Genomic DNA, 108,442 nt, shown 5'->3' on the forward strand with positions numbered 1-108,442 from the left:
AATGAGATTTCCGAAATTAGGAAAAATGATCTTGATGATGATGTTAATTTTGATTCTTTGAATTTAAATGAAACCCCGTCTCCAACTAGCAACTTGGATGCATCCACTTCCCAGATTTCCTTACCCAAGGATTGGAAGTATGTAGGTGCTCATCCTAAGGAGCTAATCTTAGGAGATACATCAAAGGGGGTTTAAACACGATCTTCTCTTAAAAATTTTTGTGCCAACGCCGCTTTTCTCTCCCAAATTGAACCCAAATGTGTTGATGAAGCCATGAAAGATAATTCATGGATTCTCACAATGCAAGATGAATTAAATCAATTTGAGAGAAATGAGGTGTGGACGCTTGTTCCTAGGCCAAATGACCATTTAGTTATTGGTACTAAATGGGTCTTTAGAAACAAGCAAGATGAAAATGGTATCGTGGTTAAAAACAAGGCTAGATTAGTGGCTAAAGGTTTCAACCAAGAAGAAGGTATCGATTACGAAAAAACCTTCGCTCCTATGGCTCGATTAGAAGCCATAAGGATGCTCCTTGCCTACGCTAGTAGTAATAATTTTAAGTTGTTTCAAATGGATGTTAAAAGCACTTTTCTTAATGGCTTTATTTCCGAAGAAGTCTATGTTGAACAACCTCTTGGATTTGAAAATAATAGTCTCTCTAATCATGTGTTTAGATTAACTAAAGCTCTCTATGGTTTAAAACAAGCTCCAAGGGTTTGGTATGAGAGACTTAGTTCTTTTCTTATTGAAAATAATTTCATAAAAGGTAAGGTTGATACAACATTATTCATCAAGAACTTTGAAAATAATTTTCTCATTGTTCAAATTTATGTTGATGATATTATCTTTGGTTCTACGAATGAATCTCTCTGTGAATCTTTTGCTAAAACTATGAGTCTTGAATTCGAAATGAGTTTAATGGGAGAGTTAACATTCTTCTTAGGTTTACAAATCAAACAACTAAGCAATGACATCTTTATTAGTCAAACTAAATATGCAATGAATTTACTAAAGAAGTTTAATATGAATAACTCAAAAGCTATTAACACTCCTATGAGCACCTCCACTAAGTTAGAAATTGCTGAAAGTGGAGAAAGCTTCGATCAAAAAACTTATAGGGGTATGATAGGAAGTTTACTTTACCTCACTGCAACTAGACCAGACATCATGTTCAGTGTAGGACTTTGTGCTAGATTTCAATCAAACCCTAAGATATCTCATCTCAAAGCAGTTAAAAGAATACTCAGATATCTTAATGGTACCACAAATCTAGGATTATGGTACCCAAAATCAAAGAATCTTGAGTTAATTACTTATGCTGATGCGGACTTTGCTGGGTGTAGATTAGATAGAAAAAGCACATCAGGAACATGTCAATTCTTAGGACATGCCCTTGTTTCCTGGTCATCTAAGAAACAAAACTCGGTTGCACTATCGACAACCGAAGCTGAATATATTGCAGCAAGTGCATGCTGTGCACAAGTTGTATGGATGAAAAATACCTTAGAAGATTATAAAGTTCATCTTAAAAATATTTCCATTAAATGTGATAACACAAGTGCAATATGCTTAACAAAGAACCCTATACAACACTCAAGAACAAAACATATTGATATTAGACATCATTTTATACGAGATCATGTTGCTAATCATGATGTAATTATAGAGTTCATTAATACTAAACATCAACTAGCTGATATTTTTACAAAACCTCTAAGTGAAGAACAATTTGATTTTATAAGAAGAGAATTAGGAATGTTGATGTGTCCGAATACTTAAACTAGTTAAAATTACTTTTCGGACTTTATTGAATGATCAAATCACTTGATTGCCATGTGTTGAAATGCTTTGATTTTTGTAGCATAATCTGGTCCGAATGCATGAAAGAATTCATCTCATTTTCGGACTCGCTTAACAGCTGGAATGACAAAAATCAAACACACTCTTATGAAAAATATTTTTTTTCAAAATGGATTTGATAAAATGACTTTCCTCCTTCATGCACAAAGAATTATAACATACAAGGAGAAGAAGTATTCAAAGCATTATACTTATCATGTCTTCCTTTATATGCTTGATAACTTGCTTATATTGTTCTCCTGGTATTACATCTACCATGCTTTTTGTTGATGACAAAAGGGGAGAAATATATGAATTGATTTGATGCTATAAACACTGATGCTATGATTATGCCATGACTGCATCATCAAGAGATATATGAAAAGATGCCATATATAGAAATGCAACACTTGCTAAAATATAAGAAATGTGTGCATCATGTAATGATATCAAAATCTTACTTCACAGCTTTACATGTTGATATCTTACAATATGGTGAATTGCTACTATTACCATCATTCAAACCTGTAATGTAAAATTTGAAAATGAATGTCAAGCCTTGACATCATCTTCAAAAAGATACATCATGATAGGAATCATGATGGGAATATGTCTCTTGAATCTATAAAGTTTTAAATTCAAGAATGACTTATCTCAAGTATGGCATATAGACAGGGGGAGTTAAGGTTAACTCCATTATCAATTGATTGTCATCATCAAAAAGGGGGAGATTGTTGAATCTCGGATTTTGATGATGAAGTCAATTGTCATTTGTTGTCTAATCTATGTGTTGAGATAAGTGTGCAGGATTAACTACGATGAAAGTAAGACATGCAGTAGGAGTTGCACCGGAGTCATGACAATGATCACGTTGGGAGTTCGAGAGCTCGACGGAAGTTCGGACAGTCGTCGGAGGTTCTGCGGGAACAAATCCGAGAAGTGCAAAAGCTTGCCAAAGAAACTCGTCGGAACTTGCCAAGTGGATCATCGCAAGTCCAGGAGTTTGCCGGAAGTCCGCAGGAGAATCACCGAGGGTTCATCGGATGATCGACGGAAGTTCGCCGGAAACTCGCCGGAAGATGCGATTGACGCACCAGAGCAAGCTACAGAAATTGTCTTAGGATTTATCGTAGTTAGCACAATGATTAAGTTGGTAATGGGAGGTGATCCCATTGGCTTAATCTTGGGGCAATTGGGCCCCTGAAAGACCCAATTTGGGCCGAATGGATCTACCCATTCGGACCTTGATCACTATAGGAGGTGCAACCGCCTGAGCTCAGTCTTCGAGCTCTGGCAGAGAGGTGCAACCGCCCCTGACAGAGGTGGCACCGCCCAAAGGCTCAGTCTTCGAGCTCTGCCAGGCGGTGCAACCGCCCTAGTCAGGAGGTGCAACCGCCTGATCCCGGAATTCCGGGAATTGATAGTTTTGAGCTCCAAATTTGAACTGGGTTGGGGCCTATAAATACCCCACCCATTCAGCACTGAAAGGTAGAACTTACACTCGAAATCTTGATATCTTTCTGTGATTCTTAGAGCTCAAAACTGTTGTAAAGACCAAAAGTTCTCCTCCTTCTGTTCTTCAAAGTTTGAGTTGTAAAGAGAGGAGAGAAAACTTCTGTAAGGGTTGTCTCCTAAGCCCGTCAAAAGGAGTGAATTTGTAAAAGGGTGGTTGGCCTTCGCCTATTGAAGGAAGGCCTCTAGTTGACGTCGGTGACCTCGTCGGTGGAGGAAGCCAAAAGTGGAGTAGGTCAAGATTGACCGAACCACTCTAAATCTTGGTTTGCATTTCCTTTGAGCATTTTACCTTCACTGCAAACTTCTCAATAGCTTACTGCCTCCTGCGATTTTACGAACGAGTTTCTAAGTTCAGAATTTTCCGAATATGCGTTTAGACGTAAATCGGCTTTTCTCGTACGATCATCATATTTCAGTTTACGTTTACGTTTTGATTTCAATCATAACTGTTTACTGCCTTCTGCGATCTTACGAATAAGTTTCTAAGTTCAGAATTTTCCGAATCTGCGTTTAGACGTAAATCGGCTTTTCTCGTACGATCATCATATTTCAGTTTACGTTTACGTTTTGATTTCAATCATAAATGTTTACTGCCTTCTGCGATCTTACGAATAAGTTTCTAAGTTCAGAACTTTCTAAATCTGCGTTTAGACGTAAATCGGCTTTTATCGTACGAACGTCGCATTTTAGTTTGCGCTTGTATTCTGCTTTCCATCATAAACTGCAAACTGCCTTCGTAGATCTACTTTAACGTCATCTCGCTTAATCTTAAGTTAAAGTAATCTTAGAATCAGCTTTCACATCGAAATCGTTTTTATCAAACGAACGCAACTTTCGTTTTAATCGCTGAAAAATTTCCGCTGCACTAATTCACCCCCCCCCCCCCCCTCTTAGTGCTCTTGATCCTAACAGTTTGCAGGAAGGTAAGCAGCAAGAATAAATGCAAACCAGAGAGCACTGCAATTTTAAAGTGGTTCGGTCAATCTTGACCTACATCCACTTTTGGCTTCCTCCTCCGACGAGGTCACCGACGTCCACTAGAGGCCTTCCTTCAATAGGCGAAGGCCAACCACCCTTTTACAGATTCACTCCTTTTGACGGGCTTAGGAGACAACCCTTACAAGATTTCTCTCCTCTCTTGAAAGATAAAAACTTAGAAGAAAAGAGGGAGGAGGACTTCTAGCCTTTACAACACATTTTGAGCTCTAAAAATTACAGAGTAAGATTACATTTCCGGTGCCCTTTCATGCAGAAAAGGGTGGGGTATATATAGGGCCCAAATTAGTTTGAATTTGGAGCTCAAAACTGTCATCTCCCGGAATTCCCGGGTCTGGCGGTTGCACTGCCTGACTAGGGCAATTGCACCGCCTGGCAGAGCTCGGAGACTGAGCCTCTGGGCGGTGCAACTGTAATATCCCATTAGTCCCACATCGGACATGGGGAATGTGTATGATTAGCTTATAAGGGCCTGATGAGTGTACTACGTTAACTCCTGCTTAAGCATTTTGGTCCGTCGTTGAGGACCAAAATGGAGTTATTGGCCAGTTAACTCATCAGACCCGGGTCGTGACATTTGGTATCAGAGCTGACCTAGCATTAGGGCAGGGTGAGAGGGCTCGAGTAGGAAAGGGCTACCCGTGGATGGAGTCAGAGAACTCATCACGACGTGGAGCCACCACTGAGTTAAACCTCACATGCACTATGCTAGGGTTCGATCTGGGATATGTTCGACCTTGACGAGGACGTCAAGCTAATTGAGTTGGGGATAATATAATATCCCATTAGTCCCACATCGGAAGTGGGGAATGTGTATGATTAGCTTATAAGGGCCTGATGAGTGTACTACGTTAACTCCCGCTTAAGCATTTTGGTCCGCCGTTGAGGAGTTATTGGCCAGTTAACTCATCAGACCCGGGTCGTGACACAGCAACCGCTTGACAGGGGCGGTTGTACCGCTTGGCAGAGCTCGGAGACTAAGCTCCTGGGCGATGCCACCTCCTGATAGGGGCGGTTGCACCGCTTGGCAGAGCTCGGAGACTGAGCTCCTAGGCGGTGCCACCGCTTGACAGGGGCGATTGCACCGACTGGCAAAGCTCGGAGACCGAGCTCAAGCGGTTCCACCGACTGTCAAGGGCGGTTGCACCGCCCAGTCTCGCTCGGAGACTGAGCCCTGGTAGTGCCACCGCCTGCCTGGGGCAGTTGCACCGCCCAGCTTTCCTGGGAGACCCTCTCCTGGGCGGTGCCACCAATGACCCTAGCGGTGCCACCGCCTAGTAGGAATTCTGGTCCGAATAGGTTGATCCATTCGGCCCAATTTGGATCTGTCAAGGGCCCAATTGCCCCCAGATTAAGGCCCAATTGCCCCCAGATTAAGTTAATGGGATCCACTTGGCGAGTTCTAACGAGCTTCTTTTGGCAAGCTCCTAGACTTCTCGGATTTGTTCCTACAGAACCTCCGACGACCGTCCGGCCTTCCGTCGAGCTCTCAAACTCCCAACGTGATCATAGTCTTGACTCCGGCTCAACTCCTACTGCATGTCTTAAGCAATTAACCAAGTTGTCCGGCATGTCATTGGTCCCTCGACGCTCGGTCCGATTCTTCGGCGCATCGTCCTCTCCTACGGCCTATTGCCCAGTTATCCAGTTGACTCCACAACTTCGATATCCTTAGCACAATACCTGCTCTTCTTGGCATGTTCCTCCGGCACAACATGATTTTTCCTGCTTTAATTGTCTTATTCTGATCGAAGCATCCTGCGTTACTCAAAACGTAGATTAAATCATAAATATATATCAAGTGGTTTCATCATCAAAATACGAGATTCAACAATCTCCCTCTTTTTGATGATGCCAATCACTTGATGACGGAGTTAACCTTAACTCCCATAGTTTAAACAAACTCCCCCTATCAATATGTCATATTGATAGATCCTTGAATTCAAACTGAATTCAAGTCATTGCAATATTCATCATGAATACTTACAACACATCATCATGAACTTATGCATAGCATCATACTTCTCCCCCTTTGTCATCAACAAAAAGGAGAAGTCCAACTATTCTTGTGTTTGGAATATAGGTTCAACTCATTGCATGAAAAACATAATATCAGATTTTATCATCATGCAATCTAGCAATTAAAGATGTGCAAGTTTAGCATGTTTGCTTTTCATGAGATAGCAACTGTTTGCTTCTCTTTAGACTATAAGCTAGTAATTTTTATGATATGCACGTTTTACTAAATACAAGTTAGCAAAGATTTCGAAAGCTAATGCAAGATAGCTTTCTTGTGTAAGCTCATGATTCTTGCTTCCTTTGCAATGTTTGAGCTCGCAATTTTGCTTTCGTTGCAAAGTGCAAGTTTAGCATGTTTAGCATCTTGAGATAGGCAAGATAGAACATTTTTGCATTTTCTTGAGATTTCAAGCTAGCAATTATCGGTGATGTTCAAGAGAGCAATTTCTTCTCTTTTGAGAAGTGAAATTTTTGCTTTCGTCTTGAATTGTGCAAGCTAGCTAGTTTGCCTCTTTTCATGATATCCATGCTAGAAATTCTTGCTCCACCTTTGTCATTGTCAAAAAGAAGGGAAGACCCTTATATCAATTTTCAGATTATAATAAAGGTGAATAATCATTCTTATTTCAAAATTTCATAATTGAGATAAACCTTGAATTCAAATTAAGACAATTTTAATCATGATTCACATCATATGCAATACATCACATACATCATAATAAAAGGCATAAGAATTGCATGCATCATTTTAGCAACAAATCATAGCATTTCATCACATAGCAAGATATCAGCAAATAAAATCACGATGCAAGTTCTTGATATCTTAACATAATTCAAATTCAAATATGGCACTAATAGTATCAATTCATATATTTCTCCCCCTTTGTTATCAACAAAAAGGAGAACGATATAAACAAATTTTAAACGTAAGTGCGGTAATGATTCATGCCATAACTAGGTTTATGTCATTTTTCAACAATGAGTGATAGGATATCAATTATACAAACATCTCATGAAAAATATGACATGGAGATAGCTTTCATTACTTCTTCCTCTTTATTTGTTATTATCTTTTTGCATGGAGGAAAATCACTTGTGAGCTTACTCGAATGAAGTTAAAATTGATAAGATATTAAAGCATATTTCATTTTTACAAGGATCAAGATATGTGTGTGAATCAAATCTTTTGACATGTTCCTCCGTCACAACATGATTTTTCCTGCTTTAATTGTCTCATCTTGATCGAAGCATCATGCGTCACTCAAAACGCAGATTAAATCTTAAACATATATCAAGTGGTTTCATCGTTAAGATACGAGATTCAATAAGATCATTAATGTCGATAATGTATACATTATTTTATTTTAGAGCAATCATAGATGTGTTTTTGTATGATTTTTCAATAATACAAGCATTGGATTCAAATCTAATGATATATCCTTCATCACACAATTGACTAATGCTCAAAAGGTTATGCTTTAAGCCATCAACTAATACCACATCTTCAATAGAAAAGGTGGATTTGTTACCTATGATTCCTTTGCCAATGATTTTACCCTTGTTGTCTCCAAAGGTGACATATCCTTCATCTAGGCTAGTGAGCTTAGAGAATTGAGATGGATCTCCGATCATATGCCTTGAGCATCCATTATCAATGCACCATCTCTTGCTCCTAACTTGTGATGGTAAACGTTTCTAAAAAAAGGATGATTTTTAGGTACCCATTTGACCTTGGGTGCCTCAAAAATCGATCGGCTTAACTTGTCATTTTGCATGGAGTTCTTTACAGTTCTTTTAGAAACCTAAATCAATTTGTGTTGACTACATTTCTTAAATGGACAATGGTAAGCTACATACCCAAATTTACAACAAAAATTACATTTGTTTCAGGGTGAAACATGCAAAGTAGGGCATTTAACAAATTTGATTCGGCCTTTTCTATTGAAGATGGTTAGATTTTGGTGAGAGCTACTCACAAATTCGATTCCGCCTTTTCTATGAACATGACCCTTGTTGGCAAGGATCATGTTCAAGGACTTGCTACCAACCTCAAACTTGTTAAAGGTTTCTTTGAGTAGCAAGTTTTCCTTTCTAAGTGTTTCTGCTTTATAACATTTTGTGCAAGGAGTTAAACTATTATCATGCTCAATTTTTAGTCTATCAAAATCGCTAATAAGAGAAGCATGTTCCTTTTTTAAAGAGTTATACTTTTTACTCAAGGTTCTACATTCATCAAATAATTCATAAAATACACTTAAAAGCTCATCGAAAGATAAATTTATGTCTAATGAACTTGTTACCTCATCTCCAATAGCCACTAGTGCATAATGAGCAACTTGCTCGATGTTGGTTGGCTCCTCTTCTTCGGATGAACTTGACTCATCCCATATTACTTTGAAAGCCTTCTTCTTCTTTGGTTGTCTCTTCTTTGCTTGGGGACATTCGCTCTTCTAGTGTCTCAGCTTCTTGCATTCGTAGCATATAACTTGATCTTTCTTAGGGTTCAAATTTATTTTTAGTATCATTTTTAAATTGATCTCTTTTTATGATTTTTTTAAACTTTCTTATTATGAGTGCCAAGTCATCATCAATGTCCTCATCACTTGAATTTTCTTTCAAGTGGTCTTCTTGAGTTCTTAGTGTCATATCCTTCCTGTCCTTTGGAAGGTTATTCTCAAGCTCTTCATGAGCATTACAAGTCATCTCATAGGTCATTAGTTACCCGATTAGTTCTTCAAGAAGAAAGTTATTTAAATCTTTGGCCTCTTGAATGACCGTTACTTTAGGATCCCAACTCTTTGGAAGGGATCTTAAGATTTTATTAACAAGTTCAAAATCCAAGAAACTTTTACCAAGTCCTTTTAGACCATTGACGATATCCATAAATCGGGTGTACATGTCTCCAATGGTCTCACTCGGTTTCATCCGAAACAACTCATAAGTATGCACTAAAAAATTAATTTTTGACTCATTCACTCTACTAGTGCCTTCATGAGTCATTTCGAGTGTGTGCCAAATATCAAAAGCTGTTTCACAAATAGACACACGATTGAACTCGTTCTTATCTAAAGCACAAAACAAGGCATTCATAGCCTTATCGTTTAAAGCGAAAGTCTTCTCCTCCAACTAATTCAAATCGTTCATTAGAAGAGAAGACTTTTGAAACTCATTTTCTATAATATTTCATAATTCAAAATCTTTTGAAATTAGGAAGATCCCCATTCTAGTCTTCCAATATGTGTAATCCATCCCATTAAACATGGGCGGATGTGTAATTGAATGACCCTCTAGATTGCCGATAAATGTCATCTCTCTTGGGTTTAAAACCAAATAAGAGTGAACCTTGCTCTGATACCAATTATTAGGATCAAGGGTGGTACTAGAAGGGGGGGGGGGTGAATTAGTACAGCGAAAAACTTTCCCTATTTCAAAAGTCTTTGTTTCGATTAAAACCGATTATAACGAAAATCATTTCGATTCAATCCATTTCGGAGAGAAATTAAATTTGAAAGCTTTTTTAAAAGAACAACGAGAAGATTAAGGAGGTTTGAAGTAATGTAAATTATACAAATGAAAAGTAAACTAGAATTTAGAATGGTTCAATCGATGTGACCTATATCCACTTTGGATTCCTCCTCCGTCGAGATCACCGGTGTCCACTAAAGGCCTTCCTTCAATAGGTGAAGACCAAATACCTCTTTACAGTGCTTTCTCCTTTTCTCGAGTTTAGGAGATAACCCTTATAAGCCTCACTCTTCTTTCTTGGATGTTTACAAAGCTAAGAGAGGGAGGGGAGGACTCTTTCTAACTTTTACAACACTTAACACCCCAGAGATTCAAGAATATGTTAAAACTTTCGTGTCCGTTTATACAGAAAAGGGTGAGATTTTTATAGGCCCCAGTGGCTTCAAAATTGAAGCCAAAAAGTGTCACATCTCCGGATTTCGGGGCACTGGCGATACCACCGTCGTTATTGGGTGGTACTACCATTGTTGGTCTTACACTAGGCGGCACCACCACTTGACAAGGGTGGTATCACCGTTGGCAGCATTCACTATCGGCGGTACCACCACCCAGACAACCTGGGACACTGTCTTCCAAGCGATGCCACCACCGGCCCTGGCGGTGCCACCGCTAGCTAAGATTTCAGGTGCTGAATGAGCTGCTCAATTCAATCCAATTCAGCCCTATTAAGGGCCCAATTGGCCCCTAATTATGTTAGTGAGATTACCTCCCAATCCTAACTTAATTTATGATCTAACTATGATAATTAAGATATAATTATAACACTTCTTATTCCGGCGCGTCAATTGCTCTTCTAGCGAGCTTCCGACGAACATCCAATGAACTCTTGGTAATGTTCCGGTGGACTCCCGGCAAGCTTCTGGACTTTACGACAATCTTCTTGGCGAGTTCCGATGAGCTTCTTTGGCAAGCTCTTGGACTTCTCGGTTGGTTTCGGCAGAACTTACGATGAACGTCCGGACTTCGGATGAACTCTTGAACTCCCAATGAGATCTCGATGGTGACTCCGACACAACACCTACTTTATGTCTTATTGCTATCGTAGTTAATTCTACACACTTTTCTCAACATATAGATTAGATCAAACAATTTACAATTGACTTCATTATCAAAATCCGAGATTCAATAGGAACTCTATTCAAGATGTACATAGCTGTCCTAAGAGCTTCACCCCACATCGACTTAAGTACAAAGGAGTAACTCATCATGCTCCTAACCATATCCATAAGAGTACGATTTCACCTTTCAGCAATATCGTTCTGTTGTGCACACCTGGTAATGCGTATTGAGTACCAATATCTTGTTGTTATAGGAATCTATCAAAAGGGTCAATATTTTGACCAGATCCATCATATCTGCCATAAAATTCACCACCCATGTCAGATTTAATAATTTTAACTTTTCTATCTAATTATCTCTCGAGCTCATTTATGTACACTTCAAGAATCTCAACGGCTTGAGACTTTTCATGTATTAGATAAACATAACCATATCTGGACATGTTATCTATAAATGTGATGAAATACCTTTCTCCATTAAAATAGGGAATATGGAGTGGTCCGTAGATATCAAAATGAATAATCTTAAGGAGTTCTTTACTTCTTGTGATATTTTTCTTTATATGTTTAGTTTGTTTTTCCTTAATGCAATCTATACAAACATCAAAATCAATGAAGTCTAAATGTTTTAAAATATTATCCTTCACTAATCTTTCAATTATTTCCTTCGAGATATGCCCCAATCGTCTATGCCACAATATAGAAGATCTTTTATTATTGAAATTATGTTTCAATCCAACACTTGATTGCAAAGTCAATAATGTCTTTGCAAATTCAAAATTCAATTTAATTATATACAAACCATCACATAGAATTTCAGAAACAACTTTTATCGAATCATAAAATATGCTGAATTTATCATTGTCAAAAGAAAGATAGTATCCTAACTCATCAATTCTAGATAAAAAATTAAATTTCTAAAAATAATAGGAACATAACATGTGTCAACAAGATCCATCAGATGACCCATCTCTAAGGGTAGACGATAAGTCCCCATTGATATGACTTTTGCTTTGAGATGATTTCCCATAATGATGAATCTTTAATATTCTTTTGGTTTCCAAATTGAAAGAAATCTCTATATATTATTGATAACATAAGTTGAAGCATCAGAATCAACCACCAAGTATTAGAAGGAACTTCTATAATATTTGATGCGAAGCATACAAAGGTGGAGTTAATACATTTCTTTTCGAACCAAGTCTTGCATTTAATGGAGTCCTTCTTCACATGTCCTTTCTTGCCATAAAAGAAACACTTTATTGTAAAAGCTTTCTTTTCATTAGTCTATTTAATATTTACAGACTCGATAAATTTTTTTGATGGATAATGCTTCAAATTTTTTTTTTATTACCAGCTTCTTGAGTAGTAGTCATGACATTATATGAACTTTCCTACTTTAATCTCAATTCTTCTTAAACACTTATGCTAGTTAACTCATTCAAGTTCCACTTATCCTAATTTGTATTATAGTGAATCTTGAATATGCCAAACTGAGAAGGAAGGGAATTGAGAATGAACTGCACAAGGAAAGATGCATCAACATTCATACCTAATGCTTTAAGTTTTATAACTTTATCAGCCATATTGAGGATGTGATCATGAATTCCTCGAGTGCCATCACACTGAGCTATAGTTAGTTCTTTCATTAATATGCCAGCCAATGTCTTATCAGCAGATTTAAATCTGTCTTCAAAAATTTTTAAATATTCCTATGCACTAGTTGCAATCGGTAATAAAGTGTTTATATTATTTGTAATCATTATTCTTATGAACATTAAACTAAGCCTATCAATTTGTTCCATAGTACTTTCATCAGTCAAGTTTGTAGGTTTTTCAACAAGCAATATTAAATCAAGATATAATACACCCAATGTAAATTGCACATACTCTAACCATTCTGAATAATTTGATCTAGATAGTACAAGAACACTAGAAGCATAAGAATGTGTGGACGAAAGTACCACTGAAAAATATAAAATAACATTAATACTTTGGATTTTTTTTTAAATTTGATGAACTATTGATATCATATATATTATACCTTTAAGTGAAATATTGACATATCTAGTATTCACTCAAGATCATCTATGGAGAACTAATACCATCCTTGTGGAATAATGTTATTACTTTTGGATATACAACCCTAAACTGTAAGGATATCTAAAATAGTATTATCCTACCCCATCACATAATTATTTTAAATAGATTCTCCTTTGAGATTATCTAAATTTTTTAATTATGTGTGTTATTGTGAATATTATTTCCTTGATGTCATTTATGACTGATTCTTTAATATTATTTTATAAATTATTGGTCTAGGTCACTTTGGTGGCTACAAGACCAATACAATAATATAAAATATAATTTAAAACATTATATAAATGATAAAACTTTTATTATAATTCACATCATAAAAGCTTATCATCTAAATAATATTCATAAAATTTATTCAATTTAATTTATGCTAAGCAGTTCAATAATATAATAATAACTATAATAATTATTAAACATTAATCGATAAAAGAAAAACTCATATTGATAAAAGATTAACATTATTTCATAATTTTAAATATATATAAATAAATAACTAAATGAATATTCAAGAACAATAATTGTATTTTATTTACCACATGTAAAAATATAATCAATACTTTATGAGAAAACTATAAAAGTAAACTGTAATTTATAGTTTTTTATTAAAATTAAATCTAATTAAATAATCAAAATATAATCATGATTAAATTCAATCATAATTATAATAAATAATATTTATTAATTTTATAATTGAGAATATAAATTAAAAAAAATTTAATTTTATAAGGGTAAAACTATAAATATTTGACATGATATAAACGAGAATTATGAGATTTGTAAAGGGCAAAACTATAATTTAGCAAAACCTAACCTCAAGGGCAAAATCATAAATATATCAAACAAACCTTATTGTTGCACCATCACAAGTGCAGTCGTTGTGCCTGCGTGTGTGGCGCTACCGTCGCGGGGCTACCTTTGCCCGTGCGTGGCCGCAACGGCGGTTCCTATCGTCATGTGGCCATCGCTTGGGCGCGGTTACCCGCACGTGTGGCTGTTGCTAGCACGGCTACCGTCGCCTACGCACGGTTGGTTGTGGTTGCTACTAGCGTGCGGTCGCCGCTTGGGTGCGACCTACTCGTGCACGATCGCTGCCGATGCTGTCTGCCTTCGTGCGGCCATCGTATGGACGTGGGTTTTGTTCGCGTGCAGCCACCACAAGCGTTGTTATGCCTGTTTACATATGCCGCCTGCTGTACTACGACGGCGCGCATACTGCCCAATGCAGCCTTTACCGCCAGTAGATTCATTGGTTGTACGCAGCACGGTCGACGATGACCATTGCTGTTTCACGATCATTAGAGAATAGGGATCATTCATATATCGTAAATAAAAATAATATATCTAAAGTATTTGATCTCAAGAACCTAGGTTCTGATACTAATTGTTAGCATAAAATCTGTAATATGCTATATTAAATACCAAAATAATCTTTTATACCGGAATTGAAATCAAATATAATTAGATCTGATTTTACGATGCATCTTTTGATGTCATCTAAAAAAGAGTTTTTTGTTTTGATCTGCAAGAGCACGATCCATGATCGCTATAAATCTGTAAAGAGGAACTAGATTCTTATCCTTTCACAGGACCACCTAGATTGATAGTTAGGGAGAAGAGTTGAGAAAGAGATTGTAATATCTCAATTGAATCCGATACATAACGTCTTTTTTTCTTTTCTGTTTTTTTAGTCCTTAGAGGTCCTATCTATTTATAGGCAAGGGTCTAGGATAAATAATTAGGACATTGAAATTTTACTTTAAATAATTTTTTTTTATATTAACTAATATATATTATCAGAATCTAATTAGTTATATTATATATATATATCGGGTGTTGCCATTCTAGTAAACTCTGTGTTGCTATTGCAGTGACAATTTATTTATTGGACTGGTGTGAGATGTGTCTTTCATAGAAAGAACACAAGGGAAGAGAATGCCGATGCCACTCTAATATATTGATTCTCCTCCTGTAACCAGTAATCTATGAATGTGTTCTACATAACCGGGTCTTAAAGAGAAGGTAAATAAGCTGATCATCTGATCTAATGGATATCATCATCTAAGAGAGTATAAATAAGGAGAAACTACTCATCACTTTTAAATAATTCACTAAAGAGATATAAGGTTGTATGAAAAATGATAAAGCATCTCAAAAATATTATACTCGTATTCAAATCACTCAATGCCTATAATACTAAAATTTTCATAAGAAAGAAAACCAAATAATCTTCAAATCGGACTCTCTAATATGCTGCCAATTCTTTACGCATTGGTTGCACATAGTATGTGTCATAAATCTCAACATTAATCTCAAAATTAATACAAAATTTGGTTGACTGGAAAACTAAGAGGTTAATGAGAATGCTTTAATTTGAATTCTGTTGTTTCAAGACATGCAACATTCTTGGGCTGCATATATATGCATATTATATATGAATTTTTTTTTGTAAATATAATAATATTAATGTAGTAGTATGTACTTGATTTGCATAAGTTAAAGAGTTTGAAACCTTATCTTATTAATTAGTATATAAAACATTAGCTGACCTGCTCGACTCATTTATCTAAGGTTTTGAGCATGAAATCTATCCTAAAATATCAAAGATTATAGATTAGTAGCAAATTCCCAAAATTAAATCTCAGACTAAGCGGCCTCGAATGTGTTATGGTATTAAGTGAAAACACTAAAATTGCCAAGTTAGATAGATGATTAATTTTAGCGTGATTCTGAGATTGCATGACGAAGTAAGTGAAGCATGTGTTTTGTGTGTGATTGATTGATTATGTCGTTTTTATTGGAATTTGAACGAAGAAATCAAGGGATAATAAAAAAGTGTGTAGGGTGTTACACGCAATACACTAACTGAGCCGCTGTGGTTCTTCTTTGATATGGAGCACGATGTTGACATCTTCTTTGATATGGAACATCATCGAGTCTTGAGATATCAACAACGAAAACAAGGAAGAGATGTCTGGTCCTCCTACTTACCTGAGATGTCTCATCTGAACAGTTGTCCTATTATCATAATTATATGAAGAGGACAACAGATATTATGTTAAAAGTATTAGTTATCTTAGTTGATAAAAAAATATTATTAATTTATTATAAGCTTTTTTAGTTGGAATTTCACTTTCATCATTTACTAAATGAATTCCACGTCACAGTAAAAAGAAGAAGAAAAAAAAAGACAATGATAAACATGTGTTTGTCCTACCATAAAATGTCCAATCAGTGACAAGAAATATTTTTTGTTTTGGATGGAGGAGGCTAAGAGGCAGCTGCTTGAGTTTGAGTTCCAGACTTGATATATTAATTGATTAATGATAATTTGATTATTCTATGTACTTTTAGATCTTAATGGAAGGATGAGACTAAGAAAATAATTAGACTGTTTGTGGGTTTCTCTACCATGGATAGAGAGAGAATGAAATTTTTTTTGATCTATATTTCAGTTATGATTAACTAAGTAACTTAAAAAGAATTATAGTTTATATATAATCAGATACTGAAAAAAATAATAAATTTTCTCCACGACCTCTCACTTAATAATAATATGTTAGGAGAAAATGCTAGTGACCAAACTGTTTGTTTTTTTATCGTCACACTCAAAAAGTAGACTTTGCAGAAAAGCTGGTAGGGAAAGTAGCAGATTCCGTCATTTAGAGCAGCCCCCATTACTATAGCTAGTTTTTGGATTTTATGTTTGCAAACATGAATCTTCGTACTGCCTCAATATCTAAAATACGAGTACGATTGCATCAAAGTCTAAGATAGAAGAAAGCGTAATATCCAATTTAGGTGCTTGTTGATCCATAAAGCAGAGGTGCAGGAAGAACGAAAAGAAACAAAAAGGTTTGAAAGAACGCGATGATCAATTTTCCAAGTGCATTGGGATCAGTCGAGTAACAGGAAGCGTGGCGCTCCTTCTCATCACATGGAAAAGCGCCTTGCGTGTGTCGATCCACAGTAACTCGTATGTTTTGCTAGAAACTCTTTATGTGGTACCTGAGTGAATGGATGGCCAACGAGATCCATGGATATAGTCGAATGTAACAACATTCGACAATATCCGATCTCGAGGAGGGCTGAAGGGAAAGAGAACTGAGAAGAACGTTCCATTGTGATCTTCTAGTCACGTCCTTCCTCATCATCATTCTGTCGTGCAGACCAACCGTTTTTAAGAATGGTAGAGAAAGGAGAGTAGAGAAGGAGAATATCCTCAATCACAGGTCAGCAGTGCAAATAAACCCAGCCACCATTCTCCTTCCGCACGATCTAACAGTTTTTATGAATGGTAGATATTTTTTATTTTTTATTTTTTGAAAAATAACGAAAAATGAGATTATTTGCGCTGACTTGTGAGTGAGGGATCTTCTTCCTCTTCTCCTTCCGCAATGCAAAAAATATCTACCAATCACAGGTCAGCAGTGCAAATAAACCCAGCCACCATTCTCCTTCCGCACGATCTAACAGTTTTTATGAATGGTAGGTATGTCGTAGGTAGATAGGGAAGAAGAGGAAGAAGATCCCTCACTCACAAGTCAGCGCAAATAATCTCATTTTTCGTTATTTTTCAAAAAATAAAAAATAAAAAATAAAAAACCTTTATGGAGGTGCAGGGAATCGAACCCCGTGCCTCTCGTATGCGAAGCGAGCGCTCTACCATATGAACTACACCCCCAATTTTATAAATAAATTACACTGTCATCATTATATGCATAAAGAACATATAGTCCTTACAAATTAGCGTGAAACTGCAACAACTTTGTCAATATTGTTTTTCTCTATCTTTTTTCTTTTTTTTTTTAATTTTGAGTTTAAAATCAAATATGGTATGAGTGCTTGTCGATTTATAATGGATTGAAATCGAACCACATTGATTCATGAGGAACCGCACTGATATCATTTTTGGACGATATTATATTATTTTTATTTTATTAATTAAAATAATATAATCTCATCGAAAAATAATGTTGACCTGGTATGAGTCTAAAATTTCATATCAAGTACAAGATGCTAATAATAAGTAAACAATAAATCATAAACAAAAAAGTCCAGCTTTTTGGTTAATTTTTAGCTGAAATATTCCATCAAAAATAGCTAAAATAACATAAAAATATCAAATTAAATCACTTACGCTACCTATAAAATAACTAAAAATGACATTATATATATATATATATATACCAATCCAGCTAGTTTTTACAAGTATTTTTGATTTTCTTGTGAAATTAGAGCAGCTTTGCTGAAAATATGAAAACGGATATATTTTAGAGTGTTGAAACATGAACGTGAAGTAAATTTCCTAACTAACTTTTCGTGGCCGTTTATTGGTACGACGAAAGACGAGGAGAGAAGCCTTCTTCCACTGTCACCGGGATGGCTTTCTTCTTCCCTGTTCATCGTCGAAGGTAAAAAGGGCCCCGTAACTAGAAGGTTTGTTGATTCACGCGCGGCGACCTTGATAAGGACGCTAACAGCGCGAACCCGTCTCCCCCCCCGTTTCAGACTATTCCGCCGACCGGCAACGTGGAAAGGAGCGTTCAAACACGTTTAGGGTCCTTCTTCCCTTCTTTTGTATTTTCGTGTTTGGCACCGCATCAGTCCTCTTCGATCTCACTCCATCAATACTTCTCCGCCATCGGCATCCGCTCGAGCCGACGTTCGAATCAATAGTTCTCCTCGGTCGATCGATACTTTCTTCTGTTTGGAGTTGGGTAAAAGTATTCCGGGAGCCATTCCTCTCTCTCCTCTTATCGGGCTGAGTCGTGTCGCATCCTCAATGGCGGACCCGACCACGCCGTTGTTGGAACCGAGCAAGGAGGCGTTCTTCCACGAGAACTGCCCCGGATGCAAGCAGGACCGGCGGAACCAACTCCATCTCGGGATTCCCTTCCGTGAGTTCTTCTTCATATGGATCGTCGCCCTCTGCTCCGGTACGACTCAACCGCACCTCGGAACCCACTTCCTTTCATTTTTCTGTTTTTGAATTTAGAAAATTCATGTAGCGATTGTCGCTTAATAGTTATTTCTAAATGGTAGGGCATACATTCTCTCGATTGACTCATTAGGCATGTTTGTCGACGGCATTAGATGCAATCATTTTATAACAATTTCAGAAGTGGAACGTGAAATCGCACTAGATTAGTCGAGTACTTCTGAGAGACAACAACTACTAGTATTTGCATTTCGTTGTGTTAGTTGCATTCCGAAACAAATGTTTGATGGACATGAACTTCTGACGGTCCCTGCTATAGAAAGCATCACTCAAGAATGATTCGACTTTTGCAATATCTTCTGATTATTTTTTTTTCTCTCATCCACTTTTATCCTACAATGATGAATAAGTTTAAAACAGTAATATCCTGTGGAAATTCTTTGTTGCTAATAGTTCATTGCCTTATCTTCTGCATGTTCTCTAATTTTTTCTTTTTTTGTCTTTGTTGAACTTTCAGCATTACCGATATCGTCATTGTATCCGTTCTTGTACTTCATGGTACCATTCAGCGTGATCTGGAATCTTAAGTTTGTGGATCTTAATGCATCTCTCAGCTGTCTTAGATTACTTTCTGCAATCCCAATGGCTTTCTGCTGTTGGCCGTTTACTGTGATTCTTGCAGATACGTGACTTGAATATAGCCAAACGAGCACAAGATATTGGTTTTTTTGCAGGTTTCGTTGGTGAGTACCTTTTGCCACATTATTTGACTAAAATTGACATGATAGCACTACATGATGATGAAAAAAATCAGCACAACTGTCACTGGGACTGCGCACTGATAACTTGTTTTATTATATATTTCTTTGAAGGATCGGCATTTATGTTGGGAAGATCTTTGACTTCAATATTCTGGGGAATGGTGGCTGATCGTTATGGAAGGAAACCAGTTATAATGATCAGTCTGTTTGCAATGTAATATATGATTTTTTGATAGTATGTTTACCATTTATTGTCAGAACAAAATCCACATGGAATGAGATCACCCTCGATCTTTGCTCGGTGTTGCTTTTTTGGTGTCCTGATCTGGTCTTGTCTCCTGATCTATTGCAGAATTGTATTTAACACGTTATTTGGGCTCAGCAAAAGTTACTGGATGGCAATCACGACGAGATTACTTCTTGGACTCTTAAGTGGATTACTTGGTCCAATACAGGTAATTAATTTTCTAATATCGATAGTCAAGTAAATCTTCAAGTTTTGTCCTGATATTTGTTCTGGCTTCATTACGAGCTTGTGCTTTGAATGAAATCTAGGCTTATGCTTCGGAAGTCTGCCGAAAAGAGTATCAAACTCTAGGATTATCAATTGTAAGATGCTCCATATATGTCTGTTCCCTCGTTCCCTTCTTTTCTGTTGACCAGGCTTGCTTTCTCGAATTTGTAACAGCAATTTTAATTTCAAATGCATTCTAGGTTGATACATCATGGGCCATGGGTTTGATCTTTGGTCCAGCTATTGGTGGTTTTCTTGCACAGGTAATCTTCTTCTATGAAATACTGAATATAAATAAGAATTGTCCAAGATGGCCATATTGCCCTCTGTTATAGGCACAAACCATCCAGGCCAGGTATCACATTGAGCATGCACCTGTCTAGGTACCTTGTCCGTATACAGTAATTGGGTGCATGTTCATGCACATCACTCGCACTGATTGAGAAGATTAGCACATGACATTGCACATACCATGCGAGGACTAGATCTGTGTCCTTTAAGTTGATAAGCATATAAGAGAGACCTACAGGATCTATCGACTCCACTAGAGATCAATAGCAATTTTTTTTAAAAAAAATCTAAAATTTATATATATATCTAATCAAGGTATGCAATATCGTACCATACTGGTGTTTTGAGGTTGACTCGGTACGATACGGTATGGTACTGATGTACCGAGAGATATACCAGGGCGTATCGAACGGTACACCAGGGCGTACCGAATAATTTTATATATTTTCTTTATTACTGTAATACTATAACACTGCTACAACATAGTACTGTAGCACTGTAACACTGCTACAGTGTAATACTATAGAATTGTAACGGTACCGGGCGGTCCGCATACCGGTATGTCGTCGGATCGGTACGTACCGCCCGTACCGGACGGTACCATTCGGTACTGCATACCATGCGTCTAATAGTCACCTACTGCATGATGTTAACATCCTATTATATTGAAAATTGATGCTTCTGTTATCAGCCTGCAGAGAAATATCCAAGCATATTTGCTAGGGAGTGGTTATTTGGGAGGTAAACTCGTGAGTATATGTATCTTGGTTCACATACTATAACTTGTGCTAAGATACATTTCTATTCACAACTGTAGGTTTCCTTACTTCTTACCCTGCCTCTGCATATCACTGTTTTCAGTTGCTGCATTTATAGTCTGCTTATGGCTTCCGGTACGTGCTTTTATTCCAGCAGTAATCAAAAGAGGTTTTTGATTTGCATTTTTCGTCATGAACAGTCTTATTGTTGTATCATTCTTCTTTTTGCTTCTTCTTTATCATTCAACTTGAAAAGTATGTTGCCACTAGCTACTCCTTGCCAAATCATGCCCTTTCCAAGTGCTTCCAGGTAATGTGCAGGACCAATGGCAAAGGAGAATTCTACTTCAGAGTGTCATTCTTTCAGCTATGATCAGCAAAAAGATAGCAATTTTATTTGCCTTGATTTGACTAGTAGGCTACATTAGATGAAAATTGATATGAAACTTTTTGGTTGGTTCCTAAACTTACTCTATGATGGTTTAGAATCACTTGTATTAGGAAGTACAATAGTAGTTAATCTTTATCTTCCATCTTTTATTTTAAATATGAACAGTATATATCTTAGGACTTCAAAAATTTTAGCTAAACCTTGTCACAACGGTTAGGAGAAACAAATCTCCTGATATCATATTCAAGGAAGCAAAAGAAATAACACTCAAACGAAGACAGAGATTGCGTGGTTTACCCAATCTAGGCTATGTCCATGGAGCCACTATAGATATTCACCGTAGGAAAAGAATTATAAGTGCTTACAATTAGTCCTCACCAGCTTCACAAACTCTAGCCACTATTATTTTAGAGTCTCAGCAACTTCTACCGCTACTCCCATCACACACACATCCTTCTCAAGAGAGCTCCTCTCTATTTATAGTGTGCACACCAAGGAGAGATATCAAATGTAACCAACTAATCTAAATAGCCCCTAATTTATAGCCACAAATCAGAGAAGTGATTACAATCGTTTTTACCAAGTCAAGCGAGGACTTTTAACAATACTTTTGCCAAGTCAAAGATGACTTCTAATAATCTCCCACTTGAAGACTAATTTCAATCATGTCTTTATACTTGATTAATGCAGTAGCTCAGCATGCCCCTTACACGTGCAGGCCAACCGAAGCTGAATACAACTTTAGTTTATCAATGGTCATTGTCTTGGTCAGCATATCAGTAGGGTTCTGATTTCCTTGAATCTTCTCAAGCTTAAGAGCTTTGTCTTCTAGGAGTGACCGAGTGAAGCGATGCTTCATTGAGATATGCTATGTTCTAGTTTGAAAAGATAATTTTTTTTGCTAATTGAATGACACTCCAACTGTCTGAATACAGGATAATTTCCTTCTATTTCTTATCAAGTTCTTCCAATAATTATTGAAGCCAAATCATCTCCTTCATGGGTTTCAGATATCACGACATATTTAGTGGAGAAAGCAACAATTTTTTATGGTTGAGAAACTTATCTCATTGTCACGGACTTAGCTGGTTTTACCTAAGTTGTGCGGCACCCTTGCGTGTCTGTCCGCAAAGGACAGCCTCCCCAAAACTTCCCATGGTCCCTTAGGACATACACAAGAGAAAACGGGTTAGAGAAAGCACCTCACTCGGGATTCACAAGCAAATATTCCAGGAAACACTTCATAGACAATGCAAATTACAAACAGACTTTACAAGCTCTGAACAGTTGCACAACAAATGGTCAAAATGGTCCACTACAGACCAAATATCTCTCACAAGTGTCCACATGACACAACCTTTATTTACAAGCCTAAAGCGGCCACCAAACCCAACTAAAATAGGATTATTAAGCATTCGACTATTCCTTTATATGCTGTGCAAAGCATGAACATACCAAAAGACACTGACATATATAAGATTAAACATAATGTTTAGAAGTTTGTCCATGACATCTCGCTTGTACCTCCAAGAGTATATGTAATGCTCTTTCGGTTGTCATTGTTTCCAATTAAGTCTATATCAATATTGTTAGGATTGAGTCGGCACTAAGAGGGAGTGAATTAGTGCAGCAAAAAAATTACGTCGGTTCAAAAAATCTTTTCATACGATTAAAACCGATCTTGGAAAATGTTAACTTAAAAGCGTATGAGAGCGTAGTGAGAGTAAGAAATCAGTTTGTAATGTAAAGTAGATTGCAATAAAGGTAAATAATAAAACAGAAATACAAACCGATTTATAGTGGTTCGGTCATCATGACCTATATCTACTCTATCGATTCCTATTCCGTTGAGGCCATCGGCATCCACTAACGATCTTTCTTCAATATGTGAAGATCAACCTCTTTCTTACAACTCTATTATCCTTACTCAGGAGGGAACCTTTACACCCCCACTTATTCCTCTCTTAAACTACAATACACTAAGAGCTTTTAGAAGAGTTCTTATAAGATTACAATAGAGTTTTTCTTCTTTTTTGCTCTTAATTCTTGTGTGTCTTAATCAGGGATGAGAGGGGTATTTATAGGCCTCAAGTGGATTCAAACTTGGAGCCTAAAAATGTCTCATCCCCGGTTTTTGGGTACTGACGGTACCACCGCCTGTAGCACTAACACTAGGCAGTACCACTGCCCAGTCTGGCAGTGCCACAACCTAGAAGATTGTGTCTGGGCGGTACCACCGCCCAGACTGGTAGTACCACCGCCTGACAGTGGGTGATACCACCGCCCCGTCTGGCGGTACCATCGCCTGATACAGTCTCGGATACTGTACCTCATAGACTGAGCTACCGATGGTACCACATGTTGGGTCACTGTTTGGGCCTTTCACTTGACCCAACATAGCCCAAAATTGGGCCTAATTGGCCCCTAATTGAGTTGGCCCAATTCTAACCCAATTATGTGCTAACTATGAATTTTAAGGCATACACTAAGCTAAATAAGTCCGGTACATCTAGGTTTCTTCCGGCGATCTTCCGGCGAACTTCCAACGATCTCTCGATAATGTTCCAATGGACTCCCGACAAGCTCCTGGACTTTACGACGATCTTCTTGGCGAGTTCCGACAAGCTTCTTTGGCAAACTCCTAGACTTCTTGGTCAATTCCGGTAGAACTTCTGATGAACTCTCGAACTCCCAACGAAATCTCGTTCTTGACTCCAAGACTTCATTTTGCTTTATGCTTTGATCGCTATCGTAGTTAATTCTACACACTTAAAACCTTCTTTGATCTAGATAATTATTACTAAGCTAATCAAATGTTGTTCGGCATGTCATTGGTTCATCGACGCCTCATTCGATTCTTCGATGCATCGTCCTCTCTTGTGGCCTATTGCCCAATCGGTCAGTTAACCTCCCCAAATCCGATTTCCTTAGCGTAATTTTTGCTCTTCTTGGCCCGATGCTTTATCCCATGGCCCGAGGCCTTCTGTCGATACGTCGACCAATCCTCTGGCTCAACGTCCAATCTTTTGACATGTTTTACTCCGGCCCAACATGATTCTTCCTGCTTTAATTATCTCTTTCTGCTTTAATTGTCTCTCCCTGATCGAAGTTTCTTGTGCCACTCAAAATGCAGATTAGATAAACACTATCAATTGGTTTTATTATCAAAATCCGAGATTCACCAATCTCCCATTTTTTGATGATGACAACCGATTGATGATGGAGTTAACCTTAACTCCATATATCAATATGTCATATTAATGGAACTCTTGAATTCAAAAATCCAAGCAACATATCATCATAAAATTATACATAATTAAAATATTCAAGTACATGATTATCATTATACCTTCTCCCCTTTCGTTATCAACAAAAAGGAGAAATGCAACTTTCAAGATTTAGAGATATAAGCTTGGAATTTAGCAAATTTCCTATCACTTTAGAATATGCAAGCTAGTGAGTTCTTTCTACTCTTTTGAGAAGTGCAATTTTTACTTCCTTTGCAATGTTCAAGTTAGCAATTCTAGCAAGTTTTACATTATGCAAGCTAGCAAATTTTTACATAATTTTAGAAAATATAAGCTAGTAATATTTGAGATGTCTAAGAAAGCAACTTTTCTTTCTTGAAATATGCAAGTTAGCAATATTTGTGTCTCTTTTGAGATGAGCAACCTAGCATGTTTTTACATCTTCTTCAATTGTACAAGCTAGCAAATCTTTCTCTTTTGAGATATGCACACTAGTAATTCTTTCTCCTCCTTTGTCATTGGCAAAATGAGGGGAATAATAAAACAATGGTGTAATTTATTTTCCTTTATATCAATTTTCAAATTATGACAAAGTTAAAGTGTTATTCTTATTGCAATATGCTATAATTGAGATAAACCTTGAATTTAAATTGAATTCAAGTCAAAGCAATCTTAATCATGATTCACATCATATGCAATACATCATGATAATAAAGTCATAAGTATTGCATGCATCATTCCAAATCATAGATATTTCACATCATGATGATATCAATTTATCAAATTATATTACATCCTACCATGCATGATCGTAACTTCTCATTTGTATGTATCAACATAATATCATGAGTATTGCATAATTTCATATCATCATATGAAGGATAACAAGAAAAATTTGGTGATGAGATATACTTCATGAATATAAAGGAATATCATCGTTTAAACCAGAAAAATAAATTTCATCATCAAAATCATCATAACAAAAAATATAACTCATTAAACATTGGGCTTCTTTAAATAAGAGATTTGATTTATCATTTTAATTTCAACGATAATACATTTTTCTTTTTATATGTTTCATTTTATGTACTTGATTTCATATAAGTATGCTCAAGTTTTTCATATGAAAACCATCTATCTTATTTAAAACTGAAAAAGCAACTTTCATTACGACAAAGATCAGTAATCCATAAATCACAAGAATCATTATGTATAATTTTAAAATATAAATTCATTAAGCATGTTCATTATGCATTATTAGATCATCAAGCATGGTTTTATTGAATATAAGGCATCTTTAATCAAAATAAAAAAGCTATATGAAAATCATCAAAATACACATTATTGCTTCTTAAGAACATACATAAGATTAATCTTATTTGGTATACAAGCATTATATTTATATCTAATATTTTATTATATTTTCATAAAACATACAATTGTCATTATCATTTTGAAAATAACTAGCATGATCCCAATAATTTTTTATTTTTATTTATTTTTAAATTTAAAAATAACTCATAAAAAGCATTATGTATTTTTGAAATAAAGTAAAGGGGTTTCGTTTGAGTTGTTTACCTCGTTGACGAAAGCTGTCAAAGCGCAGTTCGCCACATTGCCCTTGTTGGTATGCTCCTCGTCTTCGGATGTGCTCGATTTTTTCTTTGGCAACTTCTTATTCAGTTTAATATACTCATCTTTGGAGTGACTCGGTTTTTTGCATTCATAGTAAGTAGATGTGTTCCTTTTAAGTTTGTTTTTATTCTTTGATTCTTGATTCATGAACTTTTTAAGCTTTGTTATGAGATGTTCAAGTTCATCATCACTTGAACTTTCGCTCGAGTGATCTTCTTTTATTCTAAGTGCAAAATCCTTTATATTCTTTGGAAGGTTGTTCTCAAGTTCGTCATGTGCCATATAAGTCATTTCGTAGGTCATCAAAGACCTAATAAGTTCTTTGAGAGGAAAATTATTCAAATCCTTGGTCTCTTGAATAGCCGTTACTTTAGGATCCCAATTTTTAGAAAGTGATTGTAAAACTTTATTAACAAGTTCAAGATTCGAAAAACATTTGCCAAGAGCTTTTAAGTCATTGACGACATCCGTAAAATGAGTGTACATGTCAACAATGGTTTCACTTGGCTTCATTCGAAATAGTTCAAAATCATGCATTAAAAGATTGACTTTAGACTCTTTAACTCTTTTTGTGCCTTCATGAGTGATTTCGAGTATGTGTCAAATATCAAAAGTCGTTTCATAAATAGAAACACGATTAAATTCATTTTTATCTAAGGCACAAAATAAGACATTCATAGCCTTAGCATTTAAAGAGAAAGTCTTCTTTTCCAAATTATTCCATTCGTTTATTGGTTTGGAAGACTTCTCAAAATCAAATTCAACTATATTTCATAAATCGAGATTCAACAAAAACAAGAAAATTCTCATTCGAGTTTTCCAATATGTGTAGTTCATCCCATTGAACATGGGAGGACAAATGATAGAAAAGCCCTCTTGAAAGTCGAAAATAGTCATTTCTCTTTGGTGTTAAACCAAATATAAAATAACATGGCTCTGATACCAACTATTAGGATTGAGTTGGCACTAAGAAGGGGGAGTGAATTAGTGCTGCGGAAAAATTACGTCGGTTTAAAAAATCTTTTTATACGATTAAAATCGATCTCGAAAGATGTTAACTTGAAAGCGTATGAGAGCGTAGTGAGAGTAAGAAATCAGTTTGCAATGTAAAATAGATTGCAATAAAGATAAATAACAAAACAGAAATGCAAATCGATTTATAGTGGTTCGGTCATCGTGACCTACATCCACTCCATCGATTCCTCTTCCATCGAGGCCACCAGCATCCACCAACGATTTTCTTCAACAGGCGAAGATCAACCTCCTTACAACTCTATTATCCTTTTGTAGGCTTGGGAGAGAACCTTTACACCCCAACTTACTACTCTCTTAAACTACACTAACACTTAGAGCTTTTAGAAGAGTTCTCACAAGAGTACAGCAGAGTTTTTCTTCTTTTTTACTCTTAATTATTGTGTGTGTTAACCAAGGATGAGAGGGGTAATTATAGGCCTCAAGTGGATTCAAACTTGGAGCCTAAAAATGTCTCATCCCCGGTTTTCAGGGTACTGGCGATGCCACTGCCTGTGCTGGGCGGTACCACCACTTGCAGCACCAACACTGGGCGGTATCACCGCCCAATCTAGCGATACTATAACCTAACATAGTCTCGGAGACTATGTCTCGTAGACTAAGCCACTGACGGTACCACTTGTTGGGTCACTGTTTGGGCCTTTCACTTGGACCAACACAGCCCAAACTTGGGCCCAATTGGCCCCTAATTGAGTTAGCCTAATTTCAACCCAATTATGTGCTAACTACGAATTATAAGGCATACACTAAGCTAAGTAAGTCTGGTAAGTCTAGGTTTCTTCTGGCGATCTTCCGACGATCTCTTGACAATGTTCCAATGGACTCTCAGCAAGCTCCTAGACTTCACGACGATCTTCTTGGCGAGTTTCGACGAGCTTCTTTGGCAAGCTCATAGACTTCTCGGTCAATTCCGGTAGAACTTCCGACGAACTCTCGAACTCCCAAAGAAATCTCGTTCTTGACTCCGGGACTTCATTTTGCTTTATGCCTTGATCGCTATCGTAGTTAATCCTACACACTTAAAACCTACTTCGATCTAGAAAATTATTAATAAGCTAATCAAATGTTGTCCGGCATATCATTGGTTCATCGACGCCTCGTTCGATTCTTCGGTGCATCGTCCTCTCTTGTAGCCTATTGCCCAATCGGCCAGTTGACCTCCGCAATTTCTTGGCATAAATTTCGCTCTTCTTGGCTCGATGCTCGATCCCATGGCCCGAGGCCTTCTGTCGATACGTCGACCGATCCTCCGGCTCGACTTCCAATCTTCTGACATGTTCCACTCCGGCCTAACATGATTCGTCCTTGCTTTAATTGTCTCTCCTTGATCGAAGCTTCCTGTGTCACTTATAACACAGATCAGATAAACACTATCAATTGGTTTCATCATCAAAATCCGAGATTCAACAAATATAACCTTCTAATGTCAGTTCACCTTTAAAATAGAGTATCATCTGTGTGGTACCTCGTAGATATTTAAGGATCCATTTAATTGCTTTCCTAATGCATCTTGTCAAGGTTATTCATGTATCTACTCACCACTCCCACTAGTTATGCGATGTCTAACCTAGTACAAACCATAATAAATATCAAACTTCCAATAGTCGAGGCATAAGGAACTTTCTGCATATGTCCATGTTCTTCCTCAGTCTTCAGTGACTGTTCTTTTGAAAGTTTGAAATGGTCAACTAAAGGGCTGCTCATTGGCATTTTTCATGTTGAATCAAGATAATACTTTATTAATCTAGTATGCTTATGATAGTCTATGTCGTAGCACTCAAATCTTTCATTGCAATTTTTTTTTTGACAATTCTCACTTTAAATTTTTTATCTCTTGCATGTTTGAACTTGCAAACTTTTTTTTGACGGTTCTCACTTTACATTTTGTAAAACCATTGCTACTCGTGTAATCAAGGTCCGTCATACCGAAGCGTACCGCCCGTATCGAGCGGTACGTACCGGTCCAACAGGTTACCGGTACGCGAACCACCCGGTACTGTTACAGTGCTACATTACTATACTGTAGCACTGCTACAGTATGAAAAAAAAATAAAAAATTGTTCGGTACACCAGGGTGTACCGCTCGGAATGCCCTGATGTATCGCCCGGTACACCGGTACCATACCGTACCGAGCCCGAGTCGAAATGCCGGTATGATACAGTATAGCGAACGTTGCGTATAATCATCCAACTTCTTGTATCACTACGTTGGAGTCCATTTCAGCTCGTACAAACTCTTCCTTAGCTTACACGCCATGCTTTCTTTGTCTACTATCATGAAGCCCTACGATTGTCTCATATAAATTTTTTCCTCCAAATCACCATAATGAAAACTTGTCTTTACATCTAACTATTCAACATGTAAATTCTCTACGACTATAATTTTCAATATTAATTAAATAGTTGTTAACTTCGTTACTGGAAAGAAAATCTCAATGTAGTCTATGCATTCTTTGCTGAAATCCTTTAACCACCGATCTTGCTTTGTAACATTTACTTCCATCAAGTTTTTCTTTGATCGTATAACCTCACTTGTTAGGTAAAGATTTTTTTCTTTTAGGTAGTTCGGTGACTTCAGTCAACTCCCATGTCTGATTTGACATGAGTGAGTCCATCTTGTCTTTCATCGTAGACTCCAATTGATTGAATCTTCAATGTGAATTGCTTCGTTATAACATTCTAGTTCACCATTATTAGTCAGCAAAAAATAATACAAAAGAGGTGAATAACGTTTTATCGTTTAGGAATTCTTGAGGAATTTGAATGTCAGGAATAATGTTCTATCTAAATATTAGGAATTTGAGTTTTGACTTTATTTTAGAAGCATTTTAGGAGAGCTATAAATACCCTACTTGAGCTTGGTTGATGGAGCATCAATTCCTGAGATTGTGAATTATTGTATCTCTCTCTTTGAGGATTATTTGAGTCTCCTTTCTCTTAAATATCATTGTGATATTAAGTGTTACGAGTGAGGTTTCTCGTAAAAGAGTAAATGTGAAGGTTCTTTAAAAAACCTGAAAAAGGAGAAAGTTATAATAAGGATAGTTGGTCTTCATCTATTAGAAAAAAGATCAGTAATAAAAGTTGATGACATCAAGGGAAGGGAAATTAGGAGTAGACATAGGTCAATAAGACCAAACTATTATAAATTGATTTGCATCCTTTCTCTTGCCTGTGACTTTTGCTTATGATCATTCACTTTACATGCTATTCTTACTCACACTCTATAATTGGTTTTTCTCTATCAAATTTTAATGTTAGTTTAAATTTACCAAAATACTAATTCATCCCCGTTCGTACCATTAAGATCCTAATAGTATCAGCATGTACAATGCCGACTTGAGCTAGGGGTGTCGTGGGTTATAATTGGTGTGCCAGTTTTTTATGTACACTTATGAGTATGGTACAAAATCATATTAATAGGCACAATACAAAATTGTGCTGCGTCAACAAGCTATTGGTACATGTTCTGTGCCACAAAACAACATTTGTTTTCTCTATTTAAGCAAAAAATATTTCCATTCAAGTTCATTCTTTTTATAGAAACAAGTCATAAACAGTATGGATACCTCATGTTGACAAATCTCATTCAGGTCCCAACAAATCCTACATAGGCATGACAATAACTGAATCAGTAAATTGCATAAGAAGATTTAATTTCTTTTGTTTCAATTAATTAAACCAGAGAACCTACTGCATTAAATCTATTTTTTCTAAAATCTTTTTGTTTTCTAGGAAACTATGCACATGCACAGTGAATGTAGCCTGGAGTATGAACCTATTGAAGTCACGGAGGCACCACCACATTGTCCTAACTTGAAAGGATATGGTAGAGAAACTAAACAAAGAAGATGGTTCTCTGAACAAAGTATATTGAGGAATAGGCTGTTGATGTCATCAATTGTTCTGTATTGTATTTTTGGACTTCAAAGTACAGCTTATACTGAGGTAATACTGTATATTTGATCACACAATTGTAGTACTTTTAATTGATGTCACATTTTCAGCATCTCATAGAGTTGCATTATTCTGTCTAAAAGTTCAACTGTCATGCTTATGTGAATAATGTCCTACCATTAGTATGGAGTTCATATGACCTTTGACTAGGATGTTCTTTCACTAGTAGTTGTATTTATGGAAATTTTTTTTGCTAATATTTGGTGATTTTGTGTTCTTTTAAAGAAAGTGCTGGTGCTTCCATTGAAATATAATTTTTTCCCTCCCTGCTTCACTTTTCTTTGGTTGTCATCATCCGTTTACAGATATTCTCTCTATGGGCTGTGAGCAATAAAAGTTATGGAGGACTTGGCTTTTCATCTCAGGAAGTTGGATCGGTGCTCGCAATCTCGGGTACCTCAATTCTTAAAATTTTTTAGATGACTGATATATGAGGTTAAATAATTAAATATTAACTGCTCTGCAGCCTCTTGGTCAGAGAGAAAAGGACTTTTGCAGTGAAGGCTGTACAGATTTTACTTAAATTTTGATTGCCTCTTCTTATTTACATATACCATTGATTAGTACTTCTTTGTCTTATTGAAGTTCCCCTCGGTATCTATCTGATGTTGTCAACTTGGATAATTGCCTTCTGTTTGCGAAGACTCAGATGAAATTTGCAAAAGGAAGATATATGTATTATTTTATCAACTATAAAGCTGCATATTGTTAACTGGATAATTAATGTAAATTTATATTCCACTGGTTAAACAAGATTACTGGACCATGAATACTTTCTTTTCAGATCTAGTAGGCTGCTTAATCAGTCAAATAATAAAAAGCTGATTACGGTGCTAGCCAGATATGAGATAAAACTTGAATTATGTTGACCAAAGCCTGATCATTGCATTCCCATATGCACTTGATTTTGACTAGAGCCTCTTGAGATTGTACTGATTGCATGTCTTGGCTTCTTTGCCTATCAAATATAGTCTATCAGTTAAGCTGTGACATGAAGATGATCTCAATGAAGTTGACTGACTTTTTTTATGATAAATGAATTTAGTAGGCATGCCATGGACTTGGATACATGCATGACTGTTAGTACTATTCTTTAAGCATCTTTTCTATCCATTTTGAAAGTTATCATTACAGAATCTGATGCTGCTTAACATTTGGTATTAGGTATCAGCCTTCTGGTTTATCAATTAGTTTTTTTCCCATGTATTGCGAAACATCTGGGACCAATTAATTTCACCCGTGTGGTAGCGGTATGCTACGGACTTCTTTTTCCCCGTTTTCTATTCCTTTGATATTATGATCAATTTGCCTTTTCTTATGTGGATTCTATGCACTTGTTTGTAGGTGCTATTGATGCCATTGCTTGCAAGTTACCCATATATGGCAAAGCTATCTGGACTTGACTTGAAATTGACAGTAAATTGTGCATCTTTATTGAGGAGTATTTTCTCTGTGAGTACCAGTCTTAACTCAACCATTTTTATTGCTTGTAAAGTGGGCGAGTGTTTTTTATTGTGTTACTTGTGGCCAAAGCATCAAAAAGCTTATCAGACTTTGCACTGGCACATTTCTAACTGACTGTATGTTGGTTGCAGCTGTATATCAATTTGACCCATCTTCTTAATTGATCTTATTTCTCTCACATAGGATCTACCTTTGACCTTCAATATATCTGTCAAAATTAAGAACACACTGTATTCTGCAGCTTTATTAAAGATAAACAACCTTGGACCAAAGTGGTTATCTTTCATTTCCAGATTAAATTTGTGAAAAAAATTAAGTTATCAACCTCCATTGCTGCACAATTTATCTCCATAATAAGCATCAATATCCTCAATTGCATCTGGATATACAGTGCCGTTTGCATTCCCTTCTGTCGTGCAACATTGAATGTGTGTGTAACTTCTTGGTGTTGATTCAGAACAATGGTTGAAAGTTGAAACTGTTTTTATTAGAAAGGTACATTGGTCCTGCCTGCTACTTATTAAGAAATGTTCTAATTTGCATCTGTTTGATGTACTCAGTCAACCATCACCATTGGATTGAATATTCTTATGAACAACGCTGTGGTAATTTCTAATATCTCTACTTGATTGATATGTATTATTTTGTGTTAATTTAGACAAAATGAACTGTGGAGAACATAATTATATTGACCAAAAAAACCTTATTGGCAGTCTCAACATAAAAGAGGTGCTGCAAATGGGATGGCTGTGACTGCTCTATCCCTGTTTAAAGCTGTTGCTCCAGCAGGTGCAGGAACTTTGTAAGTATCCTATGTTTTTTGTAGTTCGGAGTCCTAAAATAAGGAATGCTTGCTTCCCTTGGTGTAGATAAGGAATGCTTACGCAATTGAGTCTCTTTGTTTTTATGCCTTTTAAACAGTTAAAGCCAGTCCTAGAAAAAATCTGGTATTGCCTCATGGTTCCATGTATTCATTGATTTTGAGTTACTGCTAAACCAATTTATGTTAGCCCTTGTAATGTCTTAAACATAGAAGTTCTCACAAAAATGTTTGTTAATGGCCTTTCTGGATGCACATTGACGTGGCTCTTGGGGACGAATAAAAGTAATTCGATCTATATTTATTTATTAGTAAACCTAAACAATTTTCATAAAAACATCCGGAAGTGTAATAGTTGACTTGTGTTTTGGAATTTGGAAATGGTCAAATTTGTTGGTAGTTATGATTGAGGAACATCCATAGAAAGTTATGTTAGTTTGGCAAGTCCCATAGTCCCACATCGGAAAAATCAGACTTGTCGTCTCGTCTGGAAACTATAAATAAGGGCCTGAGCTTTGATGTTAGACACACCACAAGAAGTACAGCAGGCATCACAAGAAAACCTGCTTATGGTTTAAAGTCTTCTTGTTTAGGAAGCTGAAGGTGTTTTATGGCCTAGGAACATTTCCCAAGGCATTTGTAAGTGTCCCTCTTTTATAATAGTAATTTGCTCCTCTTTCTTCCGTGGATGTAGGTCAAAGTCATTTGACCGAACCACGTATATCTGGTGTTCTGGAGTTTTGTTTGTTCTTGTCGCTTTTATTATTTCCGCTTTATTGTCTTTGTTGTGTTGCCAAAATTACCCTTTGGTAAATATCCTGGGGCTAGCTCTAACAAACTGGTATCAGAGCCTGGTTCTGGGATCTTTTGGCAAAGATGACAATAATAAAGATTGTTGTCGAGAAATTCGACAGAAATGTCAACTTCGGCATGTGGCAACTCAAGATGGAGGTCATTTTGGTTCAAGACGGAGTTGATTTGGCACTTCAGGGTGCTGAGAACATTCCAGATGGTACGTCAAAGGAAGATCTTGCGGGTATGGATAAGAAGGCCCGATCCAGCATCATTCTAAATCTCTCTGACGAGGTTTTACGGGAGGTAGCTACAGATACTACGGCTAAGAGCATGTGGGACAAGCTTAAAGCCTTGTACATGAAGAGGATAGTGGAGAATCGTCTCTACTTGAAGTAGAGACTATATATGCTTCGGATGGCTGAAGGTACATCTATACTCTCGCATCTTGATAAGTTTGATTCTTTGGTTATGGATTTGGAGAATATAGATGCAAAAATTGATGATGAGGATAAGGCTTTGTTGCTCTTGTGTTCTCTTCCCCAATCTTTTAAGCATTTCCGTGATACTTTGATTTATGGAAAAGAAACAGTTTCTTATTAAGAAATTAAATCTGCACTGAAATCTAAGGAGCAGATAGACAAGAATATCACTGGGGAAAGTAGAGAGAATCAGGCTGAGGGTCTGGTTGTTAGGGGGAGAATGGATAAAAGAGAATTTGACAGTAGTAGATCTAAATCTAGATCTAAATCCAGACATAGAAATTTGGAATGCAGATATTGTCATAAAATGGGGCACATTAAATCTGATTGCTTTAAATTGAAAAATAAATTAAAGCAAAAGAAAAAATTTGTTGAGAAAACTATTGAATCCGCTGAAGCTAGTGTAGCATCTGATGAGAATTTTGGAAATATTTTCTTTGCTATTGATGACAGGACAAAGTCTAAAAATGAATGGATTTTAGATTCAGGTTGTTCTTATCACATGTGTCCCAATAGGGATTTGTTTTCCACATATGAATCTTGTAATGGTGGAATTGTTTTGATGGGCAATAATGCCGCATGTGATGTTGTTGGTAGAGGAACAATCCGAATTAAAATGCATGATGGTATTGTGAGGACGCTCACTAATGTTAGACATGTTCCTGATTTGAAAAAGAATCTCATCTCTTTAGGCACCCTAGAGGCCCTTGGGTGTAAATACACAGCTGAAGGTGGAGTTATGAAAGTTTCTAGAAATGCCCTTGTTGTTATGAAAGCTTGTAGGTCTGGTAGCTTGTATATTCTGCAGGGAACTACTGTCACAGGTTCGGTTGCAGTTTCGTCATCATCATTGTCTGATTCTGACATCACCAAATTATGGCATATGCGTTTGGGTCATATGAGCGAAAAAGGTTTGAGTATATTGAGCAAAAGAGGTCTACTTTGCGGACAGAGTATTGGGCCACTGGACTTTTGTGAACACTGCATTTCTGGAAAGCAGAAAAGAGTCAGCTTCAATTCTCCGGCAGTTCACAAAACGAAAGGTACTCTTGACAATATTCATTCAGACCTTTGGGGTCCAGCTCAAGTTCAGTCTAAGGGTGGTGCTAGGTATATGTTGACTTTCATTGATGATTATTCCAAGAATGTTTGGGTTTATTTTCTGAAGCATAAAAATGATGTTTTTCTAACCTTTAAACAATGGAAGGCTTTGATTGAGAAGCAAACATGTAAACAGATTAAGCGGCTTCGAACAGATAATGGCATGGAATTTTGTGAAGGTGACTTTGAAGAATTCTGCAAAAATGAAGGAATCGTTCGGCATCGCACTGTTAGGATGACACCTCAGCAAAATGGTGTGGCTGAACGTATGAATAGAACACTCTTGGAGAGAGCGAGGTGTATGATCTCAAATGCAGGGTTGACAAAAGACTTTTGGGCAGAGGAAATTAATATGGCCTGTTACGTTGTCAACCGTGCTCCTTCTGCAGCACTTAACTTTAAAACTCCAGAGGAAGTTTGGTCAGGTACTCCTGCTGATTATTCTGATTTTAAAATTTTTGGGTGCCCAGCTTACATGCATGTAAATGAAGGAAAATTAGAGCCTCGGGCTAAAAAGTGCATTTTCCTTGGGTATGCTTCTGGGGTGAAAGGATACAGATTATGGTGTCCTGATCCCAAATCCCCAAAATTTATAATCAGTAGAGATGTTACTTTTGATGAATTATCTATGCTATCTTCTAAAGAGGAATCTACTAGTTGTACAAATGATAGTGCGCAGAAGCAGGTGGAGCTTGAGATTGGTAGTTCAGATTCTTCTAAGTCGAACTCTTCTACTCAAAGAATGCCAGTAGGTGGTCCCGAGTCTACTGATGCAGATGATCCAGAGGAAGAGCAATATTCCATAGCCAAGGATAGACCACGGAGAGATATTCGACCACCACAAAGATATGCAAATTTGGTTGCATATGCTTTGTCTGTTGCAAAAGAGACAAGTGAAGTTGGTGAGCCTACTTCCTACTCAGATGCAGTTTCTTTTGATAATTCCGTTAAGTGGTTGATTGCTGAGGGAAAGGTCCTTGTTCAGAAAATTTATACGAAGGACAATCCAGTTGATATGCTTACGAAGCATGTTCCGGTTTATAAGTTCAAGCAGTGATTGGACTTGGTTGATGTTCATTGTTGGTGATTGCCCGTTGGGGCTTTTGTGAAGAAGGTGGAGCAAGTTTTGTTGGGACATGCCAAGGTGGAGATTTGTTAGTTTGGCAAGTCCCATAGTCCCACATCGGGAAAATCAGACTTGTCGTCTCGTTTGGAAACTATAAATAAGGGCCTGAGCTTTGATGTTAGACACACCACAAGAAGTACAGCAGGCATCACAAGAAAACCTGCTTATGGTTTGAAGTCTTCTTGTTTAGGAAGCTGAAGGTGTTTTATGGCTTAGGAACATTTTCTAAGGCATTTGTAAGTGTCCCTCTTTTATAATAGTAATTTGCTCCTCTTTCTTCCGTGGATGTAGGTCAAAGTCATTTGACCGAACCACGTATATCTGGTGTTCTGGAGTTTTGTTTGTTCTTGTCACTTTTATTATTTCCGCTTTATTGTCTTTGTTGTGTTGTCAAAATTACCCTTTGGTAAATATCGTGGGGCTAGCTCTAACAAGTTATCTGTAGCTTTTTTCTTCAAAAGTTATCCACAATTGTTGTTGGCTAATATGATACTATGATAGTATATTCATATTGGATCTTGCGAGGAGAAGCCCAAATAGGATAGAAGAACACCAAGGATGTTCTTTCTATCCTTCTCAAATGGTCAAATATATGGAATATGGGCAGCAATTCTGTAGACTAGATCCTATTATGTTACTGTTTGAGGTAAGATAAGTAGCAACAGATTTTTTTTTTTTATAATTGAGGATGAGAAAAAAAGGAAAAGAATGATAATAATGATAAGATAATAGAAAAAAAATAATTATTGCTCAAAGAGTGAACTCCCAAGATGAAGATCTCGACCTCCATACCTCTCGAACATAAAGATTTTCATTCATCCTCTGATGTTATAGTGTTCTTGCCCTTTTTATGTGTTGAAGTATAAGAAAAAAAAGAAAAATATAGAAATAAATAAAATTATGAGTCAAATATATAATCTCCTTTTCCTTTGAAGTAGATAACATTTTTAATCTAATTTGAAGAATAATCTTTCATTTTTTATGATATTTTTGATTGATAATGTTTTATCTTCATTTAGATGAATCTTTAAGATCTTCTATATTGATAGACTTTCATTCTTGATTATAATCTTTAATCAAGTTTGAATTTTTTTATTTGTTTTTATCTAGATATTATTATGTGGCAACTTATAACATATGCAAAATACCTCTAGATTAATTAAATTTATTCAATAACCGATAATATTGAATTGGTTTCGTATCATACACTTTTGTTGCATAGGAACTCGCCTGGAGTTCATATAATTGATGTATGAATCGATTTTGATGATTAAATAACTTGGCTAACTCAAAAGCTCTAATACCAAATCTGATGTAAGAGTAGTAGATTTAGAAGACTGAAAAGAGGGGAAAAAATGATAATAATGATAAGATAAAGGGTTTACCAAGTGCATGAGGCTCACACCAATGTAGGGTTTATCTTACGTTTAATATTTAAAGAGACTATTTATGTGACTCAAATCCTGATTTTCTATGTTGTAGATGTGCAATCTTACCATTATACTAAGGCTGCCCTCATAATAATGTCAAGATAGTAAAAAATATATATAATCATCAGATTCTCTCTGACTTAAGGAAAAAACTCGTTGGATAAAGGTCTCGCACCTCCATACGACTCGCACGTAGAGATTCCATTGAAAAAATAATATAGAGAAAGAACTCAATTTATTAATTTATCAGAATGCATTAGAGTGTTCTAGCCTCTTTTGTACGTCGAAGCATAAGAAAAAAAAGTAAATTATAAAAATAAGAAAAATTACAGTTGCATGAAATCAAATATAAATGAGTTAGAAGTTCTATGAGATATGTTTATATGAGATTAATGCTTAATGATGTATTTGGTTTTTGCTAGAATGATTTTATGCCTGAAATAGTCCTTTTGGTTAGTCCCAGCTGGTTCTTGCATAACAATCATAATTCCCTAAGGTGGTGCAGACTTTGGACATCAAGAGCGAGGTCAGTTCCACATGGAATGTAGTGTCAAGGTCCAATTGTCATAAAATGATTTACACCCATCCTTTATGGATCCAGTTACTTAGAAAAGTGTTATAATCCATTAATGCTTTCAAATTGATTTTATTTCTGAACTTGCCAGAAAACTGACAATTAAATAGATTACTATGCTAGCATTTTTTTGGCTTCATTATGCTTTAAACATATTCATCTCTCTTTTCTTTTTAAGCTTATACAAGAAACTGTAGCCTTTCAACCTCTCTTCCCCTGTGTGCTGAAGAGGCTGGTTACAAATTCAAGCGAGTCATTTAGGACTGCAGAATGGCTACTCAATTAATGATATATAATTTCCAAATTGGCTGGTTACAAATCATTTTAGTTAAAACATTTGATAAGTGTACCAGCAGAATTAGCATTTGATAGGTGCCAATACATTTCGAGATCGAGAAGCTTAAGTAAAATAACAATAAGCCTAGGGAATTGAGTCATAAAGATACAAGTAGGAGATGTGATGGAAATGCGAAAGTAATGCTAGACAAGGCACAAAAAAGAACATTGGATCTTAGGAGTTCATGATATTGGAAGAAAAGTAAGAATCTCAGATTCCAAGTAATTGAATGAACATTTGTATTTCTAACCTAAAATTCCACTGTGGTGAGTAATTTTGGCTAGTTGAGGAAGGATACCATTTACATAGGATTCTTAGTTGGGAAAGCACAAGAAAGAACAAGGTCGCCCGAAGTTGATACGATTTACATAGGATTCAATCTTGACATACATAGTTTGTTGCACTTCTCTTATTCGATGATAAAAATTGTTTGGGATGTGATTTCTTACTATATTGCCTTCAAGAATATTAAGTAATTCTAAGAATGTGATCCTCGTTGTGCTTTCCAGAAATTATATTCCAAAAATTTTGGTGGGTGATATAATTAACTAATTATTACTGTTGGTATATTAGATGTAAATGGACAATGCTTATCACTGATCTGTCTGCCATAAATGCATGCCCATTCAGATGATGCACACATAGATGATGATGCATATATTGGCCAGCACATCAAATATTGCTTTGCCGATTCCGTGGAACATCAAATCCGCATGTGTTGTGATAAAACATGAGATGCACCAAGCAGGCATAGATTGAAGAACTCTTGCTTAAAGTGTTGATAGATATGACGTCTAAGATTAAATTTTGAAAAGTAGAGATGAAACATGATCTACATTTCAAATTAACAGATGAGGATAAAATTAAAAAGCTCTTAACATAATTATTTTAGTTTTGGACGTATAAAAAAACTAATCCCAATATCTAGAAATTTCATATATTAAGATCTTAGATCATATCAGACAGCTCTTCAAGCTTAGTTTTCCAGCATATCATACAAAATTGCTACTTCTAAATGTTCATGACCACTGGTACATCTCCTGCAATAACCCAAATATTTATGCTGTTTTCTTTTTTGGTGTTGGTTATATTTCAGATTTTCATGGGCACAGAACCATCAAGGTGTTTCTATTTTCTCAGGTATGACTTAATCCTAGTAAGCGACAGTGTTATGTCTCCAATAAAATGGTACTTCGAACCTCTGATGAGGCTGTTTTATTTGCCACCAGAAAAAAAGCTCCACGAGTCTGTGGATTGAAACAAGTGTACTTTAAATACAAATTTTAGTCCCTTTGTGTAGGCAAGCTATAAGATTATTTAAATTATGATATGCAATACGGAATGGTATCGTCCGATACGGGTGGTATGTACCGGTCCGATGACATATCAGTACGCAGACCGTCCGGTACCGGACGAAACATGCTACAGTATTATAGTATTACACTGTAGCGGTGCTACACCTTGATGTACCGCTCGGTATGCCCTGGTGTATCGCTCGGTACACCGGTACTATACCATACTTGTTAGGATCAAGAGCACTAAGAGGGGGTGGGGGGGGTGAATTAGTGCAGCGGAAAACTTTCGACGATTAAAACTTCATTCGTACGTTGAAATCCGATTCCGACATAAAAGTCATTTCGTGCATATAATAACTTTGAAAGCTTATATTTGAAGTAAAGTAAAGAAGGCAGTTTGCAGTTAAGATAAATAGCACGAAGGAAATGCAAACCAGATTTTAGAGTGGTTTGGTCAAACGTGACCTACATCCACTTTCGGCTTCCTCCTCCGACGAGGTCACTGGCGTCTATGTTAGAACCCTTACAGATTCTAAACTTGGGGTTGATCTCTTTAGGGGATCGGCCTCCTTGGAACTCTATAGGGTTCCTCCCTCCAAGTTGCTGCTCAAATGCTGCAGAAAAGATTCATCTATTGCTTAAGAAAAGAGAAAGAATACATGGCTATTTATAGGGCTTCTAAACCCTAACTCCTAATATAACTCCTACTTAAGACTCTTACTTCTAACCAACTCCTAATAGGACTCCTACTCAAGACTCCTATTCCCTTACAACTCCTAATTCTTCTCTAAGAAAAAACCTCCTACATGAATGCCCCTCTCAATTAGGACTCTCCTAGCTAGAGTCCTAACAGAATGTCCCTCTCAATTAGGACTCTCCTAGTTAGAGTCCTAATAGTTTTACATGAATGCCCCTCTCAATTAGGACTCTCCAAGCTAGAGTCCTAACAGACCCGCCCTCTTCAAATCAGCCTTGTCCTCGAGGCTGATGATTCGTGAATTCTGAGAATTAGATCTTCAAGTCGTCATAGTTCTCCCAAGTGGCATCTTCTATTGGTAGGTTCGCCCACTGTATTAGCACTTCATTAGTGGGTCGTCGTCGTCGAGTCACGATCCGTCGATCAATAATGGCACTTGGCTGGGTCTGGAGTTCTCTTTGGGTAGTCATATTTGGTGAGTGGCTTTGGGCTGTCTCCAAGCACCTATTTAAAACTTCCGTCTGGCTATTGGTTTGTGGGTGCTATGTTGTACTCCTTTTCAATTTAGTATCATGCATATGGAATAACTTTATCCAAAATCTGCTCTTGAAGATGCAAGTAGAATTTGTCACAAGCACAATGCGTCCCTTATAGCATAATTCTTTTGAGTCCCAATTGTAATGAGCCACGGAGCTTGGTGCTTCCTCTAATTTTTTTTTGTATCTTACTGGTCTCCGAATCTTCCTGCCATTCCATTTTAATATCCTCAAGGAAGTTGCTGGTTGGAAGTAAAATGACCGAAACTTCAATTTGCTCGGGTAGCTACGAAAGCGCATCTGCAAGAACATTCTCTTTCCCCTTTTTGTAAGTTATTTCATAATCAAATCTAAGAAGTTTTGTTACCCATTTTTGCTGCTCAGGGGATGATATCTTTCACTCCAAAAAGTACTTAAGGCTTTTTTGGTCGGTTTTAATTTGAAATCGTCGACCAATCAAGTAAGGTCTCCACCGCGTTGCTGCGCGCACAATGGCGAGCATCTCCTTATCATATGTTGACTTATTTTGATAGGAGGGAGATAATGCCTTGCTAGTGTATGCGAGTGGTTGACCATCTTGCATGAGAATGGCTCCAATTCTGACTCCAGATGTGTCGGCCTCAATAATGAAGGATCGGTTGAAATCTGGTAGTGGTAGCACCGGCGTCGTCGTCATGGCTGTCTTAAGTTTGTCGAAGGCAGCGGAGGCTCTGTCCAACCATTGGAAGATATCTTTTTCTAGTAAGGAAGTAAGTGGTGCACTGATCTTTCCATAGTTTTTCATGAACTTGCGGTAGTAGCCTGTTAAACCCAGAAAGCCATATAGCAATTTTATGTTTCTCGGGGTCGGCCAGTTTTGCATTACTTTAATTTTGAAGGGGTCCACCGTCACACCTTCCTCTGATATGATATGCCCAAGATATCCCACCTTTTGTTGAAGAAAGTAAAAATTCGTAGTGGCTGTTGTGTGTTCGAAAGGTGATTTTCGGTATGACTTCTTCGTACACTCGTAGTTGATAATACCCGGATCGAAGGTCCATCTTTGTAAAGATTTGTGCTCCCTTTCATCTAGCAATTCATCTACTACTGGAATAGGGTATTTATCCTTGATGGTTATGCCATTGAGAGCTCGGTAATCAACGCATATTCGCCATGTTCCGTCCTTCTTGTGTACAAGTAGCACCGGTGTAGAGAAGAGGTTGCAACTCAGCCAAATAACTCCTGTTTCGAGCATCTCTTTTACAATCCTTTCTATTTCATCCTTCTGGAGATGTGGATACCAATATGGCTGAGTATTTACTGGAGATTTGACTGAAAAAATCATTATACAATGATCATGCCGATGAGTAAGAGGTATGTTGTGCGGCTCGTCAAATATATCTGAAAATTCAGCAAGCAAAGGAAATAAGTTTGGATCTTCAAATTCTATTGGCTCTCCTTTAATTTGCTGCTCAAGTTGTACCAAAAATCCCCTGCATGCTTTATGCAAAACATTCTCCATTTGTTGTGTGAAAATCATCGTTACGTTGCCCCCACGTTTCCCATGCAGTATCACCTGTTTCTCCTTACTATAAAATTTTATAAATAGTTGCATAAAATTCCAAGAAATATCACCTAATGTCATCAACCATTTAATTCTGAGTATGGCCTCATAATCATCAAGAGGGAGAAGGAAGAAATCTGTAATTATCTCTTGGTCCAGTAGCAATAGTTTCTCCTGCGGGCGCCTACGATCACAATTCAAAATCCGTCCGTCGGTGACCTTAACATCAAACCTGCAGCAATTCTCGATAGGTAATGCTATCTGAACAACAAACTTACTATTTAGGAAGTTAGTAGTACTGCCCGTGTCGATGAGAACAGTGATCGGTTGTTGTTTTAGAAGGCCTCCAACTTTCATCGTTTGCGGGTTTGAGTAGCTGGCTAGTGTGTGTACTGTAACGTCAGCCGGTTGTGGCTCTTCTTTCGCATCTTGTTTATATTCAATGTTCTCTTCTGAATGTTCAATGACGTCTTCTTCTATTGGTTCAATCATAAGAAGTCTTCCTTTACTACAGCGATGCTCACGGCTCTACGGCTCGTCGCAATGCCAACATAACCCCTTCGCATATTGCTCCCGAAGCTCTTCTCCTTTTAACCTCTTTGGTGTAGGGACTTGGTGTTGAATCTCATATTTTGATGATGAAACCACTTGATATATGTTTATGATGTAATCTACGTTTTGAGTGACGTAGGATGCTTTGATCAGGATGAGACAATTAAAGTAGGAAAATCATGTTGTGCCGGAGGAACATGTCAGAAGATTGGACGTCGGGCCGGTGGATCGGTCGACGTATCGACAGAAGGCTTCGGGTAGTGGACTCGGGCATCGGGCCAAGAAGAGTGGGTATTGTGCCAAGGATATCGGAGTTGCGGAGTCAACAGGCCGATTGGTCAATAGGCTGCAGGAAAGGACGATGCGCCGAAGAATCAGACGAAGCGTCGAGGGACCAATGACATGCCGGACAACTTGGTTAATTGCTTAGGATTAATTGTCTCGATCGAAGTTTTTATTTTGAGTGTGCAGGATTAACTACGATGGACGAAAGACATGCAGCGGGAGTTGCGCCGGAGTCATGACAATGATCACGTTGGGAGTTCGAGAGCTCGACGGAAGTTCGGACAGTCATCGGAGGTTCTGCGGGAACAAATCCGAGAAGTCCAGAAGCTTGCCAAAGGAGCTCGTCGAAACTTGCCAAGTGGATCGTCGCAAGTCCAGGAGTTTGCCGGAAGTCCGCAGGAGCATCACCGAGGGTTCATCGGATGATCGACGGAAGTTCGTCGGAAACTCGCCGGAAGAAGCGATTGACGCACCGAAGCAAAGCTGCAGAAATTGTCTTAGATCTAATCGTAGTTAGCACGTTGATTAAGTTAGAAAATGGGGGGTGATCCCATTAGCTTAATCTTGGGGCAATTGGGCCCCTGAAAGACTGAAATTGGGCCGAATGGAGCTAACCATTCGGACCCTGATTGCACCAGGAGGTGCAACCGCCTAGGCCAGGAGGTGGCACCGCCTGGGCTAAGCCTCCCAGCGAGACTGGGCGGTGCAACCACCCCAGCCAGGAGGTGGCACCGCCTGAGCTCAGTCTTCGAGCTAGATTGGGCGGTGCAACCTCCCTGACAAAGAGGTGGCACCGCCTGAGCTCAGTCTTCGAGCTCTGGCAGAGAGGTGCAACCGCCTCAGTCAAGAGGTGGCACCGCCTGGGGCTCAGTCTCCGAGCCAGACTCAGGAGGTGCAACCGCCAATGACACAGAGGTGCAACCGCCTGGGCTCAGTCTTCGAGCTCTGCCAGGCGGTGCAACCTCTCCAGTCAGGAGGTGCAACCGCCTGATCCCGGAATTCTGGGATTTGATCGTTTTGAGCTCCAAATTTGAACTAGGTTGGGGCCTATAAATACCCCACCCATTCAGCACTGAAAAGATACAGACCTACACCGAATTCTTGATCTTTTCTGTGATTCTAAGAGCTCAAATTTGTGAAAAGTCCTAAAGTTCTCCTCTTTCTGTTCTTCAAGTCTTGAGTTGTAAAGAGAGGAGAGAAAGGTCCTGTAAGGGTTGTCTCCTGAGCCCATCAAAAAGAGTGAATCTGTAAAAGGGCAGTTGGCCTTCGCCTATTGAAGGAAGGCCTCTAGTTGACGTCGGTGACCTCGTTGGTGGAGGAAGCCAAAAGTGGAGTAGGTCAAGACTGACCGAACCACTCTAAATCTCTGGTTTGCGTTTATTTTGAGCACTTTATCATTACTGCAAACTTCCTACATAGCTACTGCTCTCTGCGCCTTTACGAACAAGTTTCTAAGTGCTGATCTTTCCGAATCTGCATTCAGACGTAAATCGGTGTTTTCATACATTACAGTTTACGTTTACGTTTTGATTCTGCAAAACTGTCTTCTGCGCTTTTACGAATGAAGTTTCTAAGTTCAGATCCCTTTAAAACTGTTTTTTAGACGTAAACTACTTTTAAACGTAAAACTACGTTTAGACGTAAAACTGCGTTTAGACGTAAAACTACGTTTAGACGTAAAACTACGTTTAGACGCAAACTGCGTTTAGACGTAAAACTATGTTTAGACGTAAAACTGTGTTTAGATGTAAAACTACGTTTAGACGCAAACTGCACTGCGCTTAGACGCAATCTGATCTTAGACGTAAACTGCGCTTAGACACAAACTGCGCTTAGACGCAATCTGCATTTAGACGCAAACTGCATTTAGACGCAAACTGCGTAAACTGCGCTTAGACGTAAACTGTGTTTAGACATAAACTGCACTTAATCATAAGTATTCTTAGAATCGGCTTTTGCATCAAAATAGTTTTTATCAAACGAACGCAGCTTTCGTTTTTAATCGTTGAAAGATTTCCGCTGCACTAATTCACCCCCCCCCCCCTCTTAGTGCTCTCGATCCTAACAATTGGTATCAGAGCGGGGTATTTCTCATTTCGGATTTACACCCGAGAGAAATGGCTCTTCAAGAGGGCTTTTCGGTCTTTCGTCCACCGTTCTTTAACGGATTGGACTACACTTATTGGAAAACTCGAATGAGAGTTTTCTTGATTTCTCTAAATCTGGATTTATGGAATATTGTTGAAAACGGTTTTCAACTTCCCTCTAAACCGATGAATGAATGGTCGGATTTAGAGAAGAAGTATTTTTCTTTAAACGCAAAGGCTATGAATGCCTTATTTTGCGCTTTGGACAAAAATGAGTTCAATCGGGTTTCTTTGTGCGAAACGGCTTTCGATATTTGGCGCACTCTTGAAATCACGCACGAGGGAACTAGTAGAGTCAAAGACTCGAAAGTTAATATTTTACTGCATGATTTCGAGCTTTTTCATATGAAACCAAGCGAAACCGTTGTTGACATGTACACCCGTTTTACGGATGTCGTCAATGGTTTAAAATCACTTGGTAAAAGCTTTTCGGATTTTGAACTCGTTAACAAAGTTTTGCGCTCACTTTCTAAAACTTGGGATTCAAAAGTAACTGCTATTCAAGAATCGAAAAACTTGAACCAATTTCCACTTGAAGAACTAATTGGTTCATTGATCACAAATGAAATGACGTGCAATGCACGTGAAGAACTTGAGAACCACCTTCCAAAGAACAGGAAGGATTTGGGACATAGAACATTTGAAGACCACTCAAGCATAAGCTCAAGTGATGGTGAACTTAAACTACAAATGAAACAAAAATTAAAAAGTAAAAAGAACGGAACTACTTGCTTTGAACGCAAGAAGAAGAACAAAAATTAGGATGAATCGAGCTCCTCCGAAAACGAGGAGAAAATCAACAAAGGCGAGGTGGCAAACTACGCCTTTACGCCTTTCGACGCTGAGGTAATCAAAATGCCTTTAATTTACTTTGAAATTACATGATGCTTAAAGCATTTTTCTTTTTTATTTAATTTTCTTGAAAATCACATGTTTAATAATTTTATAATGAAAATACAAACAATTAGGAATCATGCTTATCATTCTAGTAATTTTGAAAATAATCATGAAAATTACATGTTTATGATAAACAAAATGATTGTGATTAAAAATACCTTATGAAATTATGCTTAATTTGAAGTTATGATTAATGAGTATATATTTTTTATGTATGATGATTCTTGATTATCGATTTTCATGATAATAACAGTGGCTTTAAAAAAAAAGTTGATGCATGTTTTCATTTGACATAAATGAAAAGGCATACTAACATGAAATCGATCACTTAAGATGAAACACTTAAAAAAGGGGAGAAATATATGAATTGATGCTATAAACACTATGCTATGATTATCCCATGCTTGCATCATCAAGAGATATATGAATTGATATGATTGCCATATTTGCAATGCTTATATGAATTGATGCTATGATTGCCAAATTTGCATTATGCCATGTTTGCATCATGCGTTAAGATATCAAGAACTTGTATCGTAATTTTACGCATTGATATCTTACCATGTGATGAAATGCTACAATTGATGAACACTTGAAATATAATCCTCTATCTTATTGATTTTTCAATAAATCTATGCTTGTCATATATGAATTTATTGAATGTAATTTTGAGGATGATTTCAGATTTGACAAATGCTTGATTCGTATTTACGACATAAGATACACTTTAAATATGAATCATGCCTCAATCAGATTAAATGATTCAATCATTTTTTATCTCTAGAGTTCTCGATTTTGATGAAATACAAGTGATAAATTCATTTATGATATCTTGTAAATCACTTGAATTATGAATGAGTTTTTTATGATGTGTTAAAAGAATCACTTAAAAAGAAAATGCTTTTCCCATCTTATCGAGATTAATGATTTCATGATATTGTGTGAATCTCGAAATTAATTTTGATGAAATAGTAATAACATTATTCAGGTTATGAATCTTAAAAATGATAATATGCTTCATGTGATAATATGAATACATGAAACACTTATGATATTCCGTGTATTCATAAAATATTTATCTCATCATCCAATAACTCTTCTTGATATTTCTTATGAGATGAAATGAAATAATGCATGAAATACAAATGAGGAGTTAATGATCATGCATAATAGGATGTAATGAATTCTGACATTTAGATACCATCGTTTGAATATCTATGATCATGTTGCCGAAATGATATATCATGAATGCTTGAATATCATGTTTGATATGCTCATGATGATGATTGACTATTCGTATCATGCAAAAAAAAAATTTGAAATGTAATGTTAATGAATTTGTGCATTGAAACTATAATGATGCACAAATAAGAATGATTACTTACCTTTGTCATGATTTAGAAATTGATGTAAAGGGTTTTTCCCTTCTTTTTGACAATGACAAAGGGGGAGACAGATTGCTAGCACAATTCAAGAAAAATGCAAAAATTACAAAAGAGAAGAAATTGCTATCTTGAACATCACCGATAATTGCTAGCTTGAAATGTCAAGAAAATGCAAAAACTTGTTTATTTTCTTGCACATCTAAAGAGAAGATGCAAATGTAACACTTGCCAAATTGTTTGCTTGCCTCATGTAAAACATTATCTCTTGCTAGTTTGGCATTTTGCTAGCTTGCACTTTGCAAAGAAGCAAAAATGATACTTCTCAAAAGAGAAGAAAGAGCTTGTTATCTTGAACATCACAAGCTTGCAAAACAAAAATTACAAAAGTGCTATCTTGCCTATCTCAAGAAGCAAAAAGTTAACTTGCACATCTAGCAAAACTTATATTTCAAGAAGCAAGAGTTGCTTTCTTGAACATCTCAAAATTGCTAGCTTGCGGGCCTTAAAATGTAGAAATTTTTTGCTAGCTTGTATATGGTAAACTTGCTATCATACTACCATGATGATAAGCATGCCTTATCTTCATGATTATATTTGAAAAACTATGGCAAAAATATGTCCGAATGATTAAACGTGTTAAAATTATTTTTCGGACTTTTTTGATTGAATGATCAAATCACTTGATTGCCATAATGATTTTACACAATTACTTGCCATGATTACATGTTGAAAATTATGTGCTTGAATACAAAAATTTCCATGATAATAAGCATGTTTTACCTTCATGATTGTAATTGAATATCTCTAGTAAAACCCTGTCCGAATGTATAAAAGTGTCAAAATTCATTTTCGGATTTTCTTGATCCTAAAAGTGTCATGAATGCCATATTATGATGAGATATCAAAAGCAGCATTCATATGAATAGGTGCTATGAATGTCATATCATGTTAAGATATCAAGAACTTGAATCGTAATTTTACATGTTGATATCTTACCATATGATGATAGCAAACTTGCATGATGATAACAATAGATATTATGTTTTTCATGCAATGAGTTAAACTTATATCACAAACACTTGATTGTGATACTTCTCCTTTTTGTTGATGACAAAGGGGGAGAAGTATGATGTTATGCATAAGTTCATGATGACGTGTTGCAAGTATTCATGATGAATATTGCAATGACTTGAATTCAGTTTGAATTCAAGATTTTATCAATATGGCATATTGATAGGGGGAGTTTGTTTAAACTCCGGGAGTTAAGTTTAACTCCGTCATCAAGTGGTTGTTATCATCAAAAAGGGAGAGATTGTTGAATCTCGTATTTTGATGATGAAACCACTTGATATATGTTTATGATTTAATCTGCGTTTTGAGTGACGTAGGATGCTTTGATCAGGATGAGACAATTAAAGCAGGAAAATCATGTTGTGCCGGAGGAACATGTCAGAAGATTGGACGTCGGGCCGGTGGATCGGTCGATGTATCGACAGAAGGCTTCGAGTAGTGGACTCGGGCATCGAGCCAAGAAGAGCGGGTATTGTGCCAAAGATATCGGAGTTGCGGAGTCAACAGGCCGATTGGGCAATAGGCTGCAGGAAAGGACGATGCGCCGAAGAATCGGACGAAGCGTCGAGGGACCAATGACATGCCGGACAACTTGGTTAATTGCTTAGGATTAATTGTCTCGATCGAAGTTTTTGTTTTGAGTGTACAGGATTAACTACGATGGATGAAAGACATGCAGCGGGAGTTGCACCGGAGTCATGACAATGATCACGTTGGGAGTTCGAGAGCTCGACGGAAGTTCGGACAGTCATCGGAGGTTCTGCGGGAACAAATCCGAGACGTCCAGAAGCTTGCCAAAGGAGCTCGTCGAAACTTGCCAAGTGGATCGTTGCAAGTCCAGGAGTTTGCCGGAAGTCCGCAGGAGCATCACCAAGGGTTCATCGGATGATCGACGGAAGTTCGCCGGAAACTCGCCGGAAGAAGCGATTGACGCACTAAAGCAAAGCTGCAGAAATTGTCTTAGATCTAATCGTAGTTAGCACATTGATTAAGTTAGAAAATGGGGGGTGATCCCATTAGCTTAATCTTGGGGCAATTGGGCCCCTGAAAGACTGAAATTGGGCCGAATGGAGCTAACCATTCGGACCCTGATTGCACCAGGAGGTGCAACCACCTAGGCCAGGAGGTGGCACCGCCTGGGCTAAGCCTCCCAGCGAGACTGGGCGGTGCAACCGCCCCAGCCAGGAGGTGGCACCGCCTGAGCTCAGTCTTCGAGCTAGACTGGGCGGTGCAACCTCCCTGACAGAGAGGTGGCACCGCCTGAGCTCAGTCTTCGAGCTCTGGCAGAGAGGTGCAACCGCCTCAGTCAAGAGGTGGCACCGCCTGGGGCTCAGTCTCCGAGCCAGACTCAGGAGGTGCAACCGCCCCTGACACAGAGGTGCAACCGCCTGGGCTCAGTCTTCGAGCTCTGCCAGGCGGTGCAACCTCTCCAGTCAGGAGGTGCAACCGCCTGATCCCGGAATTCCGGGATTTGATCGGTTTGAGCTCCAAATTTGAACTGGGTTGGGGCCTATAAATACCCCACCCATTCAGCACTGAAAAGATACAGACCTACACCGAATTTTTGATCTTTTCTGTGATTCTAAGAGCTCAAATTTGTGAAAAGTCCTAAAGTTCTCCTCTTTCTGTTCTTCAAGTCTTGAGTTGTAAAGAGAGGAGAGAAAGGTCCTGTAAGGGTTGTCTCCTGAGCCCATCAAAAGGAGTAAATCTGTAAAAGGGTAGTTGGCCTTCGCCTATTGAAGGAAGGCCTCTAGTTGACGTCGGTGACCTCGTTGGTGGAGGAAGCCAAAAGTGGAGTAGGTCAAGACTGACCGAACCACTCTAAATCTCTGGTTTGCGTTTATTTTGAGCACTTTATCATTACTGCAAACCTCCTACATAGCTACTGCTCTCTGCGCCTTTACGAACAAGTTTCTAAGTGCTTATCTTTCCGAATCTGCATTCAGACGTAAATCGGTGTTTTCATACATTACAGTTTACGTTTACATTTTGATTCTGCAAAACTGTCTTCTGCGCTTTTACGAACGAAGTTTCTAAGTTCAGATCCCTTTAAAACTGTGTTTTAGACGTAAACTAATTTTAAACGTAAAACTACGTTTAGACGTAAAACTGCGTTTAGACGCAAACTGCGTTTAGACATAAAACTGCGTTTAGACGTAAAACTACGTTTAGACGTAAAACTGTGTTTAGACGTAAAACTACGTTTAGATGCAAACTGCACTGCGCTTAGACGCAATCTGATATTAGACGCAAACTGCACTTAGATGCAAACTGCGCTTAGATGCAATCTGCATTTAGACGCAAACTGCATTTAGACGCAAACTGCGTAAACTGCGCTTAGACGCAAATTGTGTTTAGACATAAACTGCACTTAATCATAAGTATTCTTAGAATCGGCTTTTGCATCGAAATAGTTTTTATCAAACGAACGCAGCTTTCGTTTTTAATCGCTGAAAGATTTCCGCTGCACTAATTCACCCCCCCCTCTTAGTGCTCTCGATCCTAACACTTGGTCGACAATAGGAGGGGCTGAGGGCTTCAATATTACTGGTTGAGGAGCGACCCTAGTCCTCTGAGCTTCATGGTTCAATTGCTCCTCTTGATGTCGTGCGAAAGAGATGGCTGCCATAAGCGTATATGGTTGTCGCGCTTTAACTTCTCTTCGGATCTCCGGCTTTAAGCCCTCAATGAAGATCCTCAATAGCTGTTTTTGAGACCAATCATGAGTTTGGTTAGATAACCTTTCAAACCTAGTTTGGTACTCTTGAATGGTGGAGGTTTGTCGGATCTTTGCTAGTTGTCCATCAATATTCTCGTAATCGGTTGGTCTGAAGCGAATCAACAGTCCTTCTTTGAATTGTCGCCATGAAAGGACTCCATAAGTATGTTCAAACCAGTCAAACCACTGTATAGCATCCCCTTCAAGATGTATAGCTGTAATTTTCACCATAGATACATCCGCGGTTTTGTGGTACCGAAAATATCGCTCCGCGCGCGAGATCCAACCAATCGGGTCTCCTTCTTCCCATCTAGGGAAGTCCACTCTCATGCATGGATAGTTGGGGTTGGTCATAGAGCCTCCCCTCCCTTGGAAGTCATCTCTTCGGGCTTGGTGTGATTGGGCAAAGCTCTCTCCTTGATATGATTTCTTCGGGCTTAGTGGTCGGCCCAATCTGAGTTCTGTAAAGAGCGTCCGAATCTTATCCTCCATTCGTGCCTCTAAGGCTTCGAATTTAGCATTGATTGTCTCCTTAGATGCCATAGTATATGCCCCCAAATCTATGATGTTAAGATCTCTCTTTTGTTGTTGGGTTAAAGGCATGTATAGGTTGAGAGAAGTGATGGTTGAAAGGGTTGGTGGATTGGTGGATGTAGGCTGCAGTTTAGGTTTGTTTTGTGGCTGTTTTGGGTACAGTTTGAGGGTGTGGTTTGGCTAAGTTTTAGGGCTGTGGATGAAAGTTTTGGATCTGTGGTAGATGGAGCAAAGGTTTGACAGAAATCCGTGGAAGTTGCAGCAAGTATGTGCTGTCTTGTAAGAGTAGAATTATCGTCGAAGAAACAATGATTTCTCGACGTAATTTTCACCAAAAACTTGAGAGAATTGAGGAGAGAATTGACACCAAAATCACAGTTTATATGACAGCAAGGATGTCTAATTTAATCAAGAAAATTTCAGCAGTATAATAGCAAGGAAATTGGTGCAAGTTGTGATTGCAGAATTCTCGTCAAAAAATTTCAGCAGTCTACAACGAAAATTTGCAGCTACACAAAATCATTTTTTAGAGATGAATTTCTCAATAGATCAATCTTAGATGGAAGTCAAGATGATCTATGAAGTGTATAAGAAATTTCATTCAAAAAAGATTGCAAATAGATGGGTTAAGGCAACAATATGCAGTTGAAATTTTCTGCAGCATAGATTTTCAAGTGCAGCAGATTGGACATAAAAGATCAGTAGTTTATATTAAGAATTTTTCGATGAAACCAAAGGAAAATCCACTGTTAGGAAGTGTCAAAGATGTCATAAAAATTTTGTAGAAATTTGGATAGAAAAAGCACAGTAGCAAGATCAAACAGATGGTGTTATGCGGCTTGAATTCTGCAATTCAAGTGCAGCAGATTGGACATAAAAGATCAGTAGTTTATATTGAGAATTTTTTTGATGAAACCAAAGGGAAATCCACTGTTAGGAAGTGTCAAAGATGTCATAAAAATTTCGTAGAAATTTGGATAGAAAAAGCACAGTAGCAAGATCAAACAGATGGTGTTATGCGGCCTGAATTCTGCAATGTATCTTTCGTCATAGAGATGAAAACTTTGTGACGAAAAGTTTATGCAGCAATATAGGAACAATTTTTTTTTTTTTGGATTTTCGAATAAGGATAACTAAATTGCAGCAGCAGTAAGGTAGGAAACCAGAACCTGTTGCAATTCACGGGGAGATCAAAGGATGATCCGCGGTGGTGGAGATGATGGCGGAATTCGGTGACGATCTTTTAAGCAATTGTGGGAATTGCTTTGGATGGTTGTGGAGGGTTGATGGATGGCTGTGGAAGGGCAGTGAGACGCCAAGAACACTGCTCTGATACCAGGTGTTAGAACCCTTACATATTCTAAACTTGGGGTTGATCTCTTTAGGGGATCGGCCTCCTTGGAACTCTATAGGGGTTCCTCCCTCCAAGTTGCTGCTCAAATGCTGCAGAAAAGATTCATCTATTGCTTAAGAAAAGAGAAAGAATACATGGCTATTTATAGGGCTTCTAAACCCTAACTCCTAATAGAACTCCTACTTAAGACTCTTACTTCTAACCAACTCCTAATAGGACTCCTACTCAAGACTCCTATTCCCTTACAACTCCTAATTCTTCTCTAAGAAAAAACCTCCTACATGAATGCCCCTCTCAATTAGGACTCTCCTAGCTAGAGTCCTAACAGAATGTCCCTCTCAATTAGGACTCTCCTAGCTAGAGTCCTAACAGTTTTACATGAATGCCCCTCTCAATTAGGACTCTCCAAGCTAGAGTCCTAACAGTCTACTAGAGGCCTTCCTTCAATAGGCGAAGGCCAACCACCCTTTTACAGTTTCACTCCTTTTGACGGGCTTAGAAAACAACCCTTACAGAATTTTTCTCCTCTTTTGAAAGCTCAAAACTTGGAAGAAAAGAGGGAGGAGAACTTCTAGCCTTTACAACACTTTTGAGCTCTAAAAATCACAGAGTAAGATTGGATTTTGGGTGCTTTTGGTTGCCCTTTCATGCAGGAAAGGGTGGGGTTTATATAGGCTCCAAACTGGTTTGAATTTGGAGCTCAAAAGTGTCTTTTCCCGGATTTCCGGGGTCCTAACGGTACTACCTCATGATTGGGGCGGTACAATCGCCTAGCAACTAAGAGACTGAGCCTTTGGGTGGTGCCACCGCCTGACAGGGGCGGTTGCACCGCCCAATCTCGCTCGGAGACTAAGCCCAAGTGGTGCCACCGCCTGACTGGGGCGGTTGCAACGCCCAATCTCGCTCAGAGACTGAGCCCAAGCGGTGCCACCACCTAACTGGGGCGGTTGCACCGCCCAGTCTCGCTCGGAGACTGAGCCCAAGCGGTGCCACCGCTTGACTGGAGCGGTTGCACCGCCCAGCTTTCCTGGGAGACCATCTCCTGGGCGGTGCCACCGCCGACCCTGGTGGTGCCACCGCCTGGCAGGAATTCTGGTCCGAATGGGTTGACCCATTCGGACCAATTTGGGTCTATCAAGGGCCCAATTGCCCCCAGATTAAGTTAATGGGATCACCTCCCATTCCTAACTTAATCTAAATGCTAACTATGATATTTCTTAAGACATTTACTGCAACTTGCTCTGGTGCGTCAATCGCTTCTTCTGGCAAACTTCCGACGAACATCCGACGAACCTTCGGCCATGCTCTAGTGGACTTCCGGCAAACTCCTGGACTTGTGACGATCCACTTGGTGAGTTCCGATGAGCTTCTTTGGCAAACTCTTGGACTTCTCGGATTTGTTCCCGTAGAACCTCCGACGACCGTCCGAACTTCTATCGAACTCTCGAACTCCCAACGTGATCATAGTCTTGACTCTGGCGCAACTACTGCTGCATGTCTTACTTCCATCATAGTTAATCCTACACATGTAAAATAAAACTTCGATCGAGACAATTAATCCTAAGCAATTAACCAAGTTGTCCGGCATGTCATTGGTCCCTCGACGCTTCGTCCGATTATTCGGCGCATCGTCCTCTCCTGCGGCCTATTGCCCAATCGGCCAGTTGACTCCGCAACTCCGATATCCTTGGCACAATACCTGCTCTTCATGGCCCGATGCCCGAGTCCACGACCCGAAACCTTCTGTCGATACGTCGATCGATCCACCGGCCCGACGTCCAATCTTCTGACATATTCCTCCGGCACAACATGATTTTTCCTACTTTAATTGTCTCATCCTGATCGAAGCATCCTACGTCACTCAAAACGCAGATTAAAACATAAACACATATCAAGTGGTTTCATTATCAAAATACGAGATTCAACAATCTCCCCCTTTTTGATGATGACAACCACTTGATGACGGAGTTAAACTTAACTCACGGAGTTTAAACAAACTCCCCCTATCAATATGTCATAGAACCTTGAATTCAAACTGAATTCAAGTCATTGCAATATTCATCATGAATACTTGCAACATGTCATCATGAACTTATGCATAAACTTATGCATAACATCATACTTCTCCCCTTTTGTCATCAACAAAAAGGAGAAGTCCAACTATTCTTGTGTTTGTAGTATTAATTCAACTTATTGCATGAAAAACATAATATCAAGTTTTATCATCATGCAATTTTGAAGCTAGAAAATTTAGCAAGTGTTACATCATGCTTAGAATATTCAAGCTATCAAGTTTTAGATATTCAAGTTTTACAGCATACAAGATAGCACTTTTGGTAATGTTCAAGATAGCAAGTTCTACATCATGCAAGCTAACAATGTTACAATATTTTAGAATATGCAAGCTAGCAATTTAGAGATGTTCAAGAAAGCAACTCTTACTTCTTGAAATATGCAAGTTTTACAATATACAAGCTAGCAAATTCAAAGATATGCAAGTTGGCATATTTGCTTTTCTTGAGATATGCGTGATAGCACATTTTTGTATTTTCTTGAGATTTCAAGCTAGCAATTCTCGGTGATATTCAATATAGCAATTTCTTCTCTTTTGAGAAGTACAATTTTTGCTTTCTTTTTGAATTGTGCAAGCTAGCTATCTCCCCCTTAGTCATTGTCAAAAAGAAGGGAAGAACCTTTCTAAAGAAGGGAAGGCCCTTTATATCAATTTCTAAATCATGACAAAGGTGAGTAATCATTCTTATTTCAAAATTTCATAATTGAGATAAACCTTGAATTCAAATTAAGGCAATTTTAATCATGATTCACATCATATGCAATACATCACATACATCATAATAAAAAGCATAAGTATTGCATGCATCATTTTAGCAACAAATCGTAGTATTTCATCACATGGCAGGATATCAGCAAGTAAAATTACAATGTAAGTTCTTGATATCTTAACATGATGCAAACATGGCATATAGCAATCCATTTCGATCATCAATTTACCATATATTTCGATGCAAGCTTCTTTTGATATCTTAACATAATTCAAATTCAAATATGACACTTATAGCATCAATTCATATATTTCTCCCCCTTTGTCATCAACAAAAGGAGAAGTAGCTCTAGCTATTTTAAAAGATATGTAAGTTTTTGTAACATGAAGCTAGATTTTCATCACAACATATAAGCACAAAAGCATAGCAAGATTCTTAGGTTCAATCATAGGCAATTCAACACTTGCTTCTTATGCAAGATTGCACTTTGCTTTTCTTTGCATGTTCTAACTAGCAAAAGCTTTCTCCCCTTTGTTTTTGTCGAAAAGAAGGAGAGGAACCAATGATTTAGACTTTTACATAAACTATGAATTTGCATCAATCAATATTTTAATCATCACATGATACATACAAGACAACAATGCAAAGAAATCATGTCATGAAAGACATCAATTGTTAAACATGATATGATAATAGTCTCAAAATTTTCAATTTGCGATACATATGATACATTGCGATATACTAAAAAATTTCATGCGATGCTTTTAAGGATATCAACCTATTTTTGATACAAAGCATGGCAAGAGCAATTATATTGCAAGTTTTCTAAGTTTTGTATTTTTTGCTTCTTTCAAGATAACAATTCTTTGCTTCTCTTTAGATTGCCGGATTTGCAATTCATTGGTACTATTCATGATAGCAAGTTCTTTTAATGAAATGATCGAGCTAGCAAATTTTTCTTCCTTTGAAATATGCAACTAACTCCCCCTTTATCATTATCGAAAAGGAGGGAGAAATCAATGGCTAAAAAATTTTAATCATTGTGTAAGCCATATTACAAAATCATGTCATGATATCAAGAAAATTCAAGAAGGACATGATTCATTCGACAAATCTTTTTAATAGAGCAAAAGAATTATACAACTAAGGATCATGATTAAAATATATCAATATCATAGATCAAGTCATGATTCGTGATTCATCATAAAGTAAATTAATTTTCAATCATCACATAAGGCATTTAAAGAATTTTTGAAACATAGGAGAATGATTAATTTAAGCATGCAATGTTTCAATCAAATTCAAGTCATGAATACCAATACTTTCATATTGTGAGTATCAATTTATGAATACCAAAAGATATTATTTGTGATTCCAATTTTGCAAGATCAAGATTATGATTTAGATAAAACTCATTCAAATCAAATTGTTAACTTGAAACTCATAATCAAGTCATCAAAATCAATTTCGAGATTCACAAAATATCATGAAATCATTAATCTCGATCAGATGGGAAAAGCATTTTTTAAGTGATTCATTTTCATCTAAGCATGCTTTAGTCTTTATATGCCAAATCAAGATAAGCATGAAAGTTCAAGACGTAAAGGCAAAATCTTATAAAACAACTCATCAAACAAGATTTTAAACATCTATTTTCAGGCCATATAAAGAGTAAGTCAAGGATTCAATTATCTCATGTCATGAATTCCAACCGACATTTCAAATTATCAACATCACATTAAAAAGATATTTCAAAAAGATATATCGATAAGTGATTCATTTGTATCATTTCATTCATTCGGAAGATTCTCCTCTTTAATAAATAAATCTAGGAGAACAAAATGAATTAAGAGAGATATAACATGGTTGAACCATTGAACATGATTCATATTTAAAATGTGTCTCATGTCATAAGTATGAATCAAGCATTTGTGAAATCCGAAATCATTCTCAAAGTCACATTCAATAAATTCATATATGACAAGCATAGATTTATTGAAAAGTCGATAAGATAGAGGATTGCATTTCATTTTTATAAATTTCTATTCATGTGATTTGCTTCTTATAAGCATGCATTTACCTTTAATAAAACAAGTGTCAACATTTAAGATAGAAAGGTAAATTTCATAAAACAAATCATCAAGTATGATTCCATGATAACATCCTTTTAATATCTTGATATTCATCATCAAGTATGATTTCGAAAAGTATGTTTAAGAGAAATCATTAAGACCAAATGCATGATACACTCATTTATTTTCAAAATATTCATCATGTTTATTTTCATGAGATTCACAAGATTGGTAAAATAAATTCATTAATCTCAATAGGATAGAAAATTTATTTTCATTTCATACAATTGATTTCATGTGAGGGTATTCGAGTCTTTTGTGAAAATATGTATCATCATTTAAAATCGAAACATAAGTTTCGTCATGAAACCGTCAAGACCAAACACATCATGATATCACATCTATCATCAAAAGACTATCAAGAAATTCATACATAGATGTACATGCACTATGTCATCTTAATATGTCATGAGAATGTCATCTTAATTCATCATAAAAATGATTAGACCAAAAACATGTTAATCTAAAATGAGAGTTTCAAATCAACATTTACTTCAAAAACTCATGCATGACATAAAATCATCAAGATACACATGCATGGATTAATCCTAAGCATTATCACATATCATATAATTATCATCCCTAATGTTGCATACATCATTCAACATTTCAAAACATAACATGCATGAAACCTTAGCAATATACTTTTCATGATCAAATTTTTAATTTTTCAAAGATGCTAAAAAGAAAAACATGATATAATTTTTGAAAAACAATTTTTTATTTTCAATTCCTACTATCTAAATTAAGCACTCATGAAAAACTTCAAGTAATTTCAAAATAATTCAAGAGAGTTGAGTTACTTACCTTATAGTCGAAGCCTGTCAAAGCCCAATTCGTTGTTTCACATTTGGAAGTTCTTGATTCATCCTTGGTTGCCTTCCTCTTCTTTGGCATCTTTCTCCGTTCAAGTTCATTATTTATTTTATATTTTTTTTGAATAAACTTATTAAGATTTAGTGTTCGAAATTCAAGTTCATCATTGTCCTCATCACTTGAGTCATCGCTCAAGTGGTATTCATTTGTCCAGAGTTTCAAATCCTTCCTATTCTTTGGAAGGTGGTTTAAGTGCTCATCGGGTTCAAAATGTTCTAAAAGTGTCATTTCATAGGTCATTAATGATCTGATTAATTCTTCTAATGGAAAATCATTTAAATTTTTTATCTCTTATATTATGGTTATTTTAGGATCCCACCTTTTTGGAAGGGATCTTAAGATCTTGCTTACGAGATCAAAATTCAAAAAAGATTTATCAAAAACTCTTAGGTTATTAACGACATCCGTGAAACAAGTATACATGTCGCATATAGTCTCGCTTGATTGTATTCAAAAAAGCTCAAAATCATACAATAAAATGTTAACTTTCGAGTCTTTGACTCTACTAGTTCCTTCGTGCGTGATTTTAAGTGTTTGTCAAATATCAAAAGTCGTTTCACACGTAGAAATCCGATTGAACTCATTTTTGTCCAAAGCACAAAATAAGACATTCATAGCCTTCGCGTTTAAAGAAAAATACATCTTCTCCAAATCCGACCATTCGTTCATCGATTTAGAGGGAAGTTGAAAACCGTTTTCAACAATATTCCATAAATCTAAATTCATAGAAATCAAGAAAACTCTCATTCGAGTTTTCCAATAAGTGTAGTCCAATCCGTTAAACAATGGTGGACGAACAACCGATAAACCCTTTTGAAAGCCATGAAGAGTCATTTCTCTCGGGTGTAAATCTGAAATGAGAAATATCGGGCTCTGATACCAATTGTTAGGATCAAGAGCACTAAGAGGGGGGGGGGGGGTGGTGTGTGAATTAGTGCAGTGGAAAACTTTCGACGATTAAAACTGCGTTCGTACGTTGAAATCTGATTCCGACGTAAAAGTTGTTTCATGTAGATAATAACTTTGAAAGCTTACGAAAACGTATTTGAAGTAAAGTAAGGAATGCAGTTTGCAGTTAAGATAAATAGCACGAAGGAAATGCAAACCAGATTTTAGAGTGGTTTGGTCAAACGTGACCTACATTCACTTTCGGCTTCCTCCTCCGATGAGGTCACCAGCATCTACTAGAGGCCTTCCTTCAATAGGCGAAGGCCAACCACCCTTTTACAGTTTCACTCCTTTTGACGGGCTTAGGAGACAACCCTTATAGAATTTCTCTCCTCTCTTGAAGGCTTAAAACTTGGAAGAAAAGAGGGAGGAAAACTTCTAGCCTTTACAACACTTTTGAGCTCTAAAAATCACAGAGTAAGATTGGATTTTCGGTGCTTTTAGTTGTCCTTTCATGCAGGAAAGGGTGGGGTTTATATAGGCTCCAAACTAATTTGAATTTGCAGCTTAAAAGTGTCTTTTCCTGGATTTCCGGGGTCCTGGCGGTACTACCTCCTGACTAGGGCGGTACAACCGCCTGGTAGCTCGGAGACTAAGCCTCTGGGCGATGCCACTGCCTGACAAGGGCAGTTGTACCACCTAGTCTCGCTCGAAGACTGAGCCCAGGTGGTGCCACCACTTGAGTAGAGCGGTTGCACCGTCCAATCTCGCTCGGAGACTAAGCCCAGGCGGTGCCACCACCTAATTGGAGCGGTTGCACAGTCCAGCTTTCCTGGGAGACCATCTCCTGGGCGGTGCCACTGCCGACCCTGGCGGTGCCACCGCTTGGCAGGAATTCTGGTCCGAATGGGTTGATCCATGTTGAATCTCGGATTTTGATGATGAAGTCAATTGTCATTTGTTGTCTAACCTATATGTTGAGATAAGTGTGCAGGATTAACTATGATGAAAGTAAGACATGCAGCAGGAGTTGCGCCGGAGTCATGACAATGATCACGTTGGGAGTTCGAGAGCTCGACGGAAGTTCGGACAGTCGTCGGAGGTTCTGCGGGAACAAATCGGAGAAGTCCATAAGCTTGCCAAAGAAGCTCGTCGGAACTCGCCAAGTGTATTGTCACAAGTCCAGGAGTTTGCCGGAAGTCCGTAGGAGAATCACCGAGGGTTCATCGGATGATCGACGGAAGATGCGATTGACGCACCGGAGCAAGCTGCAAAAATTGTCTTAGGATTTATCGTAGTTAGCATAATGATTAAGTTGAAAATGGGAGGTGATTCCATTAGCTTAATCTTGGGGCAATTGGGCCCCTGAAAAACCCAATTTGGGCCGAATGGATCTACCCATTCGGACTCTGATTACTGTGGGAGGTGCAACCGCCCAAGCCAGGAGGTAGCACCGCCTGGGCTAAGTCTCCCAGGGAGACTGAGTGGTGCAACCGCCCCAGCCAGGAGGTGCAACTGCTTGGGCTCAGTCTCCGAGCGAGACTGGGTGGTGCAACCTCTCCTGACAGGAGGTAGCACCGCCTGAGCTCAGTCTTCAAGCTTTGGCAGGCGATGCAACCGCCCCAGTCAGGAGGTGCAACCGCCTGAGCTCGGTCTTCGAGCTCCGGCAGAGAGGTGCAACCGCCCCTGACAGAGGTGGCACCACCCAGAGGCTCAGTCTTCGAGCTCTGCCAGGCGGTGCAACCGCCCCAGTCAGGAGGTGCAACCGCCTGATCCCGGAATTCCGGGAATTGACAATTTTGAGCTCCAAATTTGAACTGGGTTGGGGCCTATAAATACCCCACCCATTCAGCACTGAAAGGTAGCAACTTACACTCGAAATCTTGATATCTTTCTGTGATTCTTAAAGCTCAAAATTGTTGTAAAGGCCAAAAGTTCTCCTCCCTCTGTTCTTCAAAGTTTTGAGTTGTAAAGAGAGGAGAGAAAATTTCTGTAAGGGTTATCTCCTAAGCCCGTCAAAAGGAGTGAAACTGTAAAAGGGCGGTTGGCCTTCGCCTATTGAAGGAAGGCCTCTAGTTGACGTCGGTGACCTCGTCGGTGGAGGAAGCCAAAAGTGGAGTAGGTCAAGATTGACCGAACCACTCTAAATTTCGGTTTGCATTTACTTTGAGCATTTTATCTTTACTGCAAACCTCCTAAATAGCTACTGCCTTCTACGCCTTTACGAACGAGTTTCTAAGTTCAGAACTTTCTGAATCTGCATTTAGACGTAAATCGGCTTTTTCGTACGATCATTACATTTCAGTTTACGTTTACGTTTTGATTTCAATCACAACTGCAAACTGCCTTCTGCGCATTTATAAAACATATCTCAAAGTTTAGTATCTTCAAAATTGACATTTAGACGTAAACCGGTTTTATCGTACGAACGTCGCATTTCAGTTTGCGCTTGCATTATGATTTTCATCATAAACTGCAAACTGCCATTGTAGATTTACTTTAACGTCATCTCGCTTAATCTTAAGTTAAAGTAATCTTAGAATCGGCTTTTACATCGAAATAATTTTTTTATCAAACGAACGCAGCCTTCGGTTTTAATCGCTGAAATATTTCCGCTGCACTAATTCACCCCCCCCTCTTAGTGCTCTTGATCCTAACAATTGGTATCAAAGCGGGGTTAACTCTCAAACGGATTAAAACCCAAGAGAGATGGCTTACGCCGGAAACCAAGAGGGCCATTCTATTACACATCCACCCATGTTCAATGGGACGGACTACACCTATTGGAAGACCCGAATGAGGATCTTTCTTAGTTCTATGGATTTTGAACTTTGGAATCTTGTCGAAAACGGTTTTTCGAAGTCTTCTCTTCCAATAATCGATTGGAATGATTTGGAGAAGAAGGCTTTCGCTCTTAATGCAAAGGCTATGAATGCCTTATTTTGTGCACTTGATAAAAACGAGTTTAACCGTGTTTCAACTTGTGAAACCGCATTTGATATTTGGCACACACTCGAAGTGACTCATGAAGGCACAAGTAGAGTGAAAGAGTCAAAAATCAATCTTCTATTACATTCTTTCGAACTTTTCCGAATGAAACCGAGTGAAACCATTGGCGACATATTTACCCGTTTCACGGATGTCGTCAACGGTCTAAAAGGACTTGGAAAAAGGTTTTCGGATTTTGAGCTCGTAAATAAGATTCTAAGATCCCTTCCTAAAAGTTGGGATCCTAAAGTCACTGCTATTCAAGAGGCAAAAGATCTGCGCAACTTTCCTCTTGAAGAACTAATCGGGTCACTAATGACCTACGAGATGACTTGTAAAGCTCATGAAGAGCAAGAAGACATCCTTCCAAAGAACAGGAAGGATATGGCACTTAATACTTCAGAAGACCACTTGAGAGAAAAGTCAAGTGATGAGGACTGTGATGATGACTTGGCACTTCTAACAAGAAAATTTAAAAAGTTCATTAAAAGAAACAAGTTTAAGAATGACACAAAAAACAAACTTGAACCCAAGAAGGATCAAGTTATTTGCTATGAGTACAAAAAATCGGGACACTACAAGAGTGATTGTCCCCAGGTCAAAAAGAGAACATCAAAGAAGAAGGCGCTCAAAGCAACATGGGATGATTCGAGCGCGTCCGAAGAAGAGGAGTCCAACACCGAGCAAGTTGCTCATTACGCCTTAATGGCCATCGGAGAGGGGGTAACGAATTTAATAGATGCAGATTTATCTTTCGATGAATTATTAAATGCCTTCCATGACTTATTTGATGAATGCAAGATTATCAATAGAAAATATAAATTGCTAAAAAAGGAGCATAATAGTCTTACTTGTGATTTTGATAAGTTAAAAACTGAATATCATGATAGTTTAAATTCATGCATCAAATGCCATGATCTAGAAACTCTCCAAAAAGAAAACTTGCTACTTAAGGACACTTTGAAGAAATTCGAGGTTGGTAGCAAGTCATTGAACATGATCCTTGCAAACAAGGGTCACGTTCCCAAAAGAAGTGGAATTGGATTTGTGAGAAATTCTCACCAAAATCCAACCACCTTCATAAAAGGCACCATCTTACATGTTCGACACCAAAACAAATGAAACTTTTGTTGCAAATTTGGACACAAGACGCATTATTGTCCATTCAAGAAAATTAGTCCAAACAAATTGATTTTGGTTCCTAAAGGAACCATGATAAATTCTATACAACATGATAGACAATATAGATCTATTTGTGAGGCACCCAAAAGTAAATGGGTACCTAAAAATCATCCCTTCCTGTAAAAACATTAAAAACATAAAAATTTTAGGCTGGAGCAAGAAATAATATTCTGCTCCTTGATTCTCGATATTTATAACCCAAGATCCAAAAAGGAACTCACAATGCTCTCTAGCCTAAATTATAGACGGAGATTATAAATTTAAAATCACAAATGCGACTTAGATACAACCTTATTTGACTTTTCAGAATTAGAAACGTATGATTCCCAAATTCACATATCCCCTGGATTTTCGAACCCATCAATTTCATCCGTTCATAACCTTCGAATCTAACTCTGTATCATGAAGTGACTAAGTCTGTCATGAACTTGTAAGACTTACCAACTTGAAGAAACTATCACAAACATGTGTACGACATTGAGAGTATGCACGTTAAAAATCTATCTTGATCGTGCAAAAGTCCTTGTCTTAAAATGAAAATTCTTACGTAATTACGTAAGTAAAGTTGATTGCTCTGAATGAAAATTCTCCTCAAGACAGAAAAATTCTCAGATCAGATCACACTGATCAGAACAAGTGCTCACCGCCTGAATGTCACGGACAAACTTCGAAACAGGGTGTTTGATGTAATGCTTATGTATGTCTGTATCTTTTGGCATGTTCGTGCCTTGTACAGCATGTAAAGGGGCGGCTGAAGGCTTAATAGTCCCATTTTAGTTGGGTTGGTGACCTCTTTAGGCTTGTAAATAAAGGTTGTGTCATGTGGACACGTGCGAGAGATTTTCGGTCTGTAATGGACCATTTTACCCTTTGTTGTGCCACTATTCAGAGCTTGTAAAGTCTGTTTGTAATTTGCATTGTCTATGAAGTGTTTTTCGGAGATGTTTGCTTGTGGATCCCGATTGAGGCGTTCTCTCTAACCCGTTCTATCTTTTGGTGGTCCTAAGGGACAATGGGAGGCTTCGGGGAGGCTGACCTTTGCGGACGGACACGCAAGAGTGCCGCACGACTTAGGCAAAACCAGCTAAGTCCATGATAGATGGTATCAGAGTGGGACAAGCACTCATAGAAACACTTAGCATGCAAACGGGGGGGACCTAGCGGGGCTGCGTTGAGGGCAGTCAGCACACGCGCGACCGTTTGGGGGAAAACGGGCATGGAGATGTAGGGAAAAGGAGTCACTCAGAGGAGCGGGCATCTGAGATTGGCATTTAGAGGAATGGCCAACCCTTCGCGTAAGAGGCACCACGAGAACAGGCAAGCTTGGAAGAATGTGGAGCGCACAAAGGTTGGGATGGCTGAGTTTGAGCTACGGCTCAACGTTGACAACCATACTTGATGGTGCTCAAGGCAAGCGAGGCGCTTGGTAAAGGATGAGACCATGCAAGGTGGAATGAGTTGCTCAATGACCAAAAGAGTTATGCAAAGCTCACAGAGGTGAGGGGAATTGCTAACTCGAAGAATTTGGTACTTATGCATAGGCTTGTATGCGGACGATGGAATGTTCACGGCCATCCCAAGGCGACCGAAACTCGGTGACATGGAGCATTGAAACTTTCTCTTTGGCATGTGAAGGATACGTCCGTAGGAGGCTGAAGTGTGCAATGAGTTCAGCATGTTGCTAGGCCTTGACGGGTGCAGCGGGGACTGTATTGACGGGGAGTCGCAATCTAGCAAGTGCGTTTGCAGGAGGCAGAACAATGCACAGTTTGTTCAGCAGATCGGAGCAGTCCAAGGGGATGGTGGTCTCCGAAACGAAGAGAGATGTTGCTCCAACGGGATAGTTATCCAAGAGGGATAAGTCTCGGCTCTCTAGAGGGAGAATCATGTGGGAAGGACCTCACATGTTGAGGAGGAGTACCTCAACAAACAACAACTCCACGAAGCTCGATGGACTAAGCAAGCGGTGAGGAGTCGTCGCATGATCTCGGTCGAGAGAATGCATTGGTGGATGCATTGCGAGATCAAGTGGGGGAGCGACCCAAAGCAACTTAAATGAAGGCACACTTGGAGTCGATGTGGAGATCGGACTCAAGGGAGGGCTGACCCGTGGAATGGTGGGCGCGAGGGCCATCATCAACTCCATATGAGAACGAGGAGCGGAACAACTTGGGTGTAACTTGGCGAAGTACTCAAGCCGCATGAAGGGAGCCAGCATAGAAGTTGGAACGTGGAGCAGAGGCACAGTGCTTTCCTTAGACAGAGGTCAAGGACATGAACTCTTGCAGAGGCAAGAGTAGGATCATGTTGTTCCATGGGTCCTTCATTCTGACGGAGCGGACTCATCTTGCATGGTGCCAAAGACGAAGGGAGCTTCGGGGCACATGCACCTTATCTCAGAGAAGCATTTGATGGAGGAACTAAGGCGACTCAATTTGCGGAGGCGAAGTTGGGTACAGAAGGCCTTAGCATGGGGCAAGAGGACGCAGAGGCGGGTACTCTTGAAGAATATGCCATAGTGTTGCCATTCGAGTTGCTATGAAGGAAGCGGTGCGCAGCGGAGATTGTGCTGGTAGGGGCAGAGGCCTAGGATCCAGACAATGGTGCACAAACTACAGTGAAGTCGGTGGACTTCGGGAGCTACTAGGCGACGGACTGTCCTAGAGCGGTGCTTCATCTAGGTGTGACCCAAGAGTGGGTGGATGAAGGTCGATTGCCAAAGGAGCGAACAAAATCGAAGGTGGAGGAGACCCTGCGATGTATTGGCAGAGGCCACACATGGAGGGTTCACAATTCGAGTTTATTCCACAAGGATCAGAATGCAATGGAGATGTCACCAGGAGGCGACATGGTGCAGCGGATCGTGGTGGAACAGTTCATGGCAATGCGATACACACGACATAGTCCCGGGAGGGACTAGATCATATGGAGGTATGATCGGGAGCTACTGGAAGCTCCACTTCGGTGAACAACATGATGGCAAGAAGGGCTATGGATTCAAGGAGTGAAAGCCATGGTACCGCAGAGGCGGGTCTTTCGGGCGTGCATCGAATTTTGCATCGGATGAAAACCTTGGTCATTAGCATATGGGGGCTGTGTTCCACTAAGGGAAAAGTTTGAATGCAAGTACCAGTGAGTCCCATGGGAGGGACTTGATCATGCAGAGGTATGATCGAAGTAGTTGGAGAGTTGGACTTCTCCAGAGCTCATATTCGCTTAAGGGAGCCCGGCAAGTCAGAGGACAAGGCCGAGTAAGCGAACGTTGCTACCAAGGAAGCTAAGGAGAACAGAATCGGTGCAAACCCTACAATGTGATGGCAGAGGCCATGCATGGGAGTTGCAGTCTATCTTTCCATTGACCAAACGGACTGCTTGGAGAACACAGAGGTGTTGAAGCAAGGGGTCGAAAGGGGCGAGGAAGCGACGACGAGTCCAGAGGGACTTAGCTACCCAAAATCAAGCATCAGTTAGAATGGAGGTGGACTCAGAGGAGTGCCACGGAGACATTTCTACTGATCGTGAAGAAAAGGGATGTAGATGCGAGGCGACGGATAGTAGGGCCATGGGCATGGCAGCGCCATGGCCATGGTACCGCAGAGGCGGGACTTCCGTGAAGGTCATTAATCCATTGCTCTCATAGAGGGAGAGCGCTTGGTCGTGAAAGGGGCCGAGGAGGCGAAGAATGCAGAGGCAATCTCCAAGTACCGAGACAAGGCTCAAGGGTAGAGGCCGAAGAACTTCGTAAGACCGGTGTCAATGTGCTTCTAATCAAGATAGCCGAAAGTGAAGGACTTCGGGTCATGCAAGAGTGCATAACCAAGGAACGAAGCAGGCAGTACGTAGTGTTGTACCTTTGCTACTCAGAGGAGTAGGCAGCAGGGTTGATGGAGAAGACGGTATAATCCCAGAGGCGACCAAACCTATGAGAGAACTACTCCAAGTTGGGGTGAAAACTTCCTACATTCCAGAAGTTCAATGGCATTGAGAAGGTGAATCACAGTAGCTAACTCAACGCAAGGAGTGCAAACACTTCATGTGCTTCAGAAGTGTGAGCAAAGAGCAAGCGAAGGCCAGTAACCAGCTCGATGCATGAAGTACAAACTCGAGGAGGCGGGCGAAGTCAAGTAACCTTTGCCTTCTCAACTCTTAAGAGAATGGGCGAAACCGAGTACCCCAATTCTCTTATCTATCCAGCAGAGGAGCTCTGCATATGTTCAAAGACCCTTCGAAGATAATGGAAGACAATAGTTGTCAAATCCTCACCAACAGTGATCAGTGCTACTGAGAGTAGATTGTCCGCTTCATTTCCCAACGAAATGTCAATCGAAAGCGGAAGTGTTGCGAACCTACTTGGATGTGACAACTAAGTGAAAGAAGAGTCAATGAGCAAATTTTGTGGAGGAAAGACCTAAAACTTCAGAAGTTTGCGAGACGATGCTCGTTAAAGCTCCAACAAGCATCCACCCAGTTCAAGCAGCATGAGGAATTTGAGAGACTAGCGCAGTAATGATGGTCTTTTCCTTCATTTGGGGGATCCGCAGGAATCAACAATGATCAACACAACTCAGCCAACCCCACACCAGAGTCAGAGTCATTGGTGAGTTGCAGCAGCATGGCGGATCAAAGGTTCGACTACTCAAAAAAAAAAAAAACAACAGCGGAGAGTAGCTGGGAGCCAAGAGGCGCATTGTAGCTGGAGCAAAAGATTGAAGACTCAGCAAAGGCGAGGAGTTGCAGTGTTGACAAAGGCTTCAACGAGGACGTCGAAGGAATAAGTGGGGGAGAATGTCACGGACAAACTTCGAAACAGGGTGTTTGATGTAATGCTTATGTATGTCCGTGTCTTTTGGCATGTTCGTGCCTTGTACAGCATATAGAGGGGCGGCCGAAGGCTTAATAGTCCCATTTTAGTTGGGTTGGTGGCCTCTTTAGGCTTGTAAATAAAGGTTGTGTCATGTGGACACGTGCGAGAGATTTTCGATCTGTAATGGACCATTTTACCCTTTGTTGTGCCACTGTTCAGAGCTTGTAAAGTCTGTTTGTAATTTGCATTATCTATGAAGTATTTTTCGGAGATGTTTGCTTGTGGATCCCGATTGAGGCGTTCTCTCTAACCCGTTCTCTCTTTTGGTGGTCCTAAGGGACAATGGGAGGCTTCGGGGAGGCTGACCTTTGCGGACGGACACGCAAGGGTGCCGCACGACTTAGGCAAAACCAGCTAAGTCCGTGACATGCAGGCGGTGGCACCGCCCCAGCTGGAGGTAGCACCTCCAGCTGTCACGTGTTGCAAGCGGTTGCACCGCTCCAGCCAGAGGTGCAACCGCCCGCAACTCTGCCCCTTTTTAACCCAAGCTAGGGCCGGCGGTGAAACCGACCCCAACTCACTCCCTTCCCTCCTCTACTCTTCCAAGCCTCCTCCATCCCCATTTCTCCCATCTTAGCATCCCAAATACCCCTCATTTCGAAGCAAAGCATCAACAATCCTTCCCTCTCTTGAAGATCTCACTAAGGTACTCTCTAAGAAGCCCTTAAACTCTGTTTTTTTTATTCATTTACTCTTGCTCATCACTATTATTCTAAACAGCAGTAGTTATGGGATCTAGAAGATCCTCAAGGGACAAAGGAAAGAGGAGATTAGTAGAAGATTTTGATCTCACCCTTTTCGATTCAAAATACCATGCTGAAAAATTTTCCTCTTTCGAACTTAGGAGTGTCAATAAGGGAAAATATGTAGACTTAAATGAACTAAGAGACTTAGAGACAATCCAATGGTTTGCAAACTTAGATCTACTTCCAATTTTACAAATTAACGAACCCATCTATCCAAGACTTGTTAGATTGTTTTACAACAACATACAAGTAGATGAAGAAGAAAGAATGTCCACCTATCTTTTAGGACAACACATCTCAATTACGGATAGATTCATTTGCGACATGATAGGCATTCCCATGAAAAGTAGAGGACTTTACTTTAGAAGATCATGGGATGATGAAACTGTTGGAACAACATACGTTGAAGCCCTAGGAACAATTTTTGCTAATCCCAACTTAGCATTTGTTCCTAAAAGTTGTGAACATCTACTGCCTCTAAACACTAAGGTACTTCATCATATCCTAACTAGCATCATTCTCCCTAAACAATACCATCATGATGAAGTAAGCCAATTAGAATTAGGAACTATGTATTTGATCATGAAAGGACATGACATCTGTCTTGGTTATCTTATCCAACAAAACATGTTAGAACTATCTAAGAAAGACATGATGCTCCCATATGGTGGTATAATAACTAGAATAATGAAAGCCTACGATATTCTAATACCACCGGAAGAAGAAGTAATAAAAGTAGATAGATTTAGCATAATTAATAAAAATCTACTTCACCGATTAAGATGTTTTTATAGAAACGGTAACTGGGTTAGAATGCCAAGAAGAAATGATCCCCCTCAACCTGAACCAGAACCGAAAACACTAGTATTTAGGGGTACCTAATCTCCTCCGATCTGTCCCTTTGAGGAAACACATCCATTTGAGCAAACTCATACATCATCTGTCGAAGATATTGGGATTCGGATGGACCGATTCGAACAAAGACAAGAACGGCTTGAACAACGACAAGATCAAATCCTATCTGAGCTGCAGCAAATTCATCGTCAATTTGACTCCTTGTTTAGGCACTTTAATTTTCCACCTCATGAATGAGCTTGTATGAACACAATCATCTGTTGTTATTGTAAACTTCTTATGTTACTGACCATGATGTGCTTTGACTTGATATGGTTACCTGATATATTTTGAGCATATGTAGAGTTGTAAACATCTATCGTGGTAAATATATGCCTTGTGCCTTGTGGTAAATATAAACTAAATGGTTATCTCGGATTTTATATTGAAACTAAAAGTTTTGAGAACCTTGTGATAAATATAGTTTGAAAAAAAGTGATATACCAATGCAGTTGATAAGTCATTGTCATTGACACTAAACATCAACTAGCTGACATTTTTACAAAACCTCTAAGTGAAGAACAATTTGATTTCATAAGAAGAGAATTAGGAATGTTGATGTGTCCGAATAGATAAACTAGTCAAAATTATTTTTCGGACTTTATTGAATGATCAAATCACTTGATTGACATGTGTTGAAATATTTTTGATTTTTGAAAAACTATAGCATAATCCTGTCTGAATGCATGAAAGAATTCATCTCATTTTCGAATTCGCTTAACAGTTGGAATGACAAAAATCAAATACACTCTTATGAAAAATATTTTGAAATGGATTTGATAAAATGACTTTCCTCCTTCATGCACAAAGGATTATAACAAAAAAAAGGGAGAAGAAGTATTCAAAGCATTATACGTATCATGCCTTCCTTTATATGCTTGATAACTTGCTTATATTGTTCTCCTAGTATCACATCTATCATGCTTTTTGTTGATGACAAAGGGGGAGAAATATATGAATTGATGCTATAAACACTGATGCTATGATTATGCCATGCCTGCATCATCAAGAGATATATGAACAGATGCCATATATAGAAATACAACACTTGCTAAAATATTTGAAATGTGTACATCTGCTAAAATATTTGAAATGTGTACATTTGCTAAAATATTTAAAATGTGTACATCATGTAATGATATCAAAATCTTACTTCACAGCTTTACACTTTGATATCTTACAATATGATGAATTGTTACAATTACCATCATTCAAAATTGTTATGTAAGAATGAATGTCAAGTATTGACATCATCTTCAAAGATGTCACTTGAATTCTTAGGTCTTGAATTCAAGAATGACTTATCTCACGTATGGCATGTAGACAGGGAGAGTTAAGGTTAACTCCATTATCAATTGATTGTCATCATCAAAAAGGGGGAGATTGTTGAATCTCGGATTTTGATGATGAAGTCAATTGTCATTTGTTGTCTAACCTATATGTTGAGATAAGTGTGCAGGATTAACTACGATGAAAGTAAGACATGCAGCAGGAGTTACGCCGGAGTCATGACAATGATCACGTTGGGAGTTCGAGAGCTCGACGGAAGTTCGGACAGTCGTCGGAGGTTCTGCGGGAACAAATCCGAGAAGTCCATAAGCTTGCCAAAGAAGCTCGTCGGAACTCGCCAAGTGTATCGTCGCAAGTCCAGGAGTTTGCCGGAAGTCCGCAGGAGAATCACCGAGGGTTCATCGAATGATCGACGGAAGTTCGTCGGAAACTCGCCGGAAGATGCGATTGACGCACCGGAGTAAGCTGCAGAAATTGTCTTAGGATTTATAGTAGTTAGCACAATGATTAAGTTGGAAATGGGAGGTGATCCCATTAGCTTAATCTTGGGGCAATTGGGCCCCTGAAAACCCCAATTTGGGCCAAATGGATCTACCCATTCGGACCCTGATTGCTGTGGGAGGTGCAACCACCCAAACCAGGAGGTAGCACCGCTTGGGCTAAGTCTCCCAGGGAGACTGAGCGGTGCAACCGCCCCAGCCAGGAGGTGCAACCGCCTGGGCTCAGTCTCCGAGCGAGACTGGGTGGTGCAACCTCTCCTGACAGGAGGTAGCACCGCCTGAGCTCAGTCTTCGAGCTTTGGTAGGCGGTGCAACCGCCCCAGTCAGGAGGTGCAACCGCCTAAGCTCGGTCTTCGAGCTCTGACAGAGAGGTGCAATCGCCCCTGACAGAGGTGGCACTGCCCAGAGGCTCAGTCTTCGAGCTCTACTAGGCGGTGCAACCGCCCCAGTCAGGAGGTGCAACCGCTTGATCCCGGAATTCCGAGAATTGACAGTTTTGAGCTCCAAATTTGAACTGGGTTGGGGCTTATAAATACCCCACCCATTCAGCACTGAAAGGTAGCATCTTACACTCGAAATCTTGATATCTTTCTGTGATTCTTAGAGCTCAAAATTGTTGTAAAGGCCAAAAGTTCTCCTCCCTCTGTTCTTCAAAGTTTTGAGTTGTAAAGAGAGGAGAGAAAATTTCTGTAAGGGTTGTCTCCTAAGCCCATCAAAAGGAGTGAAACTGTAAAAGGGTGGTTGGCCTTCGCCTATTGAAGGAAGGCCTCTAATTGACGTCGGTGACCTCGTCGGTGGAGGAAGCCAAAAGTGGAGTAGGTCAAGATTGACCGAACCGCTCTAAATCTTGGTTTGCATTTACTTTGAGCATTTTATCTTTACTGCAAACCTCCTAAATAGCTACTGCCTTCTGCGCCTTTACGAACGAGTTTCTAAGTTCAGAACTTTCCGAATCTGTGTTTAGACGTAAATCGGCTTTTTCGTACGATCATACATTTCAGTTTACGTTTACGTTTTGATTTCAATCACAACTGCAAACTGCCTTCTACGCATTTATAAAACATATCTCATAGTTTAGTATATTCAAAATTGACATTTAGACGTAAACCGGTTTTATCGTACGAACGTCGCATTTCAGTTTGCGCTTGCATTCTTATTTTCATCATAAACTGCAAACTGCCATTGTAGATTTACTTTAACGTCATCTCGCTTAATCTTAAGTTAAAGTAATCTTAGAATCGGCTTTTATATCGAAATCATTTTTTTTATCAAACGAACGCAGCCTTCGGTTTTAATCGCTGAAATATTTCCGCTGCACTAATTCACCCCCCCCCCCCCCCCCACCCCCCTCTTAGTGCTCTTGATCCTAACAATCCATTCGGCCCAATTTGGGTCTATCAAGGGCCCAATTGCCCCCCAAATTAAGTTAATGGGATCACCTCTCATCCTAACTTAATCTACATGCTAACTACGATATTTCCTAAGACATTTGCTACAACTTGCTCCGGTGCGTCAATCGCTTCTTCCGGCGAACTTCCAGCGAACATCCGACGAACCTTCGACGATGCTCCGGCGAACTTCCGGCAAACTCTTGGACTTGCGATGATCCACTTGGCGAGTTCCGACAAGCTTCTTTGGCAAGCTCCTGGACTTCTCGGATTTGTTCCCGCAGAACCTCCGACAACTATCCGGACTTCTGTCGAACTCTCGAACTCCCAACGTGATCATAGTCTTGACTCTGGCACAACTCCTGCTGCATGTCTTACTTCCATCGTAGTTAATCCTGCACATGTAAAACAAAACTTTGATCGAGACAATTAATCCTAAGCAATTAACCAAGTTGTCTGGCATGTCATTGGTCCCTCGACGCTTCGTCCGATTATTCGGCGCATCGTCCTCTCCTGCGGCCTATTACCCAATCAACCAGTTGACTCTGTAACTCCGATATCCTTGGCATAATACCCGTTCTTCTTGGCCCGATGCCCGAGTCCACGACCCGAAGCCTTCTGTCGATACATCGATCGATCCACCGGCCCGACGTCCAATCTTATGATATGTTCCTCCGGCACAACATGATTTTTCCTACTTTAATTGTCTCATCCTGATCGAAGCATCCTACATCACTCAAAACGTAAATTAAAACATAAACACATATCAAGTTGTTTCATCATCAAAATATGAGATTCAACAGTACCGAGCCAACCTCAAAACATTGATACGGTACAGTATTACATACCTTGATTTAAGTACAGTAAGAGTCGCACACAAGCTAAATTGTTGACAAAGAAATTGAACAATGTCTGGTGCCAACCTAGTCGAGGATCCCTAATGTACCAAGAACCTCTTATTTTACTGGCTTTACCCGGGACTATCTTTGATGGGTCTGCTCTACAATGTTTTACACATGAAATATTTGTTTAAATTGATTGGATATCGGGCTTCTAGAGGGTGAGTTTTAAAATTTCATCGTAGAGTTGCAGACTAATTTATCTGTTTGCTCTTGTGTTAATAGAAGTATCTCAGTCAGAACTAATTTATCTGTTGGATTACAGGTGACTACATTGTTTTCTTTGTCTTGGACATATTTGGGCTAGTTGGTCTCATGTTGACCTTCAAACCCTTTCTAACTCAACCTGGTAAGGAGGAGATCACAGCGAATAACTGAGGGCCTTCATCGGATGAAATGCCACAAGACCGTGTCACTGGTTCATGCCATGGTATACAATATATGCTACTTTTCATCTAAATATTATCATATAATAAATTTCAGAATGGATTGTCGAAATAAGTGAACAGCATTCCGTGGTTTTATGTCGTCTAATTACTTGTAATTTTCATCACAATTGTACTACGGAGGAGGTTGGGCATCTCTAAATATGCACTCGAAACACAAGCAACAAGAAATCATTAGTGCATTCTGTCAAAATAAAAAGAAAATAAATAAATAAATAAATAAAAACAAAGAGGAAGTATGCATTTGGTAATACGAGTGTTCTGTCAAAATTAAAACATCTAGGGAGCAGACAATTGGTAATATGAGCTAAAATAGATTGATGCAGCAAGTTGAAAATGGTTGAAGCATATCTATTTGGATCCATCAACAGAGCGAGCTTGGTGTATACATATTATTACTTAAGACTAAGGCCAGACAAGAAGATTATCAAGTGAAATAACTCTGGACCCCAGTCAGGTTCGTCACTACTACCCAACAAGTCACGAGGAAACAGTTATCAAAGATTTAAACAGTTTGTCAAATACAACAACAACAAAGTCAACTATCACCTTTCCTTGCACTATGAATGATTACTATTTGGGGGTCAATTATATCCATGAGGTGGTCATCTACATCCATATAATTACTATTTGGGGGTCAATTATATCCATGTAAAAAGTTATATATTTAGTTAAGTTATGTGTATTTAAATATTTATTTATTTTTTAAATTTTTTTTCACCTTTCCTTGTACTATGAATGATTGATTGATATTTTGCTTGGACCGATACTAATCGGGTGAAAAAGACGTGAAGGGATATGCAGATTAGTTTTGTCCATATAAAAGGCACAGTACGTGGTAACCCTAGGTTTCTTGCATGTGTCACGCATTGTAATATATATCAACGATGGGGAGGAAGAGAAGATAGAGCGATGAGGCATCTACGCCGATGCCAGAGGAGGAAGAAGAGGTAGGTGAGGCATCTGCATCAGCGTCGCATCGCTCTATCTCCTCTTCATTCTTGTTGACTGCCACATCATTAGGTGCAGCGCTGTACTGCCTCCTTTGTGTCGACGCCACACTGCTTTGCCTCATCTTTGCTTTCGTCGACCATCGTATCGTTAGAAAAGAAAGTGGGGGCAAAGCAATGTGGTGTCATCATAGATGCCTCAATTGCCTCCTCTTCCTCCTCCGGCGCTACATTGTTCTGCCTCCTCTTCATTCTCATCGACCACCTCATCGTTCGGTGCAACATCGCACTGCCTCCTTTAGGTCAGTGTTATACCGCTTTGCATTCTCTTTGTTCTCGCTGACCATCGCATCGTCGAAAGAGAAAGAGGAGGTAAAGTAGAGCGACGCAGATGCAGATGCAAATGCCTCACCTGCCTCCTCTTCCTTCTCTAGTACTACATTGCTCTACCACCTCTTTTGTTTTTGTCGACTATCGCATTGTTCGATGCGTTGCTACTCTACCTTCTCTTCATTCTCATCAACCACCATATTATCAGAAGAGGAAGAGGAGGTAGAGCGATACGGCATCGACATAAATGTCTCACCTTCCTTCTCTTTCTCCTCCGGTGCCACACTGCTCTGCCTTCTCTTTGTTCTCACCGACCATTGTATCGTTCGGTGTCGTGTCACACTACCCCTTCTACGTTGGTGCCACACCGCTCTACCTCCTTTTCGTTCTCATTGACCACCGCATCGTCGAAAGAAGAAGAAGTGGTAGAGCAATATAGTGCCAATACAATGCAGATGCCTCACCTCTCTCCTCTTCTTCTTTGTTATTAATATTCGGATCGATATCGTTAAGATTGACCACTCTATCGTTCTTACCGACCACCACAATAACAATCATCAACAACATTATCATCTAAGTGAAATTATCTTTATATCAATTATTTTTATATTATTTATGTATATACTATTATATACTATATCTTGTGACGACGGATAATATATAATTAATCTTAAAAATAAGAAAGAGACGGTTTCTGCCCGTTTAACGTATATGATAACGGGATCGTCGTAACCTATCATAATGGCTGTTATTTGGACTGTCACCCACCATGGCCTGTAACAAACAGTACCTGCCATCCACGTGACGTCGGTTGGGTTTCTTCCCTCTTTATTTATTCCGTTTTCCGCCTGACCCCCCCTTCCTCCGCGGAAGAGGAAGTAGCGGGGACCCTCGATCTCTACGCGGCCAGCCTTCCTTCCGCAATCTTCAGGTTATCCCGATCCATCCTCGGAGATTCTCGATCGTCTTCTTCTGGCCTAAATTTCTTATCGGTATCTCTTTTTGATTGGGACCGCGTCCGTGTACATCTTCCTGCTTTTGACCTTTTGGTATATTTTTATCCTATTGTTCTTATGCTTCTGCACGAATTCGATGTCAATTATGTTTTTTGCTTCAGATCGGTGGTCTTGTGTTGGATCTTGGATCCCTGTATGTTTATTGTTACGTTTTCTTGATGTATCTTAGTTTTTGCTGTTGATAGCTGACGGAACGATGGGGCTCTCCTTTGGGAAGCTCTTTAGCCGCTTGTTTGCGAAGAAGGAAATGAGGATCCTGATGGTCGGACTTGATGCCGCTGGTAAGACGACCATCCTTTACAAGCTCAAGCTTGGAGAGATTGTCACCACCATTCCGACCATCGGTGGGTATTATCCATCTCATCTCATCTCCTTGACTTTACTTCTCTCTTTGTGACATTGATCTTTTAAATCAAATGGTTTTTGTTTGTTTCTGTGATTGCTGCTGGATCTGTTTGAGAACTGGGCTTCCGGTGTCATGTTTATTGTTGATCGTGCATTAATTTTACCTATTTGGTTGAGTTAGTGATGTCGAAAATATTTAGTAGGTGTTTGTGTACATTAACTGTTTTTCATGATGAATGCATGATATTTATGTTTCTATCTGCTCAAAAGCATAGTTAATGGAGAAGTATTGGCGTGATATATTTATTTCAATGCATGAGAAGACAACTATCTTCTTTTGTTTTTTTTGTTGTGGTGCAAACAAGAGTTTAAAATTTGAGAGGGTAAGAATATGTCCGACGCAAATTTGAGAACCCATGATAGCTCCTTTTATTGCATTGACTGCAATGAGTTTTTGTTTGGGTAAAGGTCTTCAGGAAGATTTTATTAAAAACACAATGACGATCTTGAAGTGCGACTCCAGTCCATGATTCATATATCTTTTATGTATTTCTTTAACTGCTAAGAAAGAAATTGCTGAAGGTGATGTGCTTCTATAGTTCTTTTATATATTTGTTATTTTTGATACATTGCTGGTGTAATTGACAAACATTGCTGAACACCGGTTAGATACTGTTTCCTGTATAATTTAACTCAATGATTCTATTGACAATTTTAAAATTTGTAGATCATTTGATCATATCTTTTAATACCTACTGAATTGTGTGGACTGTAAGAATGTAGATGAATTATTCAGTTAGCTTAACACTCTCACTTCCTTTCCCCTTCTCTAGATTTGGCCATTGCTTCATCCTCAACTCGTTCCCCCTAATAGCCCTATTTTTGAAATAAACAGTTCTGGTAATTATTGATTTGATTGATGATGTCTCCCTGGGGATGGTTATGTTTTTCTTTTAAAAAATGTTTCTATAACTTTGTCCTAGTTATATTGGAAATCGGACATTATTGTTTTAATTATGGATGATATAAAGGGTTGGTGTTTCAAAGCAGTTAAAATGTATATGCTTACAATGTCATAAATCTTGAATATATTGTTCAAATTATTATGGTTGGTTTCAATGCAGGATTCAATGTTGAGACTGTGGAGTACAAAAACATTAGCTTTACTGTTTGGGATGTTGGTGGTCAGGATAAGGTACTGCTTTGATTATGGTAGTCAGCTTTTTACTGTCCAAGAAATTGAAATTATTTAACAAGAGATATTAAGTTATGTGAGTAAATTGCCTACAATATGTTATTTTTGTTTTAGAATAATTGATCAAACATTGCGTGTTTTAAGGTATGATCATCTTGAAAAAGTTGCATAACATATAAGATGTTTTACATGCAGAAAGTACCTTCTTGATGCCATTATGATTGGTCCATCATTAGTAACTAACTTGTTTGCATATTTCTCAATGCCTATGTTCTGGTGATCTTGTTGTTTGCAAGAACAGATCAGACCTCTGTGGAGGCATTACTTCCAAAACACACAGGGCCTTATTTTTGTTGTTGACAGCAATGATCGGGATCGTATTGTTGAGGCAAGGGATGAACTCCATAGGATGCTAAATGAGGTAACATCTCGTAGTGGTAATACTTGCCTCATAAAGTTTTTAGTATTAACTCTGTTCTTGACTTCTTATACAACAGCTCATGGAAAGTCTAATTCATGTAGAATTTCATTACATTTGCAATGACAACTTGTGTATTTTTTTATTTCAGATTCTAGGGTATCCCATTCTATAAACTTTGACTTCCATTAGATTATTCACTAGTGAAGATAATTATTTTTGTCTGCTCTTTCTTTGTGAAAAATTTCCCTTGTATGATTATCCAGTGATAAAGTGGCTGTGATTTTACACAAAAAATCAGTGATTGATGCAATGAAAAACTTATATGATTGTACTTCTCATAGAATTTCTTGCGATTCAAACTTATATCCTGTGGGAAACAAGAGGCCTGCCTTTTTCTTCTTTTGCCTGTAAAGTTTCTTTAAAATGTTTTTTTTTGTTATTTGTAGCCATCATTCTGCCCCCCTCACCTAAATGAAAAAAAGGCTAAATTTCAGAAACCTACTATATTAGATTTGCTAACAGAGTACAGATGAGCAACTGCATGACTAAATTTCAGGGCCTCTGTCACCCTCACCTGCCCGAAGGTCAATGAATAGGCTTCACTTTAGTGTAAGCTAAATGAGTTGTGAATACGTAACATATGACACTTCACTTGAATTTTGTTTCATGCACATGGTACTTCTTTCTCATTGTATAGATTTATATAACATTTTGGAGCTTTAGATATTTGCAAGTCTTTACTTCCACTAAACAAATTAATTCTTTTTTTTCCTCGTTCAATGTTAAATTATAAACTGAAATTTGCAAGCATGTTCTAGAATTGCATCTTTTTTCACTTTTCCCCTTTTTTCCAAGTATTTCTGGATTTGTAAATATTCCTTTGACAGAAAAAATAAACAGATAAAAACTTTCTGTTCAGGTCTCCTGCTTAAATAAAAAATATAAATAAAATTTTAAACATGGTACAGTTTGCTTATCAATTGCATCCTTGAACTAGCAATTGTCTTGTTCATAAAGTCAGACAAGAATACATGAATTACTGGCATGGTTAGTCTTGTCAAGAACTGTAAAACTGAACGTAAATTCATGTATTAATAGTTATAATATCTACAGGAACTAGAGAAAGTTATGGATCACAAAGCCTAAATTGAAGAATGATCCATTGGATGATTATTGAAACCCTTATACTGAACATTTAGATTGTATGAAATTTAGAACATGTCAGATGTCTTCGTTGCTACAGTAAGGTAATTGTTTCTTATTATGAATTAATGAATTAGTGTTTCATCTCTTTATGTGTTTTGAGACTGATAGGATGAGTTAAGGGATGCGGTTTTGCTTGTGTTTGCTAACAAACAAGACCTTCCAAATGCAATGAATGCTGCTGAAATCACTGATAAGCTTGGTCTGCATTCCCTGCGTCAACGACACTGGTGAGATATTCTTCACTTTCTGAACTAATAGTTTCAAATGCTTGTCTTTATAATATCTACTTTGTACCATGGCCCATGGGTGCAGATGGGTTACACGGAAGTAAATCAATCATACATTTGATGATTAACTAAAGTTTGATAGCCTTCTGTTTGATCCTTTTGGTAAAGGACCACATGACTTGCATTCCATTGTCAATTCCAAGGTTTTGGATTGAGAATTTGCTGTTTAGAAGATCTGGATTGGCATAACAGCTATGGGAGAAACGAGGTCTCAGTCAAAAATGAGCTATAAAATCACTAAAAATGAAAAAAAAGGCTTCACGATTCGTCTTTGTTTGGATAACAAAATGATCCATGTTGTGGCCAGAAAAAGAAAAAGGAGGCGTCTCCTGTGAGTTACGGACCAGCATGTTCTTAGCACATTTTGTGCCGCATAATGGCAGAAAACTGGAAAGGGTAGTCTCTCTCATGTATGATGCTGCATCAGAAAGAGGAAACAGAACAAACTGAAGGACAAGAAGAAAAGTGGTCTGATTCCTTTCCTCTGTTTCATGACTCATGCATCTAAGATGCATGCTACTGCACAGTGACAGAACGGGATGTGGATGAGAAAATTTGGGGTCTAATCCAAGCTGATCTTGAGCCAATTCAGCATAGATTGGTTATTAACCTAAAATCAATCACATCTCCTAGTGGCATATGCTGATGCTGACCCCCATTGGCATCCATCATTCTCACTTATAGCATCTAGAAAGCCTGAACTGTCTAATAAAGTGTGCATAATTTTTTCAGTTAGGTATATCATGCACATTTTTTATTATTTGCAATTTTTTCTTACACCAAAAGAGCCAAGTAAGCAAAACACTTAAGGAAGCGCCAATTTGACATGCTTAATCTATCTGTTTGAAATGAACTTATACATCTAAACCTTGAAAACAGCATGCTGGGCGACTCTTGAGCTAGGTTCGATGTTTTTAAAATCCTGGTGAAAGAGCAATTTGTATTCCAGCGAATTAATTGCTTGGCCTGGTCATTTGATGTTTGACCCTCTCTTCTTTGTCATGGTTCTGGGACCCTTAGAGTCTGGCTGACTCCCTACGGTTAACTTAATCTTATCAAATTTGGTTCAATCTCCTAGTGGACTTGATATTCTATCTTTGTTTTCTTTAGTTCTTTGTTCTCCAACTTACAGATTGTGCGAAACATATATGTAATTTTGAAAAGGCATTTTCTGAAGTTTGAGACCTTTAATTTGATATTTGGTGATCAACAAGACAGGCCTACTTGTTTGTCGTATTCTCATGACCGATCATGTGACTGCAGAGTGCGCTCAGCAGTCTGGTCTGACTCTAGAGGAAAAGGAAAGTGGAGAAGGGAAATTCATCCAAACCTCTGCATTTTTCTAAGAACGATCTAGTCTTTCATTTTATTCACTTTCATTGGCCTCTTATCCATCTACAGTGAACAATATTTGTGTATTTCTGGTCATGTTTGTCTGCCACTCCCAGGATGACATCTCCTTGTGCGATGAACTTCCATTATGACTTCCCTTAGTATCTATCATAGGCATCTTTTTCTTTGTATATGTGTGTGCATGTGTGTTGAGCTCTTGGTGTTTTCTGTATGGACATAAGTCTGAAAATTAGTTTGTCAAAGGAGCTGTCATGGTGTGAAAGGTGGTGTGATCATTGAGTTTGATATGCTATGCAGGTGCAGAACAAATTAATGACTTGTCATATTGGGAAAAGTAGCATTTCAACCAGCTTGGTCTGTGTGATTATTAAGACTAGAATAGCAGTATATCTTTAAATGAAGAGTTTTGTATCTTGTTTTCTTGCTAAATTCTTTGAATTGAATTGCACAACAGAACCTAATCATTCCATACAGGGTTCTGCATTCTGATGGTAGATCTCAAAAATGATTGAATAAGATAAATAAGGCCACTGGGATTGCTGACTGGTTTTGTGGACTTATTATGGTCAGGTACATACAAAGCACTTGTGCCACATCTGGTGAGGGTTTGTACGAGGGGCTTGATTGGCTCTCCAGCAACATTGCCAGCAAGGTATCTCCTTTCTCTTTTGTTCTTCCTTTCGGGTTGGTTATTAACTTAAGAGTTCCAAGTCTATGCATGCGTGTATGTGTAGCACTAGAATATGTTGATTGCCAACTTCATAGAGAGCTGTGTCCTACTTCCTGTCTTCTGGCTTTTGTGAAGAAATCTCTTTCTCATAAGTTATAATGGTAATACAATAATCTGTGCTGATAACATAAATTATCTTGACAGTAACCGACAGCAGCAGTATTGCCCGTTCACGGCATAGTTGGATGCTTTCATGACATCAGGGACCAAGAGCACTCAAATTTCCACGTAGGTGGATTATATTTTTATGCTCCGCCCCCCATCCGCCCCGCCCATTTTCTATTTCGTATTTCAAAAAGCTTCAAGAAAAAGTTTGCAGTACACAGACGTGCTGCTACTACCTTGTAGCGTTTGTATGTCATATCTATTTCTTTTCCGATGCATTAATGGCCTTTTGTTGAATGGTTTTTGGTGGATGATTTTACTTTGCTCGTTACCATTACTATTCTCTTTTTTTTGCTTTTCTTGACATTGGGTCTATCTCCTTCATCTTTGCACCCGACAAGGATGCGGTTGCTGAGAACTAACAATGCAACGCCAAGCCTTGTCGATAGAGACGAGAGCAGTTAATGGAAAAGCTCATGGCGAATCGATCCTTGTTATGATGATATACCAACTGCGTGATGCAGTCAGTACATGTAAAAGGGTTTTGTGATCCTCGGATTCATTTATAGTCAATTCGATAGCATATTATATATATATATATATATATATATATATATATATATATATATAATATTAGGTGGGTTGGAAAAACACCTGACGTGTTATTAGGTTTTTCCCTAGTGAATCCAGAGAGCGTTGAGTGAAAAGATTTTAGGCTTCGGATTGAGTTAATCCAAGAGAGAGTTATTACTTGTATTTAGTTTTCTCATATAATCAAGAATTAGGCTTTTCTTCCATGGACATATAAAAGAATGTCGTCGAACTATATTAATATTTTGTTATGCTGCCAAAAAAAAAAAAGAAGATAAATACGATAACATGAATGATGATGATTAAGTTGTTGCAACAACGTTGATTCTCCTTGTAGCAAACTTAGATCAGCAACTTGCTGACAGATTTGAGTCGACGACTCCAAAAGGGGGCTCCTTTCCAACCCATGTCGCCTAAATCAAGCTCATAGAATACCAAAACCATGGCCACCGAGGACAAAGCCATCGGCACAGGACCAAAAAACCACAACAGCATCGGAAGCGTGACCAAAAGCACTCGGTTGCCCACGACAGCCAACACGCACCCTCTCTTCAGCATCTTCTGCGCCTGCTTGTGAAACTCCTCCTCCCCGGCATTGATGAGGAAGTTGGCGTCGATGAGGCACCCGATCGCCAAGGAGTTGGACAAGAAGCTGAACAACAAGAAGAGCAAGGCAGAAGCGTATTTCAGCACCACCGTCGACCCTTCTTGCGAACCGAAGAACTCGTGCCGGCGGAGATGGCTCGAGTTGTAGGCGTTGTTAGCCAGAGCAGCCAAGGAGGTACTGATGGTGACGGCGATCGATGCCGAGAGTATCGCCGACATGAGAGCGTTCCGTAAGCTCTGGACGCCTAGCATGTCTTTCTTCTTGTTGTCCTGCAGCACTTGAGTGAGTCCAAGAGAAATCTGGGATGGTCGAATGAAGAACAAAGTGGTGCACTTGGTTTCTTTTGTTGATCACCTGGATGACGCCTTGCAGCCATGTTTCTCTCTTGCTCATAGTGTACCCGATCGTGGTGGCTGGTTGCTTGGCCTTGGAGCCGAACCAGATGTAGGTGTGATAACCTGCTGTCAGGAGGAGGCTCAAGGGAACTAGAATGAGATCCAACGGATATCTGCACAAATCCATTCTCTGTGTCACTCACAACACACAGCGACAGATATGAACGCTTGTACCTATATATATATCTATCTATCTATCTATATCACCTATTTGTTTCTCCGTTTCAGGAGCTGAGGCAGCAGGCATTCATTGTTGGAGTTAGGTAGTCTCAGTCCACAGAAAAAGGGTTATCGTAGTGGTGCCACCTTCAGCTCCATAAACTTATAATTTTAGGATCTATCTTGAGAATTCTTAATTCAACGAGGCCGACTTGGTTGGTTCTCTTCATCTCCACAATGTGTCATCCGAGAAGTCAGCTCCACAATGTTATTTTAGAAGACCTTCTTTAAGAATTTAATTAGGCTTATTGTTTCCTTCCGTGTGAAATATGATAAAATCCGTATATCTCTAAACTTTGATAGGAAAGTAAAATATGATAAAATACTTTTTGAGTTCTCTTAAGTTTTTCTGCTATGAATCTAAAGAGGAGAGAGCGTTTAAACATACGAGATATTTTTTGAATTTCTGTGAGAGTGTGTAAAGTAAATTTGTACTTTAATAAATTTGAAACTTAATTAGTATCGACTTTCAATTATGTTGTTGAAGTCTTCTCTATCTCCCTCCCTAACTAACGTAAACTAATTATAAGTTTCAAAATTATTAAAAAATGACAGATAAACATTCCATTAGGTAGGTAATTGAATGACGACAAGAAACTCTAAAATCCATGTCAATGGTCTAATTATCAGTGGCTTAGTTAGGTAGAACGTAGAGTCCCGGAAAGAAAATATTAAACATTGGCGTAAGATAGAAAAGAAGCACGGCAAAGTCTGTATACTGCCTTAATGGATCAGAAAAGAAGCCATTAGTCTCATCTTTTATACTTGGCTAAAAGTGACATGCTGAATTCAGCATGATCAGTAAATTTAACCATCAACTAGCAATGTTCCAAAGTGACAAGGATCAGAATGGACATTAGTATATGACCGAGGAAGTGCCATCTTCTTTTAGGAGCGGGCACGCTTATCTCTTCTACAAAGAAAGAATAATAATAGGTTAGACTGGTGGTGTTGCCCTCTGGAAGAAGATTGATGCAACCAGACGCAGTGCAAATATCCAATAGTCTCGTGGATCTTCCTCGACACCTATCGTCACCGTGAGTTGATTTTTAGTAGCGTGGCTCGTTGGACCTCTCGAGACCCAAAATCCTCACTGGATATGGATGTTTTGAATCGTGAAGGAGATTCGACGAGCTGCACTTTACATTCACGAGCACCACTGCTGATAGCAAGAAGAAACTTCGAGATCACATATCGACACTACTGTGTATGCTGTCCGACAATATTCTCAGCGAACCCGACCTTTCTGGCTGGAGACTGAGATGAGAGGGGGCTATTGTTCCCGGCTGATGAACGGAGCAGAATTATCAATGCACACACATATATATACATTCTGTATAGTACTTTTGTTTTGATTTATTTCTATAAAATACCCCTTAATTTCTGAAAGATAAAATTATACATAACATTAACCCCTTGTTTATTGTTATTTGTCGCTCTTTAGTTACCTCCATCCATCCTTCCTTATTCGTCTCCACCCTCCCTCTCATTTGTGATTGTTGTGCATTCGTTGGCACATCAATGTTCGCAGGCAAGAAATCTAAAATGAATATAAAATTTAGCACTTTAAAAGTTTAATTTTTTTATTTATATTTTTGACTAATTTAAAGTAATCATAGAACCATTATCAAGGATAATTTTATAAATTTTTGAAATTTTTTTATAGTTCGAGTTATATTATTTTTGAATGAGATTACACTGTTTTTGGGTCCTCAAAAAACACTATAACTCTGATTAAAAAAATATTGTAATTGAAATTTTTTATTTGAAAAGTTTAAATTTTTAATGAAACCTTGTAAATGCCTAATTGACTATTGTTTTATTTTCGGACTATTAAAGGACATATTCTCTATCAATTGAAACTTAAAAGCTGAAATTTTTATTTTTTATTTTTAAGTTTTGACCAATTTAAGCTGAAATTATGTTTTTTTTAGCCAAAATTTTTATCAGACTTGGAAATATCACGTGAAGCCCTAAAAGACATATTTTCAGTTAATTTAGCACTTAAAAATGTTAATTTTTTTCGTTGTTTTTGGTCAATTTAAGCTGAAATCATAATTTTTTAACCAAAATTTTTGTGAAACGATGAAAATATTTTATGAAAGCCCTAAAGGACCATTAAAGGCTATTTTTATTATTATTATTATTATTATTTTATTTTTGGCCAATTTAAGCTAAAATTATAATTTTTTGGCAAATTTTTTTTTATGAAACCTTGAAAATATCTTTTTTTTTCTTCTAATTTTAGATCATCAAAGGACCAATTTTAAGTTAATTTAGCTCGTAAAAGGCTAAAATTTCCCCTTATTTCCATTTGTGGTAAATATAAAGAACCAATTTGGATCAAAAATCATGTTAGAGATGATTTTGTGAAGCTTTGAATTATAATTTTAGTTAAACTATTTGTTAATGTGTTACACTACTTTTAGGGTCTCATACAAAAGTGTCCTCCTATTCAAAGAAAATATAACTGAAATTGTTTTTCTCCTTTTAAAATTTTCATTAAATTTATTTTGTAAATTCCTTGGGAAGCCCAAAATGACTAGTTTTTTTTTTCTTCTTTTCTGGACAATTAAAAGTACTTATTTTCATTTTAATTTTCATTTTCGTGATCCAATAATAATAATAATAATAATAATAATAATAATAATAATAATAATAATAATAATAATAATAATAAAAGAAGGCAAAAATTGCAACTGGAATGAACGTGCGTGATTTCGCCAACCACACACAGTACTTACTGTTGTAAAAAAAAACGCATGATTTGATTTGATTTGATTTGACCCCACAATTTCTTCTCCCTTTTGACTACACCCAAAAATAAATCATTCGTTTCCACTGTTATCTTCTACGGTAGATTATAACGCTCTCTTTAAATCGCGAATATGTTTTTGCGATTGTAACGCTTTCATGTGTCTCCTTCATACCGTCATATATTCTGCCGCCCTCACGCAAGCGAAGAGGAACCCTAGTTAAGCCTTCCGTTTCGCTTCTCACTCCTCATTTCCTCGTCCTACTTTCGCCGTTCCTCTCTCTCTCTCTCTCTGTCTCTCTCATTTTCTCTGTCCAACACTCTCTATAATGCCCTCAATCCCCTGCGGCGCTCTCCAAAGCCTCCTCATGGGCGGCTCCAAGTACATTCCCGTGCGATACTCTGCCTATGCCGCTGCCGTCGCAACTTTCGTTCCTCGTCGCCTTCTCCATTTTCGCGTCCACCTCCGCTCACCTCACTTCCGAGGCCCCGTCTATAACAACCTTCCGTTCTGTCAAATATCTTATCGAGCTTGCAACCGTTCCTCTGTCCCCGTTACGGCTGCGAACGCTGGTTGTCACGTCAAACACTGAATCTTTCTGTAGTTTTAGGGCTTCAATTTTCTTGATTTCTTATGTTTATGGCATACATAAGATGGTTCTATTGCTTTTTAAAGGTTTATTTGTTGCAACAGTTGAAGTCGCACGGCCGGGTGATGAGACCATCATTGCAGAGCGGATTGCATACTTGAAGACAAAGCTGAAGGAAGTAGGAATTGAGTACGCTGCTTGTATACCTGGGAAGAGTCCGGCATTGCTATGCCCAAAGGTTCCTCCTCTACCCCTTTGATATCTGTTCATCCTACCCCCTGATTTCCATGATAATAAATTATTCCATTGCAACTAGTCATTTTTTGTTGCAATTTTCTTTACTAGCTCAACAATCTTCTTTGCTGCAATTTTGTTTTGCACGTTGGTAGCTTGATGACCACCGATGTGTGTTTTGAAAGTTAAGTGTGGTAACGTTGGCACAAAAAATCCTAGATTAGACAAGCTCATAATTCCTAAAAGCGGTGGCCACGACCAATATTTTAGCATCGATGACATGCAGAAAGTACAGAAGAAGCTAATTGCATTTTAGACTTTTTATCAGGCCACCATCGAGCTTTTTGGCCACAGTTGCTGCCTCTTCACGATGGTCTTATAGTTGTCGGTATAAGACCATATATCTTTAAATGACTGGTCAGTTTAAATTGTATTTACTGGCTCAGCCCCAGTATAACAATTTAATTTAAATCATTCCGGTTTAAAATAAGATAACTTTTAAACTAAGTTTTTTGCTGCTGTACTGATTTGCATCTGCAATCTTACTTTTTTTAATCATATTGTGGATAGCGAATGGCATCGTTTTTTCAATTTTGATTTTTTGACATTATGTAACTCCTGAACTATGAAGTTTCATCTTGATATTTTGGTCTCATATTGTATGAAATTATGACACTCAATTCTGTTCTCTATGAGAAATTTTGAGGTGTTTGGATCTTTGATAGTGTGTAACATGACTCATATAATAATATAATTGTAATTTTATGTCGGTAGTCCACTTTCAGTTGTAAAATTTTGAAGTAATGGCTAAAGTCTCGTCTGCTTGATTGCATATGCATGTGTAGTTGGTGTCCTTGTATGTGTTTGTGCATGCAACTTTATACATGTAAAGTATGTTTGTGCAGGAAAGCTTCAATGTCTATGCAATTAGAAGTAGATAGGTTATGCATATCAGTATGCCATCCAAATTTATGAGGATTTATTTGTTAACTGTGGTTTAGATAAATACCTGAATGTGCGTGTGTGTTCAAGCATGTTTGTAGATTAAATCTCTATTTTTAATATTTTAGTGTAGAGGAGGGAGTTCCACGGTGAAGAGCCTTTTTGTTGTCATCCATGAAGATAGGTGAGTTCTCTTTCTCTGTCCTAATCAGATAATGACCGTCCTTTTATTTGTTTCTTTCGCTCTGCAACATATAGTATCTGGCTTTATAATTTTTTTCTTGATGATATTTATGTTTCTTCTTGTTCCTCTAGAAATTTGGCAATATGGACATGCTTTAGAGGTGAATGTCGATGGAAAGGTGAAGTACAGGTATTGTCATTCTAGAGAAATACATTTATGGCAGCAGTCACCAGGCATTGGAATTGCAAGTTTACCTGTATGTTGCTGTCAATCACTATTCTCTCGTAGGCTTGTGAAGATGTCAAGGCAGGCTTGACTGAAAAAGATGAAGATATGAATGCTAAGCAGCATACAGTAACTACAGAAAAGCGTCTTCAGCTAGAGCCATTAGGTGAAGAGGTAGTTAATACTTAATAATAATGCATATATTTTAAAATTTTATCGTTATTGGTTGTCTTAATTATGTGTCTTCTTTCATTTAATATTTTACATTTTACTGTACTTCCTCTTTCAGACTATGCAATCTGGTTTCAAGTTCTTCAGTAAATTCTCATATGATGTTGTGAATTTTGTTCTCCATGTTCATTCTCGCAGATGGACTTGATAGAATTTCATTGCTCTCTTATCAATAATGGTTTCGTGAAAATTAGCCAAAGGAATGACATAAAGGACAATTGCTTTAGATCTATGGCAGCAAAATCCTTGCCATCCTTTTTACAATGATGTGGCGTTTGAGTCATCTTTTCATGTTAGTGCCAAAACAGGTTCCTAAATGTTGTAATGCCAGCTAAGGAGTTGAATGTAGGCAATTACAGTCGCTAATTTTTTTGGCTTTCACCACTTTGTTTGTTTTAGTATCTTTTACAGTAATGCAATTTGGCTACAGAGATCCTGATGTGATATATTAGTCTATACTGTCATTAACTGTATATCATCATGGATGGACAGATGATGTGACTCATAAAATTACATCCTCCTGCATTTACTTTTCAGGTTATTGCATACTTCGCAGATAGAATGATATCGGCAGAAACTCTTCGACGAAATGCTATCAAGCAGCTTAAATGTGGAAAAAAGGTTTAACTTTCTGAATTTTTTTTTCTCCACGTGACAGGGTTTTATGTTTTCATGACATGATTGTGGTACTCGTTGCAGATTGCTATCGCTTTTCCTTACAGACGAAATGGAACACTTGTAGGCTGCAAATACCGTTATTTCTGCAAAAAGTTTTGGCAGGTTTATGCAATGTCCTATTCATTTATTAATAGATATAGTCTTTAGATATTTTTATTTTTGATCAAATACATATATGTTTGAGAATATATTTATATTATGTGAACTTGCCTTTTTCCCATCTAATAGGAACCAGACAAGGAACGGATTTTTTACGGACTTGACGATATAAACCAATCTAGTGACGTCATAATTGTAATTTGTCTAACTGTGATCCATTTACTATATTCCTGATAGTTTATCTGATTTTTTTCTATTTTCCTTCTGTGTCATTTCTTCCTTTTTCCTTTTCTGTTAATACAGGTTGAGGGTGAAATAGATAAACTCTCCATGGAGGAGGCTGGTTACCGTAATTGTGTTAGTGTACCTGATGGTGCACCTGCACAAGTTTCCAAAGGACCACTTGCGGCAGCGGAGGAGGTCTTAACCAGACTTGAAATTTGAAATGATCCTTTTTAGGTTTTAAAATTCTTTGATTCTTATATTAATTTTTCATGGTCTTATTCTTCTGAGGGTTGAATTTTTGTGCCTCTTTTACTTCTTTTATAAGTCTGAAATATACAACATCCAGTTGTTATATGTTTATCTTTTAAGGGGGTGGGGTGGGGTAGCATAAAAACAAGGTTGGGTATACCAATCTTTCTCCATTGCCATGATACAAATCTGAAGTTTTTTATATTAGGTTTTCTAGAAGGGTATTACATTTCATCTTTTGTAAAGAACATATAAGCCATGGTTTGCAAGTGATATTTTTTTGTTCCAAAGCATATATGCACTCTTTTTTGAGACACACAAACTCAACTTACATGTTGGTGCCCTATATCTAATAGTCTAACATGTCTGCAATATCATTCCTGGTCACCAACTGTGGTTTAGGTGAATCTAGCTGTTTTGGATTTAAGTTCCTGAAATGGCATTATGCTGTGGTTTAGCTACTTTTTAATTCTTTAAGCATGAACCTAACAAAAAAAGGCGAAGTCAAGCAGTTGCATTAAGTGAAAAGGGTAAAAACTAAGGTTTTACGTACCTCACATTCTGCTTATGCCATTTATTCATGTGATATCTGTTGAACTCACAGTTGCCCATGCACATGATTAGTTTTACATGTGGGTTGGCATGCCATGCCATGTTTCAAGAATTAGTGCATTTTTCAGGAATTATCGTCCTTAAGCAATAGATAGTTATGATTGACAGTTGACTAGTTAGTGCACTATTTTGGTTATTTTTTACTGTTACAAGATAAAGTTAAGAAGGCTTGCATTGTCCTTAATGTTCTGCAAACCTGATCTTTTAGATTTTTGGTGACTATCTCAGGCATTGATTGTTGAGGTTTTGCAGATGTAAGCATGTAATGAGAAATTAGGTTTTGCTAGATAATTAAGAGTGATATATATAATCACATTATGTAAGACAATAATCATTATACCTTTTCAAATTGTTGTGTTGGGATTCTAACAAGCTGCAATGTTCTTTTTAAATCTAGGACACAAAGTTTCAGTATTTGTGGAACTGCAAAGAGTACCTAGAAAAGGCAAGTTGTTTAATGTTTGTAAGCAAGTTAATCCACATATCTTGCAGCAATTGACCTGTAGAGTACTAAATTTCTTAGCTGATTTGCAATGATATATTGTGGATAAATCCATCAGGCATCTCGGATAATTTTAGCAACAGATGCAGACGGTCCTGGACAAGCTTTAGCTGAAGAGCTAGCACGTCGCCTCGGTAAAGAGAGGTTTGGTTTCTCATTATCATGCTTTATGTGTGCATGTTGATTTGTGCTTGTTCTCCTGTTTGTGTGTATGATTGATGATTATCTATTTGTGTCTACTACGGGTAATGATTAAGTCAGCTTATAAACAAGAAAGTTGCTTTATACCTCTTCAACATTTGGGCAAACACAGGTGTTTGAGGGTCAAATGGCCGGAGAAAAGTGCTAATGAAGTTTGCAAAGATGCTAATGAGGTTTGTTTTGCCTGTTTGAACTGTTGTTTTTCTTCTATACTGACTACTTTCTTCTTTATGTTGTTATTGCTATCTGCAATTTTGTTATGGTAGGGACGTAAGGTCATGTGTTCATTGTAGTTGTTACTTACCATATACAAGACGTGATACAACATACAAAAGTTAGTTTTAACACAATACTGTGTTCCTTTTGGTAAAAATTGAACCCTCAATTTCATCATAATCATTCAAGGAGGCTATAATTTAATGATCAGTAGTTAAACATGATTTGAAAATTCTACAAACAAAAAGTTTTTTCTGAAACATATGCATCATATGAAGGAAAAGATAAGCAGTTTTAATGGCATATAATATATCTTGCTTTGGTGAACTATACAAAAGTGTTAAGCAAGTTGATTTTTCTGTATTAATTTAACACTATTTAGATTAATGTCAACCATTTCAATCATATTAAATTAGTCCAAATCATACTGTGATACACGAATGTTGCACTGTTTAGTTTCATGAACTTACAAAGATACATATCTAAACCAAATAAATCATGGTTTCTAAATTTTCGAATTCTGTAGACTATGCTTAAAGGAACTGACATATGATTTAAAGACACCATGATTGATTTTTGGGTGATAGGATTGAGGTCTCAATTCAAGCTCAACTATCTATATGTACAAATACATGTTTCTATGCATAAATGCATTCCCAGTGCGCATGTGTATTGATTGTATGAACCAATGCTTCACATCTTGGTCCGGTGCTCGGTCCTTTGGTAGACCAAGATAGTTGGTATATCATCTGTTGGTATGATCCAATGTTTGACATTTCGCTCGGACCCGTACAAAACGGGCGGTATGTAATGGTTTGGGTGTGGACCCGTACATAGACCGCCCTCGTTTAGGGTGGTTCGGTCGGAACCACTAAAAGAAAAAAATTAATAAACATGCTTTTGGGTCTATGTTTGCAAGCCCTCCTTAGATGAACGTGAGCCATTTCGCCTCGTGTTTCTGCCCATTATCGGTCGTCGTCCGTCATGCGCCACTGATGAGTATGCTTTTTCTTCCCTTCTCTTCCCCCTTTACACTCTCTCCTTTCTCTTCCTCCATTGTGCCCTCTCCTTCTTCTTCTTCCTCCACCACGTCCTCTCATTCTTCCTCTTTGTTTTCCTCATTCCTCTTCTTCCTACTTCTTCCTTACTCTTCCTCCTCTTTCTCCCTTGTGCCTTTCTCTTCTCTTTCTTCTTCGTCTTTGAAACACCCGTACACACCGATGTACCATGTGTCGGTGCATCTGTATGTACTGGTCTAGCCAGAGATTGATATGGGTCTAGTATGCAAAATGACAATCCTTGATAAAGAGGGGAGAATTAAGAGAGAGAGAGAGAGAGAGAGAGAGAGAGAGAGAGAGATGTGTAACAACTATCATAAATAAAAGAAAAGGAATCCTAGTTTCTTGGTTGGCTGTTGGATGATAAATAGCAGCAGTATTTTAAACCTTGGTATGAATGCATGTGCATCCATGTGCAAATGAATATATGGACAAAGATATACCTGACTTTACACATGAAAATGAATGTATTGATAGAGATATACACTTTACACACCTATATGGATGTATGCATGTTTGTAACACTTTGATGGTTATACACATCTCTTGTTATATGCATGTATCCAATATCCTTGGAAACAAAATTTAATGGCCATCTTTGTTTGTTGCAAGGTCCATCGTACCGTGGTATACCGCCCGGTACAGGTGATATGTACCGATCCGATAGAGGATTGATATAGGTGGTACATCAGTATGCTCTCATGTACCGTGCAGTGATTTAAAAAGGCGCTCGGGCGCTCGCCTAGGCACTCGGGCGAGGCGAGGCGAGGCCCGAGCGCCTCGCTAATCTCCCAGGCGGCGCGCTTCAAACAAGTGCCGCCTGGGCGCTCGCCCGAGCCCAGGCGCTGGGTGCTTCGGGCGAGCGCCTGGGTTAACCAAGGCGACGGAACCAGGATTTTAGGTTTGGTTCGGTCTCTGATGGTTAGTTGGTTCAATCGAACCAACTAAAATCGATATAAGTGAGAACCCAACCCTAACCCTCGCCGCTGCCGCTGTCGCGCCTGATCCCGATCCCGATCTCGCTGCTCGTCGTTGTCGCTGCTCGCAAACGTTGCCTCTGTCGTCGCTCGCGCCTCCCGCTGCACGCCACTCCTGCTCCCGCTACCGCTGCTTGCTGCTGTCGCTGCTCACAAACGCTGCCTCTGTCGCCGCTCGCGCCTCCCGCTGCTCGCCGCTCCTGCTCCCGATGCCACTGCTCGCCGCTGTCGCTGCTCACAAACGCTGCCTCTGTCAAACGCTGCCGTTGTCGCTGCTCGCACCTCCAGCTGCTCGTCGCTCCCGCTCCCGCTCCCGCTCCTGCTGCCGCTGTCGCCGCTCGCGCCTCCCGCTGCTCGCCGCTATCGCTGTCGCCGTTGCCTCCTTACACTCCGCTGCCGCTGTCGCTTCCTCTTTACTCAGTCAGCAGGCTCAGCACCCCCTTACACTTCCTTCTTCTCCTTCTGTTAATAGTATACAGTATACTGTTAACAGTATACTGTATATTGTTAACAGTATACTGTATACTGTTAATATTGTTAGGTTTATTTAAAATTATTAATTTTCAATACTGTTAATAGATTTTCTTAATTTAATAACATATTTTAATTTAAAATTTTAAATAATTATATTTATTAATTATATTATATATTTTTATATTTTAGCGTCTCACTTAGCTCGGGCGTTTTTGGACCTTAGCGCCTAACGCTTTTTAAATCACTGATACCGTGTGTCGATACACTTGGTACAGCTCGGTACGTACCATATCGATATCTGATTGGTATATCGGTATGGGCCAGTAAGGCAAACCATGGTTTGTTGCTTTTTATCATGCTTGCTTAGTCATTTTAGCTTGACCTAATACAATGTATTTTTATATATGCACTTTGAGATGCTTATATCAAGATTACTAGTTTTTATTTTCTTTTTACATTATTTAAGATATCAAAGCTGGTTACTTCAAATTTGCAGCATCCATTTTATTTTCAGTAAGGCATTTGTATTTCATGGCACTTTAGGCATCCTATATCCTACTGAAGAAGAGTTTTGATCGATTCATCCATTGATTCATTGTTCATTTGAAGTGGGAAGGACTAGGGGTGGGATGCATTGTGTATGCATGCATTTGAATGCATATCCATGTGTTTGGATAACTGTTGTCTGATCCAAAGGGCCCTCTGTGGCCACTTCTATTTTGTGGAATGTGTTCACTTAAAAAACATCATGAGTAATAATAAATTTTTTCTGTATAAGCAAGTAAAAACTTGAATTTGACGTTTTCTCACTTTGTTGTCGAAACTTAGCATGTTACTCTTTCATTCAGGTTCTAATTCATTATGGACCAGATGCTCTAAAGAAAGTTGTTGAGAATTCTGAATTGTATCCTATAAGGGGTCTATTTCAGTTCAGTGATTTCTTCCATGAAGTTGATGCATATTATCACCAGACTCATGGATTTGAGCTTGGTGTTTCTACAGGTTGGAAAGCTTTAGATGAATTGTATAATGTAAGAATTTTACCTTGATGGCCTTTCTTTTTTCGAGCAGACGTGGTAAAGGTTATATTTTAATTTTAAAATCAGATGCTTTATTGTTTACACTGGAAGTTTTGATTAGGATCAATAGATTCTGCACTATACATGTGAGTAATGTATAACCACAACTCATGTTGATAGTTTATTTATAGATTAGCTGTGTATTTTGGTCATCCGAGAATGGTATCCTAATAGATATTTTTAGAGCTTCTCTTTTGTTAAAGACCACATATAATGCATATTATTCAGTTTGCATGAATTGAATTTATAAATGAGTTTTGCTTCCATAAACATGTAGAACTTGACTGTTTCAACTGTTCCCCTTTAAGTTCAACAACAACAATGAGCCACAATGTCCATATTGTTTCACTTTGAGTTGACAATATCAATTTTTAACACTTCTAGTTAGCATGTTTAAGAGAACAAAAAAGCTCTACTGCTCAAAATACTGGTGTATATAGATCACCATGCCATGTGCCAACCATGTGCAATCATCAAAAGATGGTTACCTTGAGACCAATAAACAAACATATTTCAGTTTTATGGCTAAGAGGCCATCAAAAGAAAAAACAAACAACTAAGGTCAAATAATTGTGTTGAAGACTGGGAAAACATAGCAACAGCTGCTCTTGCATATTCTATTTTGTTCTTAGCTTTTCTCTATCACCGCAGAAATGATTGTAGATTCCCTTACATTGAGATTGGCTATTTCATGGTTACCTTTGGGTTCATTGAAATGACGCCTATTGTGAATTTTAATATGGTGACTGTAACATGCATCTCATTCTGGGTTTGTGGAAACAAATGTTTGAAAATGATAGTTCTCAAGTAAAACTGTGTGATGCACAAGGGCCAAATTTTGGTCAAAAGGAGGATACTTCTCATGCTAGAAGTAGAATTTCGTGTTAAAAGTAGAATGTCTTATTGAAAAATAAGGAATAAACACAAAGAAATTTGATTAGATTAATTTTTAAAGAGTAAATAAGAAATTACTAAAAAAATATAAGTTGCCTGTAAATGCCATTATGTCTTTCTTAAGGGCAGACCTCCAGCAACAAAAGGAATGGAACCATAGGCTCCTATGCTGGGTGCATTTCGGGGTATAGATCTAACCACTTCAGCTCCCCTTTTTCTGGCATGCTATTGTTCTTATAGGCATCCTAGCTTATCATCATTCGATAAGTCTCTAAACTCTGTCAAATCTTATTTTACTTTTTTATATGATAATTGGGTCCATATCGATCATTATTTTAAAGTAAGGTTGTCCATGTTGTGTTTTTTTTAGAAGCTGAAGAAATCTGATTGATGGTTATTAATACCAACTTTGTGTCTACTATCCCGGGAAAGATTTTATCCAAATTTTCTCTTGAATGAGGTTTTTCAGGCCTTGTTTTCCATATCATCCTACATAACATTTATTCGTAAGTCTTTTTTGACATGAACCATCTAATTCTAGTTTGATATTGTCAGTGCTGATTTTCTTTTATTCTACTTTGTCATTTTGACATCCAATAAAATCTTATCTGATGGTCTTGTTGTTGGCTTTATTATTTTTACTTTCTATACTATTTCTCTGAATTAGCAGGTGGTTGGAGGAATGATTTGATGGTGTCTTTGAAACTTGAGGACTTAATTTCTTTGAAAACTAAGGAATCATTATAGTATGGATTATATAAGACCTTCAAGTTAATTTGTATATTTTGAACAACGATTTTTTCTTGAGCAGGTTATGCCTGGAGAGTTGACTGTAATAACAGGTGTTCCCAATTCTGGCAAAAGTGAGTGGATTGATGCTTTGTTATGTAATATCAATGCAAACCATGAATGGAAATTTGCGCTCTGTTCAATGGAAAACAAGGTCTGATTTGTGAATCATTAAGTTCTATTTATCTTATTGTATCTCGATCATTCAAGATGTTGGTCTTTAGGTTCGAGAACATGCAAGGAAGCTTTTGGAAAAACACATTAGGAAACCCTTCTTCGATGCAAGGTATAATGAAATTTTATGTTGTATCTGTCCCACCGTTAACTTGGATCTATGATACTTGTATCCTTCCTTTTGGATAATTGAAGAAAGCATATCTCTATTTCTTAGACTACAACAAAATGGATGTATTGTTTGCTTTTGTTTTGTTGGGGCAATTTCATTTGTTCTCTTTATTTGAGCTTTTGGTTAAACTTACACATTATTAGGGCATGCATCAGAATTCGGACTGCAGTCCATTTGGACCGGGACCTTATGTTCACAGATTCCATATGATTTGAAAGACTTTGATTAATATTGTTGCATATGGGCTTAAAGCTAATCTAAAAAGTCAAGTTGAATAAATAGTCTCATTGCCATAGTTGGGACAAGATTATGCAGATTTGAAGGCCAATTTAATCCACCCTAGTTACTGTATACAAAAAGCATTCACCTGATGAATTCAAGGCATCATTTTGAAGTGAATAAATCTTGTTGACAAAAGTTGTCAACACTGCCTATAATGTGTTTGACCGTTTTGTTTTACATGCATATAAGTTATTATATCGTTGCTTTGTCATGTCCTTAGCTAGGATTCTCTAAAAGGCGTGTTGTACTCAAGTAATATTCGTCTGCAAGGGTAAGCACAGAGAAGAGAAGGTTAAAAAGGTGAATGCACAATTAATATGCCATCATCGCACACAAAAAGTGCAGAATGTCTTTACCTCTCTGCTGCTTATCCTAAAGTTGTCCAGTACTTTCTGGAAGGCAAACAATTTGCTTATGCTGGCCACAGAGGGAAATTCAGCATGCATTCTAGAGGTCAAAACAACCGTAAGCATCAAATTTAAATGCTGGTCATCTCCCATCGGAACTGGGCCATGATTAACTTTGTTCTTTGTTGGCATAACTCTGCTGCTTTTAATAATTAATTTTTGGTAATTTAATTAAAGCATTGACCTGCTTGACACTTCTACTTTGGCTGCTGTCTCATGATGTTCTCCTTCATAAATGGCCCAAAATTGAATAATATAGTTCGTGAAAACCATCGACCTTCCTGAGTTTCCAATGTTTGCAGATATTCAGAATATTAGTTTCAGAAAATGTTTTTCTTTTTTTATTTTATTTCTGTATGTGCATGTATTTTGGTTGTTGGGGTAGTAGGTTGATGGTTTCCCGTGTGAGAAAAACAAGGAAAAAGAGATCACTTGGAACATACTCATGTTGATATTAATGTAGTGCATGCACTTATCTTTCTTTGTATGTTTTGTTTTTCTTTCTTCATTTTTAGTTGAACCTCTATATGTTCTTTATCTCATCTAATATTTTAGCAAACTTTAGATGATTGAAGTCAAATTTTGGTTTAACTCATCAATCAGACACCTTACTACATCTTTCTTAATGATCTTTCATGTTTCAATCTTGCATTCAGTATTTTTGATTTACTATTGTGAAACTGTGCTTATATAAGTTTTTCCTTGGACATAAGCTGCTCTTTTAATAGCTTTTTTCTGCTGAATATGGAGTTGTTCAGTATTGTCTCCTTTGGTATTTACTTGGTTGTTAGTTCTTAAGGTTCTTTAATTTACTGTTCCTAAGTAATTCCTGCTTTTGACTATGCTAAGCTATGGTGGATCTACTGAGCGCATGACCGTTCAGGAGTTAGAACAAGGAAAAAAATGGCTCAATGATACTTTTCACCTGATTCGGTGAGTTTCTACACTGAAACATGTACAACTTGCCAGACAAATTTAGTTATTTATATTCATCCATGACGCAAAAGGAACTCCATGACTTTATCCTTTTGTATAGTTACCGTGTCAAGGTGTGACTTGTTGCTGATGTTTATTTCTTACTGATTGATTGTTTTTATGTTATCATGGTAGGTGCGAGGATGATTGTCTTCCATCGATCAAGTGGGTGCTTCGACTTGCTAAAGCTGCTGTTCTTCGATATGGTGTCCGTGGACTTGTTATTGATCCATACAATGAGCTTGATCACCAACGTTCTCCAAATCAGTGAGCATCTTTGTAGTAGTACTAAATTATTTTTGTTTGCTTTCTCATGTCTGAGTTTTTTCGTTCTTTTAAATTATTTGATGCAGCCGGGCATTATATATATGTTTCCAGGCTTCAAGTGATTGCCATTAATAGCTGTAAACAATATATTCTTTTTGTTTGAACTTTGAAGTAGCTCACTCATTCCATCTGGAGCTAGTCTATTCAATTCTGTATTTTCTGTAACAGAACTGAAACAGAGTATGTGAGCCAAATGCTTTCTATGATCAAGCGCTTTGCCCAGCACTACTCCTGTCATGTATGGTTTGTAGCCCATCCAAGACAGGTATATGTTCCGATGTACAATATTATGTTGTTCAATGTATATGCTATTGTCTTCTGAAAGCAAACATTTGTTCAGCTACAACACTGGACGGGTGGTCCACCTAATATGTATGATATCAGTGGAAGCGCTCATTTTATAAACAAATGTGACAATGGAATTGTCATTCATCGCAATCGAGATGCAAAAGTTGGCCCTCTTGATGGTGTTCAGGTTCACTTTTCACTGTTCTTGATTTACTTCTCTGTAGTTCCTTATTTACTTCAAAATTTGATTCATGTGTTGTTTATATACATATATACATGTTCAGGTTTGTGTTCGGAAGGTACGAAATAAGGTCGTTGGGACTATTGGAGATGCTTTTCTGTCATACAATAGGTATATAATTTGTTGATCCATACAATTTCTAACATGCCTAATAAGCATTTATTGCTTGCTTTGTGTTCAATTAAGTTTATTAAATTCCTTATGCCAATTTTTGATGTTTTATATTGATTAAATAATAACAATAATTTCTTTTATCATAGGAAGGTCCATAATTGTTTGTCAACTTCTTTTTTTCTTCAATATTGTTCTTTAACATAATGTCACCAACTGAAGGTTTGCTGGCCTTGGACCTCATGCACATGATAGACCTTGATAGGTTTCCTAATTCACCACATGCTTTTTATTTCCCCTACTGGACCAGCTGATAAGTTTTGTTGACTATATTTGGTCATGTTTTGTGTGACTTTTAAGTTGTATAACTTAATGGAACTTATAAATATTATAAATCATAGTCAAGAGCTGTAGACAGTCATTGTTTGGTGTGACTATATGTTCTTTTTTATTGTCAAATTTAATTGGTCATGTCATCTCAATGGACTAGTTGAAGAAACCAGAGGTATATGCAGTAGGTCTTTTGGAACAAGCTATAAACAAAATGATTCATGTGGTTGAACCTGAGATGATAGAAATAACATTTTATGGTCACTGCTGAAGATAAGTAGTCATTTTGTCAAAAAAAAAATCTCTCTTGCATGATTTTTCCCCTCCAATCCTATTTGATTTAGGCATACTGTCATTTCCAACAGGTGTTGAGTTCTATTCATGCTATCAGCATTCTGTTGTGGAAAAGTTGAATGAAACTCGTCATTTGGCTTGTTGAGATTTAGCATTTTCGCAGAATGCATGCCCATGTTACATGCACTCGGATAATTGAGGTTGTGTTGGATGTGGCAAAAGGGGGCTCAGGTTAGGGATTGGGTTGGGTTTTGCTTGGGGTAAAAATAGGTTGGGTTTGGGTAGGCTTTGATTGGGTTAAGACTAAGCATGTGTCAACCCGCCCCGCCCCACCCCAACCTGCTTGAGTTGCACCACTGTTAAAGAACATCAGAGAAAAAAGAAGAAAAGAAACTTTTAGTGACACTAAATACCATGCCAGATATGCTGTTAAGTTCAAACTAAGCCTTACATATTACAACATTTATCACCAACAGGCAAGCAAATTAACCTTCACCATTGCAGAAACGTGAGCAAATTAACTTTCACCAGTTTCGGAAGACTTAAATTATCGCCACAACTGTCAAAATATCAACACAAGACATTAAGCAAATTAACAATAGAATGTTTAGGTAACAACATAGTCCAAAATAGTTACAACCAGTCCATCATTATCTAGCATAAATAAAATTATTTGGACTGAGGCGACTTTAGTGGTAATGAATTGAGCTCGTATATAATATTTATACATTTAATTAGCTAAGCTGGGTCAGCTAGCCCAGCCTTGTAACCTGTGCTTAACCCAGATTTAGGTATTTTTGTGCAAGTCTGGTCCAGTATCAGGTTGTGTTCAGGTCAAATCTGGGGGGACCCATCCAAATTGCATTCCTAGCTAGCTACAATGCAATTGTTTCCTGCCTGGTGGTTGCCTTGAGTAAGCTTGTTGCACTTGGTTACCTTCACGCTTAAATGTAAAAGGTTTGGAGTTCATGCAATTATACTGTATGTGATGCAATTTCTAAATTAAGTTCCAACACCTACAACTATGACCATTGATGTCTTGTAGATTTTTGCCCTGCAAAATTTCAAATTGAGAATAATGGTGATAGCGAATTGCATCGAGCTGGATTCTATGCTCATTGGTTTTAGACCATGGGTGGTGGTGGTACCAGATATCTACATTGCATTGAGCTGAAAGCTGTGCTCATTTTGTTGGACTAACATGTGATTGGAAGCAAGTATACTTCGAATAAAAAAAAATAAAAAATAAAGAACTATACTTAAAAAATTCTTCCTGTACCTAAGGTTCCATTTTTTCCATTTTCTGACACAACAGAAACTTACAAACTTTTTCAGAGTTTTAACCTTAAATTTGAGCAATACTGGAGATACTAACTGCACTGCCACATTATTTTGCAGGATTACAGGAGAATTCGAGGACATAGATGTTAGGGCTATATCCACGAGTATAACGAGAGGTGGATGAGATTTTGCAACTGCAGTATGCTTATGGACTTGTTGGAAATGATGAAAATCTATGGGCAAATGGACCGAATTTGGAGGTCTAACTTACAACTAAAGCAGCAGCGCACAACAAAAATTTCTGAATACCAAGCTACAACCGAGGAGGATTGAAGCATGTGATGGTTGAATGAACAATCGCTTGGAGATCAGGTCAAATTTTGTTCAGTCGTTAAACATTTGAAGGCTGTTTGTAAGGTGCATCTCTTTGAATAGTCTGATATAGTTTCTGAATTCTCAGCCTTTTTTTGTTTTGGGTTAGATGCCTTGAGGGGTTTCATCTTCATCTATTCCTGGTTTCAGATCCATGTGTATCCTGTGATGATTAATGTTTTCTGCTTTAGTTGATGCCTTTTATGTTTCCTGCTTCACAGATCAGAGGAATTATATGCAATTTTAACTGAGACATGTCCACACTATAAAATTAGAGAAAAAAGGCAGAATGATCTGTTCTTGATCAAATCTCAAAGCATAATTAGTTTGACACCCACCCGCGTTTGAAGATGCAAATGTATATATTTCCAAGGGAGAAATAGCAGGATGGGTTAATTAGTTTATCAAATTTATTTGATTTTAATCATTGGTTAAAATATTTAGATTAAAAATTATCAATTTTGTTGGTTTTTAATAACTGGTTAAAATATTTAGGTTAAAATTAATAGTAATATATTCAAGATTCTTATAAATCAATTTTAGGTTATAGGATTATTCATTCTTGTTCCAGATCTCGATCCTCCTGTCTGTTTCGTAAAATAAATCCAGGCTTATGAGAATAGTCAAAAGCTGTGCGAGATCGACGTTTCTGGAGATACGAAGATGTGTGTTTCTCCATTGGCCACTATAGATTTCAAAAGCTTTGCTTTGTTACCACGACAACTATATCCCGGATTTGTCTATCAACATAATCAGAAAGTATGTATCAACAGTATACAAATTATTTGTTTTCCAACAGTATACACTATATCCCGGATTAACCATTGGCAAATTGTCAACTCGTTGTTTCTACAATTGGTCAGTAGCCGAGCCGAGTTGGGTTCGGTCTGGTTTGGGATAGATGGTTTCGGCTCACACCGTGAACTTCCGACACCCACGCACCGGTCGTTAATGGTGCAATAGAAATGCACATGCAAAACCACCCATTGCTTTTGCCACACTACTAAGGGGGGCCCAAAGCTCGGTTTTTTAAGTCGATGCTCGAGAAAGGATGATGAGATCTGTAGCAGGCGAAGCAATCCGTCGAGCTCCTCATCCGATGGCAACGATATCACGGACGAAGCTAAGCTATTAACAACGTATTTCATATAATACTTATAATATATTTGTGTGTGTCCGAGAGCTTGTAATAAGTTAGATAGTCTTATTTTAGTTAATTTTTATAGTTATTTTAGAATTATAAAAATAAATTATATGTAATCGTCATGTAGAGACAAAATCGTCTAGAAATATTTTGAGGGTTTTTTAGCTTCGTCGAGTGATATTGAGTGTCAACTAACATAACACTCAAGAGCTACCTGGGTGGCACATGATTGGATGGGCCTTTGGGATAGTGTCTATGGCTGATTCGTTGGCTTGTTTAACACAAGTGTCATGTGGACACTTGTGGGGATTTTTGATCACGATGGACCTCATTGGTTCACTTATCGTACGACTGTTTAAAGTTTACAATGTCTATATTTATAATTAGCATTGCTTATCATGTGTTTGCTGAAATGATTGCTTGTGAATCCCGAATTAAATATTTTCTTTAACTCGTCTTCTCTTTTGTAAGTCCTTAAGAGACTATAAGAGGTTTTGGAAATGTTGACCCTTTGTGGACGGATACGTAAGAGTGTTTCATAACTTAGGTAAAACCAATTAAGTCCATAACATATAGTATCAGGGCAAGATGAGCACATTTAGAAACACTTAGCATACAAACATGGGGGGATTTAGCAGGGCTATATTGAGGGCAGCTTGCATGCACAATTATTTAGTGGAAATGAGCATTGAGATATAAGGAAAGGAGTTGGTCAGAGGAACCAGCATTCGAGATTGATATTCAAAAGAATAGCCAACCCTTTATGTAAGAGGCACCATGAGGACAAGCGAGTTAGGAAAATTATGTAGCACATAAGGTTAGGATGACTAAGTTCGAGTTACGACTCGAAGTTGGCAACTAAACTTTGACGATGCTTAAGACAAGTGAGATGCTTGGGAAAGGATGAGATCATGCTCAAGACAACTTGAATGCAGACGATAGACCCTCCTTGGCCATCCTATGACGACCAAAACTCGATGCTATAAAGTATTAAAACTTTCTCTTCGACATGAGAATGATACATCCATTGGAAGCTAAAGTATGCAGTGAATTTAACATATTACTAGGCCTTGAGGGGTGCAACAAGGGTTGTATTAATAAAGAGTTACAATCTAGCAAGTGCGTTTACAAGGATAGAATATTGCATAGTTTATTCAGCAAGGCAAAATAATCCAAAGGGATAGTGATATCTGAAACTTCCAGAGGGAAGGATGTGAAGAGAGAAGTTGCTCCAATATGACATATATCCAAAAGGGATAAGTTCTGGTTCTCGAGAGAGAGAATCATGTGCAACGAACCGTACAGGTTGAGGAGAAATACCTTAAGACAACAACTCCACAAAGCTCAATGGACTGAATGAGCGATAAGGAGTCACCAAATGATCTCACATGGGGTAATGTGTTGGTGGACATATTATGAGATCAAGTGTCACATGGGGTAATGCGATGAGGAGCGACCCAAGGTAACACCAAACGAAGGCATACTTAGAGTCAATGCAAAGATTGAACTCAATAGAGAGATGACTCGTAGAATGATGGGCGTGAGGGCCATCATCAACTCAATACAAATCAAGGAGCATAATAACTCCTACAAAGGCAAGAGTGGGTTCATGTCATTCCATAGGTCTCTCATTCTGATGCAGTGGACTCAACTTACATGGTGCCAAAGTCGAAGGGAGCTTCAAGGCACATACACCTTATCTCAACAAAGCATTTGATAGAGGAATTAAGGTAACGCAACTTACGGAGGTAAACTTGGGATTATAAGGCCTTGGCATGAGGCAAGAGGACATGGAGGCAAGTACTCTTAAAGAATATGCAGTAGTGCTATCACTTGAGTTGCAGTGAAGGAAGTGGTGCACTGTGGAGATTCTATTAGAGGGTAGAGGCCCATAATTCAAATAATGGTACACCAACTTTAGCGAAATTGGTGGACTTTAAGAGCTATTAGGTGATGGATTGTCTTAGAGCCATGTTTCATCCAAGTATGACCCGAGAGCAGGTGGACGAAGGTCGAATGTCAAAGGAGCGAACACAATTGGAGGACGTGGAGGCCTTGCGATGTGCTGGCAGAGGCCACAGATAAAGAGATCGCAGTCCGAGTTTATATCACAAAGATCAGAATACAATAGAGATATTACTAGGAGATAACATAAAATAGTGGATCATGGTAGAACGATTCAAGACAATGCGACACACGTGAGAGGTCTCGCGAGGGACTTGATCATGCAGAGGTACAATCGGGAGCTACTAGGAGCTCTAGTTCAGTGAACAACATGACGATAAGAACTACTATGGATTCAAGGAACAAATGCTATGGTACCGCAGAGACGAGTCTTCCATGCGTGTATCAAATTTTAAATCAAATGAAAGTCTTGCTTATCAATATATGAGGGTTGTGTACCACTGAGAAGAAATTTCAAGTGCAAGTACCAGTGAATCCCATAGGGGGACTTAATTATATAGAGGTATGATCGGAGCGATTGA

General features: G+C 38.2%; 4 protein-coding genes across 8 annotated transcripts; 3 read left to right on the forward strand and 1 right to left on the reverse strand.

The window, feature by feature from the left end:
* The first annotated feature begins 18,457 nt into the window (after positions 1-18,457).
* Positions 18,458-76,712, forward strand: LOC103971463 (probable peptide/nitrate transporter At3g43790). Of its 4 annotated transcripts, XM_065090007.1 has the most exons (18): positions 18,462-18,988; positions 19,508-19,548; positions 19,673-19,733; positions 19,863-19,965; positions 20,104-20,206; positions 20,307-20,360; positions 20,466-20,528; positions 21,248-21,297; positions 21,374-21,449; positions 31,356-31,568; positions 31,883-31,970; positions 32,742-32,827; positions 32,922-33,029; positions 33,602-33,646; positions 33,755-33,843; positions 39,250-39,318; positions 40,800-40,843; positions 76,414-76,712. In XM_065090007.1, exons 1-18 carry the CDS (start codon positions 18,835-18,837, stop codon positions 76,524-76,526), a joined length of 1,560 nt encoding a protein of 519 aa, XP_064946079.1. In that variant the 5' UTR covers positions 18,462-18,834; the 3' UTR covers positions 76,527-76,712. The 4 variants fall into 4 exon arrangements, with proteins under 4 accessions (XP_064946081.1, XP_064946079.1, XP_064946080.1 ...); XM_065090009.1 differs by lacking the exon at positions 31,356-31,568 and having other exon boundaries at positions 18,458-18,988; XM_065090008.1 differs by lacking the exon at positions 39,250-39,318 and having other exon boundaries at positions 18,465-18,988.
* Positions 76,713-78,664: 1,952 nt separating this feature from the next.
* On the forward strand, positions 78,665-84,711 carry LOC135597274 (ADP-ribosylation factor 1). 2 transcript variants are annotated; one of them, XM_065090011.1, is made up of 7 exons: positions 78,665-78,805; positions 79,076-79,234; positions 80,360-80,430; positions 80,732-80,851; positions 82,166-82,284; positions 84,268-84,349; positions 84,572-84,711. In XM_065090011.1, exons 2-7 carry the CDS (start codon positions 79,087-79,089, stop codon positions 84,572-84,574), a joined length of 543 nt encoding a protein of 180 aa, XP_064946083.1. In that variant the 5' UTR covers positions 78,665-78,805; positions 79,076-79,086; the 3' UTR covers positions 84,575-84,711. The 2 variants fall into 2 exon arrangements, with proteins under 2 accessions (XP_064946083.1, XP_064946085.1); XM_065090013.1 differs by having other exon boundaries at positions 78,733-78,923.
* A 708-nt stretch (positions 84,712-85,419) lies between these two features.
* On the reverse strand, positions 85,420-86,285 carry LOC103971460 (uncharacterized). Its single transcript, XM_009385486.3, has 2 exons — positions 86,085-86,285; positions 85,420-85,999 (listed from the first exon to the last, which is right to left on the reverse strand). Exons 1-2 carry the CDS (start codon positions 86,250-86,252, stop codon positions 85,466-85,468), a joined length of 702 nt encoding a protein of 233 aa, XP_009383761.2. The 5' UTR covers positions 86,253-86,285; the 3' UTR covers positions 85,420-85,465.
* Positions 86,286-89,289: 3,004 nt separating this feature from the next.
* LOC103971459 (twinkle homolog protein, chloroplastic/mitochondrial) lies at positions 89,290-105,030 on the forward strand. The gene is made up of 21 exons (XM_009385485.3): positions 89,290-89,672; positions 89,794-89,927; positions 90,994-91,049; positions 91,181-91,238; positions 91,338-91,448; positions 92,043-92,126; positions 92,205-92,285; positions 92,412-92,477; positions 92,586-92,702; positions 93,766-93,813; positions 93,929-94,014; positions 94,184-94,244; positions 97,645-97,827; positions 99,581-99,712; positions 99,783-99,844; positions 101,443-101,526; positions 101,704-101,835; positions 102,064-102,160; positions 102,236-102,370; positions 102,468-102,535; positions 104,558-105,030. The coding sequence occupies exons 1-21, from the start codon at positions 89,429-89,431 to the stop codon at positions 104,622-104,624; spliced, it is 2,106 nt and encodes a 701-aa protein (XP_009383760.2). The 5' UTR covers positions 89,290-89,428; the 3' UTR covers positions 104,625-105,030.
* Positions 105,031-108,442: the final 3,412 nt, after the last annotated feature.

This window comes from Musa acuminata, chromosome BXJ1-11 (genome assembly GCF_036884655.1).
Source record: "Musa acuminata AAA Group cultivar baxijiao chromosome BXJ1-11, Cavendish_Baxijiao_AAA, whole genome shotgun sequence".
NCBI lineage: Eukaryota > Viridiplantae > Streptophyta > Magnoliopsida > Zingiberales > Musaceae > Musa > Musa acuminata.

Bases quoted from the DNA above. Each gene is read 5' to 3' on its own strand.
- LOC103971463 (XM_065090007.1), top strand. From the start codon at position 18,835: ATGGCGGACCCGACCACGCCGTTGTTGGAACCGAGCAAGGAGGCGTTC. The intron at 18,989-19,507 runs GTACGACTCAAC...TTGAACTTTCAG, and splicing joins GATCGTCGCCCTCTGCTCCG to CATTACCGATATCGTCATTG. The intron at 32,828-32,921 runs GTATGCTACGGA...ACTTGTTTGTAG, and splicing joins ATTTCACCCGTGTGGTAGCG to GTGCTATTGATGCCATTGCT.
- LOC135597274 (XM_065090011.1), top strand. From the start codon at position 79,087: ATGGGGCTCTCCTTTGGGAAGCTCTTTAGCCGCTTGTTTGCGAAGAAG. The intron at 79,235-80,359 runs GTGGGTATTATC...GTTTCAATGCAG, and splicing joins CACCACCATTCCGACCATCG to GATTCAATGTTGAGACTGTG. The intron at 80,431-80,731 runs GTACTGCTTTGA...TTGCAAGAACAG, and splicing joins ATGTTGGTGGTCAGGATAAG to ATCAGACCTCTGTGGAGGCA.
- LOC103971460 (XM_009385486.3), bottom strand. From the start codon at position 86,252: ATGGATTTGTGCAGATATCCGTTGGATCTCATTCTAGTTCCCTTGAGC. The intron at 86,000-86,084 runs GTGATCAACAAA...CAAGTGCTGCAG, and splicing joins GGCTGCAAGGCGTCATCCAG to GACAACAAGAAGAAAGACAT.
- LOC103971459 (XM_009385485.3), top strand. From the start codon at position 89,429: ATGCCCTCAATCCCCTGCGGCGCTCTCCAAAGCCTCCTCATGGGCGGC. The intron at 91,239-91,337 runs GTATTGTCATTC...ATTCTCTCGTAG, and splicing joins GATGGAAAGGTGAAGTACAG to GCTTGTGAAGATGTCAAGGC. The intron at 92,286-92,411 runs GTTTATGCAATG...CCCATCTAATAG, and splicing joins TCTGCAAAAAGTTTTGGCAG to GAACCAGACAAGGAACGGAT.